The sequence below is a fragment of the Puma concolor genome, chromosome A3, assembly GCF_028749965.1.
Source record: "Puma concolor isolate L17-30 chromosome A3, mPumCon1.1.hap2, whole genome shotgun sequence".
In the NCBI taxonomy this organism is placed as follows: domain Eukaryota; kingdom Metazoa; phylum Chordata; class Mammalia; order Carnivora; family Felidae; genus Puma; species Puma concolor.
In genome coordinates this window covers 126,469,161-126,610,675 of record NC_141669.1, presented here as the reverse complement: position 1 = coordinate 126,610,675, position 141,515 = coordinate 126,469,161, and the positions used below count along the sequence as shown (strand labels likewise).

At 55.1% G+C, this 141,515-nt stretch overlaps 2 protein-coding genes across 2 annotated transcripts in view; one reads left to right on the top strand and one right to left on the bottom strand.

Moving 5' to 3' along the window:
- The first annotated feature begins 31,206 nt into the window (after positions 1-31,206).
- CDH22 (cadherin 22) lies at positions 31,207-98,086 on the top strand. Its single transcript, XM_086702364.1, has 11 exons — positions 31,207-31,691; positions 40,007-40,301; positions 52,478-52,597; positions 60,856-61,023; positions 64,644-64,837; positions 67,551-67,804; positions 76,581-76,717; positions 87,417-87,538; positions 87,656-87,773; positions 93,673-93,924; positions 96,723-98,086. Exons 1-11 carry the CDS (start codon positions 31,437-31,439, stop codon positions 97,292-97,294), a joined length of 2,487 nt encoding a protein of 828 aa, XP_086558490.1. The 5' UTR covers positions 31,207-31,436; the 3' UTR covers positions 97,295-98,086.
- A 40,299-nt stretch (positions 98,087-138,385) lies between these two features.
- The window catches only part of CD40 (CD40 molecule), an 11,398-nt gene continuing 8,268 nt past the window's right edge, over positions 138,386-141,515 (bottom strand). Inside the window, exons 7-9 of the mRNA XM_086702363.1 lie at positions 139,706-139,792; positions 139,579-139,607; positions 138,386-138,954 (exon numbers count right to left, since the gene is read on the bottom strand). Coding sequence (XP_086558489.1) covers positions 138,790-138,954; positions 139,579-139,607; positions 139,706-139,792 — 281 coding nt within the window. The 3' untranslated portion in view covers positions 138,386-138,789. The remainder of the gene's footprint in view (positions 138,955-139,578; positions 139,608-139,705; positions 139,793-141,515) is intronic.

Sequence of the window (141,515 nt, the reverse complement as noted above, 5' to 3'; positions counted from 1 at the left end):
GACAACCTCTGCCCTAGGAGCTCTCTCCAACGAGGCACAAATGCCGAACAGTGGAGGTTTACCTTGTGATCGGAGGTACAGAGGAGAGATGAGACTTGAATGCACGACCTCACCCATGACCAGAGGAGAAATGTCATACTGACATTTTCACAAAGTCATAGCCTCCCACCTGGCCTGTTAAAGAGCAGTTCTCGCCAGAGCCAATCACCAGGCGGTTTTTGCTGACGGCGCTGACCCGGGCCACACGCAGGTCACTGGATATGCAAGGTTAAGCCTCCCAGAATGCACTGCAGCCAAAAGTAGGACCGCTGGGTCCCTTCTAGGCTCAAAGGTAAGGGAGAAAGCTGAGGCTGTCGGGGATGAAGGCCAGGAGCAATCGAGCTGGAGTCCGGGGAGGCTCTGGGGGATTTGGAGAGACGGGAAAGCTAGAGACAGGTCAGGGGGGCAGCTAGAGCCAAGCAGAAATGAGAAAGCAGGCATAAGTGGCGGTGGGGAGTGAGGGAAAAAGTAGCCTGTGCCCATTCCAGGAGGACAGACACAGGACATCCTTCCTCCTCCAGTGGGCCCCCCTCCCACTCTCCCACCTGGGGAAGCCAGCCCTTTTCCACAGGGGACACAGTTTCTCCTGGCTCTAAGTGTTCCCCTTCCGACCTCCCGCCGCTGGGACTCAGTAAGCAGAGGGGCAGAAGTGGGGTGTGCCTCGGTGGGGCCTGCCGGGGGCTCTAGGTGCAGACTGGAACTCACAGCACCGTGGCCTTGGCCAAGTCACGGGACTAAGGGCGATACTCAGTCTTTAGATACGACTGGAACAGCACAGGCACTGACCAGGCAGGACAGAACACCCAAAAACAACCAGTAGGACCTGTCCCAGCGTCCTGGGCTCCGCCTCTGAGTCTTGTGTATACAACGGAGATGGAGAGGCTCTCACACTCTCCAATCCACCCCCTGAGGCTACGGGGGTGCGGGGGGGGGGGGTTGCAGAAAATGGAGACAAAGCGCCCGGCAGAGCAACTCGCACACAGCAGGCAATCAATGAATGTTCCTTAGCTTCCCTAGAGGATCTAGAAGGTGCTGAGGTTTGAATTCCCCACTGCATCCTGGCAAAGACTCTGTCTTTCCAGATGTTCAGGAAAGTTGTCTGATGAGCACCCCCCTGACCCCGAGCCCCCGGCCAGGGCCTAGGAGCACAGAGGCTGATGGAGATGTGCTGGGTCCAAACACAGCAGCTACAACCAGCATGCACTGAGCACCTACTCCAGAGAGGCCCCAAGCCGAGGCTCCCGGGGTCTCCGCCCTGCCCAGGGGCCCGGGGACATCCAGCTGTCACCCACCCTGGACGGGACCTGGATCTGTCACTCCATCCTGGCCTAGCCAGCCCCCTCTTGGTGTGTTCGGGCAGCTTGTCATTACCAGATCCATTTTCTTATCTCCTACCATATCTACTTTTCTAATTCTTACTTAACGAGCTCCCCTGAAAATAAGAAAATCATTGGAACAATTTCCTTAAGTGTGAAAGATTAGTCTGAAATCGGCATTAAGGGGACTAATTACCTTCATTCTCCCACCTTTCCGACAGCCGTTTGTTCGCTGCTTGGACCCATTCATCGGCTGCTCAGGGAAGTCAGGCAGCATTTGCCGTGGGGGGGCTTCTTCTCGCTCTGCTTTCACCCACAGGGCGTGTGTGTGTGTGTGTGTGTGTGTGTGTGCGTGTGTGTGAAAGAGAGAGAGACAAATGGGGAGCTGGGACAGACAGGAGCAGAGTAGCCTGTGGGCAGGGGTAGGAGGGGATGGAGCCAGTTCAGCACTGGGGGCAGGTGGGAACCTCGGGCAGGTGTGGCCACGAGCCAGCGACACGTGACCTGGCAAGCTCCCAGACCCCTAGGTTCTCCGTCACTGATTCACAGGATGACTTTGGGGAAGTCACATTATTTCTTTGGGCCTCAGTGTCCTCATCTGTACAATGAGTGTCATTTCTTGTAGCTATAGTAACAGGGGATGTCCTGCTTTCCCTGAGGCCGGGCACTGCCCAGGGGGCCCCACCCGCTCTTAATCCTCACTCTGGCCCCAAGGGTAGCTATTCTCATTAGCACGGTGTCCAGGGCAGGAAGCGGAGGACCAGAGAGGTTAGGTAACGTGCCCCCATCACACAGACCGTGAGTTCCGAGCTGGAATTGGATCCTGAGTCTGTCTGATTATGGTGCTCGTGCCCTGTGCACTCTACCCGGATTCCGGACCTCCACCTGCTCCCAGAATCACACTCCCAGTGAACGTGGAGTCTGAAGACCTGGGCTCCCACGTCACCTCGAGTTCATACCCGCGGTGTGACCAGAGGCACGACCAGGCACCTCTCTGAGCCTCAGTTTTCTGCTCTGTCAAATGGGCACGGTTATCATGCTTCCTGCCGCAGAAGGGTGTGGCGAGGCCCATATGTCGGAATTAATGCATTTGGCGAACTGAAATGTGAGGCGGAAAAGTAGAAGATGGCAATGGAGAAGCTCATGTGAGGGAGGAGGACCCAGGGAGGGGCAAAGACTTGGCCAAGAGCACGTTCAGGGTATGTGGAAGGCGGGGACCAGACCCCAGGTCTCTGGACTCCCGGCACCCCTGCCCCTGGTCAGCTGCTTCCGCTCCTGTGCCCTGAATTGAGGGGCCTCCTTCCAGAACAAGCTCCTGAGCCTCATGAAGGCTTGTGACCAGGGAGCCGGTGGACAAGTGGCGACGCCCAGAGAGAGAGGCAGGGCTCCGGGACCCTGGGGTCCCCGCCTGTGCCTGGCGTGGGGGAGGGTCGATCCCCCCCCTTTCCCGAGAGAGCTCACCGAGGGAGGCGGATAAGCTCCGAGAAGACGACGGGAACATCTTCCATTTTCCATTTAACCACCCGATATTGAATTATAAATAATTCATACACCTGCCAAACATTTGATTAAAAGAACCCAATTCGCACTGCATTTGTCAAGGGGTAAGAATTGCATTTGGTGTTTTTATTTTAATCTGTCCTTTAACTCTTTTACGAATATTTATTTATACTTGGCTGTCAGGTTTTATTCTATTTGCCCTGATTTTATTCTGGCTGTAGCTGGCATTTTTTCCTTTCCCTTTTTATTTTGTCACTTCTGCCCGGTAGTCAGGCATCTGAGAGCCCAGAGGTAATAAATAAGGAAGCGAGACTCCTTCTCTGCTCCCTCCGTGCTCTCCTGCCCCACCCCCATCTCCGCCCACTGTTTACAGAACACCCCCCCCCCAAGCCAGGCTCTAACCCGGCAAGTCCAGGGCAGGTTGGGCACCTCACACGCACATCCCTGCCTCCCGACCTCTGCCCGCACACTTCCCCTGCGTGGCCCCTTCCTCACGGCCAAGCATAGAGGAGCTACGCGGGAATTCCTTTTTAAATGAATCAATGAAGCGACACCATTAAAATCATCAGCATCAGTGTCTCTGGGGACCAAAAGGAAAGGGTTGGGATTCACCAGCCCGGGGAAAACACCAAGCGGTCGCAGTAGACCTCAGAGCTACACGAGCTCTGAGCCCCAGCTGCGTGAATTTGGGGGAGATCCTGCGGTTGCCTCGGTCTGCATCCCCCTCATCTGGAAAAGGCATATATAAAAACAGCACCCATGTCAGCGCTTGGTACAAGACTCAGTGCATGTGCCCGGCACACAGTAAGCACCCGAGAGATGGCGGGTGCTGTTTGTACGAGAAGCCGTAACCCTCCTCCCCCACGCTGGTCCTATTCCCACCTGCCCTCCCTGCTTTGCCCTCGAAGCGGAAGTTTCGGGAACGAGTGATATCATCCTGCATATGCCAGGTGCCGGTCAACAGACGTGTCTGTGACGAACAGGAGAAAGGAAAGCTGACCATTCCGCTCAGCTGGCTATCTGCTTTTGCAATAGCGCGCTGTTTGTCGGGCTTACATGGGTCAGTTTTGTGAGTTGACATAAAAACTTGTTTCTGCCAACTGATTCAGGTGAGCTGGGAATTTGCTGGCGACCTGTGTCGATGCTCCCTGAATACAAAGGGGCAGGGATGCTGTATGCCCAAGAAAGGCTGTGACCGTGACAATGAGATCAGGGTGGGTGTATGTGATTTTTTTTTTTTTTACGTTCACAAAGCACGTTCTCATATACATCACGTGTTTTATCTCAATCTATAAAATCCTAGCGTCTTTCTAAATCTGGCCTAGCCACCCACTCTTTCCTGGCGTCCCCCTGCCCCTAGGTATCTCACAGGATGAAAAGGGACCTCAGGGCTCAGTCTGTTACCTGAACTGTTCACCACAGCCTCGTCACGGGCGTCCCTGCCTCTGGGTTTGTCCGTCCCAAAGCCACACTCCACACGGCGTCTTCTTTCTGAGATCTGTCTAACCACGTCACTCTCTTGATTAAACCTTCCATGGCTCCCTGTGGCCCTCAAGGTAGAGTTCAAAACGGCCCCAGTAATCTAACCCCAGCAATCAGCTGGGGTCGAGAAGACCTTTGCTTAGGAGGACCAGTTAGATCGTGGTGACTTTCCCTGTTGTCACTGGTAATCTAAGCCCACAAGAAGCCAAGCCACAAGCTTCCCTGGGCGCTTACTTATATCGGGCACTGTGCCCGACACAGGACTCCAGGGCGCGTCAGGCCCCTGCTTAGAGTCGAGAAAGCCATGGGAAGGAGGAAAGAGCAGGCACTAACACTCGTGGCTTGCTCACTACGTACCCTTCACACGCAGCAACCTGTAAACTCAGTATTGTTTTGCAGGGCAAGGAAGTGGCTCGCTCAAGGTTGCCAGCTAGTAAGTAACAGAGCCGGGGTTCAAATCCAGGTCTCTCTGAGGCCAATATCCAAGGCCTATCATTAGCACCGTCCTGCCTCCCAAGCTTGTGGGTGAGGTCTTAGGGCCAGCTCAGGTGGGACAATAGGACTTCTGCCTGGAGACTACAGGGATTTCGCCCCTGAGAGAGAGCTTAGCAGTGGGATGTGGCCCCACCATCATTATCCTGATGACCACAGTGGCCCGGAGACCGTGGAAAAGGCATTTTCACCCTAGAGCCTGAAGCAGTAGAAAGCAGGACCCGACAGAGCCAGACAGCCCCAGGCTTGAGTCCCAGCTCTGGCCCCACTCCACATGTGTGACCCGGGACAGATGCCTCGCCTCCCCGTGCCCCCGTTTCCTCCTCAACAGGACAGAAATTACAATCCATCCATCTCGAGTCTCGTTGAGAAGATAGAGGAAGGTCACGTGGCTCAAACAACGCTCCGTCAACTGGGAAATGAATTACACGTTCTCTGTGCACATATCATTTGATCCTCCAAAGAATTTAGTGAAACAGGCAGGCAGGGATTTTTTTTAAGTTAATTTCTTTTCAAAAATTAATTTTAATTTCATAAGAAATCCACGAACCCTTTCTCTGAGAAATCAGGACCCTGCCGACGAGGCTGGGGAGCCCCCTTTGCCACCACGCCCACTCTGGTCTCCTTCCGCCCTCCTCGGGGGTCCCTCCAGTGACGAGCTTGATATATAGTACTGTGTCCTGATTTTATACCGTGGTATACACGATATGCACCCACAGAAAATAAGTAGCATTGTTTTGTATTTTTTAATGTAAATGGATTTATACTCGATGTATCATCACTCTGCCGCCTGCTTTTTTCTCTCCAACAATGTTTTTGAAAGCCATCAATGTTGATACATATAGCTCCGGTTCATTCCGTTTAAGTGGCTGCGTTCCCTTGCATGAATATACTTCATTTTTCTTTGTCCACTCCCTTACCAAGAGACACGTAGAATGTTCTCCCTTTTTCCCTGATGGCTCTGGTGACGATGCACCCATCTCCTGGAGTACATGCTGCTCTTCTTCTGGGTCATGGGTTTCATATATTTTCAGTTTTCATAGATGGGGGTGAGGCTTTTTCAGGATAATAGTTATCAGATACTGAGTTGTGCGGTGTTGTTCTAGGATCGTCATGTGCGTCGCCTCCTTTAACTCTTGAAATAAAACCAGGCGGGAGCAATGATCCTGTCCGCTCCTCAGATGAGAAGGCTGAGATCCAGAACCCCGTGGGATTCACTGATGGCCAGGGAGCTGGGTGGGGACAGACGGTGGACCTGGACGCGGCCTTCCTCAGCCCAGCACACCCCCTGCCTCAGCAGTGGTCTCTCCCTCATGGGGGTTTAGGGCAGGGATTTCTGGAAAAACAAACTGGACCGTGCCGGACCCAGAACCCAGAACCCACAAAACTCCAAGTGGCAGGCGTCTTCTGGTGCTATGAGACGTGTCCATGGTCTCTCTGGGCCGGGAGGCTCCTGTTGTCGCCTTGGAGAACCACCTTGCCCCTTGCGATGTTTCCTTCACGCAGATGTCGGGGCAGAGACTGGTGGGCACACTGGACCATGCAGTCCTTGGATCCTGGGGTGGGACTGGCCTTTAAGGAGAAACTGAGGCCCAGTGGTGGGGGTGGGCAGGACTCGCTGAAGGTCACACCGCAAGCCAGGGGACAAGCACCGTCAGGAGGCGGCCTTGTCCAGTGGCCCAAGAAGTTGACCAAAGGGGCCCGGAAGCCTGGCTTGGTGGTCACCATGAGAAGCAAGCCAGGCATTGTCCCCCCAAAGCCACAACCAAATGGGAAGGAACAGGAGGGGTGGCCCCAGCTCGCTGAGGCTTGACTTCAGCTCCCAGCTCTGCCCTCCCCTCCGCGGGTCCTCTCTCTGCCAGGGCTCCAGACCCCTTGCCTCCTGCGTCTACCCTCAGTCTTGGGTACCCCCTCTCCAGCCCCCCGGGCCCATCCACACAGCACCGAACAGGCTCCATGCTCCCTCCCTTGGGAGCTCCTCCCTCACCACACAGGCCTCCCCACCTGCCCCTCTCTGACCCTTCCTCCATCCCTCCTTCCGCAGCCTGTCTGTCTCACTTCCCCCTCCAGCCACGATAATCTTACACCTCCCACAGGGCCCCTGGCCTCCAGGCGCTACACTGTGCCACAGCCCGGATCGCTTTACTGCGCTGGGCCTCTTACGAACTGGGACATGAGCCGCAGGGCTCCTCCCAAATCTCCTTCCCCTGATCTCCCTGCCCCACTCTGTCCAGGCGTTCTCCCCGCCTCTCTTGGTGGCTCCTTTGAGTCACCTTTGCCACCATTTCCTCCACCTGCCTCTTCATTTGTTAAAAACCTTTTTCATTAAGCAAAAAAAAAAAAAAAAATACAGAGGAGTCTATAGAGACAAAACTTGCAAAAGTGACTTTAACTCTCACCAAGGGCTTATTCGATCCCCATCGGTATTTTTAAGAAATAGATGCGGCCCATGTGTCGCACGTCTCGGAACATGTGTAGGATGAAGAGCTCCCCCCTCCCAGCTGCTCTCCAGGGGTAAACCCTGTTCCCACTTTCTCCTAATTCCTTCTAGAAATATGTTTTGTTTCGTTCACACTCCAGCACATATGTTTGTACGTTATTCTACTTACCGCGAAGCTAACTTACTTACTGCGATCATGCTGACACCCTGTTTTCTTCTCCTGCCGCCCTTGAGATCTTGGGGCTGACCTGGGCCGTTTCTCACTTCTCAGCCTGGTCTCTAGCCATCTCAGCCGCCATCGGGCGGTGTCTTTGTGGGCATAACACCCAAATCACTTGCTGCTACCTCTCGCTTCTTCTCTGGATCCCAGACCCACGTTTTCAGCTGTCTGGTTGGCACCTCCACTTGGGTGGTCCCCAGAACCTCACACCTTTTTTGTGGGTGTAGCATCTTCCCTCACAAACTGGCTTCTCTCTTTCTTGCCCCGGCCCCCCCCCCACCCATCTCCCCCAGTGGCTCTGCCTCGCACCCAAGCCAGCAACCTCAGGGGTCACCCCTGAAGGCCTAACGTCATCTGGAGAGTGTATCCGAATCCTGGATGCACCATGTGAGTCATCGAGGCTCCCTGTGGCTCAGAGTCCTTGTGTGTTGTGTGGATGAAGAGATAGTACCAGTCAGGCGCTCGGAGCCTCCCCTGACACACGATATCTGCTCAGCAGATGCTGGCTGTGGCAATCATTATTATCCATGATCCCTCCCTTTCCCAACCACCTATCGTTCAATCAATCGCCCTCAACCGGCCATTCTCCCAGCAGGACTGGCATAAAGCCTCCCCCCGGGGCTCCCCAAATCAATGCCGGTTCCTCCCGTCTGTTCTGCCCTCGGTAGCTGGAGTATCCTTCCCCAAACTGTCGCTCCCCGCTGTTTAAACCCTCCAGCGACCACCAGCGCATCTGAACTCCAGGCTCTTGTGGGGTAATGCGAAACAGAGATTCAGCTCGCATGTCCCCACTGGTTATGGCCAGTGTCTTTCCTGATTGGTCGGTGCCCTGCGGAATTGACTGTTAAACGACACCAGCCCCAACTCTCCATGTTAAGGATTATGTTTCAACTGGAGCAAACTTCACACATATCTCCAAACAGGACACCCTTTCTCTCTGGCCTCCGGGCTTTCACACATGCTGTTCCTTGGGCCGAAATCCTCTCTTCTCCTCCACTCCAACTGGCCAATTCCCTACTTATCCATCAGGTCACTGGCCCAGAAGACTCTCCCTCATCCTGCCCCCATAACAACAGCCTTTTGTAAAAGTTTATCAAGTTCATGATTTCTTGGTGATGGGGTTTAGGGGTTTCCCTCCACAACAGGTTTAAAATGTTTTCTTGCTTCTGGTCTCTCTGCCACTAAATGCAAGCCACCTAAGGGAGAGACATTTGTTCCTCCCGTTCACTGCTGTGTGCTCGGCTCCTGGCACAGAGAGGGCATTCAGAAATCACGTATTGATTCAGCCACTCGACGATGATTTATTGAGCACCATTCTGTTGCGGGATTTTTCTATGCCCTAGGATTAGTTGCATCAGTGACTCAAACCAACAAAAATTCCTATCCCAGGGAAGCATATATGCTAGAGAAGAGACAGAGAGAGAGAAGCGAGAAGGAAGCAATAGGCATAAGAAATCAATCAATCGCAGGTTAGAAGGTGACAAAGCTATCAAAAAAAGGAGGAGAGAAAGGAGGCTTGGCAGAACCTTAGAGAGGGGCTACAGTTTTAGATGGAGTGGTCATGTTTCCACTGAAAAGATCATATTTGAGCAAAGATATTAAAATGGCAAGGAAGGGAGCCCTGCAACTGTCTGGGGAGGGGAACATTCCAGCCAGAGGTAAGAGCCATTGCAAAGGCAGTCAGGTAGGAGCACATCCACTATGTTCAAGGACAACCCAGAAGGCCAGCAGCCTGTGGGAGCCAAGTTGTGGGGGGGTGGGGGGGAAGGGAGGAGGGAGCTAGGTCAAAGAGGCCACGGGTACAGATCACAGAAGGCCTTGTAGAAACTATGACTTTTATTCCCAGAGAAACGGGAGCCATTTTTGTTCGACAGCTTTATTGAGGTGTAATTTACATACTGTAACATTTGCTCATTGTGAGCGTTCAATTCAATGATTTTTAGTAAATTAAACCAACCACTGCTGCTATCCAGTTTTACATTTCTTTTGCCCCAAAAAGATCTTTCCGTGCCCATCTGCAGTCAATCCCCTTTCCCACCGCCAGCCCCAGGCAACCACTAATCTGTTTTCTGTCTCCATAGATTCGCCTCTTCTGGACATTTCATGTAAATGAAGCCGCACCATACGTGGGGTTCCTTTTTGCTTCTGGCTTCTTCTGCTGAGCATAATGTTTTTAAGATGCGTCCCTATGATAGAATATATCAGCAGTTTGTTCCTTTTTATTGCTTAATAGTATTCCTCTGTGTGGATATACCACACTTTGTTCATCCATTCATCAGTTGATAGATTTTTAAGTGTTTCCGCTTTCTGGCTATTTTGAATCATGCAGCTGTGAACATTTGCTTACCAGTCTTTGCGGGGACATATGTTTTCATTTCTCTTAGGTAGGTACCTAGGAGTGAAATTGCTGGATCGTATGGTGATTTATGTTTAACTTTTTAAGAAACTCCCAAATCGTTCTCCAAATGGGCTGCTGGGTAGAGACGAGCCCAGAGCAAAAGCAAAGATGGAAGGCCAAGAGACCAGTTGTTAATTGCCATAATTAATTAAATAAACCCACTGGGTTTCGAGGAGAAAGGATTTAGGACTGTCACCGACTTGGCACCAAAGACCCTCGTGTAGGACCCAGGCCAGGAAACCCCTGGCTGCAAACCCGGCCTGCCTGGCCGCAGAAAGTCACGAGGAGGCCTGTTCCCCACCCCCCCACCCCTCCCTCCATGCCGCCCAATCCCCAGACAGCTTCCACGCAGCCAAAGCGTGGAAATCTCCAGTTTGGAGAAAGAATCAGCGTCAGGCATGACTGTTGGAAGCTACAGAGCCCTCTCCCCCCAGGGAGATGACAAATTTTCTTTGCAATTAAAATTCCTTTGAAACTGGGACCAAGGAAAATTCAGAGGAGAGAGCTTTTTTAAACTGGGGGAGATGCTCTTCTCCGCAATTATCGTGTGTGCATTTTCACAAAGCTGTTTCTCCTCCCTCCTTCTGCCAGGGCTCTGCTTCTATTTTCACAGCGGGCCCAGGGCCCCCGCCCCCTTGGCCTTCCAACTTTCCCCTGGCTGGCCCGTGCTTCTCTGCCCACTTTTGGTTGCTGGATCCCTTACACAGGCCTTTACTTAAAGTGCCACTTCCTGTGGGTTCTCCTTTCCTAAACCAATGGCTAATTTGCCGTCAAGCTCCATCTTTGTGCTCATCCTGATCCTATCCTCTGCCCCTTGCCATTGTCCCTCCCCATCCCACAGAGATTTCCCACTCCCCGCTCCGCACTCACAGCCCTGCCTCTTTGCACAGCTCATTGAGCTCTGACCACAGTGCTCTGTCAGTATCTTGGCCTGGGAGTGTGACGGCTAGTGCATTAGCAGAAGCAGGGGTGTTGGAGACCTGGGTCCACTTCACCCGTTCCATCAATACATATTCACTGAGCCATGACAATGTGCCATGCACAGTGCCAAGCCCTAGAGATGAGCAAGTTCTGTGTTTAGAAACAGGAGGCTAGGTTTTTTGGACCAACCCTTCAGCTGAAAAGAGCTAAGAATGCTGGATAAAATAGAAAAAGCATCTTATTAAAGCATCAAAGCGCTGACAAGTAAGCTCTTTGTAAGGAATTACCAGGCATTATTAGGTCAAAACTGAAGGGAAAACAGAAACCCAGAGAAGTTTGAGAGCATAGAATCTGCTTTTGTCCTGAGGGCATTTGCTGATCTCGGAAATTTTGAATTTATTTTTTGATGATCTCACAGCATAAAGGGAACTGAAATCCAAGTCCATGGCCTGCATAAGGTGGGCAATCAAGAAGGAGATCCTTACGGAAACAAGTTGGGACTCCAGAGGGCTTCACCCTTGGGGCAAGGGTGAACTAAATGTAGTCCAGCCTTGAATCACGGATTGGCAGCCTCATCCACACTACTTGGGTATTCCAGGGAACCTCAGCCTTGGATTTTTGTTTAAAGCAATATCAGAATGGTAGCACCACAGCCAAATGCAAATCCTTTTTGGAAGAAAACACCTTCATGCTGAATTTGAAATTCTTCCTCCAAAAAAAAAAAAAAAAAAATCCAATTACAATGGCCAACACACAGTCAAAGATAAACAGACATGCCAGAAAGCAATGCTAATGAGCTAAGCACTAGCGGTATGACATGAGCAAACAAATGATATTCCCTGCCTCGTGGGGCTTACAGTCCAGCAGAATAGACAGACATCAACACCTTACCAAGGCCACTAACACCCTCTGCATTGCCTAGTGGAGTCACTTCTCCGTCCTCAGTCTACCTTGCCTCTCAGCAGCTTTCGACGTGCTGATTTCTCATTCCGCTCTGGGTTTCCATGACACCACGGTCTCTTGGATGGCCTCCAACCTCACTGGCAGGTCTTCTCAGTCTCTGTGCCTCCTTTCCCCTCTATCTCATTTCTGATATTGGAGTGCCCCAGGGCTCGCTTCTGGGCCTGCTTTCTGTCTCTCCCCAAGTGATCTCATTCATCTCCTCAGCATTAAATATCACTACAAACTGATGATCTCAGATTTATGTCCCCTCTCCTTGGAGTCCCAGACTGTTGCATCCAACTGCCTGCTACACATCTCCACTTGAATGTCTCGTGAAAGTCTCAAGCATGCCTAAAAAGGAATTCTTATTTCCTTCCTCAACCTTCCCTCCCCTCATTCACTCCATCAGGGTCAAGTGTTACACCATCTGGTGCCAAGGCAAAAACCTAAGAGTCATCCTGAACCCCTCGTTTGAATTAGGGTAGTGTTGGAGATGATGCAGGGTGGTCAACCTCAGGAGTTATTTCAGTTGTACCAGTGAACCAGACTTAATGATAAATTGCCCACTGGGGGCACAGGGGTGACAGTTGTCAAGCATGACTTCCAGCCTTCTGGCTTGGACCACCGGACAGAGATAGGTACCATTCATGAGGTGGAGCACCCAGGCAAAAGGCCAGTATTGAGGAATAGCATATATTTGGCTTTTGATATGTTGGGTCTGAGGTGTCTCCGAGGCATCTTGGACAAGTGGACGTGTTGAGAAGGCAACTGTATTTTTATCTACAGGCTTTCAGAAGGGAGGTTGAGCCTACGTTGGGAGTCACCATGGTATTGATGGTAATTGGAGGCACTGGCATGGCTGACATTGTGTAAGCAAAGAGTGAGGAGCCTGCAGGTGGAGTGCAGGGATGTGAACTTGCAAGGGGTGGGGGGAGCGCAGGTGTAATTCGAGGGGTGGGAAGAAACCCACTTGTCAAATACTGCTGACAGGTCCAGTACCATGAAGGGTGGAGAGCATCCATTGGATTTAGCAAGACAGAAGCCATTGGCGACCCCTGTGAGCCATCCTAATGCAGCCCTGGGGATGACAGCTAGGTGGACAGTGGGCTGAGAAGTGAGGAGGGGGTGAATGAAGGAGACAGTGAGTACGGCCAGCCTTCAGAGAAGTTTGGTTGGTACGGGAAGGGGCTGGGAGGTATTGGGAGGTGTGTGCTTCTCTGTGGTTGCTGCTGTTTTTAAGATGGAATGTACTTGAGCAGGTGTCATGCCAGGAGCCCATCAGAGAGGGGGAAGATAGGGCAGGAGAAGAGAGAATCCACAGTGTGAGGTTTCTCAGATGCAGGGGAGGTATGATTGGGCTCTAGAACCCGGATCAGGGGACCGTGCTCTGCCAGGAGAGAGATTTCCTCCATTGCAAAAGGCAGTCATGATGGAGACAGCTATGTCCCCTCATCTCGAAGATGGGGATAATAACAGTGACGGTCTCAGGGAGTTGGGGTGGGGACTCTGAATGGATGTTTACAACAGGCCCAACCTGGGGAAGCAAAGGCAGGTGGTAAACGCTCTACTAACAGCCGCTATTATTATTATCTTTTTTAAAAATTTTTGTTTTAATGTTTGTTTTTGAGAGAAAGAGACAGAGACACAGAGCACAAGCAGGGGAGGGCAGCGAGGGAGAAAGACACAGAATCCGAAGCAGGCTCTGAGCTGTCAGCACAGAGCCCGACGTGGGGCTCAAACTCATGAACTGTGAGATCATGACCTGAGCTGAAGTCAGACGCTCAACAACTAAGCCACCCAGGCGCCCCGATTATTATGATCTTTTGCTCTCACGACTCCGAGAGATTTATTATTACTCTTGCAAGTGGATGATAATAATCAAGCCTCACCTGCACTTGACTCTTTCCAGAGGATTACTTTTATATCCAGCACCCATTCGAGCCTCCCAACAAACCTGGATAGATTTATGTTACCCATTTTACAGAGGAGAACACTGAGGCTCCGAGGGGCAAAGGGACTTGCCTGAGGTCACACGGCTGGTAGCAGCAGAGTCTGGAGTCCAGTCCAGATCCGACCCCTGTGTTCTCTGTAAAGGGGATGCAGATTCTGGGACCTCGGAGCCCCCTTTGCGGCCACTGCAGTGTAGCCTTCCGCGTAGGCCCCGTTTTCTTTTGTACTTGCCGTGTTCCCTGGAGGCTGGGCATCCGTGACTAGAATCTGTAGCTTTAAACTCAGGAAGGAGAGGATTAAGGTCTGAACAAGGTGCCAGGCCCCACTTGCTGTCTGTCCGCAGCCGGAGACGGGAGATTAGGGAAGAAGATGCTGTTTCTGCCGGCTCCATCGCTCGTCAAGAGAGAAAATGAAGTAAGATGCCCCTCAGCCCCGGCATCCGTGCTGCCCATCTGTCACCCCAGACGAGGTCCTGTGCCTAGTCTGGAGGGTGGTTTGGCAGCCCAGGCAGCCCCGGCCTGTGAATGTAGAACCCATGAGGAATGTTCTGTCCCTATGACCTTTCCCCATCTGTCCCAGGCACAAGTCGTAATGGATGCTCCCACCCAAGTTGAGACCCGGCCCTTCACCAAGGTGCTCAGCCTGGCCGCCCCTTACTTGTCTAGCCTCGTCCTCCTTCCTCCCAGCCCCCACTCCCACACTCTGAATGTTCCTTCCTCCAAGACTCTGCGCAAGCCCCTCCCTCCGCCTCACACGTGGAAGTCCGCTTTCCCCCCTGTTCTATACCGCGACCCCCTACCTATCCCTCCAGGAGCAGTTCAAATGTCACCTGCTGCAGGAAGCCCTCCTTGAGTCTGTTAGATAAGAGCAAGCCTTTATTGAGCACCTACAATGTGCCGGTCCCCGAGTTAGGCTCTGGGAGTTAGAGATGCATCAGATCCTGGCCTGGCCTCCAGGAGGAAGAAGTGATGATGCTGAAGGTCCCTGGGGACGTGGATGGGAAGCTGCAGAAGTGGAAAGTGACAAGCCCAACAGGGGCAGGGGGAGTGTTGGCTTTAGGCTTCAGGCCCAAGAACGCAAGTGACAGGCAGTGTCCCTGGCAAATTAACCATCCTTACTTCTCGCTGGCATGTTGGCTCTTCTGGGCACCCGTGTCTGCTCTTGCCCTCACCAACAAGTCACGTGGTGTGGGGAGGGGCAGCACCGAGCAAGGGAAGCACGTGGTTAGGGGCGTAGCTCTGACATCAGACCGGCTTTGTGACATTAGGAAAGTCACCTGACTTCTCCATACTTCATCCCTCTGCAAAATGGCACTAGAATAGTATCTGCCTCATAGCGTTGTTAAGAATTAAGTGGATTATGGGGCGCCTGGGTGGCACAGTCGGTTAAGCGTCCGACTTCAGCCAGGTCACGATCTCGCACTCCGTGAGTTCGAGCCCCGCGTCGGGCTCTGGGCTGATGGCTCAGAGCCTGGAGCCTGTTTCCGATTCTGTGTCTCCCTCTCTCTCTGCCCCTCCCCCGTTCATGCTCTGTCTCTCTCTGTCCCAAAAATAAATAAACGTTGAAAAAAAAAAATTAAAAAAAAAAAAAAGAATTAAGTGGAGGGGCGCCTGGGTGGCACAGTCGGTTAAGCGTCCGACTTCAGCCAGGTCACGATCTTGCGGTCTGTGAGTTCGAGCCCCGCGTCAGGCTCTGGGCTGATGGCTCAGAGCCTGGAGCCTGTTTCCGCTTCTGTGTCTTCCTCTCTCTCTGCCCCTCCCCCGTTCATGCTCTGTCTCTCTCTGTCCCAAAAATAAATAAACGTTGAAAAAAATTAAAAAAAAATTTTTTTTTAAATAAAATAAAAAAAAAGAATTAAGTGGATTATACACGTGAGATGCTTAGAACGGGGGGATCAAGCACGCAGTGGATGTTAGCTATCTCATTACGGGTTGTTATTTTCATGGGCAGAAGATCTGGGCCCACCGGCTCCCCCTGCACACTAGGAAAATTCATCCCCTCTCTGAGCCTGTCTCCATCGGGAAAATGAGGCAGCAGTGATTTCCAGCTCTGATATTCTGGGATAAGGATGAAGGGAGGTAGTGATTGTAAGGTGGAGGTGGGGGGAGGGGAGTATAAGAACAGACCCAGGAGCAGAGCTGAGCGCTGAGCAGGTAGGGGAGATCCCGAGGCAGCCTGCAGTGTTGGTGACCCACAAAAGAGAAGTTAGCAGAAGGGAGTTAGCAGCCGGATCACGAAGGACCTTAAATGCCAAAACAATGCTTCTGAGAGGTGACAGGGCTTGATCAATTATTTGGAGACTGTGTCTAGTCATTAGGGAGATAATGGGCCCTCTGGAGAGGCAGTGATCTCCCCATCCCTGGGGGCGGATATGGGCAGGGGCGGAGATCTAAGAGAGAATCAGACATCAGATGAGGGAGCCAAGGTCTTAGAGGGCCTGAAACCCCCTGAGAGACTCTATATCCCTCCAAGAACAGCAGTTGGGGGAAGAGGCAGTGGCCACAGCGCTTAAGTGCCCCAGCCCTGGCACTGCCTTGGCATGCTTCTTTGGAATGTGACCTTGGCATTTGACCTCACGCTCGTTGGCCCCAGTTTGCCCATCTATAAAATGGGGGTGATGACAGGGTCTGCATCACGGGCAGTGTGAGAGCAGTCGATGCGACGGCATCGATGTTCCTGTTATTGCCGGGGTTACTGTGATCTCTCTGCCTCGGCTTCCAGAAGCCCCTTCCGCCGTCTTGGCCTCTCTCTCCTCTCCCCTCCATCCTAGGAGGAAGCGGCCGCACTGGAGTCTGGGGCTGACGAGGCTCCAGCCTGAAGCCTCCCTAAGGAGCCTGCCATGGTTACCAGCTGCCTGCAAGGAGAGGCCATAAATCCTGCGCCCGGGGTGGCGGGAGGGAGGGACCTACGTGTGGGGCAGGAGGGGGGGCAGCTAAGTGGAATTGAATCTTGTTTAAGGAGGAGGCCCACGCCTCCCCGGGCCTGTAATTTACTGCGAGGTTGACAAGATGAAAGCGGAATTTTCAGTGGCATAATCGCTGGGACCTCGGGGAAGCACGGGAGATGAGCCGCAAGGCAGGTGGCAGCGGCCTGGCTTTAAGCTAGATCTAGGGCGCTGATCCCGCTGTGAACACAGCAGGCGGTGGAGCCGGGGCACCGGGGCTCAGAGCCGGGCCAGGGCCCGGCTGGCTAAGCCAAGGGCTCAGGCCACATCGAGTCTGCTGTCATCTCCGGAGCTGAGGCCCGGCCCCGGGTTTTTCAGCAGATTTTATGTAGCAGAACGGACCGCCCAGGACGGCTGTGACAGCAGCTACTGACTGCCCAAGCCAAAGGGAGCTGTCTCGCTCAAGGTCACGCCCTCTGGAGGGGTGGGCAACCTACTTCCCTTGTCTGGCAGATGCACGGATTGGGAGGCTGGCTTCTTTCCTCAACTGGGAGCACTGCAGCTCCAGAGTGCCCGCGGATCGGCCGAGATCCCTTCTGGGACAGCATCCGGGTTCACCTTCTCCTCACCCCTTCCGCGGTGTTCCTCACGACCCTCCCCCCAGGAAACCTCTCCCCTGGAGCCTGTCTCCAGGGAGGCAGACCTGAGGCTTTCCATCACCGGGAGGCTTGTTTTAAAGCAGCGACTGTGTGTAGTGTTGGGATAGGGTCACAGAGACTTCTTTTCCAGATGGGGAGACCCAGAGAAGGAAGAAACCTACCTAAGAGCTATGGCATTAGGGGCAGAAGCTGGGATGCCAGACTCCCAGCCCATGAGTCCAACACCTCCATTTTACAGCTGGGAAGACTGAGGCCCAGAAAGCTGGTGGGGGGGGTGTGTGTGACTCAGCATCTGTTAGGTGCAGGGGAGAGGGGGTAACGGAAGCAGTGTCCTAGGGTAAAAGCCCACGAGACCCTTAGCCACGTGGTCTAGAGCACGCGACCTCTTCTTGGTGCCTCTGTTTTTTCATCAGTAACTGGAGAGGCGAAAGCCCATCTCGGGAGGCTGGTGTGGGGGTGGCCTAAGATATTAACCATAAGAGCTCATACTGGTTGGGGGTGTGGGCGGGGGCGGGGGCCTTCACACACATCTCGATGACTCACTACCAAGATGCGTTGTTCACAGTAGGTGCACGGGGCTTGATCTCCGTTTGCCGCTTCTGACCACCTGGTCCGGGGCTCCCAGGTCAGCCTCAGAGTCTGCTGGGGAGCTAGCCCAGACCGAGGACGGGCTCAGACTTTCCTCGTCCAGGCCCCGGCTTCCCCACTTCCTGGCTGTAGCCCACAGCAAGTTCCTTCTCCTCTCTGCACCCAGCTTCTTCATCTGTAAAACAAGGTAACTCACGTAAAGTACTTAGCACACCGGCCAATAAGCACGGCTTCTTTATTTTTAGCTCATCAAATATACAAGTCCTGGCACACAGAAAGCACCCTATAAATGTTGCCTCTTGGTATTATGATCATCGTTACTGAATCAGACGCTCCGGGGACCCAAGGATGTGCATCTTGAACAAGTCCCCCTTGTAACACTGCCAGCACAGCCCTGGCCCTCTGAGGGCTCCTGGAAATCACAGTTTGACCTTTCATTGTAAAGAAGCCCAGAGAGGGTGAGAACTTGCCCAAGGTCACCCAGCGTGGGGGGATCAAAGCCAAGCTCCAACCTAGTCCACTTGCCTTCCAGTCTAGAGAGCTTTCCCCCGTACTGCAAAGGGACAGATTCCTTAATGTCATCTGTTCGGGTTGCAATAAAAATTAACTACCCTGAATATGTCATCATCAGAGCAGCTCCAAGACAGAGAAGGGACTAAGGGAGACAAATGAAATGTGTCAGATATGCTCTTGGGGTGTGGAAGCGGGCTTTGTGGTGACTTTTTGGAAGGCTGCCCCATAGTCGGCTGGTCTCCTCTGCTGGTGGGGAGGTGAGATTCACCGTTAGACACGGGATGGGTGCTGCCTGAGACTTTAAGTGAGCAGAGCTGAGGGTGGGGCTTGGCTCTTGTCCGGCCCGGGTTCTTCCCCACCGCCACCCCCACCCCCCCCCATCCTTTGTGCCTCCTACTGATGGCGGTGGGGCCCCTTGGGACTACCTCAGTTCTTTTTTTTTTTTTTAATGTTTATTTATTTTTGAGAGAGAGAGAGAGAGTATGAGCGGGGGAGGGGCAGAGAGAGAGGGAAACACAATCTGAAGCAGGCTCCAGGCTCTGAGCTGTCAGCACAGAGCCCGACGTGAGGCTCGAACTGATGAGCCATGAGATTATGACCTGAGCTGAAGTTGGCCGCCTAACTGAGCCACCCAGGCGCCCGGGGACCACCTCAATTCTCAGCCTGGACAGAGCATCGTGTTTTACTATCTGGGTGGGAGCAAGATGGGGGTCCTCCTCTTCCAAGGTTGCCAGCATAGCAGCTGGATACACAAGGGCAGGGGCCCTGCTGTGGACCCCAGTCGCTGCCCCGGGGTTCCCCTGCAACCAATAAGCTGTCATAGGCTCAGGTCTAGGGGACCCTCCCTCTGGCTGGAGCCCATAGTCCAGGAACTGGGTGGGGGCAGGGAGACACCCAGAGGGGGCACCGGGTGGGATGCCATCCCCTGCTGGGATGAGGTGTGTGTGATGTGAGCAGGTACGGCAGAGAGACCATCAAGGAGGTGGAACAGGGGAGAAGGAGGTGGGAGGGGAGGAAGATACTGACCGGAAGAAGAGCAGGAGAAAAGGGGAAAGAAGGGAAAGGGGGGCGTGGCCAGAGCGGAGACGGAAATCGTGGTACATCCACACGGGGGAGTACTACACGGCAGTGAAAAGGCACGCGCACAAGCACAAAGACAAATCTCAAAAACAAAGCGCCGAGAGAAAGGAGCAAAATGCAAAAAAAAAAAAAAAAAAAAAAGGAGTATGATTCCATCCACATGAAGCTCAGGCACAGGCAGAACTAAAATGAGATTTTAAGAGTGCGTATTCGGGTGATGGGCTATAAAGCGAGGTGAGGAGCCGGTTGTCGTAAAAGCCAGGATGGAGGGAAGCCGTGGGCTCCTGTCACAGCAGGGGGGCCACTTTCAGTGTTTGGATCGACGGGTGGATCCACGACGGGCGGTTCATTTTCCACGACTGACCACCGTGCTGAGCACTTCAACCTGCGTTACTTTGTTTAATCACTCGTTCAACTCTGCATTTATGGTCTGTGCACTTTTTGGGTAGCGATGTTGAGTTTCACGATTTTGACTGCGCACGAAAAGCTGAGAAAGAGGAGGAGGGAGAGGGGAGGAGAGGATGGACGAGGCGGCTCGAGCGTGAGAGGGAGAAGGGGTTCCCGGGGCCATGCTTGGCTGGTACCACAGCGTGCCCTGTCCCCCATCCGGCCGCGTTTGTAAAATGGAATAAATATTGACACGGCCAGAATGGTATTCAATTTGTCCTGATCACTGGGCTGCGGTGAGTTCTGACAGGGCGCGGTGTAAAACAGCGGCTCGGGATGTAATTTCTACTGTCAACATGATGTACAGCGGACTTTGCCTGCGGCACCAGCAGGCGGGCAGGGTGGGGGCAGGGCAGACAGGCAGGTGCAGGCCGGGGGCATCTGGGGCGGAAGGTTCCGAGCAGCCACGCCCCCGGGCAGGCGAGCAGGGGCATGCGTGTGCGGGTGCATGCGTACACGTGCGTGTTCATAAGTTGCATGGGAGGCCAGGCCTTGAGAAGAGGCCCAGGCGTGGGGTGAGCAGGGTCAGGAGGAACGGGGGGGAAGGGACATGGTTCATGCTCAGAGCCAATCGCAGGCCTGTCCTTCGAGGCAGTCGCCGAACGCCCCCTGTGCCCATCCTCCTCTCCCTCCCCTACCACAGCCCGTTTGAATTCCAGATCCACCATCCACGAGCTGTGTGACCTCGGACAAGTCCCTCAACCTCTCTGAGCCGCTGTCCCTTCTTCTGTAATGGAAATTTTAAAGGCGGCTGCTGCGACAATGCAATCAGACCACTGACATAAAGTGCTCTGCAGAGAACTAAGTGTTACCCCTCATTATTAGCTAATTGGATGGCACCGTGCCTGGCACACAGTAAAAGCTCTATGAATGTTGTCTGTCATTATTCTCACTGACTCAGAATCAGCTCAGTATGTGCAACCCGCCTGCCCGTCTCCCTTCTCCATCCCTTAGATCCACCAAGGCTGTCCCCCAAAGGAGCCGGGTTTCGGGCAAAGCCCAGGGGGTCCCACTGCCCCGGCATTCTTTCCAGAGAGAAGTGAGATTGCGAAGGGGTGATGATGACTCACCTGGGTTTCTTGGGAACAGTAAGTAAGGTGAGGCAGAAAGTGCTAGAACAGTGCCCGGCTCTTAGGAGGTGATCAACAGCCATCCGCTGAAACACAACCAAATCATGGGTCGCTCTTGATCTAGCCCCCCTCCCCCGCCCCACCCCGTTCGCCTCGTCTGATCCGTCGCCAAGTCTGGCCCATTTGCTTCCTAAATATTTCATATCTGTCACCTTATCTCCACCCCAGGATGGCCTCCCTGGTCTGAGGGAGGTCTCTGGCCACACTGCCACCCCCGTCTCACTGGTCCCCTGCTTCCTGTCCGGTGCTCAATGCCTTCTCGTTGCTCTGGAGCCAGAAACTGAACTCTTTAAACTCCATGGGCAGCTGCCTCGCCGTCCACACTGCGCTCTGGCCCCTGAGCTCCCGGGCCCTCAAATGTGGCTTTGCTCGTTCTGTTACCTGCAGTGAGGTCATCTGTGCTTTCTTTACGCATCAGGTCAAAACCCCTGGCTCAGCGGACTGCCCCTCCCCGGCCCCACCCGGTCCTAATGAGATCGTATCCCCTGTGAAATACGGTGGGGGGAGGGAGGGCTGTACTTTCTGGTTGTGGAGAATTGTGCGCTTCCCTGAGAATATTGGCTTAATAAATATGTCCCCTTACACACACACACACACACACACACACACACACACACACGTGCGCGCACACACACGCCCCGGAAGGGCATGACCATGAGACCCTGATTCACCCAATGCTACATCCTTAGCCTCCAACACAGTGCCCGGTATATAGTAGGTGCTCAACAAATATCTGATGACTCAGAAAACGGAATAAGCAGAGGAAGGTGTGCCACAGAAGGGCAGTGTGGTGGCGTGGCAGTAAACAGGCACCCCCGTCACCTGCCCTTCTGTCCAGCCAGCCATCCACACCCTTTTGCGCCCACTCCCTCACACATTCAGTAGTGGCCACTCTGAGCGGGGCACAGAGGTATGAATTGGAGGGTGCAGAGCGGCAACGGGGGCGCCTGCAGCCAGCAGGCCAGGTGCTGAGGCCAGTCAAGGGCGAATTTGGCTCTGAGCCATGGCTCAGATAAGTGAGCTCACGGGGGCTGGGGGGAAGAGACAGAGACACTGTGCGGAGGGGAGGAACCCGGTCAGGGTTGGACGTGGGGCAACAAGGGAGAGAGAGAGCGTCCTGGCAGAGGGAACAGCAGAAGCAAAGGCCCTGAGGCACGACAGTAGGAAAGAGCGGGCGGTGCCCTCCGCGCCTGCACATGTCAGATACGGCGACGATAATGCAGAGGGGGCAGATCCAGATCTCACGGGGCCTTGAGCCCGCCGCGTGTGTGGTGGCCAACAGACAGGCTCTGAACCTAACAGCCTAGGGTCCAAACCCCAGCCCCACATCGTGCCACACGACCTCATCACGCCTCGGTTTCCTCATCTGGAAAATGAGCTCAAATAGGAGTGCTCACCTCCACGGATCGTGTGCAGAGTCCCTGAGCTTGAAAGTCCCTTTGTTACTCTGAATGGTAACTAACTAACTTTACCTTGAAGGTGAAAGAGAGCCAGGGAAGGTTTGGCCCGGGAGAAACTTTCAGACCGAGCTGGGCTTCGTGAGGGCAAATCTACGCTCAGCGTGGCGGGGGGGACAAGACTGGGGGCCCCTGGAGCAGCCTTTGCAGATGGGGTGACCGCGTGAATGGGGTGCGTATGGCCCCCGCCCCGCTCGTCCCCTCTCCCGTGGCCCCCCACCTTTGCCTCCCTAGCTAATGGTCCGACTACCAAGCCCAGAAGCTCTGGCGCATCCTGACTCGACCCCCAAACACACTCAGAGATGTGAACCCCCACCCCACCCCAGCAGGACACTGCTGAGCTTGGCATCACACCCACGGCCCCAGAAATAGCCCGTGGGCTCAGCCCACAGGAGCAGACACCCATGCGGCCCCTCGCGTCACACTTGCTGAGCGCCCACACATGCCGGGAGTCGCCCCTGGGACCGGGTGCTGAGCACACATGGGCCCTGGCACACAGGTGCCCCGAGGCACGCGAGGCGATAACTAGTCTGTTCTCCTGTTGGCGACTTCGCGGGGCCCTCCACCCGGGAGCCGCGGGGAGCAAGAGCGGCGAGCAGACACGGGGTGGCCCCTCCAACAGCTCCTGCCTTACGCTAGGATCCCTTCTGGCCGGAAGGGAGAGCACTGAGCTGGTAGAAATAATTTTCCTTCTCCCCAGGGAGAAGACAGCAGCCAAGCACAGAGAGTGCAGACAGGAGCCAGGCTGCCAGGCACAGCTCCCGCTGGCAAACCTGGGAGCCAGGTGGGCAGGGAGAGAGGACGCATCCACGCCAAGCCGGGGGGCGGGGCGGGGGGAGTAAACGAATGCGCGAACAAATGAATGAGCTGCCTCTCCCTGCGTGGCCCTCGTCTCGGGCACCAGCCTTGCACCCGTGCAGGAGGAACCCCCTTACCCTGCACACGCCTTCCCTCTTCCTGCAGCGAGGTGTGCCCGTGGGCCCCAGAGCGGTTGTTAAATAAACGCATGAGTGACTAAACGAATGAGCAGAAAAATACCTCTGAGCCCCTTTCACCTGGTCAGGATACTATGTACAAATTAGGGGTCCAGGAGTAGTCGAGTTAGCGGGAATGGTGACCATAGTCCTTATTATCTCATCAGCCAACATTGACTGCCAAAGGCCGGAAACGCCCTCATGGGTGTTGTCCTGTTTGGTCTTCCCACCGGCCGGAGGAGATGAGCACTATTAGCCCCTTTTTCAGATGAGAAAACCGAGGCTCAGAGAAACGGGGCAAACTGCCAAGGTGAGCATACAGTAATGGAGCTAGGACTCAAACCCTGGTCTGACTTTGGACCCCATCCTCTTAGGCCCCCTGAGCGCTAAATTCTGCCCCAGAGAGAGGGGCTAAGAAGATGATCAGGAACCGTGGGGAGGAGGCAGAGGTCAGGAGGTCCCGGCTGCACCGTGACGTCTCCCCTGCTTTGTCCCGCCTGGGGGGTCACGGTGCCCAGCCCCTCTTCCTGGTCTTGGCACAGAGACAGGCTGGGAAACAAACGTGGGATGGGTAGGATGAGAAGCCCTTCCTCTGTCCCCAGGGAGACAGCCAGATGACAAAGGAGGGCCTGGAGCCACGGAGCTGGCAGTCGGACAGCCTTGGCAGCAATGATACCAGGGCACGGAGAAATCAAGAGAGGACACGCTGGCCACCCAGCCTAGACTCTGGAAGGACACAGTGTGGGCAGTGGCAGTGATGCCCGGAGCATAGACAAGGCCACAGCAAATCAGCAAGCCTGCCAGCCCCTCAGTGAGAGGGAAAGAATGTTGCCCAAGCAGCTCCCACAATCTGTCCGAGGCGACATTCTCCGGAGTCCTTCCCAGCACCCAGCTCTGTGCTTGGCTCTGGCAGGCGTGTGCGGGAAGGGGCAGGGAGGGACAGAAGAAGGAATGGCCGTGCCTTCTGTCCTCCAGAAGCTTGCCATCACAGCTGACACCGAACCCCCAGAGAAGATTCGGGCAGACAGGTCTGAGGGAGTTTGGAGGAGAGAGAATGAGAGTCTGGAGGAAGTAGGGGCCGGAAGTAGGGCACTGGATCCTCAAGGCCCACAGTGGGAAAAGTCAGTGGCTCAACAACATTATCAAAGCCACAGACTGTACCCTCTTTCTTACTTAGCCCCTTTAGCCTCTTGCAGAGGGGGGTGTGGGGTGGGAGGTGGAGGGGGCTTCCCTCATTGTCCCAAAATGGCTGCTGTAGCTCCAGCCATCACGTCTTCACACACGCAGAAAATGAAGAGTTTCTCCTCAAGGCATCTCTTTTTAAAGAGCGGCAAACAATTCCCAGAAGCTCTCTAGCAGTTATCCCTTCAGATCTCATTGGCCAGAATTGTGTCACATGATACTTTCTAAACCAATCACTGGTGGGGAGAGGAGAAAGGTTCTCACTCCTTTAGATGAATCACTATTCATAGGGGAGGGGGTGAGCATATGGCCAAGCTCAATATTCTGTGAATATTGAGACAGAATCGCAGCAAGACAGGACTGGGAAAGGGACTGGCTATTAGCAGCTGGCCAAGGCTGTATTTCCCATCTGTCTCTTTAAAACATTTTGTTTTAATGTTTATTTTTGAGACAGACAGAGAGCGTGAGCGGGGAAGGTCAGAGAGAGAGGGAGACACAGAATGTGAAGCAGGTTCCAGGCTCCGAGCTGTCAGCACAGAGCCCGATGAGGGGCTCGGACCCACGAACCGTGAGATCTTGACCTGAGCCGAAGTCGGAGGCTCAACCGACTGAGCCCCCCAGGCGCCCCCACCATCTGTCTCTTTTACATACCATAAAACCCAGCAGACTGCTGCGGTAGGGGTGGGAGCTGGGGGAGCAGGCGAAAGTGACCTTAAAAAATCCCTAGAGGGGCTGTCACCCACCCCCACCGATGTCTCTGCCTCCCCGCCTCCCAGTCTCTCTTGAACCCACTCCATTCAAGCCTGCACACCCACCGCGCCACCAAACTCGCTTTCATCGAGGCCACCGCTGACCTCCGTGTGGCCAAGACCGACGGTCAACTCAATGAAGTCCACAGCGGACTTGACCTGGCGGTAGGATGACCATATAGTTCATCATCTAAACTGGAAGTAAAAGGGGGCGGGACACTATAACAGGTTTGCCGGGACACCGGATCTAAAGCAGGACTGTCACGGGCAAAGCTGGACAGACGGTCGCTCGCCTGAGAGAGCAGTCCGCACAGTTGATGACCGCTTCCTCCTTACAGCACTGTCCCCAGTGGGCTTCCAGGACCCCCCCCCCTCCCCTTGGCTCCCCTCCCCTGCCCTCCTCTCTCCTCCTGTTCAGTCTCCTTGGTTCCGCCCTCTCCGTCTCCCAGATCTCCGTGGTTGAGGTGCTGGACCTCTTCTCCACCTGCGCTCAGTCCTTCGTGGGCTCACCCAGTCCCGGCTCTAAATACCGTCCAAGTTCCCAAATGCACGCCTGCAGCCAGGACCCCGCTCCTGAGGTCCTGGCAGAAGGTGCCCTGGGCTGTTTGATGTCACTGCTGGACGCCTAAGAGGCATTTGAATGTAACCCGTCAAGACGGAGTTCCTGATCCCCCCCCACCTCTGCTCTGCCCACAGCTGTCCTTAGCTCGGGGAGCCGGAACCCCCCCCCCACTCCCACCACTGGGGCTGCAGGGTGGTCGTGCTTGGTTCCTCTTCCCCTGGCGCCCCATTTCCGACTCACAGCATAGCCTGCCACACAGGCAGCGCCCCCTGTCCCCGCCTTGGTCCCGCCACCCTCACTTCCCCTCTGCATTGTTGAAACGGCACCCCCAGCCCCTTCCAGCCCCGGCTTCCTTCTATTTTGCACACGATAGCTAGCCAGCATGATCTTTTACATTTGTTTTAATGTCTGTATTTATTTTTGAGAGAGAGACAGACAGCATGCGTGCGCATGCAAGCGGGGGAGGGGCAGAGAGAGAGGGGGACAGAGGATCCAAAGCAGGCTCTGTGCTGACGGCAGGGAGCCCGATGTGGGGCCTGAACCCACGAACCGCGAGATCCGAGCGGGAGTCGGACGCTCGACCGACAGAGCCACCCAGGCGCCCCGCCAGTATGATCTTTTAAAACATAAATTAGATCACATCATTCTGTTCAAGCCCTCCCAGGGTAGGGGTCCCATCGGACAGTAAAAACCCAAAGAAGACGCGGCAGGCTCTGATGCCCACCTCCGTATTTTCTCTGACCTCATCTGCTGCTCACACCCCGTCACTCCACTTCAGCAACAAGGGGTTCCTTGCTGTTCCTCCCGCACACCAAACACACACTGACCTCAGGGCCTTTGCACTTGCCGTTCCTGCCACCTGCAATGCTTTTCTCCCAGCTATGTGCACAGCTCCCTCCCTCCCTCCCTTTGGAGGTCTGTTCAAATGTCACCTTAGCAGTGAGGCCTTCCATGGCCACCTTGTATGAATTCTCATTTATACAGACGATTGAGAGACAGAAAGAGCAAATCCCCCCACTCTGGCACCTACCCTGCTTTGTTTCCCTCGATAGCATTTACCATGACCTATCATGTTATTTATTGGTTTCTTTATTTATTTGTTTACCGTCTGTCCCCCATTAGACTTGCAAGGGTGAGGACTCTACCCGTTTCTTGTTGTGCCTAGAGCAGCACAGAGTGGAAATTCACGAATATTTCTGGAATGAGTGAATGTGCACCACATACACGCACACACGCTGACGTCCGTGATTGCAGGAACAGGCCCACACACACAGGAACCACACACGCGCACACGGGCCCCAGAGCACATGGGTTATAGGAGCAGAGGCTGAAGAGTGGAGAGGGCACAGCCGACGTTTACTGAGCCAGCCTGGGGCTTGGCTTTTAACCCCACTTGGGATTAAACAACCGTGCGGCAGGTTGAGACCTGCAGCCTGGAGAAAGCCACCAGCATGCCTAAGATCTCCTGGGAAACCCTGGCAGATGGGAATGCAGGCCCGAGGCTCCACAGTGGCCCCCAGTGAAGGACTGAATGCCAGGACAGGGTCCTGTGGTTACACCCACTCAGGAAACGTAGCTGGAGCAGGAAAGGGAGGAAGGGAGGGAGAGAAGAGGCCGAAGTGGCTGCAGGAGTCTGGCAGATGGCTGGGGACCCTGGCCAGGCCAGCGCCTGAGAGAGGCCCAGGTGGGCGGGATGAAGGCCCGGGGAGGAGACACAGGTGGGGGGCCTCAAACCATAGTGCTGGGTGTGCCCTGCCCAAGGGGGCCCAGCCAGGGCGGCAGGTTGGGGTCGAGATGCAGCCACCCTTGTCCCGCCCAGCATGTCCCCCCACCGCCCGGCACGGGGCTGTTATCACTGAGAGGGGTGACTTTTCCTAGTCCTTCAAAGGTGCCCCACGCCAAGGGGAATCCAAGCCTGGGTTCGAGACCGCACTCCGCCACTCTTGAATTCTGCTTTCTCTAAAGTGAAATTTGACCTCTGGCCTTTGCCCCACCCCCCCCCCAGACCTTCCACAGAGCGCTCCTTCTTCCTCAAGAGCCCGAATTCCATGTGTCCAAATCCTTCTTGCACTTGAACTTCAGGTGACACCTCCTCTACCCCACAGCCCACTGTGTTGTGCTTGGCCCTTCTGTGCTGAGGGCCTTCCATCACGAAATCCCCTCATGGCCATAGACCGTTTCGGTCTCCTGTGGTTTTTATTGTATAAAACTCCCCAAGCCCTTCTCTGCACACACAGAATAAAATGGCCAAGTCATCTGCAGCCACCCTCTTGCTCTGCACCAGCCACAGTGGCCTCCTTCCTGTTCCTCAGCTTATTCCAGCCTCTGGACCTTTGCATGTGCTGTTCCCTCTGCGTGGAACCATTTTGTGCCAGGCTTCTTCTCATCCCTCCAGATCAGCCAAATATCACCTCCTCTGAGAGGCCCTCCCTGATATCACATCGAGAGTAAGACACCCACTCCAGCCCTTCCATCATTCTCTTCCTCCCCTTTTCCTGTTTTGTATTCCTTCGTAATGCTTCTCACCCCCAGAAATTATATGGTAGATTTCTTTCCTTTATTACTAGAAGGTCAGCTCCAGGAGGGCCAGGACTATTTTGTTTATTGCTTTGTCTCCAGGGCCCAGCACAGGGGCCGGCATCAGGGAGGTGTGGTAAATAGTTGTTGAAAGAGTAAATGAATAACCAGAAGAAATGCATCTCTCTCCTGTTATATAGCTGAGCAACTGATTGTATCTTGCGGTCTTCACAGAGAAACGATTTTGAAAGTATGTTGAATGAATGAATGAATGAATGCGTGAATGCATGCATTTCTGTCTCCCTACTTGTAGTAGATGCTAATGTTTGATGAAGGAATGAATGATAGAATCTTTGAAAAGGTGGTGTAAAGAAAGAAAAGGAAGGAGGGAGAGCGGCGATGGGGTGCCTGCAAACACGGGGTGGGGGGGGAATCTCCCATTGTTCCCACCTCCTGCGCCTCGCCTCCACAGCTGTCCCCAGGGGTGGCCCCAGCGCCCCCCCCCACCCGCCCTCCAGCCGGCCCCTCCCCTCTGCGTCCCTGCAGGGCCCTGATGGGTCCTGGAACTGCCTGATGGAGTCAGGGGAACAGTTCCTGCCGAGCCCGCAGGGAAGTCATAAGCTCCAGGAAATGAAGGCTGTGGAGCGATGCCTCCTCTCCTCACCCATAACTCCAACCTCATTACGACCGGCCCAGGCTGTAACGTGGGGAATCAGAGCCGGCTCCCCAGAGGCCGGAGCACATCTCCGGGATCACAGAGCAGGGCCCCAAGGGGAGGGGGGTGTCTTCAGGCCTCAGCTCCGCCTTCACGCCCAGGCCCTACAGAGCGGGTGAGGAGGGGGTGGGACGGGGTGCTGGGGGTGCTCGCAGCAGGGTCACGGGCCCTCCTGACCTCCGTTAGTTCAGGGTGGGGCCTGTAGGGAAAGAGGGACCAGCATGTCCGGGACTCCTCCCTCCTCTCCTCCCCAGGGGCTGTGAGGCTCTCAAATGCAGCATCAACCTCCTGCGTCCCCCTTTCCAACAGACTCCCTACCCGGAACCCCTTTCGTAAGGATATTCTGGTGCCCGTGCCCGGCAAGAGCACTGGGGAATCAAGCGTCTGCAAAACGGGTATAAAACACTAACCTTCACAGCTGCTGTGACTCACACAAGTCAGTTAAAGGGATGAGAACTGGCCTCTTTGGTGCTGGGTCATAGGGGGTGGTCTACATTTCTTCTCCCCCCCACCCCGAGATTCCAGCCACCTGGGTCACCCGCAGGTGGACCTCTGCCCAGCCACACGCCTCATGCTTCCAACCTAACTCCCCCCACCAGCCGGACGCCTCCTAGACTGCCTGCCTCTGCTCCTCTGCCCTTTCTTCCCACCGGCTCAGATGCCCCCTTTTCCAAGAAACAGCCCTAATTCCCTCCCACCCACCTTCCCCTTGCAGACACAGTTGCCACTCCCTTCCCGGAGCCCCTCTTACAGCCCTGCTCACACTCTGCCTGGCATTTAGGTTGTTATTGGGAGGTCTCATCCCCACGCCTCTAAACTGTGAACTTATTTTTGTCCAGCCCAAACCAGGCCAAGCCGATGCCCCGTGGAATTGAGTTGTTGAACTGAGCCGAACTGGGCTTGGGGAGAGGGGTGGAGATTGAGCCCCTCACCTCCACTCACTCTTGTCGGTGCCTAAAATTCCTCCATTAAAGCAGCATTGCTGTCCCCTGTAAACACCCACATTAAGCCATTATTCATCATTATGGCTTGAGTAGGAGTTAGTCCCTCAGATCCTTTTTTGCTGAAAGCAGGATCTGATGGAGGGGTGAGGGAGGGAGAGATGGATTGATCTGGGGACCGCGGTGCTGGTCCAGGGTGGGGGTGGGGGGGAGAAGTGTGTCTCAGACCCTGCAAAAGGAATTTTTTGTGGGGGAATGTGGAGACACCGTGGTAAGCTCAGAGGGCTTGTGGCCCTGCCCAAAGTCACTCGACACCTCCAAGCAAGGCCGTTGGGGACTCATGTGCCCCATCTCTGAAAGGGGCTGTGCAGGGACGAGCAGGAGGTCCGAGGGCCTTCCTTGGGCTCCTGGTTTGGATGAAGTGACCCCTCACCTGCTGTGAGAAGGCAGGAGTGTGGGTGGCAGGCTGGGTGCTGGATTCTGTGCACCCAGGAGGCCTGGGTCCTGGCAGCCCTTGAAGACCCCTTCTAGAAGGACCTGCTCCCTCTCTGGGGCGGGGGATTTCCAGGGGCTGGGCTGGGCTAGATAGATTGTCAGCCAGCGTCAGGGGGAACAGCTGGTAAGGGCCCTGCTCCGGTGGGCATGGGGGCTCCTGGAGGGAGGACCACGGGGAAGGAGCCGGACCGGGCGTGAGAAAGTGGGCGGAGGCTGAGAGAGGACAGGCGTGTGATGGGAGTTGAAAGGAAGGATCCAGGGCTGGGGGCTGGGGGTGGGGGTGGGGAAAGGGGCCAGACCAGACCCTGGCCCAAGAAGGCCGGGATCACGACGGGTCACAGCAGGTGCCTAATTAGTACCTAAAAGAAGAGCCGAGCTGTCGACTCAACCAGCCCTGCCACCACAAGGCGCCCCCTCTGACGTTTCTCTTGTTTCTCTCGCAGGATCGGTCCGGTCGGGACGGCCCCTAGTCCTCCAGGGACCCGCCCGGCCGCAACCAGCACCCCTCCGCGCGGGGAATCATGGCGCACGGCTGTCTCGCGAGCCGCGGGGGCGCCGCCTGGTGATCCGGCCGCGGCGGCGCGAGGGGGGCGCGGGCGGGGACCCCGGGGGCCAGTCCATGCCCCGGGAGCGGCCGCGCCCCCTCCCCCTGCAGCCGGGCGCCCCCGCCGCTGGGCGGCGCGCAGGGCCGCGGGCCTGTCCGGGTGCCCCGTCGGGGGCGGCGCCCCGGCGGCCGCGCTGAAGCCACCATGTGACGCGGCGCCGCTCCGTGCTGCCACCGAGCGGCGACGCCCTGGTGCCTCCCGTCCATGCTCCTGGGCCCCGGCCCGGCGCACGCCAAGCATGAGGCCGCGGCCCGACGGTCGGGGGCTCCGGGCGGGAGCCGCGCTGTCGCCCGCGCTGCTGCTGCTGCTGCTGCTGCCGCCGCCGCCGCCGCTGCCGGGACGCCTGTGGGCGGCGGGCACACCCGCGCCGGCGACGCCCGGGGCTCGGCAAGACGGCGCGCCCGGCGCGGGCCGCGTCAAGCGCGGCTGGGTGTGGAACCAGTTCTTCGTGGTGGAGGAGTACACGGGCACCGAGCCCCTGTACGTGGGCAAGGTAAAGTGGGCCCCCGCACCCGCTGCCCCGCGCCCTGGACCCCGGAGACACCCACTGGGAGGCGCGAGGGACCCCAGCTCCCCTAACCCCCGTCCCAGTCCCTGGTGCCTCCGCCCAGCCGCGCCCCGCCTGGGGCAGACGACGGGGTCCTGCCCGCCGCTTCCCTCCCCTGCCCCACGCCCTCCTCCGGTCCCTCTCCCCGGTGCGTCTCGGAGAGTGCTAGTAGCTAAACCCAGGCCCCCCGTCTTGCATCTAGAATGCAGGAGCAAGTTTGCAGATCTGCTCGTGTCACACACGTATTCTCTCCACTCTGCTTAAAATTCTTCAATAGCTTCCCACGCGCTTGGGGTCAAGTCCAAATTTCGTCCCGTTGCCCACAGAGATCTGGCTCCCCCTGCAGCCCCATCTGCCACACTCCTCTGAGTTTCAGCCCCAGGGCTCTCCCGCTGGTCCTTACAGTGCCCCGCCCAGTCCTGCCCCCCGCCGCTTTGCCTGGGTGATTTCCTCCCCCGCAACAGGTCGGTCCTGCTCTTTCTGCTGATTACACTGTATTGACACTCAGGTCTCCACTCAAATGCCACGTCCCCAAAGAAGCCATCCTGACCACACCAGGCGTGGACAGATCCCCTGTATGTGGCCATCCCTCCCTGTCATGTGCCCTCCAAGGTCTCCATAGCTTTCCTTCATAGCACTTAATTAGGCATGTGTTTGTTTGATTATGCAGTTCATGTATGTTTTTCCTATTAGACCCTGTTTGTTTTGCTTACTGTTAAATCCAGCACAGACATTGCTCGCAAACTGTTCATTGAATGAATGAATGAATGAATGAAGAATGAATGAAAGTGACTTTCTCAAACTCCCTGAGTAAATGCTCGTGAATGTGGCTAAGGATCTGTGCCTTCGGAGTGTATGAAGCTGGGAAGGACTTTTGTTCAGCCCTTCCAATCCCTAGCCCCGCATGGGTGTGATGCTGGAGAGGCAGAGGCTAGTAAGATCCAGCCTCTGCCATTTGGAGGCTCCCCGGAGTAGCAGAAATGCTCTGGTAACACGTTACAGGGTAGCACCTTGCACTGAGCAGACGGTCAACAAATGGTATCTGTTGGCTGGCTTCGTGGAGGAGAAAAACACCTGAGCTGGGTTTTGGTGTATGAGTAGGAGTTCATCAGGCTGATGAAGAAGAGGGCATAGCCTCTGCAAAGACTTGGAGGCCTGAAGGAGGCTGGCTTATTCAGAGGCTTGTCAGCAGTTGAGATATGGAGGCAGAAGCTGCTTCTAGGGTACAGTTCTCTGGTTTCTGCTGAGGCCGGTCAGCCTTCCAGGAAGTTTTGGTCGGCCGACACGGGGAAGAGACCAACTCTGGAGTTGCCTGTGTGCTTAACGAGTCTGAGAATTGGGAGACTGACCAACGTGCTCGTTTCGGAGGCTCAGGGATCAGGGAGGGGAGGAAAGCCTTGATGTAAATCTCTAGGTTTGTCTTGCAAGAAACCTAGATTTTCTTTGGGTCTAGACACAGTAATCCCTGGTCCTTGGCTACTTTCCCTCCAGACGTGGGCTCAAGGTCACCCAGCCAACGAGTGGCAGAGCCGAGGACTCCTGACTCCCAGCCAGGGCAGTGAGATGGCGGGGCTGGCAGAATGGAGTCAGGGGGTGGGGAAGAAGGAACCAGTACCGTCTGGGCCGTAGCTGATGGTGAGGAAAGCTAAGAAGGCAGGCTCGGGGGCCAGACGCACCTGAGTTTCGGGCCTGGTTTTGCCAACCCGTGAACCATATTACTTTGACCGAGTTACCTCACCCCTCTGAACCTGTGTCTTCATCTGTAAAAGGGCGCTACAAGAGCCCACGTCCTAGAGTTGTTGGAAGGATTAAGGAAGAAAACAGCCTATTCGGTGTTCAGCCTGCCACACGTTCGTTGTTGTCTCCTCCTCCTTCTCCTCTGAAACACTCTCCCAGACATTCTCCAAACCTCTCCCAGACATCCAGGCCTGGGAGATGGACTTGGGTCCAGGAAAACCCCAGAGAGACGGAGAAGGGCTCGGACACATCCGCCTAAACGTCAGCTTGATGATCTCGGGTACCTGGGCTCTGTTGTCTGCCCGGCCACTGGGGCCCTGAGGCCTCCCCGGCCACCCAGGTCCTGCAAGGATGAAGGAAACCCGCCCCTGATTCAGCACTTTGCACTGCATCCGGCGAGGCGAGCCATTAGCACGCGTGGAAACCCTACCTCTGTCTCCAGGAAACACCGTCTGTCGCCTTACTAAGTCCCTTCATTATAAGGCTGGGAAACTGAGGCCTGAGGCAGAGAACATCATACCAAGGTCACCTAGCAACCTGGTGACCAAACCAACCCAAGAGACCCGATATCCCGACACCAGCTGCGGGCCCAGTGCAGTGTAACTGCCCTTGGCTGTGAGCCAAGCACCGTGCCCCGCCCCGGTGTCCTTCTTCTCCTTGAGGCAGCCTCTCCCAACATCCCCACTGCTGTCACGACGGTGTTATCCTCCCCTCCGGCATCTTCACCCCGAGCCCCCCTCTCTTATTCCCAGAGCCCACCTCTGTGCAGGGAGGAGAGACAAGTTTCCACCCCTTTGCAAACATTTGCCCAGAGCACGCTTTCTTCGGAAAAGCAGCATACAGCGTGTGGCTCAAGGGGGCCGCCTGGAGCCAGGCAGCCGGGCTCGGATCTCAGCTCTGCCCCTTACTGTCTCTCTGATCTTGGGCACGTTATTTAACCTCTCTGAACCCTGGGTTCCTTATCTGCTGAGACGGGCTGTTACTATCCCCTCCTCAAAGGGTTGCGGTGAGGGTTCCCCGAGTTAGCATATGTCAAGGACCTAGCATAGCTTGTACCTGCACCTGGCATGTGCTCCGTGTTAGCTTTTATTGTTAGAGGTCTCGCCTGGTATTCCCACCACCTCGAGCCTCCCAGCTACACAGAACACTACAAACCCCTGCCCCAAACCCCGAAAGCCTTCTTGGCAACCCGATGTCCTGCTTTCTCACCACGAAGCGGTGCGGGGGGTGAGGGGGGTGGGCAGGGGGCAGGTGGTCTCTGAATATTCCGTATTCAATAGGAATATGAAGAACATGAGCTTGGACTTTTAAAAACCACCTGTCTCCTTCCCAGCCGAGCCCCACCTTCGTGTGGGCGGTCATATGTGCACACACGCATACACACACACACACACACACACACACACACACACACTCATACCACACTCTCTGGCTCTTTGGGAAGCAAGGACTTCTCGTTTCCGTGAATTCACTGCTTCCCGGTCCCCCGCCCCAGGGAGCCGCTGGGAGCATCCGTCCTTGTCGAATTCCAAAGGTAGCTTAGCAACAGCACCATCCGCCGAGTGAACCCCGGGCGCCCAACGGTAACCTATTTTACAAGCGCCTTCTTCATCACTCACCGCCAGACTCCTGTCGCCACCCGGCACCCGCAGGAACCGCTGGGGCCCCGTAGCGGGTAGTGGTCGCCACCCAGGCCCCGCACCGGCGGCTCCCTCCGTGGTCCTGCCCCCTCAGCAGCCCGGCCCACCTCTTCCAGGAACCTTCCCGCAGCACCCACCCTCAAATCAACCTCCCAGATTTCCATACAATCTGGGTACTTTGACTAATCCCTTTTCCGAACTGTAATTTCCCCCGGGGCTTCTGTCAGCTGGATGTGGATTTTGTAGGATTTTTTAATTTTTTTTTTTAAAAAGATAGAATTATGGGGTCAGCACTTATGACCAACTCCTGTGGGCGGTGAGATCTATTTTAGATATACAGCAGGATTAAAGTGGGGAGGAGAGCAGATTTAATTAAGTTGCTAATATTTAAAGAAAATTGATGAACTCCTGGTTTACGAGAAGCACAGGCGTGAACAGACCCCCTCATTCTGGGGGGGGGAGGCTTTTTATTTGATTTGCTTTCCGTTTAAATCCTGGATTCGTTTTATTTGCGTAGCTGCGCTGTCCGTTTAATTGTCTTTAATAAGGAAAACGTACCTCTGCTCGCATTTAATTTTGATTTAATTAGGAGGAAGTAATTAATGGCCTCATAAATCCCATTTTTCAGTTCCCCCCGGGATGAGAAGCCATCACTCTTGTGTTTTCCACATTGTTTATGATCAAGGGCTGGGGCTTCAGGAGGGGGAATTTCCTCTGGGCCAGTCCACACTCGAGGAGGAGGAGGCCGTGGAGGAAAGAACCCAGGATGCAGAGTGAGGCCTCAGGGTTGCCTCTTGTTAGCTGTGTGACTTTAGGTGGAATATAGGCCCTCTCTGAGCCTCGGCTTGCCAATCTGTGCAGCAGGGAGAGAAAAACCTCTGATTCACGAGATCATAATGAGACATCAGTGAGGTTACGGTAAAGGGTCTAGACGTGTGTCTGGTGGCTCTTCTCCACCTGGGGTTTAACAGTGATCGGATCCTCCAGAAATCCCAGAAGGCAGCTGGGAAGTCTTACTGGCAGCTGTATGTTTCGTGTTCATTTATTCAATACGTTTTGGGGCCAGGCTGTGTGCTGGGTCCTGGGTAGATGGGAACGAACAGCCACATGCTTGGTCCTCAAGGCGCTCACGTCTCACACTCACACGTGCATATACTCTTACACACATGCACACGCGCACACTCCATTCTCTCACTTCCCCCGTACTTTCTCTGCAGGCCCAGGCACGGGGAGTTCAGCGGGCATGAATCAAAGTTAGTCCACACCCCTGAAGCTCAGGACAGCTGGGGAGACAGATGTGCGACACTGAGGTGTTTGGGGAAGTGTGGAGCAGTGGGGGGAGCGTGCGCAGGATGAAGTGGGGGTGGGGGGCACCTCAGAGGGTTGCCTGAAGGAGAAAACAAGCTAGGTTTAAAAGACAAGAAGGTAGGGGCGCCTGGGTGGCTCTGTCGGTTGAGCATCTGACTTCGGCTCAGGTCATGATCTCGCGGCTCGAGAGTTCAAGCGCCGCGTTGGGCTCGCTGCCGTCAGCACAGAGCCCGCTTCGGATCCTCTGTCCCCTCTCTCTGCCCCTCCCCCACTCATGCTCTCTCTCTCTCTCTCTCTCTCTCTCTCAAAAACGAACATTAAAGGCAGACGACGGTACTAGAAGGTACTAGATGATGCCCCTGTCTCTCCGTCAGGTCACGATTTCAGCCTGTGGTCTTGTGTCAGGAGACGGGGACGAAGGGTGACCCTTACTCCCTCCTGAGACCGGGGTGGGAAAAGGAGACTAATTTGCATCGAACACCTACCATGTGCCAGAAGCTTCCACACATTGTCTCATGGATCTTTGGAGCGCAGGGGAGCAACAGCGTGTCCTTTACGGATGAGAAAACTGAGGCTAGGAGAAGGGCAGCTTCTGGCTCAGGGCCACGCAGCAGGGCAGTGGAGAGACTACTCCGGTGGCCGGTCCTGAAGCCAAAGCCCGTCACCTCTCCTGATCTGTGATGTGCAGTCCTCTCCCAAATGATGAAAGAGAGGCCGCCTGTGACTGGGGCCGGGACGAGGCAAAAGGGGTGTGTGTCCAGGCCCCCTCCTCCAGCCAGGCTGACAGATTCGCAGGGGCCACAGACGGACAAACTGCACTTTGGAGTCAAACAGATGTAAGCCCAGCTCAGTCTCCTCACCTGGGAAAGGGGGATACATTGATGTGCATCTGATTCCATCGTGGAATTAGATTTCTACAGAGGCCCCACAACACATCTGGCACATAGTAGGCACTCTGTACATAAGAGCACTGTCCTCCAGCCTCCACTCACAACCGAGAGTCTTGAGAAGTGTCCGTCTGGGATAGAGACCCAGGTGCACTTTCTGACTCCGGAGCTGGGACCCAGGCAGGCTGGGCAGGCAGCCCCAGCCAGGCCCAAACCCGCAGCTCTGAGCTCTTGGTTCTGGCCCACGTCACTCAGCTCGGTCTGACTCTGCAGTCCCCGGAGGGTAGCCACTGGGCCACCACGTAAGCCCCAGGTCATTCTTCACAGAAGGACATCGGTGACATCACCGCTGGGTTCCACTCCCTCCTTCCCACCCGTCACTCGTGAGTGATCCCTGCCCAGAGTCTGAGTTCACATGTAAGCAAGTAAGGTCTGCAGGGACAGGATAGAGAGCCAGGGGACAGAAAGGGAAGGCGGCGATGATCTACAGAGGGTTCGGGTCATTATGAAGTGCTCTCCTTTAATCCTCACTGCACCTGTGCCAGAAGGGTTTGATCTAGTTTCTCAGGTGGGCGAACGGACTCAGAGAGGAAACATGAACAAGCCCATGATCCCAGCGTGGGTGAGCGATGGGATCAGGAGATCGGCTTCCCGAACTTAGCTGTGTGACACAGTGAATGACTTCCCCTCTCTGTGCTTTAGTGTTCTCATCTGAGAAATGGGGAGAATAATATATTTCCTAGGGCAGAGCTGCAAACTACTTAGATGATAGCTGTTAAGAATCACCCCCCAGGCTGTCTGTTCCACCACACGGCTCAGAAACGTTCACTGACACAACAAGCAGACGACACGTCCGATTGGAAAGTGCGTGGAGGCACTCGCAGACGGAACAAGTTGACCCTCTCCTCTCCCCATCTCCCCTGGGCAAAGGTGGAGGGAAGACATAAACAGCAAACAGGAGAGACGGGTCTCCTCATCCCCGGCACTGCCGATGATTCAGGGCTGACGTCCTGAGATAATTTTATTGGGGGCATTAAACTGAGTTATGAGGTTTTTACAATCCAGCCACTTATGAGAAATCTATTAACAGTAACTGGACAGGAAGAAGGCTTCTCGGTGGAGCCCAGAACGGGCATTAATTGGGGCAATCTATAACAGGACGGGGACCCGGAAAGGTTCCACCAGACGCCTCCATTTACTCCCCGCAATTTCTGCTGAGAATCAGCAGACTCGCCAAAAAGAGAGAGATGCCCATTAATCGGCTAATGAAATATGAAAATGTTTATGGGCCATTCAATCTTCCAAATGGCACTTCTATAATCCACCTTTCAGACACAGAGTTCCACTAGCAGAATTTATACCCGGGTTCCTCCCGCGTGGCAAGGGGTGGGCTTTCGTTCTTCTCCGTGACGACTTCATTGGCACCTGTTATCCTGCTGAGTGGGCTGGGGTACATGGCATCCTGGCCCGAAAGGGGCCTTAAGGATTCTGTCATTCGCATTCAATCTCTGTAGAAGCTCAGAGCGGGGCAAGGACCCCCCCCCAAGGTCACCAGCTTCATTGGATGATTTTCCCTGTGCCTAGAGCTGCCTCAGAAATTTGGGCATTGGAGGATCGGGACCTAGGTATTTCCGTTTTGGAGAATAGCCTTCCTCCTGGTCCCTTGCCCAAGAAATCTGAGTTCAGTGAAAACAGCCTGGGCTTTGGAGCCTCACGGTGCCTGGATTAAATCCCAGTTATATATAGCTAACATTTAGTAAATAATATAATAATAACGATAGCTACCATTTATTGGACACTTATTATGTCTCTGGTAGGGCTGATTTTCAGCTGGTACACACCAGTACAGTTGAGCCGGTCGTTAAGATAGTGGAAAGGTAAATAATCTCTCTCCTCTCCCTTGGCCCCAGTTGCCTCAGCATCTTGGACCTCTCCCTCATCCCGTAGCCACAGGGTCCTGCCTGGCCCAGCAAGGGCCCTGCTGCGATGCCATGGCAGTGCCCCCGCCATGTTGGCTGGTAAATATCACGTGCCCCGTGGTGCCAGGCAAGTGCTAATATCTTCTGTGGACTTTAAACTGAGCCCCCCAGCACCTCGAGGAGGGAGGTGCCCGTATGATCCACGTGTTACAGAGGAGGTGACTGGGGAGGCCCAGAGAGGTGCAGTGACTTGTGCGGGGACACCCAGGGGGATGATGCTCTAGCCAGGGCCACGTCGCACTGCCTCCTCCTCCCCGAGGGCTGCTCCCAGAAGGCTTGACAACGGAGTGAGAAAGCCCAAGCCGGAGGCCAGATCCGTTCCTCTAGCTGTCTGACCTTGAGCAGACCATCCCACGACTCTAGTCCTGAGGAGGAAAAGGAAAAAGAAAACCAGCTGTAAAATAAGGATAGAAAACCTCCTCTAGCAGGTTGTTTTTTGTTTTTTTTTTTAAAGAAGTACGTGAATTGCTTAGCACAGCTCCTGGCACGGAGGAGGTGCCCCTTCAGTGTGCATTCCCTTTCCTCCCCCCTCCCTTTCTCTGCTCCCTGTCCCCACCACATGCCAGGCTCAGAGTCTGGCGGGGGTTAGACCTAGAACTCAGGATGAGGTCAGAGACAGCCATTTGGAAGCTTGTTCGAAATGCAAGCACCAAGGCCCCCCCCCAGACCCACTGACCTGCCCCCCCCCCCCGCCCCCGCTGCCTCCCCAGATCCACTCGGACTCGGACGAGGGTGACGGGGCCATCAAGTATACCATCTCAGGCGAGGGCGCTGGGACCATCTTCCTGATTGATGAGCTGACGGGAGACATCCATGCCATGGAGCGCCTGGACCGGGAGCAGAAAACGTTCTACACGCTGCGGGCTCAGGCCCGGGATCGCGCCACCGACCGCCTGCTGGAGCCTGAGTCGGAGTTCATCATCAAGGTCCAGGACATCAACGACAGCGAGCCCCGCTTCCTGCACGGCCCCTACATTGGCAGCGTGGCTGAGCTCTCACCCACAGGTGGGCGGCGGGCTCCAGAGGCGCGGGGCTGAGCCAGGGCGTGGGGGAAGGGGAGCTACGGGGCTCTGAGTGGGAGCCTGCCTTGGGGACCGGCTGACACCCTAGAGGGGCAGGAGAGACAGGGACCGCTGCTCCAGGCAGGCAGGGGCTACGGGCATGAGCCCAGGTGCCCGCAGGGGCTCAGGCATAGTTATGACCCGGTCACAGCTGCGCCCCTGGACAAAGGCACACACATGACCTCGGGCACATTCACGGACACAGACCCCACACGGACACGGCCCTACGTGTGGACGCAGCGACACCCTGGGACACGGACACGCCCCACGTGCAGTCACGCACACGGACCCAGCCCCACTTACAAGTTCGGCTGACCTGCACGCGGCCCTTCCCCGGAGCTCAGCCCCACGCAGACCTCGCACGGCCCTTGGCCACAGCCCCTACACAGGCGCGGGTGCACCTGCCCGCAGGCGCACCTGTACCTGGAAACGGCCAGAGCCGAACACAGCTGAAACGAGGCCCAGCCACACAACCAGACATGACCTCACCCCCAGCGCAGCCACATACGACCCCACTCAGGAAACGGCCCCCCACACACATGGAGCTGACGCACAGACACAGCCACCCCTACAGAGACACGGGCAAGAGCCGCAGACAGACGTTACCCTCCGCGGGCCGGGCTCCACCAGAGTGTAGCTACAGGAGGCCATGAATGTGGGTGCAGGCTGCTGTAAACACACACACACACGCGCGCAGGTCCGCACGTATGCCTGGTGTGCATGTGCATTCACACGTGAGTGTGCAGTGACCAGATGTGGCTGGTCAAACGGCACTTTAAGGCCTGTGCGTGCACAGGACGTGCTATGTGTCTGTTTGAGTGCATTCATTCATTCACTTAACAAGCATGTACAAGGACCTACTATGTGCCAGGCACTGAGAACATGGCATTGAAAAGGCAGACAAGTCTCCCCATCACGGAGGATAGTTTCTGGCTGAGGAAGACAGGCGGGAAGCAAGTGAACACACACGTCATTGGTCTGGGAAGGCTTATCTGAGGAGATGACATTGAATGGAGGCCTGAAGGTTGTGAAGGATGGGCCCTGGGGGAAGAGGATTCCAGGCAGAGGGAACCGTAGCTGCAAAGGCCCGGAGGAGAAGTGGAGAGGCGATCGGGTCGTGCAGCCCTGTGGACCATAGTCGGGGCTTTGCCTTTTATGCTGAGCAAGCCGGGAAGTGAGTGGAGAGGCTTGTTCAGAGGACGGATACAATCTGACTTAGTTTTAACAGGATCCCGTGCTGTTCTGTGAAAAATAGATGGTGGTGGGGCTGGCCGTGGGGCAGGGACAGAAGCAGAGTGCCCATTGAGAAGGATATTGCAATTACCTGGGCAGGAAATGATGGTGGCTTGGAACGAGGTGGGACCAGTAAGGGTATAGAGAAGAGGTCGACTGTGAGGTGTATTTTGAAAGTAGAGCTGAACGCATTTGCTAATGGATGGGATGCGGGGTGCGAGAGAGAGACAATTCGGGGATGATTCCCGAGATTCTGACCTGGGCAATTAAACTGATGGGATTTCCATTTACTGAGACGGGAGGAGCAGCTGGAGGAATAGGTCTGGAGGACGGAGGGACATCAGGAGTTGGTTTCCATCGTGCTGAGTTGGAAGTACTGATGAGACAGCCAAGCGGAGTACCTTGCGAAAGGCACTTCAATATATGGGCTCGGTGGAGAGATAAATCGAAAGTTGTCAGGAGCAAAGACCCGTGGACTTTCAGAGCCCAGTGATTACCTAGAAATCAATTTTGAAAATGGGGGAAACTGAGGCTCAGAGGGGCAGTGATGTGTCCACGGTCACACGGCAAGTCTTGGACTTCCTTGGTCCTGCAGCCCCTACTCACCCACTCAGACTCTGGCCCTGTCTCGCTTCATCCCAAACGGACCAGAAAGACCAGAAAAGACCAGAAAGGTGGGAAGAGATGAGGCTGGAGAAGGAAGCAAGAACCATACCCGAAGGACTTGAGGGAGGCGCCGAACCTGGGAAAGACTTAAGCAAGGGAGCGATGGGCGTTTAGAAAGCTCCCTCTTCTACAGTTCGGAGAACGGGTGGGGACAGGGGACTCAGAGGGAGGCATCCACCTGGTCTCCACCACTTCACTCCCACTTCAACTCTGAGAGATGGCAGGGCCGATGGTAGCATCCCCATTGGACAGATGGGAACGCTGAGGCTCAGAGAGGAGAAAATGTGCCCACCGTCACACAGCAAGTCGGTGACTGAGGAAGTCAGGGCTTGGGTCCCAGACTGTTGGAGTGGCAGTGTCTCTGTCAGACTTGGGGGAACCAAGGCCGAGAGAAGGGCAAGGGCACATCCAAGGTCACCCAGATTGTTGGAGGCAGAACCTCCCCCCACCCCCACGCACACCCGCCACCGCCGGGTGGGTTCGTGAGTATCAGCCTCAGGCGCCCCTGTGCTGCCTCACCTCCCTCTCCCAGCCTACTGACTCTGACATTCAGCTCAGGGAAGAGTCAGGCATTGGGACTCAACTCGGACAAGCCAAGGAACCCAGGAGGGGGAGGGAGGAAGCAGAAATTAAATTAGTTTATTTCATTTGAGCAACTTTTTGAAGGGAAAGCAAATCTGACACCGGGGTGCTTGCGGAGACTGCAGGCAGCTTTGAAAATCAGTCACAATTACTGAGCCTCCTGATCTGGGCTGAGGAGGGCGGGCCCGACAGGCGGCACCAGGATCTGGGCAGCTTCGGAGATCAGAGGGAGCAGGGACGCAGCTTGGGACATGAAAGGCGGCGGCGCTCGCAAATTAAACCGCTCACAGCTTAAAAAGGAAGGGAAGTGTGCCGGGGGCCTCCGATGAGCCACGCTTCTGAGGAGGGGCAGCCAGGCAGGCCGAGCCTGATGCGGTGAAGCAGGTCCTGCGGCCGACAGTCAGGAGGCCTGGCTCCCTACGTGACCTTGGGCAAGTCCCTGCCTCTCTCTGGGCACAAAGTGTTCTTCTAAGCACCGAAGGGGTTCGTTCACGCAACAGACATTTACTGAGTGCCTACTCTGTGCCAGGCGTTGGGGATGCTTGGGAAACCTACATACATATAGAGCAAGGAGACAGACAAGAAAGAAATAAACAAGCCAATATAGCATCAGCCCTGTGGTCCAAATGCTGTGAAGCTAAGGGAACTGGGCATTATATTGGGGGAGTGCTATTCTAGAAAGAGGAGTCAGGGTGGCCTTTTTTTTTTTTTTAATAAAAGAGGACATTTGAAGGAACCAAGGAGCTATGTGAAACAGTGGTTTAATACTTTGTTGTGCACCCACATTACAGTGTATTGTTAAAATACAGACTGATGCCCCTATTCCCCCCAGGGTTTTTGATGCAGCAGGTCTGGGCTTTTAGAAATGTTTGCATTTTTAAAAAATTCCGAGGCGACGCTGCTGTTGCTGGCTCAGGAACCACACTTGGAGAATCACTAAGCTGGAGGGAGACTGTTCGGGCAGCGAAAACAGCAAGTGCAAAGGCCCTGAGGCATTGTGTGTTTGTCACCTTTGAGGAATAGCAAGGGGTCAGTGTGGGTGAAGAGAGGAGGGGAGGGTGTCCAGTGAGATCAGAAGAGGTTACGGAAGCCGGATCACGTAGGACGCTGTAGCCATTGAAAGGATTTTGGTTGTGCCGTGATCGAACTTATACTTTTAAAGGCCGACTTGTTGGCCACCATGTTGAGAATAGACTTTCGGGAACACACTTGGAAGCAGGGAGATCAGCGCGGAGGCAGCTGTGATCGTGCGGGCGAGAGGAGAGGCTGATTGGTAGGCGAGTGTAGGGTTTAAGAAGGAATGCGATTCCGGATGCCTGTTGAAGGTAGAATCAACGGGGTTTGGGAGGGATCGGATATTGGGGGGTGAAAGAGAGACAAGGCCAGGATGATGCTGAGATGGGGAATGCTCCAGAAAGAGCAAGATTAGAGCACAAAATGAAGACTCCAGTCTCAGACATGTTAACATTAAGACGTCTACCAGCAATGCCAGTGGAGTTGTCAAGGGGACAGTTGGATCTCTGAGTCTGGAGGTCAGGAGCTCGATCAGGGTCAGAGATTCAACTGTGGAAGTCATCAGCAGAGAGGAGGAACTTAAAGGTCGAGGCTGGATGAAATCAACAAGAGAGTGAGTTTTGAGAGAAAAGACTTGGACTGGACAATCGCTTCATGTTGGGGGCACCAGACCCCTACCCACGAGTGTCACAACCTGGCCAGGGGACAGCGAGTCTCCGCAGGGCTTTCATGCACGATCCAACTGCACCTACTTATTAATGCCAGCTACGTATAAGACAGTATGCTTGGCACTGTTGAGGATGCAGAAATGAGAAGTTCAAGCCAACACACATCTATTAGCCACTGCTTTATTCTGGGCACTGCAGGGGATGTAAAGATAAGTGATTGAATTAAATCCACAAATGTTTATTAGCACCCATTATGTACGAGGCCTCTAGTATACTTGGCTCTGTCTGGGTTGCAAAGATGAGTCACCTAACTTAGCAAACATTTATTAGCACCTACTTTATATATAGCCCCAAGGGGGTAGAAGAATAAGCAATTGCTTTCAATTCAGTAAACACGTGTTAGTGCCTACTGGGTACGTGGCAACCTTGCTAGGTATGTGGGGATGGAGAGATGAGCGAGACACTCCCCCTGGCCTCAAAGTGGTGTCAGATCAGTTTCGTCTCTGGGGCCAACTCCGGTCAATTGGCAGTGACTGTAGGGTTGTGTTGAGAAGGAGTCTGAGGCCTCGTTCAAACGCTGGAGAAAACGCCGCAATCGATTAGTGATGTCTGCTGCGAGCAAAGGCAAGAGAACGGGGTGGCTCATTTGAAAATTTTTTTTTAACGTTTATTTATTTTTGAGACAGGGAGAGACAGAGCATGAACAGGGGAGGGGCAGAGAGAGAGAGGGAGACACAGAATCCGAAGCAGGCTCCAGGCTCCGAGCTGACAGCCCAGAGCCCGACGCGGGGCTCGAACTCACGGACCGCGAGATCGTTACCTGAGCCGAAGTCGGACGCTTAACCGACTGAACCACCCAGGCGCCCCCGGGGTGGCTCATTCGGCAGAGGATTGGCATTGTTGGGCCCTGGGACTGGGGCTCAGTGGGCTGTGGAAATGGGCAGGGGCTCTGCCATGGCTGGTTTTTCCACGTATCCCAATTCCTCTGTGAGCAGCATCTTTAATAGATGGAAAAGAGGCCGTTTTGCAGTACAGTCCACGCTTCTTGGGACATTTACTAAATAACAGCTGTCAGCCAACACTGCTTTCGCAGAGCTATTTCCCTTTATCCTCACAATCCTGGGGAATAAGCAGGGCAGGTATCACTGTCCTCATTTAACCAATGAGGAAATAAATGCAGAGAGAGATAAAGTAACTTGCCTGAGTTTCCAGAGTAAGAGCTGGGGCCAGAACCGGACCCAGAACCCGGAAACGGAACCCAAGCCACTGGCCTCAGCCTGTGTGGGAAACAGCCAGGCACAGGGCCTTGACGGCTTGCAAAAAGCGCTTTCACGTCCCTGATCTCCTCTCGCTCCCCCGGGCGCTCTCGGGTCAAGTGCTGACATGCCCATTTCAAAGCTGAAGAAACTGAGGCTCATGAGGGGAAGGAGATAAAAATTGGAAGAACGTACTCTCCGACTGCTGAATCCTGTGCTAGGGGGAGGGGGGCGGTGGCAGGCAGCAAAGGAGGAGGGCAGGAGGCAGTGTGTTCCCCAAGGGTCTCATTTGGGGAGGGCAGCAGCAAGCTGGGAGCCTCCGATTGTCCTGTCTGCAGCCAGAGAGAGTGTGGCTCAGCAGCCCTCGGGCCCAAGCCAGGAATCAATCGCTGGCCTCTGCAGAGACAACTTCTAAAGATGTTTTTAATTAAAGTCCAGGAAGATCTATATGTGCAATATCTCCTTGCCTAGCAACGGCACTGGCTCTCACCACCCAGGATCGGCGGGGGCGGGGGTGGGGGGCAGAGGACAGGAGAGTTTTTGGTGGGGAGAGGTGGCAGAGAGGAGCAGAGGCCCTGGCCCTCGGGAGTCGTCCCCATGGCCCAGGGAACCTGGACGGTGAAGACGGTATCCCTGCCTTTCTTTGTCGTTTCCATCAACAAATTATTCAACAAACACGAGCACCGTCTCTAGGCCAGGCCCCGTGCAAAAGGGTACGGCACACAGTGGGTGCTCTGTAGATGTCGGATGACTGAATGGAACTGAACTGTAAGCAAAAAAAAAAAAAAAAATGTTTGCTTTCTGCAACAGGCAGAGGGATCCTATCGCAGACACTTGCAATGTTTCTGTCCCAAAACAAACAAGGTGACCAGACTACTTACTAGAGGGTCCCCTTTAAACGCGGAAAGGACAGAGGGCACAAGGGTCTCACACTGGAATGGAGGAGAGTCCTTTCTCTCAGGGGGACAGATTAGGCTCCCACAAATATTCAAGGGTTGCCTGCACGGCTGAGTCCGTGGCTGGGACCTATGAGGAGAAAGGGAGGGGACAGTGTCGCAGAGGTCACTGGAGCCCCTGGAGAAGTGTGTTGGCAACATAGGGCAGCCTCGTCCAACGGAGCCAGAATTGCTGCTTCTTTTTGTCCCCCTCCCACTCTCTCCCACTCTCCTCTTGCTTAATATGTATCTCTGCCTGTCTCTGTTTCTATATAAGTCTACTTTCTGACTTTATCTCTGCATTTCTACTTCTTTCTGTCACATTCTGTGTTCCACTTTCTCCCTGTCTCTATGTATCTCTGCCTCTCTGCTGCTCATCTCTCTGTCTCTGTCCTAATTTCTCCCCACATGTCAGAGTATCTGTTTTCCCACTTTTCTTGCTGCCCGTCTCTCTGAATCTCTGCCCCTCTAATCCCTTGTCTCTCTGTCTCTGACCCATTTTCTAGCCCCTTCTCTCAGTGCCACCCTCTCTGTCACTTGTCTCTGGGCCTGCATCCTCCCCCTCTATCCCTCTATCCCCCTCCCCTGCAGCCACACTCCTGCATTCTCCAGCAAGTCATTAGGCTGCCCTGGCTGGGCGGGCGAAAGCTGTGGAGGCCAGCCCAGTGAGCCGGCCTTATAAGTGATGATCAAAGAGGGAGCTGGGAGGGAGAGTTTGAGAAGGGGTTTGTTTCCCGTGTAATCTGAACGTTCCCAGGGACTCGACAAGTGGTTTTTAATTTTTAATAGAAAGCATTCCGCGCCGTTCTGGCAGCAGCAGGGGGTGGGACTCATTTTTTATAAATGTTTGAGAAGCTAAATGTGAGCTGAGGGTTTCCCCAGGCCCAGCAGGGCAGCAAAGGGAGGTAGGGAAGAGGCAGGATGGTAATAATTACAAACATCTTCGTAATAATGACACTTGGTCACCTCGTTTGAGGACTCTGTTCTTTTCCAAAGTGCTTCTTCTCTTTCATCTCATTAAAGGGCCTCCCTCACCCAGGGAGGCAGGAAGGAGGAGGTGTTATCTCCATTTCACAGAAGGGGAACTGAGGCCCAGTCAGGTTACTTTTCCCACAGCCACGCAGCTGAGGAGTCGGCGGGGATGACTTCCTTAAAGTCCCCTCCATACAGCACCACCTCCTTCCTGAGCTAACTGGGACTCCTCCTGGGAGTCCCAGAGCACAGATAGTCAAGTTGAGGGGACAAGAAAGGAAAGAATTCTGGCCTGGGAACCAGGCCCTGGGTTCCAATTCTGACTCCATGACAAACCATGTCAGAGTCACCCAGATAAACCAGAGATGAGGGGTGACCATGTCCCCCCACCGCTCCTGATAATGGTGCCCAGGCATCTCCTACTCCAGGCCGAGGACGCAGCCCCAGAGACCTTCTGACCATGCAGAGAGAGGAGAGAGGAATAAACGACTGAGCGCTGCTACATGGTCAGCTTTAGCAGCCGGGTAAATCCATTATCTCTAGTCCTCGGAGCATCCCTGAGAGGCAGAGGGGCGTCCTCTAGATTAAAGGTGAGGAAAGAGGTCAAACAGGGAGAAAGATTTGACCAAGGGCACAGAGTGAGGAAGTGGTGGGATTTGAACCCAAGGGTCACCCAGGGTCATCTCCTCGCAGGAGGGTCAGCTGTCTCATGCTGGTTTTGCCTGGGAGGAGCACTGCTGACTTGGTGGCGTGTGTCACCCTTACTTCTTCCTTCCAGGTTCCGGTCTCAGCACAGGTGCAGTGAGTCCAGGAGGGTGACCTGGCGGCTCCAACAGACCTGGGTTTGAGTCCTTCCCTACCACTTACTAACGGTAGAACCTTGGGAGGGTCATGGAGCAAAGGCTCAATGACTCAGTTTCCTCATCAGTTCAATCAGGGGTTTGGTTTAGGGCGTCCGTTCTTAGCCTGGGATGAACTTAGAATCACTGTGGGAGCTTTTAAAAATACCCTTGCCTGTGCCCCACCCCAGGAGAGCGCTGTTGAATTGGTCTGAGGTGGGGCTCAGCATCAGTTTTATTTTAAAGCTCCTAAGAGATTCTAATGTGCAGCCACGTTGAGAAACACTGGTTTCTGTGCTCTCCAAGGACCAGCCTTTCCATAGCTCACATTCCACATGGAACCCTGGGCCCTGAGATCCTGTTTTACCCAAGAATCATTTGGGCAACCCTTCCTATGCCAGCCTATAGGCCCTTGACCCCATGTAGCTCAACAGCTGGCTGGCATAAGCACCACGACAGTGACAGCTCATCCTAGCCAATCCCAGTCCTGCCTCTGGAAGTCTGAGCTTGAACCAGCTGTTGGGCAGGAAGAATCCTGAATGCAGCTCCTTGCCATTCCCCTCCTCTACCCTCCCTCTCCTTTCTCTGGCTCTTCCCTCTCTCACTTGCCTGTCTACTTCGACTCTTATTGACCTCCTACTTTATAAGGCCAGACACATGTGAGTTTTGATGTCAGATCGGCCTGGGTTTGAATCCCGCCTCTTGCCAGGTGAACTTGGCCAGGCGCTGTCCTCAGTTCTGAACATGGGAAATCTATTTGTGTTCTCACAATGATCCTGAGAGTTTGGGAGTAATACTACCCTAATTTCACAAATGAGGAAATTGAGGCACAAAGGGCTTCATTACCTCACTCAGCCTCATTTCTCTGTCTGTAAAGGGGAAATCTTACTAGAGCTTACTTCAAGCTTATTTTGCAAATTCCATGAGATAATATACGTAAATGGCTTATCGTAGTATCTAGCACAAAGTAGTTATTCAATAAATGTAATCTATCATTATCATCGGATAATGATATATAATAGTGGGTTTTGTTATCATTTATTATTAATTCACATTTTCACCCTTCCCTGTGCATAGCAGTTTCCTCATCTGTAAAATGGGACTGATGTAGGATTGTACTATGCTTGTTCCTATCAGCTCACAAGAGGGAAATAGTGATTTTCTGTTTTGTGAGCCAGCTGATCCACATTGGTAGCTTGAAATTGGCCCTGGTGAGAGTATTTGGAAATCAACATGGAAATCAACAAACACTACAAAGCAGGGCCTTCCTCCCCACCCATCTACCCCTTGGAGACGATGGTTAAACATTTACCAGCACAACACTGCATCCACATCACACAGTTGACCTGAGGACTAAAGGAGGGATTGGACATGATGGTCATCATAAAATACAAACTGCTGAATGTAGGGGGTATGACCCCGAGGTGGCCTCATAGCAGCCATAGGCCTGGCACCCTTTTCTCTGCTCATTCTGGGCTACGGCTGACTTGTGAAGAAAGTAGGAGGGGGTCTGGAGCTAGGGGAGCCACTGGTGAATCACTGACCCTTCACCATCCCCACGTGTCGGCATTAACTGTAATGGCTGCAATAAAGAATCCCGGATTGGGGAAATGATTCCATCATCCCCGCAGGAGTCCCTGGGATGCAGCCAGGGAGACAGGGAGAGAGAGGGAGAGAGAAAGAGAGAGAGAGAGAGAGAGAGAGAGATCAACCATGTCCCTGGGGAGTCACTCAGCCTGACATTGTGCCTTGTCCAAGGGTGGGGGGAACAGGCAGAGGAGAATGACAAGGAGACCCTCTCTCATAACAGTTACAACAGCTACTGTTTATTGAGCACCCACCATGAGCCTGATGCTTTATGTATCTTCGCCCTTTTCAGCAAGTCTGTGAGGGAGGCATGATTGTACTATTGTATACTGGCGTGCCTTGCCTCCGAGACAACAGCAACCTGCGTTTACGGAGTTCTTAGCAAGAGCCAGGCACTGTCCTCGGTGCTGAACATGGAAATCTATTTGAATTCTCAAAACCAATCCCAGCAGTTTGGTAGTGCTATCATCCTCATTTCACAAAGGAGGAATTTGAGGCACAAAGGGATTTGTGACGTGTTCAAGGTCAAACTGCTAATAAGTGGTGGAGTCATCACTGATCATGATTAAGTACCCTGGGCCACCATCCCCAGAGCCACTCTGCCTGTGCTGACTCTGCCACCCAGGAGGGCTTTGGTCTCAGAGAGTCCTGGGCTCAAATCCCACCACTTCCTCTCTGTGTGCTCTTGGTCGAGTCTTTTTACCTGTTTGACCCGTTTCTTCACCTGTACCCTGAAGGGGCCCACTCTGCCTCTCAGAAACACTATGAGGGTTAGAGATGATGGATTTAAGTGGCGGGTGAAGCCGGACATTCGCTTCTCTGGGCAGCCCTGACGTGGTTGACATGGAACCGCAGCTGCCAAAGAGAGGCGCATTGCAGGGCCGGTTTAAGAGGCTCAGGCTGGGAGGGGGGACACGGAGAAGGAAATGAGAAATGCAAAAGAGTGAAAAATAAATACATGTGTCTGTCTGGAATGATCGAGGGCCCCAGGCTGGAGGCGGGAGAGGCGGGCGGCAGGCTGGGTTTAGCAGAATTGCTGCAGTAGCATTTCCAGAGCCTCACTCATTAGCCAAGCAGTGAATGGGCCTCCCCTCCCAGCGTGCCACCCTGCTGGCCCAGAGAATCCAACTTCAGCCACAGGAGGGCCCCACCCAGAACCTCATCAGGTCTGGGCGCCATCCCCTCCCTAGCAGGGCACTCAGAAGGCAGCATCTGCTGGAAGTGAGGTCTGAGTCTCATCCCCTTGGGTGAAACTTGAGGTCCCAAGTCTCATCCCCTTGAGGTTCTGAGCCCCCCCCCCGAGATTCCTCTTGAGTCTTCTACCTCACCCCCTGCTTTCTGGAAAGGTTCAGATGGCCCAGAAGGCTTTGCCTGTGTCTCCATCCAACAACCCCTCCCCCACCCCTCCCCTCACCCCCATCCTGTCCAGCCTCACGTCCCAAGCCCTGATTTCGTCAAATTGAACATGATGTCAAATTAGAGCCATCTCTGGGACAGGCCGAGAGAAGCTCCCAGTTTAATGAGGCAGCGTCGAAAATCAATAACTTAATTGCCGCTGTTTGATGGACTTTTATCCAATTTATACTCTCCCCAGCAGCCTACGTGCAGAGCGTGCGGAGCATGTGGAGAAGTGTGTGTGTGTGTGTGTGTGTGTGTGTGTGTTTCTGGGGGCAGGGACTGTCTGGGCACCTAGGGGGAGGGGCGAGGAGGGCAGGAGGGCCCATAGCCAACTACTTTCCAAAGGGAAAGCTGGGCCCTGCCATCCTCCTGCCCCAGATACAAATGACACTGGCCTCTGAGCCCCAGGGAACTTGGTTATCCTCTGGGCTGCCCCAACTCTCACCGGGTTGGAGGGGGAGGAAGGCAGGAGAAAGAGAATTCCCTTGAGAAGTCAGGAGGGGCTGGGGTGGGTAGGGAGACCCCTGCTTTGTGAGTCAGGTGCCTGGTTTCCAGTCCTGGCTCTAACCCTGACCCTTATGGCCTTAACTGATGAAGATGACCATTGCCACCACCCACTGAGAGACTGAGCCTAGTCTGCCCTGAGAGTTTGAAATGCATTCCCTCGACGTTAAGAACCAAGGACTACCCCCATTTGCTGACGAGGAAACAGATTCAGAGAAGCTGCCTTCCTGCAGCTGGGAGCCACCAAAGGGAGATTTGAATCCTGCTCTGATTCCATGGTCATGCTTGAGCCACAGGAAGGCCCCAGATCAGGAAGCGGGTTGGGAGTCGGTGTGGGGATGGGGACTGTGAGGGGACTGGCCATGACCCCCAGCCCGCATCTCCTCCCCCAGCTTCCCTGGGGTGGGAAGGACAGGCACAGCGGCCCCCGGGTGACCCCCCGTCTCTCTTGGTCCCCCGGGCCCAGGCACGTCGGTGATGCAGGTGATGGCCTCAGATGCGGATGACCCCACGTACGGCAGCAGCGCTCGGCTGGTGTACAGCGTGCTGGACGGCGAGCACCACTTCACCGTGGACCCCAAGACCGGTGAGGGGCGGGGCCAGGCCAGAGGGGCGGGGCCTGGGCGGACTCGGAGGAGGGGCGTGAGAGAGAGGGCGGGGCCAGAGGGCGGGCCAAGGTCTGCGATCCACCTTCTAACCGGACCGCGCAGAGAGTGAGGCCGGAGCGGGAGGCGTGTTGCCTGTTCCAGGGTTGCGGAGAGGGAAGGGCGGCCAGACAGAAAGAGCGAAGGGCTGAGGGACAGAAAAGAATAGGCCTGGGGGCGCCGGCAAGACTGGCAGAGAAACAAAGAAGCAGGATGCGGCCACATGGGGCGCCCTGAAAGGACTTCGGAGGTCCGAACTAAGCGGCCCTCGTGTCCTTGGTGCCAAACTGAGGCTAGTGTGGCCTGCAGCCCTTAGGGGGCCGGTCGTACGTGTATTCGGGGGAGTCAGCTGGTGGAGGGCATCTTTGCAGCTGTTGTGAACGCTCTGTTCAAAGGGCAGTTGTTACGGATCTGTTGGGAGGACCCCGTTGGAGAAGAATGACTTCCTGGCTTCTTCTCCCTCCCCCGGCACCACCAAACACAGCCCCCACTCACTTCGTCTGAGGTTAGAACCCGATGACGTCTCTGAGGGGCCTTGCCACAGTGGCAGGGAGGGCAGAGGAGGAGAGGCCCAGACCAGAGAAGCGCTGCGCTGAGGTCACCCAGCCAGCGGGGCGTGGCTGCGGGCGCCCAGCGGGTGTTCTCCCTGCGCCCCGCGGGGGAGGGGCAGGGCAGGGCAGGGGCGACGGCGGGAGATGAGATGCGGCAGCCCCGAATGTTTAGAATGTTTACCTGGTGCCGTCTTGGGACTCACAGTCCAGCGGGGGCTGGGGCACACGCACGAGCAGTTGGGATGCAAAGTTGTGGGAGGTGGTGGCAGCTGATCCCCCAAAGGCTCGGAAAGTGCGGTCCTGAACGCGATTCAGAGAGGGGCATTCTAGGCAGCGGGCATGGTGCGGGCAAAAAACTAGGAAGGGAAACAACAGCCTGAGGCATGAGGGGAATTGTAAGCAACTCAGGACTGGGGAAGCAGGCAGGCTGAGATGTGACGTGGGCTGGCTGGCGGGGGCCCGACTGGGCCCAGTCAGTATAAGCCAGGCTCAAGACCTTGGATTTTATTCTAAGGGTAGTGGGGGAGGGTGTATGTGCGTGATGGATCTGGGTTTTGGGTTTTTGTTTGGGTGTTTGTTTTCTTGGGGTCGGGGGTTAAGGATTCCAGGCTATGAGCACAGTTATAATTGTATTATCTCACACATAGTATCTTTGTCATTTTTTTTTCCTCCTTGCAAAAGTAATACATTTTAGGAAACATTCCAACATTTTAAAATGTTAAAAAAGAAAGAAAGAAAGAAGAAAAGGAAAAAGAAAACAAAATTCCTACCCTTATCTCCAGTAATTGTGGCCCAAAGGTAGCCACTTGGTGTATATATCCTAGGAGATTTTGGACTCACTCACTTGAAAAATATTAAGTTTTTTAAATAGGTAACACACTTCAAGGTTCAAAACTCAAAAAGTAGTCCAAACAGATATTTAGTAGAAATTCCTCACCCCTTCCAGTCCCCCAGCCGCCCAGTCTGTGTCCCCAAGGCAACCAATGTAATTTTCTTGGATATCTTTCCAGAGCTATTCTATGCATGTACAAGAAAATAGGTACATGTATTTGTTTTATTTTTCTATACAAACGGTAGCTATAAACACACACTATACACACTGCTTGCCTTTTTCACTTAACAATACATCTTGAAGATTATTCTATATCAGTACATAAAGAGCTTCCTCATTCTTTTATTTAACAGCTGTTGTGGATACACTAAAATTTATTTCACCAGTCCCCTATTGATGGACACTTACGCTGTTTCCAATCTTTTGCTACAACGAACAATGCTACAGTGAATAACCTCATACATATATCATTTTGTGCTTGTGTGAGTATATCTGCAGGATAATTTCGGGGAAGTGGAGAAGCTGGGTCAAAGAGCACATGCATTTGGAGTCTGGATAGATAATGCCGAAATGTACCAGATTACACTCCCGAGAGCCACGTAGGAAGGCACCTGTTTCCCCTCCTCCTCACCAACACTCTGGGTTCATTGATGACTTTTAGGCAGGGAAGTGACATGCTCAGGTTTTCATTTTAACAAGATCCCTCGGGCTGCTCTCGATAGCATGGCTCAGAGGCGGGAATTGAATTCAGGGAGACTCAGTAGCCTGGGGTGCCCAGCAGAGAGCCCCAAAGGACAAACACCAAGGTCTGTGCCTTTTCTCAGCCCCTACCCAGCCTCCTTAACCTGCTCCATCCAGTTAGGGAGCCAAAGATGACACAGGATTGGTGGTGAGGGTTAGTTGAGATGCGGAGGAGGGAGAATGAGGGATGACAGTGAGATCCTGCTCAGGGCAAACCTTGGGGACCTGGATGAATGTAGGGGACTAGATTGAGGGGTTCCCACCTTTGGGTCTTGGGATGGGAAGGGGCCCCATCTACAGCAACAGAAGGAGGAATGTGGATTAAGAAAGCTAGGAGCAGAAGAATGAGTGAATGTGCCCTGGGATCTGGTGCAGAGCTAATTAATTCCATTTTAACCATAGTGGCTTTAAGATGAGCGAAGGGAGGAAAGAAACGTTTAGAACATCTAGGAGGCCGTCCGAAATATGGCCCAGAGCTCTCTCAATAGCCGGGGCTCTTTAAGCTTTGGTCTCCCATGCACACAAGAGGGATAATAAATTCTCATCTCACATGATTACTGTGAGGGTCCAACGGGAGAGTTCCTTCACTCACTCAACAGCTCTTTGTTGAGTGCCTACTAAGTGCCCGGCTCTAAGCATATGGCAGGAGGCAAATCTAAGACCCTACCCTCCAGGAGCTTTCATCCAAGGAGGGAATACAGACAGTAAGCATATCAATGTGTAACAGAACGTCAGGTAGCAACAAGACACAGAAAGCAGGGTAAGGGGATTGACTTAGCTGAAGAAATCAGGACAGGCCTTTCTGGGGAGGTGACGAGTGAAGTGAGGGTATTAGTGTCTAGGAGGGAGCGTGCAGGCCAAGGGAGCAGCAAGCATACAAAGTGCTCGGCTCAGTATCTGCTACCTGCCCATACACCGAGGGGCTGCTGCCACTGCTGAAGCCTTCATTCATTCAGCCCGACGAGGGGGCCTTAGAGTTGATCCCCTTTCAGAAAGAGGAAGAGACCGGACGTGGAAAGAAGGGAGGGGCCGGGATTGAGTCTGGGAGGTGGCAGGGGTGAGCAGTTGGAAGACCAGACTCCAAGACGATGAGGACGGCCAGGTTGTAAGCCAGAGCATGGAGGAGGGTGGCAAGTGGGAGGCCGTGGGGCCCAGGGGGCGGGGCAGGAAGGGCTCCCAAGAGGCCAGCAAGCGGGCACCAGGCTAGGAAGGTGAGGCAGCGCACACGAGCTCCCCGTCCTAGGGTCCTCAACTTGCTCAGTCGGAGAAGGTCTTTGCTGACATTTCCCAGGAAGGACCAGACTCCCCTCCCCCGCCCCCCACCTACCCTTGCCTTCAGCCCCACTGCAGGAGCCGCCCTGGTGCCATTCCCAGCCCGAGCTCCATTTCCCCAGCCAGGAATATTCCGCTGATGCGGGTCTATATTTAGCAGCTGCTGCGAGGTACAGTCTGTTCTCGCTGTGCAGATAGCAGGGAGCAGAGCCGGAACGGGCCCTGAGAGGAAGGGTGTGAGGGAAAGGAGGAGGCGGGGTGCCATGAGGCCGAGTGCCAGAGGAGGAATTAACTTGTGTGTTTTAAAGGCCAGGCCTGCCAGCAAGCCCCCCACAGGGGCTACGGGGATGGCATTTGTGGGCTAATGAGGCATCGCTTGGGCTCCAGGGCCCCTTCTGCAGAATTTGGAGGGGACAGCAGGGGTGGCGAGGACGACGGCTGGAACTGGGGGCGATGGGTGAGGACAAGGCTGCAGGGAGCCGTGGCCAGGTTCTAATTCCCAGCCCCCTCCACTACCACCGCCCCCGCAGGAATAGCAAGGCTCTCTCAGAGACTTCAAGATCCCTGCTGAAAAGTCTCAATTGGGGCCAGACATGTCTGTTTTCCCGGGATGAATGAAACAAACCTTTGCTGAGCACCTTCTAAGTGCCAGATCCTTGGGTCAGGATGATAAACTAAATCTGGTTTCTGCCCCCACGGGGCTTCTGTTCCAACAGAGAAGCCAGAGACCAACAGACAATGCCACCCACACAGTGAGAGGGGGGACAGAGGGTCCGTGGCCGTAGGTCAGGCAGTCCAGATGTTTACTGAACACCTACTATGTGCCAGACCCGATAGGTAAGATGATGAACAAGGCCAGTATGAACCTCTGCCCTCATGGAACTTATTTATCGGGTAACCAAATCCAGGACTTGAGGAGTGGGGGGATCATCAAGGCATCCCCGGAATGTGAGACCTGTCACTGGCAACTTTGTCTCATTGAACTGTAGCCCCATTTTATAGAATAGGAAGCTGAGGCTCAGGGGGACTCAAGAGCTTGCTCAAGGTCAGATAGCATGTAAATGGTGGAATGAAGACTCGAACCAGTCTGTTTGACTCCAAAGTCCCTCCTTTCTGTACTGCCTCATATGTGACTCTGTGGCCCTTATGCATAGTAGGTCCTCAATAAGTAGTAAGTAGCATAGTAGGTCCTCAGTAAGTAGATCTAATAAATGAGTGAACGAAGGGACTTAACCGAGCCAGAAGGTTTCAAGAACGACTGTAGGGGCGCCTGGGTGGCTCAGTCAGTTAAGCGTCCGACTCTGGGTTTCAGCTCAGGTCATGATCTCACAGCTTTGTGGGTTCGAACCCCACATCAGGCTCAGTGCTGGCAGTACAGAGGCTGCTTGGGATTCTCTCTCTCCCTCTCTAGCTGCCCTTCCCCCACTAGTGCTGTCTCTGTCTCTCTCACTCAGTCTAACTCAGTCGTGGGCTGATTTGGGACTTTTCCCCCAGAGCCGGGGGAAAAGGCACCAGCCTCCAGGGTGCTCCTCCCAGCATCAGAAGGTGGGAAGTGGGGAGCGGAACACAGCAGGTTAACAAAATATGCCGTCAATTCCTCCCACCCCTCTAGATAAAGTGACTTGGCCACTGCTCCTATCGAGAGGGGAAGTCTTGAGGGGTGCCTGGCTGGCTGAATCTGTACAGCCTGAGACTCTTGATCTCAGAGTCATGAGTTTGAGCCCCTCGTTGGGCTTACCGAAAAAAAAAAAGAAAGAAAAGAGGCGGAGTCTTGAATCTGGGAGCAGAGACTGTGTTCTGCCAAGTCCCAGATTAGACCTTAGGAGACCTCGTGGCCTTCACTCTTCCTCTTCGAAGACCACCATCTAAGGAAGCTAGCCGGCCTGCTAGAGACAGGAGAAGCCCCAGCTGACAGCCGGGACCAGCTGCCACACGTATGAGGCATGAGGCCACATTGGGCCTTTCAGGCAGCTGACGAGCCAGTGAAACGCGGCTGCACGAGTGAGCCCAGGAGAGGAACGGGCCCGGGAACGTGATTTCTCCATCAGCTATCTACGGCTGTATGACAAACTGCGCCCAAACATAGTGACTTCAAGCAGCAACAGTTTATTATTGGTCATAATTCTGTGCGTTGGCTGGGCAGTTCTTTTGCTGGGGTCACTCGTGTGGCAACAGTCAGCGGGCCAGTCAGCTGGGACAGCTGGCGTGGCTGGGCCCCTCCCTCCGTGTGGCCTTTCCTCCTGGGCTTTTTTCCAGCACAGTGGTCTGGGGGTTCCAAGAGGACAGGCCCCCCAGCACACAAGGGCTGGTCGAGCCTCCGCTTCTGTCACACTCGCTGATGCCGCGTTGGCCAAAGCAAGCTGCGTGGCCAAGAGTCCGTGTGCCAAGCGGTGACCCAAGGGTGTGCGTGACAGCTGGTGTGCTTTAGGGGGAGCACTGCAACCTACCGCTGGATGTGATCCCAGGGCTGGGTCTAGAGGCAGCAGAGCCGCTGGGTACCCACCTCCTAGTCTCCCAGAGATGACAGCTCATCATCTACATGCCTTCGTGACCAGTTTCCAAGAGTTTAGTGTCCCCACGTCCTCTGGAGCTAGAAGTGGCAGGAGCAGCAAGGAGTCCACCCACAGGGGTGGACCTCGGCCAGAACCTAGCCCTCAGCCCCACTCACGAGCTTTTGGAGCACGAGCTCACAGACGCTCGGCGGCCCCGAACCCCAACACCCCTCTACATTCAGTGAGGTCCTGGATGCAAAGCGAATGCACACAGCTTAGCAGGCGGTAAGGGCTCCACTGCTCAGCTCCCCTCCGGGCCCCTCTGACTGGTGCGCTCAGGGAGCCCCTGTCTCTGGCCCGGTGGCCATGCCACCATCGGTCTGTCTGCTCTCCCCTTCCTCCCTCCCACCACCTTTCTTCACCCCTTCCCAGCGCTGTGACTCCGTTGTCTGTCTCGGTTGTTCTCTGCCTTTCTCTCCCCGCTCCGTTCTTTCTCTCCCTGCTCCTCTCTCTCCAGGCCTTTGGCTTCCTGTTCTTCTCTCTCCGTGTGTCCTCCTGAGTGTGCGTTTCTCTCTGCTTGACCACTCCCCTCTTTTCCTCTCTCTTTCTGGGCTCCTTAGGTCTCCCTCACCGTCTGTTCCCTGGTCACGAAGGCGCTGTCCCCAGTGCCTGTCTCTCTCATCTCTTCCCTCCTGCCTCTCACTAGGTTCCTCTCCATCTCTCTTCCCCAGGCCCCCGTGTCTTTTCTGTCTCTTCTCTCTCGTCTTCTGCTCTTCCCCTCCTTCCAGCCCCCCGGGGCAGAGAGCACTGGTGGGCCCACCTTCCCCGTTCAGTCCCCGCCATCTGGGGCTGCAGAGCCTCAGCGGACAGACCAGCAGAGGCCCCGGGCCCTCCCCTCATCACCAGAAGGGCGCCCTGTTCCCAGTACCAGTGTCGGGGCGCAGCACCTGGGGCGGGTCAAGGAGGGCCTGCTCTGACCAGAATTGGGGTTGGTGGGGCGGGTGCTGCTACTGACATCTAGTGGGTAAGCGTTATGCCACCCAAAGCGGCCATCGCGCCAAGGTTGAGAATGCCCGTTCTTCGGGGAGGTATTGTATTTGTCCCATTTTACAGACAAGGAGGTTCAGAGGAAGGGATTTGCCCAAGATCACATGGCCAACAAATGGCAGATCTGGGATTTATCCCAAGTTCAGCTGCTTCTAAGACCCCTCTGACCTGGGGAAGACCATTCTCAGAGGGGTCATCAGCAGGGAGCCTATTGAGGGGACTGGGAGGCCGCCGATGGAGGGTCTGCACGGCTCTTGATCAGACAGACGACACATTTTCCGTATCTCCGTGCGATCCCATAAACGCAGGGCCACCTCCTAGATGCCCTCCCCCTGGCTCCCCCAGCCACACGTACAAATGCACACACACGCTGCAACCTCTCCCCTCGTTCTGTTGCCTGTATTGGAGTCTGGGGGCTGTCTGGGGACATCAGGAGCCGGAGATTGGGTTTTATGGGGCGCATCTTGGGGCTGCTGGTGCATGACTCCACCTGGCGCTCAGGCCCCGGGCACCACCTGTCACCACCTGGTCCTCGGCAGGTTGGACTGAGTGGCGGGGGAGGCTCTGAATGCCTCATCGACTCTCCCCTCCACTTTGGGCTCCCACTGGCAGGGAGACAAGAAGCTCGGCCTTCCGCTCGGCAGAATTAATCTTGCGGTCACCCCCATTCCTGCGGCCCCTGCCCCTCTTGCACTGACAGCTTGAAGGATCACCTGATCAGTGATCAGCTAGTGCCTGGACAGAGCATCTAGGGCCGGGCACAGGGACCCTAGGGCTGACTCCGGGGTGGAGAGGGGTGGGTGAAAATAAGAGTGCGCACTCGTAGCCGTGAGGGTGCACGTGCGTGGGCGTGTGTGCGATCTCACGTATGTTCTTGCGTGCGCTCTTATGTAAGCGTACGGGACGTACCCGGTGTGTGAATCCGGGTGAGTGAGTCGGTGCCCTGTAACACTCCGCGAGCCGCTGCTCCTTGCCTGGCTCTGGTGAGCGCCACCGACAGATGAAGAGCACATCTGTTTGAGCAGATGTGAGTGCGAGTTATCTGTACGAGCACATCTGCGTGAGCGCGTGGGGGAGCGTGTGCCCTCGTGCGCGCCGGCCGCTGGGCCTGCTTCTGGACATTGCCACCTCCGCGTCTTCTGCGCTCCCCTCCTGAACTTGCCCGAGCCCGGCCGCTGCCCGTGGCGGGGTCTCCGTGTCAGCCGCCAGCTCGTGGGGGGGGGGGGGGGGCGGGCATCCGTGGCCTCACTCTCACTCACCCACAGGCGTGATACGGACGGCCGTGCCCGACCTCGACCGCGAGAGCCAGGAGCGCTACGAGGTGGTGATCCAGGCCACAGACATGGCGGGCCAGCTGGGCGGCCTCTCGGGCTCCACCACCGTCACCATTGTGGTCACCGACGTCAACGACAACCCACCCCGCTTCCCGCAGAGTGAGTGAGGCCTTCCCAGGGGGACACGGTCACATCTGCATCTGCCCGGTAGACGCCCAGCACCTCTCCCGTCGGGCTGCCGTGGCGGGGGTCCTGGGGGTGTCCGTTCTTCCTTCCAGGCCACCAAGCGACCACATGACCTCATGCTTCCCCTTCGGCTTCGGCCAAAGGAAGGACTGGAATCTGTCTGTCTGTCCACCCAAGTCACCCACTTACCCCCAGGCCCCCGCCCATCGTGCTTCTTGCAGAGGAAGCCCTCAGAGTTGTCTGATTTCCCACGCGGCCACGTAACGCGGTTACCTTCCCACCCCTCACCTTGCTTCCTGCCGAGGCTGAGCCCCATCCGTCCACCTGCTCCAGCCCCTCGCTGGCCCGAGCGCAGACCCAAGTTTGCAAAGGGTAGGACTGGTGGGGGACACGGGGGTGCAGACAGCGACCACAGCCAGACCCAGGCCGAGGTCCACCCACGCTGCATGGAGAAGCTGAGGTCCGGGGTGACAGGCCCGTCCCCACAGTGAGCCCAGAGGACAGGACCCTGTTCTGGATTCTTTCCGCTCTCCGCCTCTCCTGGCACAACCGGGGATGGGAGGCTGGCTCCGTGGCCGAGTCCCTCACCTCCCCATCAGCCCAGCCAGCCCCTCTGTCCAGGCCTCGGCTGGGAGCTGCACTGGGGAAGCTACCGAAGGTGGCAGAGACTAAATGCCGCGGGGAGCCGGGCTGATCCCTATCGGAGAGTCATTACTTGAGGTCTGCTGCTCTCACATTAGGCCCGCCACAGGGGACTGACCCCCGTGAGATAAGGGAATCCAATCCCTTAGCTGAGAGCGCACCATCATCAGGGCCTAGCGCCTCAGCCCAGACTCAGAGTGGGGTGGGCAGAGCCTGGAGCCAGCTCTGTGTCGCTGGGGGGGGGGGGGGGGGGGGGGCAGGGAGCCCGGTGCGGAAACTGGCCCGCCCACTCCCCCGGCCCAGCCGCACTGCTGATGGGGGTGCTTGGAGGCAGCGTGGGGACGGGTGGGGACCTCCCAGTCTCATGCCCAGTTGGGCGGGGCTCTGTGCCAGCTCTGAGCCACAAGCAGTGGGGCAGAGCAGAGGAGAGGGCCCCCGGGCCCCCGGAAGACTCTCGTCTACTCATTCGCTTATTCATTCTTTCTCTCTTTTGAACATTTCTTTATTGTGAGCCACGCACCCAAATGGGAGGGTGTAAAATATAAATGGCCCGTTTGGCAAATAATTCTAAAGCGGACACTTCCCGCAACCACCCTTGAAGACCACCCCCGCCCCCGAAGCCTCCATGTGCCTTTCCTGATCATAACTCACCCCCACACCCCCTCCTCCAGAGTTAAGCACCATCTGCTTTTGAGATTGCCACCTCTTTGCTTTGGAGTCACTTGACCTATACACGCATCACCTGATGTCCCTCCTTAAGTTCACCTGTTTTTTTAACCTTATATAAACAGAATCCTACCATATAACCTGGTTGTGTCTTGCCCCCCCCCCCTTAAAATTCGTAGGTCATTCTTGTGGCTACAATGTATTCATTTTCATTGCTGGATCGTGTTCCACCATGTACCCATTCTATGTCCACGGACATTTGGTTTGTTTCCAGTTTGAGGCCATTATGAAGGATACTGCTGCATACGTTGTTGTACCTCGCTGAACATCTCCAAGTCGCGTTTTGCGTGCATTTCCCCAGTGTATGTACAGAGGAAGAGGGGAATAGCTGCCTCATGGGATGTACTCATCTTCAGCTTTACTAAATGAAGCCAGACTGTTCCCCCCACGAAAAAATGCACGCATCCGCTATAGGACATCCTCACCACGACTTGCTATGGTCAGACTCTTGAATCCGGGTTAACCCCGCGAGCGTAGACGAGTAACTCCTGCTCCTTTCCGTTCATTCACTCCCTAGTCACTCACACATTTCATTTATGTGACAGTTTGGTGTTCTGCCAGGCTTCGAGGACGCCTGATGAATAAGAGATACGGTTCCTGCCTTCCAGGAGCTCACACCCCAGACAGAGGAGAGAGGAGAGAGCAGCGAGAGAACAGGCAGAAAGGGAGAGGGAAATGAGGGAAGCCTTACCAAGCGGGATGAGCTTGGTGGCCCTGGGGCACAGGAGCAGAGCCTGGAGGTTAGTCTGAGAAGGCTCCCTGGAGGAGGGAACATTCAGGAAGACTGAAGGAAGGGTAGGAATTGGGGAGGGCGCAAGAGAAGGGAAAAGAGAGGGAGATAAGGCATTACAAGTACCTCGGGCAGGTCTGGGCTCGGGGAGAGGGAGGCTGAGGCTGCAGACTTGTGCAGGGGCCAGGCAGCAAGCGTCCTGTGGGGCAGGCCGGAGGTCTCGGACAGCCTCACCTCAGGGCAGCGGGAGCTATGGAAGGGATTCAAGCAGGGGAGTGGCACCATCAGCCTGTTTTAGAAAGAGCCCCGTGCCGGCTGTTGTGTGAGAATGAATCAGAGGCCGCCGTTTCACACAAGTCATCCAGGCTTGGGGACTCCAAGAGGCACATCCCCAGCTCCACGGCCCCTGCGTCACCTGCACTGGCCCAGCATTTCGCGAATGACCCTCATCTTGGCCTCAACTCTGGGACGAGAGCAGGGTACTGCTTGTGTCCCATCTGACCTCATTTCTTCTTGTTTCTGCTCTGCTTCTCCCCTCCAGCCACAACGGCCATCTTGCCATTCTTCAAACACGCCAGGCATTTACACCCACCTCAGGGCCTTTGCACCTGCCATTCCCTCTGTCTGGCATGCTCTTTCCCAAATATCTGCTTGGCCTACTCCCTCACCTCCCTCAGACTTTTGCAAAAATGTCATCTTCCCCGGGAGCCTTTCTTGATTCCCCTATTTAAAACTCCACACACACCCTCATCGGTATTCTCCATTCCCCTTCCCCTACTTTATTTTTCTCCAAAGCACCTATCACCATTTGATATACTGCCTGTTTTACTGATGTGATTGTTTGTGTCTTTCTCTTCCTGTTTAAGAGGAAGGCACTGAGAGCTGGGATTTGGGTCTGTTTTGCTTGTTGCCATAAGCCCGGTGCCTAGAACTGCATCTGAGATGTCGCAGGTGCTTAACAAATCTGTGGAAATGAAGGAATCAATGTCATGAACACCAACGGCAACAGAAAAATCAGCATGAAGCCCCACTACCGTAATATAGTTTGTTCCTGTTATCGAGCAGCCACCATGGGCCAGGCTCTGTACTGAGCACCTTTCAGGCTCCATCATCTCAGTTAATCGGGATAATGGCAGGGCTGTTAGGAAGACACTATCATTATTTCCATTCTACAGATGAGGACACCAAGGCTGAGGATTACACAGCCAGGGCTGACTCCAGAGCCTGGGCCTTGACCGCTGTGCTCCTCCGTGCCCCTCGTGGGCAGATGGGGAAACCGAAGCCCTCCAATCTGCAGGCACTTTCCCTAACCAATCAGCAAATAAACCCAGGGTCAGAATGAGGACCCTCCTCTTTGCACTGCCGCTTGCGAGCCCCTTGCAGACACTGTCCTCCCTGGAGCCCATCTGGACCCCCCCCCTCCTGTCCCCTAAAGCTGGTGGAAGTCAGGGTAGGGGCTGCTCCCCATCCCTGTTCACAGCTGTGTCCCCTACAGAGATGTACCAGTTCAGCATTCAGGAGTCGGCCCCCATCGGCACGGCTGTGGGACGAGTGAAGGCCGAGGACTCAGATGTGGGCGAGAACACAGACATGACTTACCACCTCAAGGAGGAGAGCGGCAGCGGCGGCCATGTGTTCAAGGTCACCACGGACAGCGACACTCAGGAGGCCATCATTGTAGTGCAGAAGGTGTGCCCCCCCCCCCGCCCCCGCCGCCTCCTCGAGGGACAGGGGAGGCAGACCCAGGGTGGCCAGGTCTGGGAGGCCTCAGAGCAGCCAGACAGCCCCACCCCACTCGGCTCCAGAGATGAGGTCGCTCCACAGACCCAGGACCAGCCTGGGGAAACAGTGATGGCACCGGTCCCATTCTGCAAATGAGAAAATGAGGCCCAGAGAGGATACGAGGCTTGTGCAGGTTGCACAGCTAGTTACGCGAGCCAGGATTCAAACCAGATTTGGCTCTGTGCTCGTGTAATCACTGCCACGGGCTCCTTCGAGTCCACACCCTTCACTCTCATCATTTCCTTTAATTCTCGTGTTTCCCTCTGAAGAGACTTCAGTCCTTCGGCCCATTTTTGCCAGTGAGAAAACAGAGGCTCAGAGGGGTAAAAGGGCTGGCCCAGGGTCACACCAGGAGGGGGCAGAGTCCGGATTTGAACCCCGGTTGGTCTGGTCACTCCAGGATGGGATGCTCGCTCCCTGCCCTTGTCCAGAAGCTAGCTCTCCCCCCACTCAGCCAGATTGTGTCGCCCTAAATCTGCTGCTGTCAGCCTGGGTCCTGCCTTCTGGGACCCACAGCAACACCTGCCCCGAGGGCCCTTCTTTCACTCAATGAGCATCTAACGACCTGCTCCCTACCTGGCCTCCAGGGTGTGAAAAGAGAAGACCCCCAGTTTCTCCAGCTACTTCCCATAAGATTAAAATATAATAGCTATTACTGCTAATAATAAAGTGTAGACTGTGTGCTAGGCACTCTTCAACTGCTTTTCATGTATTAACTTATTCGATCCCTAGGGTACTATTATTGCCCGTTTTATAGATGAGAAACTGAGGCCATGAAAATTCAATAATCTGCATCCAAGGTCACGTACCTTGCAGAGCAGAGTAGGGCTATGAGCCCAGGCAGTCTGGCTCCAGAATCCACCCTTTTTTTTTTTTTAATAATTTTTAAAGATGTTTTTATTTATTTGGGGCGGGGGGAGGGACAGAGAGAGAGGGAGACAGAGATTCCAAAATAGGACCCACGCTGTCAGCGTGAAGTCCGACATGGGGCTGGAGTCCACAAGCCATAAGATCACGACTGAGCCATCCAGGCACCCCACACTTTTTTTAAATGTTTATTTATGTATTTGGGGGGCAGGTGCAGAGAGAGAGGGGAGGGGAGAGAGAGAACCCAAGTAGGCTCTGTGCTGCCAGCACAGAGCCCGCTGTGGGGCTCAATCTCACGAACCCGGTAAGATCAAGGCCTGAGCCGCAATCAGGAGTGGGATGCCTAACCAACTGAGCCACCCAGGCGCCCCCAGGATCTACCCTTTTAAGCTTACATGGCTTTCAGTCTTCTGAGCTCCATTTGTCCTCACTGGAAGATGAGCCCATTTCACAGATGGGGACCAGCATCACAGAGCAGCAGAGTCAGGTCCCAAGTCCCGCCTCTGCATTTGCTCTCATCCCCAGGCTGCTCCTAATCCCCTCCCCCCATCCCAGGCCCCTCCCACCTGCTCCAGCCCTGGCGCCTGAGGCGTCTCTGTGGAGTCACGCTGGCTCGGGGAGCGGAGCCCATGCCTGATTGATGGCCTGGCTCCAAAGCCCATCGCTCACTCACAGGCTCGGCTACCGCCAGCCTCCCTGCGTCCTGATTTCCCAGGCAACAGGACAGAGGACGGAGGTGGTCTTTTTGCTGCTGGAGAAGGTGCGGGGGGGGGGGGGGGGGGGGATGTTCTGAGAGAAACGGAGGGTCGCTACGCACAGGGCAGGTCCCCAGGAAGGTTACCCTTGCCACTCAGCTCCCCCCACACTACTGAGGTGGCTGAGCTCCGCCACTGTGATTTCTCTTTGCTGTAAGGCGTTGTCTTTAGAAGGCCGGAGCGGACACACAGCCCTGGAGCTCATTCATCAGAAGGTCACCCATTAGTACTCCCTGATGAGAAGCAAGGCTCAGCGTGGGTTTAGCCAGATTTCCAAGGAAAGCTCTAAGGCAGCCTGGCTTATCAGGCTCAACTCACACATTAGTTGCTGCTGCCTACACAGCACACCGGGGGAATGTCTCTTTAACCCTCACAACTGAGGCCCAGAGAGGCTAAATAGATGGCCCACAGACACACAGCGAGTCAGCCGCGGAACCAGTGCGCTGTCCTCTCCCGTGAGGAGGGGCAGGACTCGAGAGCTGCGCTGGCTCCGGGTTTGAATCCTGCTTCTGCCGGTGACTAAGTGACCTTGGGCGAAGTTACAGAACCTTCTGGGCCTCCACGTGCTCCTGTGTAAAATGAGAGAATCACAACCCAAGCCTCTTAGGGATGTTGTAAAATCAGATGAGTTAATGTATTTAAAGCACTGGTGTCTAGTAAGTGCTTCGTGAATTAATACATGAATCAAATGCCCCAACATTCTGTGCTGGGAGGCGGGAAGTTGGGGGGGGGGGGGCAGTGGCCTTTAGCCCTGATGGGCTGTGTGTCCCTAGGCAAGACTGTCCCCTGCCGTCTCACTTTGCCCACCTGCGACCAGGGAAGGTTGGTCTGGGTCTCCAACCGCTGGTTCCTTGGTGCAGTCCATTACTCGGGCTCCCCGGCAGGGTCGACGTGACCTTGGGCCAGCCCCGCCCCCTCTGGGCCCGCCTCCCTCGCCTCCTCTCCCGACGCGGACCCCACCCGGCCCCCCTCACCCGCCCTCTGCTCCCTCCCCGCAGCGCCTGGACTTCGAGTCCCAGCCCGTGCACACCGTGGTCCTGGAGGCCCTCAACAAGTTCGTGGATCCCCGCTTCGCTGACTTGGGCACGTTCCGCGACCAGGCGATCGTGCGCGTGGCCGTGACCGACGTGGACGAGCCCCCCGAGTTCCGGCCGCCCTCCGGCCTCCTGGAGGTGCAGGAGGACGCGCAGGTGGGCTCCCTGGTCGGCGTGGTGACGGCGCGGGACCCCGACGCCGCCAACCGGCCCGTCCGGTGAGACCCCCGCCCGGGGCCACGCCTGCTGCCTGCTATCCCGCCACCGCCCCGCGGACAGACTGCGGGCACAGGGGGAGGGGCGGGGGGGGGGGGGAGAGAAGGAGGGTGGACACAGAGACCAAGGAAACAGTTGTGAGAACGGTCACCGAGAGGCAAGGGACTCAGGACAAGGAGGGAGACCCAGGAGCGACAGACGCCGCAGAGTGAACCGGGCTCAGCCCCTCTCCTCTGTCTATACTGGCTCCCTCGGTGCCCTCAGCCTATCCATCCACATGCCTATGACCCCCGATTCCACACTCTTGCTCACCTGGCCATCTGGCTCCCCTAGGCACCCCAGACTTCACCATGTTCAGCTCCAGGTCTCTCCACCCAAAGAAAACAAAAACATAAACACCCTAACAGTTCAGATCAAAAATGTTGGAGACCCCCTGACTCCCGCCTCTCTCTCACACCTCCCTCCGAACCACCGGCACGTCCCCGCCATCCCCGCTTTAGCAGGCTATCCAGAATCCGACCGCCTCTCTCCACGTCTGCTGCTACCCCCATTCCTGAACTTCCCCCTACCCCGCGCTGGTCTCCCTGCTTCTGCCCCGCCCCCTCTTTAATCCGGAACTGGCCCGGGAGGCTCACGATCCTGCCCAAACAGAAATCAGAGCACCGCCCTCCTCTGCTCAGAGCCTCCCCGCCCCCCCCCCCACCACCACCCAGAGGCGCCCATCTGGCTCAGAATAAAAGACCAAGCTCTCACAATGACCCCCAGAGCCATGAGCTCTGTACCCTCTCTGACCCTTGCTCCCATGGCCCTGCTTCCTAGTTCTCTGCTCAGCCACACTAGCCCCCTCACAGCCCCACAGATGTACCAAGCTCACTCTCGGCCTCCGGGCCCTTTGTGACTGTTGATTCCTCTGCCTAGAATGTTCCCCTCCTTAGTACCCCCGCAATCTGTCGTCTTACTTCCCCCCGGTCTTTGCTCGGCACCCCCCCCCAACCCCCAGCCCCACCACATCACGATCTGACATACGACCTGTTTTTCTGACTACTTTGCGTGTCTCCGTTCCACTATAAGATAAGCTCCGTGAGGGTAGGGGATTCTGTTTACCCTCAGGGCCTAGCCTGACGCCCAGCACTCAGTGGACACTCACTGCCTGCATGGTGAGTGACTGGAATAGAAAAGCAGACAAAGACTGAGAAAAGAGACAGAGAGAGACTCAAGGGGATGGGGAGAGACCCCCAATGGGAGGAGGAGGCCAGAGAGAGGGGGGAGCCAGTGGAAAGAGGGGGAGTACCTAAAAGAGGCAGAGGGCCTACCTGACAATGTAGAGACAGCGGAGATTTGCTGAGAAAGCCAGAAAGGGGAAGAAAGAGAAACAGACACAGGGAGAGAGAGGGGCGAGCAGGGAGGGAGGCAGGAGGGTCCAGGGGAGGGGATGCTGCAGCTCTATCGGTGTCCCTGACTGTGACCCAAGCTGGAAGAAGGTCGGACAGAAGAGAAGGGAAGAGAGGCTGCAGCAGAAACTGATCCAGAGGACGTCAGGGGGTAGGGGCAATGGCCATTGTTGGACAGACAGGAAGGAGATTCCTGAGCTCCCTGCTTCCTCCCTGAAATCCCTGTACATAATCAGTAAGTAGTCCCTGAACCAACTATGTGGCTGAGCAGTGAAGAGAGGGAGAAAGGAGGTTAGTTTGAGGATCTCTGCATTACACAATTCCGGATGGGTAACATTCTCATCACCATCCATGGGAATGGTTCTCTGAGTTGTACAGTGCACAGCCTGTGCAATCTTACATGGCGGCCCTGGGTGAGGACGCAGAGAGGCCATCCTGCCACTGTCTGTGGGCTCCCAGACTGGGAAATGCCCTCAGGGGTCTTAAAAGACCTCCTTGGAGGAGGCAGGAAACTAACCGAGCTGGTCCCTGCGTATGGTCAGGTGTAAATACGAGGTGAAGGGCATTCCAGGCAGAGGAACAGCATGTGCAGACAGATGGAGGCAGAGGAGTGGTAGATGTGCTGGAGAAGAGCAGCTGTGATGGCTACAGTGGACTGAGGGAGACGAGGCAGCAAAAGCCAAGTCTGACAGGCCTCGAGGGCCTCTGTCCAGAGGTCCTGGGCCGTCCCTGCCCTCCTCACTGCCAGAGCCGTCCTGCCGCCTCTGAGCTCCTCTGTTGCCCTTCCGCCCAGGCATCTGGCGGCATCTCCCTAGCCTCTGGCTGGACCGCAGACCTCTCCCAGGAGGGAATCGTCACCCACGTTTGGGAGGAAACTGAGGGCCAGGCCGGGGAGGAGGTGCCCCCGGAACCTTCCCAGGGAGTTGAGAGCCAGGAGTAGGAGCTGAGTCCTTGCCTCCCAGGTTAGTGCTCCTGTCTGCCTGCTCCCCTCCCCTGCAGTGTGGCTCTCACACCCCCTCTTAGTCTCCCCCCTCCTCCCTCCCTTGGCTTCCCTTTCCTCCGGCTTTTATCTGCTCGGAAAGGGCCAACTTTGAAACCAGCTTCTCACCTTCTTTCATCTCTCTTTGCTGGCCCCTTCCCTGGGGCTCCTCAGCGAGGAGGAGCTCGAGACAGGTCCAATTTAACACCACAAACATTTACCCAGCTCCTCCTCATGCCCGCCCGGCCCTGAGCCAGGCCCGGGGAAGCTGACTCAGCCAAGGGCAGAGCTGGGGAGGAGCACCCCCGTCTACAGAGGACAGACATGGAAACAAGAGGCCGGTGAGGTGCCACTGAGAGACAGAAGGGCTCCTCATGGGACCCACGTACTGCCCAGAGCCCAGCTTGTATCCCAGCTCCTGATCTCTAAGGGTCAGCGACTCAAGTCACCACCTACACGTTGAGTCAAGGGGGAAACAAAGGTAAAAAAAAAAAAACCTCTTCCCCGGACGCATAGAGTCTGCCTTCTCCCGGGGCGGGGACACAGTCTACAAGTAGTGAAGCATTCGTTGACAGTCTTGAAATAATTGCTGAGAAGAGCTATGAAGGGAGTAAACAGGGTAATGGGATAAGGAGGGTTGGGGCAGCAGGGGCTACTATAGAATGAGTAATTGAGGAGTTGGCAGATGAGCTGAGATCAGATAAAGAGAGAGGCCGACCTGTGAAGCTGTGAGGAAGAGCGGTCAGGTTCAGGTGGAGGGAACAGCGAGTGCAAAGGTCCTGAGGCAGGGGCAGCTTGGTATGTTCCTGGAGGTGAAGACATTAAGTGGTGTCCTGGGAGATTTTGCCTACCACATTAGGCACCTGGGGAATGCAGAGGTGCAGATACACAGAGTGATAGCTTCCTGAGTTCAGCACTGGGAAGAGTGGACAGTGCCTCGCATTGTGGCATTTCCCCCTCAGGAGGAATCATACTGGTTTTACAGAGGGAGCTGAAGCACAGAGAGGAGAAGTGACTCTCCCAGTGTCATGCCGCTTGAAAGAGGAAGGAATGGTTTAACCCATTATTGTCAGCTTCTTGAGTCCAGCCTCCGGTTCGTGTCCACCCCTGCTTCTTACTCTCTGTGTGGTTAGGTGTGCTCCCCTGTGCGGAAGGCACAGAGGCGAATCAGACGCGGGCCGACAGGAGGGCTAGGCCCCCACGTGAAGGCATCTAGTGACAGATCTAAGTCCCAGTGGTCTTGGCCTGAGGCAGGGGCTGGGGGAGTACAGAACTCCATGGAAGGGCAAGTAATCGGTGCGCGCCACGGAGGGGAGTGAGCCCAGGCTTCCCCAGAAGGCCCCAGAGCGAGGCTGAAGAGGCGAGATTGGACCAGGGAGAGGGCGCTCCAGGTTGGGGTGACGGGGAGCGCCGGGCGATAGGAACAGAGCCATGGAGCCAGGAGGTTAAGTCCAGCCGCAGGATGATTAGCTGGACGAGCTCGTGTCAGGGTGTGCGGCGATGAGGACAGAGGGGCACTTGGGACAGGCTGGGAAGGACCCTGAACGTCAGGCGAAGCAGTAGGACTCTGTGCTTAGGCGATGGGAAGCCTTGGAAGCTTTGGAGGGAGGAAGGACGGTGCTCGGATGGGCTCATCTCTGAGGGGCAGAGAGGCCCTTGATCAGCCCAGCATAGCCCTACAGCCCGGCGGGTCTCCCTTGAACACTGAAAACAGCCAAGCCCACACCGCACCAGAGGGAGCAAATATCTCATTTCCTCCCAGCTCTCCACAGTGGGGTGCGGCAGAAAGTACGTAGGCTCTGGAATCGAAGAGGGCCTGGCTCGGAATCCCAGCTCAGTTATAGAACCGTGGGAAAATCACTGGACCCACGGCGAGCCCCAGTTTTCCCATCTCTAAAATGGGCATCACGATAGTACCTGCCTCATTCTTTTACTCAAAAAAAAAAAAATAGGTATTAAATGTCTCCTGTGTCCTACTAGGTTCCGTGCTTGGCGTTCCCAGGGTTGGAGGGAGGCTTGTTTGGCACATAGTAGGTCCTCAGGAAATGGACATTACTATTTTTCTTCGTGGCCTGGCCACCCGTTTCTACCCTTCATTCCGCAGCCAGTACTAACCACATACGAATTCCCAGGCATCATGTGTGGGCTTTAAGTGGGTGTCTTAAGCCGGGGCTGGGGAGGGGGGCAGGGTGTGGGCGGGTAGGAGAGAAAGAGTCACAGACAGGGTGGAGGGGGCAGAGGGGACTCCCTGCTGGCGGGTGGGGGAGCCCCTTTTGCATCTGAAGAGATTCTCCCTCCAGTAGCTCCGTCATTCATTCAGCCTCCTACCGAGCCCACCGGGGAGCGCTGGGCAGGCCATACACGCGGGAGCCTCAGCCTTTCGTGTTTATCGTGCCTGTGTGCGCTGTCTATGCAGATAGTTACCTGGAGAAAAACCACGTGCACACCGGGGCCAGGAAGCAGTACCCTCCCCCCTCCTCCCACCCTTAACCTTGACGACAGCGGCAGTTGGGGCTGTTAGAGTGTGTGGGAGTGCCCGCAGGTGTACCCGGCTGGCCCTGAGGGGCGTGTTCTTAAGACCTGAGGCCCTGGACCCGTGTGGGTTGGGAACCTGGCTCTGCCACTACGCAGCCCTTTCGACCCAGGGCAAGGCGTCCGGCTTCTGAGAGCCCAGTTTCCTCATCTGCGACATGGGGGTGATAAGAGTACCCGGGAAGATCTGAGGAGCTCACGCGTGTAAAGCCCGCCCGCAGGCCTGGCAAAAAGCATCAGAGCTGACTCACCGGGCACGCGGCAGGTGCCCAGTGCTCTCGCGAGTGTTGTGCTGCTAGTCGCTTGTCTCTAATCCTCGCAGTCAGCAGTAAGGCAGGTATTGATAGTATCTCCATTCTTAAGAGGAGGAAACTGAAGAACAGAGAGATTAAGTGATTTACCCAAGGCCACACAGCTAGATTTCAAACGAAGGCCGCTGGGCACCAGATCGGCACTGCAGACCTCCATCCCGGGGCCTCCCCTGCACGCGTGCACAAGCGTGCACACGCACGCGCACGCACACTAGCTGACACCTACCCACACTCTCTCGCTGCGCTTCTCCACCCACACCTGTGCTGCTTCTCCTTCCTGCCCTCCAGGCCCCGGCGGACTGAACCAGGAGCAGGACCTTCCAGACTCACAGCTGCCTCCTGCCCTTCTCAGCCCACTGGCAATACTCTGGGCCGTCCATACAGGGTGCCTCCCACAACCCCCCCCCCCAACCCAGAGCACACGGACCACATTCTGGGTGGGAGGGGCTCCTGCGTACCCCTTACCAGACGATTCTGAATAATAATTAGAATAACAATAGTTCCCTCTCACGGAGTAATTTTCCTAGAGCTCAGCTAGGCACCTTATCCCCCAGCTAGGCATTTAATCCTCCCAGCAACTCGCAAGGTAGGATTATCATTTCCATTTTGCTCAAAATTAAGGTTCAAAGATGGAAGTGACTTGTCAGGGGCATCGTAGACTTGGACCCACACCCAGGGCTAAGCGGCTGCCTCTCTCGAGTGTTTGCTTTTCCAACAGCACAGCAGTATCTCTCTCTCTCTCTCTCTCTCTCTCTTTCTCACACACACACACACACACACACACACACACACACACGGTTTCCACCCACAACACAGACCAGCCGCACAACTCATGCACCTACACGTGAGGTCCACAAGCCTCCCCCCTCCCGCCCCCCTCCCCATGTTTGCCAGGTTGTGCTCCCTGCCTCCTGCCGCGCCCCTCCACCCCTCCCTCCCGCTCACTGGCTGGCTTCTTGAGCTGGAACAAAACCACCTGGGCTCAGCCAGCCACGCTGACCTGCAGCCCCAAGTCTTTTGCTGGTTAATGGCAGGTCCCTGCGGCCCGCCCCACGGCCTTGGGAACAGCTGCCTCCACTTAGATTCCAGCCGCCCCTTCCCCTCCAGGAGGGAACAAAAAGAGAGAAGCTGGGAGGAGAGAGAACAGGAGGGAGGTCTGAGCAGGAAGGGGAGAAGCAAGAAGGTGGTAGGCATCCTTCCACAAGCTCTCACACCCGGCTCCCCCCAGTGATCAGGAGCCCCAGGCTGTGCAGGCCTTAGGCCTTCTCCTGGACTCTGTTCTCCCACCGGTAAAACCAAGAGGAGGTTCCTTCCAGCTGAGCTGACACTCAGAGGTTGGTTCTTCCTCCTCTGGACCCAAACATCTGTCAGGGCCAGACTGGGGGCAAAGGGGACCTGAGGCGCCGTGCTTCGCAGTTTTGGATGGTTCAACGAGCTAAAAAGAACTCTGGGTATAGAGTCCCCAGTATGGGTACAAATTCCAATTCTGTGACAGTCCCTGTGCAATTTTAGGCAGGGTCATCACTAGCCCACATGGCATCTTTGCATAAATAAGGAAAAAAATCCCTCTCTGAGAAGATACTCCCTCAGCTAGGACACGTGGCTTGGCAAGCTGAACACTGACTGGTTAGACTTTCACTCCGCTTCACCCCTTCAGCCTGGTACCTTTGTGCAGGACACAGCCTGCACAACCGTACGTGGCAGTCCTAAGCTTGGCAAGTTTCCTCTCTGAGCCCCAGTGTCTTCCTCTGTAAGACGGGGGAGATCCCATCAGCATCACAGGATGCTAGGTGGTCACCTCATCTATCTCGTTTTGCCCTTTTATCCCCGGGACGTAGCACAGAGGAGGCACTCAATGTCTGGGCGTAAAGGAACGCACAGAGAGCTGGCTGCAGGAAAAGCAGGCTACAAACTATTAAGTGCTGTCTAGTGGAAGGAAGTGTCATCTTAGGTCACTTTCACCCGGGTCAGGAGGGCCCAGGTTGGTCAGGGGCAAGGAGGAGGTGGGTTTAGCAGCTGAGGGACAGGAAGGAGAGTTAGTGGGGGCTGGGGAGCCTGGCTGTAATGCCCACTATCCCCACAGGCACAGCCTTTTATAGTTGGTCACACAGTTTGCCTTCGCTGCCTTTGCCCCCATCCTAGTAACTATGCAAAGAATAAGGGCTGTCACCTATGCCCAGTCCCGTGAATTAGCTCCTCTAACCCACACCGGTGTGAGGTGAGTATAAATCACCCGTTTTCCAGATAAACAGAGGCCAAGGAGGTCAGTGACTTGTCCAAGGTCACACCGGTAGAGGAGGTAGGCCAGGATTCAAACCCAGCTCTGTCTCAGACCCGTCAGTTCCACTGGGTGTCATCATTCCCATTTAACAGATGAAGAAACGGAGGCCCCCGAAAGTTTGGTAATGCAGCTAAGCCCCACTGAAGGGTCCACCTCGGGACTTTGTGCCTCCAGCAGGGGGCGTTTCTCGTGTCCTCACCTTCCTGGGCCTCAGTTTCCCTTCTCGGAGATGGGGAAAGGGCCCCTCTCCGCCCTGTGGGAGGGGCCTGGCGGCTCAGGCTGAGCCCCGCCCTGCCGAGCTTCTTTGTCCTCGTCGCACAATGCGCCCTTGCTTGGCATTCGAGGCCTTTGTGGGCCGCGCAGCCCGGCGGCGCCCCCCGCCCGCGTTATCAGCGCCGGGAAGCGGCGGCCGGAGCTGGCGGGGCCTCTCTGGGCCGCCGCCCGAGACATGTGTTGGACACGGGCCTTTCAGGCCTGGAGCCGCCGCACAAAGGCCCGGGAAGAAGGCGGAACAAAGGGCTTTTTCACGCGGCAACTGAAAAGCCTCAGATTAGCTCGCGCGTGCTGCGCAGGCGGGGAGGGGCCGCCGGCCACCCCCCCACCCCCACTCCCACCCCCACCGCCGCCCAGACCCCTCGCCACCGCACTCGCTCAGCCCGGGTCCCTGGGCCGAGGCCTCCACGCCGACCCCCTCTTTCCTGCTCCGAATTCCCCTCCCCACCCCCCCGGACACGTCCAAGCCCTGAATTCTGCGCCCGGGGGGGGGGGCCGGGGCCACGCTCTGCCTGCTTCCCCGTTCTGCGCGTTTGGCACCGTTTGCCATTCTCTGAACAATCTCTGCCCGCCATTCTCGGAAGGATTCTTTGCACCTCTGTTCCCTCCCCGCCCGGACTGCCTGCCCCGCCCCCTTGACAAGCCCAATTCTAGGGTCACCTCTTATGGAAAGATGATAGAATGTGCAGTGGGTGCTTTAGCGCTGTGCCAGGGGCTTTGCCCGCTTCCAGCCCTCACAGCTGTGGGGTGCAAATTATTAGCCCCATTACCCAGCTGCGGAAACTGAGGCTCAGAAAGGTTGAGGGTGCCCGCGGTCACACAGCAGGTACCGGTGCAGCAGAGATCCAAACCCAGATCCCTTTCCACCCCTCCTCTGTTGGAAAGAGTGTCTCTGCTCCCGGGGTCTCCCTGGCAGGTGGTCCCTCTTTTAGGGTGGGTTGGAGGGGACATGGGCATGGGCTCCACCTGATGCCAGGACACCTCCAATCAGCCCCTCCCTGCCTCCCTCAGGTACGCCATTGACCGTGACTCGGATTTGGATCAGATCTTTGATATCGATGCGGACACGGGCGCCATCGTGACGGGCAAGGGGCTGGACCGCGAGACCGCGGGCTGGCACAACATCACGGTGCTGGCCATGGAGGCTGGTGAGCCGGGGGGGGGGGGGGGGGGGGGGGGGGGGGGCGGATATGGTGGGGGAGGGACGAGGGCAGAGTGAGGGGCGGGGCTGAGGCGGGGCAAAGAGAAAGAAACCCAGCGCTGATGGCTGAGTTGCAGGAGGCAAAAGCTGATGGGCAGGAGCAAAGACCTGGGAAGGATCCCAAGCTGAAAGGCGAAGAGCCGGTCTTGAAGCTGGCTTCCTTCTTTGAGCATTTATTGAGCACCCATTACATACGAAGCCCTGTTTTAGAGGCTGGGGATACAGCCCTGAACAAGACAGAAAAGCTCCTGTCTTTGTGGGGGAGGGCTAGACTGTCAGCAAACTGATGGAAAGGGTGTACATATGTCAGATGTGTGAAGGGCTAGTAAGAAACCGGGAAGGAAGGCCAGGGAAAGGGACTGGGAAGAAGAGGGTGTTGTTGCTCTTAGAAGAAGGCCTCCCTGAGAAGGAGACATCTCAACAGAGACCTCACTGAAGTGAAGGAGTCGGGCCCATGTCTAAGGGAAGAGTGTTCTAAGGGCAGAGAACAGCCAGTGCAAAGGCCCTGAGGTAGTAGTTTGCCCAGCACGTTGGAGGAACAGCGAGGAAACCAGCATGGTTGGTGAGGGGCAGAGTGATCAGCCATTGTAAGGTCTTTGGACTCGACTCTAAATGAGGTGGGAATCACGGGATGGTGTCGCCATTTGAGCCAAGGAGGGGCCATTGCCTGACGGGATACCTCTGGTGGCTGCTCGAGAATAGACTGGGGGCTGAGGGGGAAAGCAGGAGCTCAGCTGGAAGTTAAATGTGACAGTGGCCTGGGCCAGGGCGATCAGCCACGGAGGGTGCGAGATGTGATCAGCTTTGGGAGACAGGCTGAAAATGGCGCCACACAATGACCGACGTGGAGGTAAGAGATGGAGAGGGGTCCAGGACTACTCTGAGGTGCTTGGCCTGGGTTTCTGGAAGAGGGCGTGTGTGCGTGGGCAACCGGGGAGGAGTGTGGGCTGGGAGGGAAAAGGGGGGGGTGTCTATGCATGGGGTCCAGATAAGTAAGGCCATGGAAGTGAGGAGCTAAGAGCGCAGGGGTTGACAGAGCCCCAGGAGAGGGGAGAGTGCACTTGCCGGGCCCTGGTCCCCAAGCCCCAAGCCTCCCCCCTCCCCGCCCCCCATCAGCTCTCAGGCTACAGGAGCCAGCAGAGCTGTCTGGAAGCAGCCCTGACACAGCAGAGAGACTCTGAGCCTCTGAGCCTCGGGTGGGTGGGCGACATTCAGACTTGCCTCTGCACACTTAGGCCCCAAGCCCCTCCGGCCCGTGTGAGCCCCCCTGCCGGCCTTCCTCCTCCTCCGCCTGCTGGCCCCCTCCCACTTTGCAGGCCCCACTGGCCCGTGGGCCAAGGAAGTCCCTCGGCTGAAGTTCCCTTGGTGTCTTTCAACTGCAGTTTAAAAGAAAATACAAAGCTGGCTCAAACCTCGTGCCTGCTGCTCCAGAGCCTTTGAATCCACTCCTCCACGGCATGAAAGGGAGATAAGAAAGGTGGCTGGAGAGGAAGTGGCGGCTGGACTAGGGGGGAGGAGAGCTCCCCCCCCCACCTCCCTGAACCTGCTCCCTGGGCAACTGGGGGGACTGGCCCGGCCGCTGGGCCGAGATGCCTCCTCTCCCCGCCCACAAACGCGTGTCCCCCGCTAGCCTGTCACACTGCCTGATACCCTACTCTTGGGTGAAGCCAGTGGGTCTCTTTTCAGAAAGCAGCTAGAGTGGCAGACAAAGTCGGTAACGCTGCCATCGCACAGGAGAAGGTGGAGGGGACCCTCCCACAAACATCGTACAACGTTAACCTAATACACGTTCTGGGCTAGATGCTTTCTAGGGGGGACTTTAATTGAATCAGGATCCGTAACCTATCAGCACCCGTTTTACCGACGGGAAGATGGAGGCCCAGAGAGGAAACTGGCCCAAGGAGGTGCAGCAAGCCTGCCTGGTTCCCTCTACGCCATTGCCACGTGGGCTCCCTTTTCCTGGTACTCTCTGCAGCCAGCCCCACCCCTCTCCCACCCACCCGTCCCTAGCAGCTGAGCATGGGGTAGATGAGGCTCGGAAGGGAGAAGACTGATTACTGGGCTACACATCCTCCCCCTCCGAGCTGCAATCAACAACCCCTGCCCAACCTTCACCAGGTATTAATCAATGGGAAAATGAATGGCTCCCACTTCACAGAGCTGGTGGGAAGATTCGGTAGGATCACGCATGGAAAGAACTTAGCCTAGTACTTAATAAGTGCTCAATTAGTGGTATGTATTGATCCTGACTCTGTGCACTTGACTTAAGCACCAACCCGGCGCAAGGCATTTTACAGTGTTGCCTTCGCTGAATGTTCCCACCTGAGAGGTGTCGGCTCTGCCCTTATCCCCAACGTGTGGATGGGAGGTGAAGTCGTTCGTCCACATTCCCAGCCCCAGCCCGTCTGACCCCAAAGCCCGGCTCGCCCCCAGATGCCCCTCGAGTCGCGTTTCTCTGGTGCCAGGCACACATCCGAGAGTGTCACAAATAACCCACCCACTCCAGCTTCTCACCATGGGTGTGAGACAGGGGCAGAATGATTATCCCCACTTTACAGATGAGGAAATAAAGGCTCAGGGAGGAACAGCGATGGCACCATGGTCACAGAGCAAATCCGTGCGGCGCCAGGGCTCCACCCCAGCCCTCCTGCCTCCCAGCAGCCAGCCAAGTGCAATGCCAGTGGGTCTGCCCGCCCATGCCCCCCTGCGGAAGCATCCATTTGACTTGCTCAGAAACCGAGGATGCTGGCAGGGTCACAGTGGCCCCACTTGCTCCGGGGCGTAACAAACACGAGGCGACAAGAATCAGAGGGGAAATATTTATACACAGTGGCGGAGCTTGGTGAGCCCCCTTGGAGAACGTTGCACTCGGTCAGGAGCCACTGCCACTGTCATACTGGATTACCTCAAAGACTCCCGAGCCACTTAGTATGCCGGCTCCCCTCTCCCCGAACTTCTGAGTCATCCATTCTGCCCATGCAGACGCTCCTTCCACTGACATTATCTTTAACGTTTTGTAATCATGAAATATTAATGACCAATATTGAATTTAAAGTACAATTTGTGTCTGAATCCTTCGGTGGAAAGGGCAGTTGTAAAGGGACAGTCTTCAAAGAGACGGGGGTGTGGACTTGGAAAGCCAGTGCCAGGGATGGGGGTGCCAGGGGCTGCCTCCGGCCCCCTCCCCCAGCATCGTCTGGCCCTACGCTGGTCTGGAGGGGGTGGTCACTAGCTGCCGGGAACAGCAAAGAGTTAACCAGATTAGCAAGAAGCTTCCCCATCTGGGTCACCCCGGGCCGAGTACGTCTTACAGCACCCTGGTTTTTCCGTCATACCACGGAGCTCGCGTTATGATTTACATATGCATTTACGTGTGTAGCTAATCTCTTTTCCCCAGGAAGCGGTACCCTCCATGAGGGCAGGGTCTCATCTGCATCTGCCCTGTTCATGCAGGGCTGGCACTTAGTAGGCGTGTGTAAATATTTACCAAATGGACGGATGAATGGGCTGACCCGCCCAGTTAGGAAAGCAGGGGGCGTGGCCGGCAAGAACTCTGTGCCAGTTGCGGGGTGAGTTTGGACAGGTCAGTCCCCCCCCCCCCCCCCCGCTCATTGCCTTAGTTTCCTCATCTGTAAAGTGGCACTGTTGTTAGATGGCTGCAAACATAATAACTTTACGATGTCTTTACGATAATAGCCGCTTCTACTTCTTTGACGCTTAACGGTATGCCAGACATCATGTCGAAGGCTTTATATAAAGCATCTCATGTCGTGTACATTTTAGTCTGTGCATGTAAAGTGCCTAGCATGGTTCCCAACACACGGTACGTGCTATTTATAGCCAGAGAAAGAATCGGAGGGCAGAAGGAATGTCAGAGATGAGGGACTGCAGTCGCCACCCGCCCCCGCTTCATAGCTGGGGAGACTGAACCCAAGGAAGGGAAGCAACTTACTCAAGTCCACCAGTAAGGCCTTATGACTCCCAGTCCAGTGCTCCTTAGGAGGACAACAGAGGGGGATCTGAGGAGGCTGGAGGAAGGAGCAGGGATGGGGGTGAGGGCTTGCAGAGGAGTGAGAAGGTGCCACAAGGACACGCCCCTCCCCCACGTCTACCCTGGGCCAGTGTTTTCTGAGGGCCTCTGGCCACCACCCATCCTGGGCTGGGTGCTGGGACCTGGTGGTAAACAAGGCTTGGCCACTGCCTTCCGAGCTCACGGAGGGGGGTGGGGCAGGGGCTAGACACGCCAACAGTCAGCTAGAACACAAAGTGGAAGTAAGGGGACAGTGGGCACTCAGGAGGAACACGAAGGGACTTGCCCACCCGGAGGGGAAGAAGGCAAAAAGCCTTTCCTAGAGGAGGGCACATCTGAGTTGGGTCTAAAGGGCTGAGGAAAGAGGGTTTGTTGGCTCCAGGCAGAAAGACCTAGAAGCTGGGCAGTCCACTGGCCATTCTGAGAACAGGGAGATGGAGCGTGGCCAGGGGCCGGGGCTGGGGGCCGGCTGCAGCAGGCCGGTGAGGCGAGCATGCAGAAACTCACTGGTCCTCTACAGGAAGGGCCTTGGATGTCCTGTGCGGAGCCAGACATCTCCTGGAGACAATGGGGAACCAATGCAGGTCTTTGAGCAGAAGACTGATATGGTCAGATGAGCGGTCCCAACGTTCGCTTGGGTTCATGGCTGAACAGGAGGGGGCTGGCCCGGAGCAGGAAAACAGAGGGGAGGCCGTTGTGAAGACTCAGACTTAGACACGAGCCGGGGGTGTGAGGGCAGGGCTAGGACGGGCAGGAAGAGGCGCCAGGGGAGCAGAGTCTGGGCAAGAGGCTTGGCACAACCCTGCATGGAAGGGGCTGCTTTGAAAGGCACTGAATTCCCCATCACCAGAGGTATGTAAACCAGGCCTGGGTTCCTCGCGCCATGGGTGCCTCCCAGATTCCTGTGCCATCTGAGTACCTAACAGATGACGCCTGGAATAAAGGGTTCGTGACGTGCGTGGAGTCTCCAGGACCAGTTCAGCCCTAGGAAGGAAAACTCTCTCCCACCCAGCCCATTCCACGGTTCCTGTTTCACCCCGAAGTCCCCCCTCACCCTTTGAAGGACTACGCATCCCTCCCCCAACAAAGTCAAAGCCTCCAGAGGAGGAAGCCAAAGAGATCTCAAAGGCCCGAGAGACACGAGAGAGACGGGGAAGGGTGCCTAAACCTGGTGGTCCCACTACAGGGGAGTTGGGACAGGGCAGGGGTGTAAGGACTCCGCTTTCGACAGCCCTGACTCCCCTCCCCTGGAGCGCCCCCACTTGCTCACCCAACCCCCTCACCGGTCTGCACGCTTGTCTTGGCCAGCGGGTAATTGGGATGATAAATCTTCCTGCCCAGCTGGCCAGCTCTAATCAGAGCCTGGTGTTTGGATGCAATTTAATTCTCTCGGGAGAGGGAGGGGCTGGGGGGGGACTGGAGAAGAGGGTCCGGCTCTGCTGCCCACCCCCCACCGCAAGTGAGTGGGAAGGAGGTGCCTTTGAGCTGCCCCCCAACCTCTCTCCCTCCCCTCCCCCTGCCCCTCCCCCCACCCTCTCCCCGCCAGTCACTCCCTCCTCGCCCTGACTTCTCACTCTCTCTGTGGCAGCCAAGAACTTCCGAGTGCAGCTCCTATTTGTTTTACTGATGAGAAAACCTTAGTCCAAAGAGAGAGGCAGGAACAGGGTCACACGGGCTGACTGGTTCTCAGATGGAGACACCTTGGAGGGGGTGCAGCCCCCACAGGGTCAGTCCATCCGGAGAGGGCTTGGTCTCTCCCTGTGGCCTCCCCAGCATCCCAGCATAGTCAGGGATGCCATAGACAGTGAAATCCATTCCTTCGACAATCTTTACTAAGCACCTACTATGTGCCATGCACATCACGGTAAACAAAACAGAAATTCTGCTTACTTTCCGGTGGGGGAGATCGGTGATGAGCAAGTTCAAGTAAGGCAAAATAGAGGGGGTGTTGGGTAAGCATTATGGAGAGAAAGCAGGGAAGGGAGTGTCTGGTGGGGTGGCAAGGGGCGTATTTAAATACGGTCATCAGGAGAGGTCTCTCTGAAAAGGCATCTGGGCAAAGAACTGAAGGATCGAAGTTGGGGCAGAGCCAAAGAGGGGTGGGTGAGGGACAAAGCCGGGGAGATGATAGCGGCAAGATTGTGTGCGGCCTGCGAGCATGTAGGACTTGGGTGTATATTCTGATGGCCCAGGACTGAGGCAGTCAGGGAGAGCTTCCAGGAGGAGGCAGAGACATTCGTTCAGGACTTTGAGGCGAGTAGGACTCTGACAGCTAAAGACGGCAAGAAAGGCAGTACCGCCTGGTGATTGGAGGCTCCCCCTTTGGAGCCAGACCCAGGTTCGATCCCAGATTGATCTGTCGTTCCCTAGGAGACCTCTCTGAATGGGTTCCTCATCAGTAAAACGCCAATAATACTAGTCTCTACCTCCCACAACGGTTGACACGATGAAATGGGGCAGCACAGACCCTGGCCCACAGCGCATGCTCCGTAGGTGTTTGCTGATGTCTTTCCGGGCAGGCTCACGTTCCTAGGGGTGCCCCTAACAGTTACCAGGCCAGCTCCCAGCTCCTCTTCCCTTCCCAGTGGCCCCCAGCCCTCCAAGCCCGGTCTGGTTCAGATACCAGGTAAGTACCTGCCAGGGGCTGCGGTCTTCCTTGGAGGGGATCCAGGACCTCATCTGCAGCCCGCCCTTCCCCTCGGGGAGATGCCATTCCCTTTCCTTCCCATCCCCCTCACCTGATTACTTCCTCGTTGGATCTCAGCCCAAAGGTCACTTACTTCAGGGAAAACGTCCCTGCACCCACCCCGCTCCCGAACCTTTCTCTCTTAGCTCTTATCAGAGTCTGGAGTGATGTCTATCCCCGCCACCAGACTGACAGACCGCGTTGGTCTCGTTCACCGTTAAGTCCTTGGCGCAAAGGAGGCACTCGATTCATAATTGTCAGCAAAACCCAGAAGTCTCAGCTCCAAACCGCTCAGTCCAATCCCCTGTCCATTATACGTCAGGGGCTCTGAGGCCCAGAGAAGGAAGGAGACCTGCCCACGTGGTTCAGCAGTTTCTCTTCCTGAGGCACCCACTGAACTGTCCAGCCTCCTCGGCCGCGCAGGCCCCCAGGGCTTCACCTGCCACCTTCTCGGATTCATAGTGAGCTAGCTCGGGGAGGAAGCACCAGGCCGAAGCACGTTTAATTTTCATTTAGGAATCTGTTAAGGCTGCAGGCCTGCTCAGCTCCGGGCTGTCAATCAGCCTTCCTCAAGGCTGCATCAATTAGTTTAAAAATATTGAATGCAATTTTGCCTGACACAACATATTGCAGCTACTGCAAAATATAATTTATTTTAGAAGAAGAAATAATTAAACTAATTTGCATGTCAGTCAGCTGAACATAGATGCCAAGAGGGGGGTTGAGGCCCATGGGGCACCCAGGGCACCTGCTGCTGGGTGTTGGGGAAGGTCGGCTTGGGCCTGGGTCCGAGCAGTAGCTGTCGCCGGAGGGCCACACATCCAGGCTGCAGGAGAGTCTGCCTGCCTTGTGTCTAGACCAAGCACTGGCCTGAGAGGCAGGAGACCCAGGTCCCAACCCAGCTCTGCACTGACTCGCCTGGGGCTCTGGGCAAAGTCCTGGCCCTCAGTTTTCTCCTCTACAAAATGGGTTTAGCCAGACCTCTTTTACAGGTTGTTTTGAGGTCAAATGAGGTCACAGATACGAAAGTTTGTTATAAACTGGAACGTCCCGCACAGCGGTGAAGGTCAATTAACTGATGGATTCTTTGTTTTTTTCCCAGAAACATTTAAATGGGTAACATTACGAATTCATTATTAGCAATTATCACAAAAGATGTTGATCAGGAGGGGTTTGGAGGAAGCCCACCAGAAGTAAGGCGTCAGATGGGACTCCCCCCACCCGCCAGTCACCCGGGGCCGTGGCTGGCAACCCTTGGCACACATTAGACTCCTGGAGCTGTTAAAAAACCTTAAGCCTTGGGCATAAGTGCTTTCTCAAGGCTTTCCCAGGCGATTCTAAATGTGCAGCCAGGCTGGAGGCCGCCGTGATGTCATGGGCACCGGAGACCGACAGAGGGCTGGCTCACAAGCTCTGGGGGTGCCAGGCCAGCCCCAAACTCAGGGGGCCCCGGGATAAGCTCTGCAGGTGGCAAATTTGGCAACCTACAGGCACCCCCTTCCCCGCTCACTCAGCTGCCCCGCCTCTGAGATCCCGGACCCTCAGCTATGCCAAAGGGTTCAGGCCTTCCCCAAGTGGTGACCTGTGACATTTTAAGGTAGGACAACAACAAAAAGGTAATTATGTGAGGTGAGGGATGGGTTAACTAACCTGGTTATGGGACACGTTTCACGAGATACACGTGTCTCAAATCGTCACATCTTAAACTTACACAAGGCTATATGTCAATTCTGTCTCAATAAAGCTAGAGATGGGGGGAAAAAAGGGGGGGGGGAGCCAGAAGAGGCCCAGCAGATCCCAAAGGAATGGTGCAATAATGCGGGTCTCGCCAGCAGTGGACCCAGCCCCCCACCCCCCACCCCCACTCTCCACAGTGGGTCTGCCGCGGAGAAGCTCGCCCCGCTCTGGGGTCCCCCTTCTGCATGGCGCATAGGCTCCATCACCCCTTCCCTCTGCCTCAGCGGGGAGAGAGTTGCCTGGTCCTGGCAGCGGGCCTCACCCTCCCCACCTCCTCTCCTCCCAAATGCACCCACCTTCTGTCTGTTTAAGTTCTCCGGCAGCACGCTCTTAAAAATAACGGCTTGCCGGGCATTCCCAGTCACGACTCCAATCTCCCGCCCCCAGAAAAGCCCCCTCTAATCACTGAAGCAGCAGGTCTGGGTGAGCTGAGAAGATAAGGTGCCCCTGGCTACGGGGAGCTCCAGAGAGGGGTCAGGGTCTGAGTTAATTAAGGCCTCGCCCCCCTCCTTTCCCTGACCCCCGGGAGATGGCTGCAACTGCCTCCCAACCCCATTTCTCTTTGTGTGCGGTGGCCCCTGAGTTCAGTGAAAAGAGGCAGCTGATCAACCTCACTCCCCGCCAGAACTCGTGGGGTTCCTGGCTGCCTGGCAGCTTCCAGGCTCCCCCCAAAATAGCTCCCGGCCAGAGACCCAGCCATCAGGTCACTGCTTGAAAGGGGTGGCTTCCTTTCCTAGTCCTCGAGGTCGCTGGCTGGTAAAGCTTGTCGGTAACAAACTCATGACTAAGATAGCTGAGAGCAGGGCACCAACGAGCACCCAAGAGGTTTGAGGGGCAAGGGGCAGAAAAGGCCAACACGCAGGGTGCTGCTCAGAGAGGACGGGCTGGGACGAGGTATCCTTGAATCACTTGATGTCGTTGCTGAAAGGACCCTTGAAGGATGTCTGTTTATTTAACAAATCCTCATATGGCACTTGCTATGTGTTACATACGCACTTTTAAGTGCTTTGCAGATAATTAACTCAATCTGTCCTCTTAACCAACCCATTACTAGGAGCCCCTTTTTGCTGGTGAGAAAGTGGAGGCACAGAGAGGTCGAGCGACCTGCCACAGATCACACAGCTACTAAGTGGTGGAGTTGAGATCGGAACACCTTGGCTCGGAGACCTTACTCTGAATCACTATGCTCTCTGTTCATTGTCCACACGTGGAAAGTGATGTCGGGGAGGGAAAGGTCTTACCCAAGATCAGACACTGGGTCAAAGACAGAGCCACGCCAGGAATTCAAGCCTCTTTCCGTGAAAGTCCTCCCAGACTTCATTCATTCGTCCAACAGAAGTATTAGAACCTACTCTGGGCCGTATCCCACAATGCCGGGGGCCCAGGGATTAATACAACAGGGACCTTGACCTCAAAGACATCACAGGTAGAAGCGTGGGGAGGTCGTGGTTTTGCTGAGGGCCCCGGCCAAGACTCACACCCAGTGGCCTTGTCTTGCCCTTTCAGGATCAGCTCTCGAAAGGGCAGAGGTTTGGGGGTCCAGGTGCCAGAGGCCCATTCCTTTCATGTTTCTCGTGCTTTAGTTTCTCTGCTGCCAAGCGGGGATCTACATGGAACCAAAGCCCAGGATTTCCGCCAGGGTACCTGAAATAATGGATGTGGATACTCCAGGCGCATTCTGTGCGCTCGATGGTGATGGGATGCTGAGCGTAGGATGTTGGCTGATGGCAACGGCCATGACAGTTTTGCTGGGGGTGGGAGTAGGGGTGGTGATATGACGGTGATATGGGTCTTTACGGTGGGACTAATGGCAGTAACGATGGCGCTGGTAATGGGTGACAGCGATGGTGTTGACGACGGTGATGGGGCGGCACTGGGGGTTATGGTGGCGGAGGTTGCCATGATACATGATATGATACCAGGGGTGCCAATGCCAAAGGCAATGGTGGTGACGGTGATGGTGACAGTGATGATTACACCGATGACCCAGTGGGTGGTGATGGATGGTGACGGCAACAGTGCTGGTGACCCACTCATGCCAGACGTCCTCAGTCCTGATCCTCCTACCTGCTTGATCAACCCACAGATCTCTCAGCAGGACCCCGCTGCCTAGTCTGGTCCTAGCAGCAGATGGGGGCTTGTCTAGATCTCGCACTGGCTGCCTCTCACCCTGCTCCTGTGATCTCGCTGCAGACAATCATGCCCAGCTCTCCCGGGCATCCCTAAGGATCCGAATCCTGGATGTGAACGACAATCCCCCGGAGCTGGCCACCCCCTACGAGGCAGCGGTGTGCGAGGATGCCAAGCCAGGACAGGTACACTGAGGGGCTGGGGCCGGGGGCCTGTTGCCAGGACTGGCCGGGACACCCTCTATCCAGGTCCAGAGTGGGCTCAGCCTCGCCTCAGCTCCCTGCCCTGTCCTCACCCTTCAGCTTATCCAGACCATCAGCGTGGTGGACAGAGACGAGCCTCAGGGCGGGCATCGCTTCTATTTCCGCCTGGTGCCTGAAGCACCCAGCAACCCTCATTTCTCCCTGCTTGACATCCAAGGTGAGTCACCTCTGAACCACCAAATCCTAGGAGGCGTGGAGGGAGGGACCTAGCCTCCCCTTCCCATATTATAGGGGGAGAGGCTGGGGCACGCAGAGGATCAGTGTCGGGTCCAACATCACCCAGAAAATCTGGGCCAGGCTGGAGCTGTTAGCCAGCCCACTGGCCAAACCCTGGAGCACAAGCTGGGGGTGAGTTGGCAGAGTGGAGAGGGGGCACCCCAAGAGAAGAGAATGGAAAGATACAGAAAAGGAACAGATGAGGAGTGGGTTGGCCAGAGTCCTGGATGGAAAGAGCCCCGGGTCTGAGTGAAGATTGAAATAGCCCACGTGCACACACTCCCACCCTTCAGTTTAAAAAGCTCTGTGTCCCACTCATGTTTCTCTTTGCCTCCTCACGGCCGTCCTGGGAAGTGGGAGGTGGTTTTCTTACCCCTCCTCCTATTTTGCCCCCTGTGATAAAACGGAGACTCTAAGAGGAAAGGGGCCGGGGGGCCGGGGTGGCTCAGTCGGTTAAGCATCCGACTTGGGCTCCGGTCGTGACCTAGTCGTTCGTGAGTTCTAGCCCCACGATGGGCTCTGCTGTCACCATGGAGCCCGCTTCAGATCTGCTCCCTCTCTCTCGGCCCCTCCCCCGCTTACGCGTCCGCTCTCTCTCTCTCTCTCTCTCTCTCTCTGTCTCTAATAAACATTTAAGAGACGGGGACCCACCCAGGGCCATGCAGGGAGTCAGTCAGTGGTGGGCTGGGATTCCAAGCCACCCCTGTCTCAGATCCAGCACGCTTCCTGCTTTAGCTCACTCACCACCTTGCAAGTGATGGCCCAGCCTGAGCTGATCGCACTGTGAGACATCCCTCAAGAAGCCTCAGTCTGAAACTTTGAGGAATGAGCTACGGGAGGGGGACTGTCAGTGCGCTGGGAGTGAGGTCCCTGGCCCAGGCTCAGCCAGGGCCTCTCGGTGCAACCCCAGCAAGGTCTGCACCTCCCTAAGCCTCCGTTGTGTCATCTGCAAAATGGGGCTGAAAATGCCTGTCCTCGCCCTTTAGCTCGGCTGAAGGTGGCTAGGTGGCCCCAACGAGATGAGGGCTACCAAGGTATATTGTTAGTACCCAGAACGTGTCATTTCCTGCTTTCAGCAATTATTTATTGAGCGCTTATTGAAACACGGTGCCTATATATCAGGCACTATTCTGGGGCCTGAGAATACAGTGGCAAACAAGACGAAACCCCTGCCTTCATGGAGTTGACCTTCTGGTGAGGGGAGGTAGAAAGTAAACAAATAAATAATATGTCGGGCATGCTAAGTGGCTGGAACGTGGGTCATGCAATCTCCCCAAGAGTCTGGACCTTGTTTTGTTCAGTGCTGGGCCCCGAGTGCCTAGAGCAGTGCCTGGCACATAGTGGGTGTTCAATCAAACGTGTTAAACAAAACGGGGGAAAGTAAAGCCGAGTAAGAGTAGGAGCTATCTTACTTTTTTTTTTTAACGTTTATTTATTTTTGAGACAGGGAGAGACAGAGCATGAACAGGGGAGGGTCAGAGAGAGGGAGACACAGAATCTGAAACAGGCTCCAGGCTCTGAGCTGTCAGCACAGAGCCCGACGCGGGGCTCGAACTCACGGACCGTGAGATCATGACCTGAGCCGAAGTCGGCCGCTTAACCGACTGAGCCACCCAGGCGCCCCGAGTAGGAGCTATCTTAAATAAAGGGGTCTGGGAAGCCCTCTCTGAGGGAATCAAGAGTGGTGGAGATCTAAAGGAAATTAGGGAGTAAGTCATGCTGATAACTGGACAAAGAATGATCCAGGTAGACAGAACAGTAAGTGCAAAGGCCCTGAGGAGGCAGCAGGCCTGGGATGTTCAAGGAACAGGAAGCCTGCGTGGTTGGAATGAGGGGGTGCCAGGACTAGGAGACCAGGCCATGTTGATTCTTTCTGACCCTGGAACATCTCTGGGATCACCCCCGAGACCTTTATAATGCTTCCCTCCAAAAGAAGGGACGTCAGTGGTCTCGGAAGCCAGACCTTCTGTATTTCCGAGAGTCATATTAAAAATATCTCACAACCAATCAAAAGGGACACTGACCATAAATAACCTGGCACGGGACCCTAGAACCCTGCTGGGCCCGGCTTCACCCCCTCAATGGCTTGATTGTTGGGGGTGGGCATGGGGAAAAGGCTAAGGCAGCAGGGAGGGACGTGGGACACTCAGAGTCATAGCTATTTAAGCCTTTCTGGAAGTATTTCAATATTTTAACAACGGGTAGTGCCTTGCCTGCTCATTATTCCAGTGGTATCCTGAGTTGGCCCCGGGAGACACAAATAGGCCTGGCTTAACCTCATCAAGTTCACAAGTCTTTCCAACCCAAGGGGCCTAAAGTTCTGTCCCAACTGCCTCTGTTTGATGGGGAGCCGCCAGGAGCTCCCATCCGGCGCGACCACCTGGTGTGAGCTCCAGGAGAAGGGTGGCGGGCCATGTGTTGAGCTCAGCACAGCCGCTGAAGGGCTCCTCCGCCAGCCCCCTAGCCCCTTCCCACGGCCTGCCAAGCCCCCTCCTCCTCACCGTATAAATATCCTGGGTGACAAACAGCTACCCCAACCCATCTGTTTCTTTGTACACATTTGTAGCCAGTTTGGAAACGTGATTTATAAATATTGCTTTCCCAGCCAGGGATTAACACTGATGTATGTCAGGCCAGATGGATGGATATGGTGCTGGGCGCAGATCCTGCCTGGAAGGGTGGGGTAAGGGTCTGGGGTGGCCAGCGACTTCCCCAGGTGAAGCCAGCCACTGCCCAGGAGGGCAGCTCGGGAGTTTCAGGGATGATGCCCAGGGATTCCCCTTTGTCGAGGAGTGGCAGGGACCAGAGCTCTCAGACCATATGGCTTCGTGGCCAAAGACAGCAACCCCGAGAAACAAACATCTCTCCCCTCCTCTGTTCTTGCTTGGGAATTTGAGGCTGAGCCAGAGCCAGGCACTCATTTTTCAAATCTGTCTACTTCTCTGTCCCTCTACAACCACTATCCTCTCACACCTAAAACACACAGTGTCTTCCTGACTGATCTTTCACATCCACTCGTGTTTTAGATTAGAAACTCCCTTGCCCCACACATAGGCTCAGCGAGGGCAGGGACCATGTCTGTCTTGTTCAATGCTGTATCCTCAAGGGCTAGACTAATCCTGGCATACAGAGGGTGCTCAATTAGTATTTGCTGTGGGATTAGTCTCTTCTTTGCTTAAAACCCACCAATCAGTGGCCTCCTGCTGCTTTTAAGAAAATAACCCCAATTCCTTACAACGGCCTCCAAGACTTCCCATGAGGAGCCCACCCCGACTCCCAGACTCACTTTGATTCACTCTAGCCACTCCTTCATCCCTCCAGTCCCAAAGCACTGCTTTAGTTCCTTGAACATCTTGTGCTTCTTCCGACCTCAGGGCCTTTGCATGGGCTGTTCCCTCTCCTTGAACTCATCATTCAGGGCTCAGCAATAATATCACTTCTTCCAAGAAGATCTCTCTGACCTCTGAGACCGAGTCAGGTCCTCCGTTAGGTGCTCTTCCTGTACTTTTTCCTTCTTAGCACTCACCATGGTTTGTAACTGTAGACTAAATTGTGAGTTTATTTAATTAACATGTTTCTCACAGTAGGATCTGAGCTCAGATCCAGGACTATGATTGGTTCAGCTCTCCATTGTTTTCTTCCAGCGACTAGTAGGGTACTAGGACATAGTACTTACTCAGTAAAGATTTATTGGATGGATGGATGGATGGATGGATGGATGGATGGATGGATGGATAGATGGATGGATGGATAGATGGATGGATGGATGGATGGATGATTTAATGGAAAATATAGCTATGCCACCAATTCACGGACTAAATTCAGACAAGTCACTTCTCTCTGAGCCTCAACTTCCACGTGTATAAAATGGGAATAATGTCACAACACTTGGTGGCTGTGATGATTAAACATCACTATATATTTCATGCATCTACACAATCCTTGATGCATAAAAAGCATGCAGTCAGCACAAAGGAGTCCCACATCATTTCCTCTTCCTCGTCTTGCTCTCGAGCCTCCTTTCCTGCCTATCTGGGAAGGCAGATATTTTCACAGCCGGGGGTGATTCTCCCTCTGACGGGGAGGCTGGAGTCGCGGCAGAGCTTGAGGAGCTGACCCGGGACCACCAGTGACCTTAAACGTTGCAGGTCGTGCAAGTGTCATTCTTCAAGTCTGGCTCGGTGCCAGGGGAGAGTCAGGCACACCCGAACCTAACGCCACGTGACAAGTCCTGTAACAGAAGTGTGCGTGGCACCTGCATAGTCAGAGCAAGGAGGGACAAGCCATAAATCCTTCCTTTCCAGGGAGGCAGAGAAAGGAGGCCACGGAAAGGAGGTGACATTTAGCTGGAGCATGACAGATGAGGAATTTGCACAGGCAAGAAGGTGGAGTGGGCCCACCCAGAGAGTGGGCACGTGGGCCGCGTAGGGAACAGGGGCACAAACGACTTAGCGGCCGGCAGCTACTGAGAATTTCTCTGTGCCGGGACCCATTCTAAGGGTTATTCGTGAATGTCACCATTTACCCTTCACAACTCTGTGTTACCATTTTCCTCGGTTACAGATGAGGAACCCGAGGCCCAGGGTAGCTTAGTGAGCTCCTGAGCTGGCAAACGATCGACTTGGCATTATTTTTTAACATTTTAGTGGAAACTTGAAAATATGTATAAAAGTAGATAGAATCTCCTGAAATCTCCTGATACTCATCCCATGAAATCTCCTCATCCCATGAGCTTCGACCCATGATTTATCTTGTGAGAGCTCGATCTGTAGTTCATAGGTGTGCTCAAGGTCACAGGCCAGCTCTTTTCTCCTGTATCGTGCCCACGATCAGGGGAGGCCAGGACTAGGGGACTGAATTGGGCTAACTGGGGCCACCAAGCCAGGGAAGGGACCCAGACTGCTGAAGTCTGAGGTCAGAGGGGTTAGCGGGAAGACTGTGGGGGCAGGGAGAAGGACGCAGGAGTGAAGCCTGGGCCCTGGGCAGGAAGGCAGGGCCCCCTTGTGTGGGGCTGGCTGCAAAGAGCGGGGGCAGCAGCCAGCCGGGCTCTGAGTGCTTCTGTGTCACTGCACTGACGGCCATCAAGGTGATGGAGGCTCAGGGGTGGCCTGGCCCGTACAGGAGAGGGACGGCATCCCCCGGGAACCGGCTGGCGTGGTGCAATGACCACGGCTGGTGTTAGTTCGCTGTCCTCTGTGGTCACACGTGTAGAAAGGAGACCTTGGTGCACTAGGGTCCCCTCATCAGGCCCCAGGGGCCAGGTCCCAGCCCTCCAGGCTCAGCCACTTAGACTCCAGCCAGAAAGAGCCCTCAGCCAAAGCCCATGCTGGAGAAGACTAGTCTTCTCTGTGACCCGGGACTTGTCAGGGCCCAGGAAGCCACAACCCAAGGACCGCGGGGCCCCAGGGTCAGGGTATCTGGGTGTCCGGGGTAGAACAAAACCAGGCTGTTGAGATGAATGAGGGAAAAAAAACAAAATGACATAGCCAGGGACAGGACCTTGGCCCAGCTGGGGACAGAATCTTGGAAAAGCTGGGGACAGGACCTTGGCACAGCTGGGGACAAAACCTTGGAATAGCTGAAAACAGAATCTTCAGACAGCTGGGAATAGAATCTCGTGACAGCCAAGGACAGAAGCGGGGGCTATGTGGCTGGGAACAGGATCTTCGGGCGGAATTGGGGGAGCTGGGGGGGGGGAAGGATCCGTGGGCCACCTGGGAGGCAGGAGCTTGGGGACACAGGGAGGCAAATCCCGCGGTGGCATCAGGAGGTGGCCGGGACGGGGGGGGGGGGCTGACCCCGGACCCCGAGTCGCACGCCCCTCCCTTCTTCCGGAGCAGACAACACAGCAGCGGTGCACACACAGCACATGGGCTTCAACCGGCAGGAGCAGGATGTGTTTTTCCTGCCCATCCTGGTGGTGGACAGCGGGCCGCCCACCCTGAGCAGCACGGGCACGCTCACCATCCGCATCTGTGGCTGCGACAGCTCCGGCACCATCCAGTCCTGCAACACCACAGCCTTCGTCATGGCCGCCTCCCTCAGCCCAGGCGCCCTCATTGCCCTCTTGGTCTGTGTCCTCATCCTGGTCGGTGAGTCTACCCCCCGCTCCCCCCCCCCCCCGCCCCACTGGCCTTCACCCTGAGGCCCTGGGTTTCCTTCCTAGTCACCCCCACGGGGCCTCAGCTGCCCCTCCCACAAGGAAGGGTGGCCTGAATGACAGGCTCCCGTGACAAGTCTTCTAAGTACTCGGCAGTCCCCCCACCAGCTCCAGAAAGTGTCGACCCCCACCTGTGACCACTTTCATGCTGGCCGCCCTCTACACAGCCCAAATTCTCCCTAAAATGTTTAAAAAACCAAGCATCTTATAAAAATATGTCCATTGTCCTAGGACTTTAGAAAAAAAGGGCTCTTGTGAATCTCACAACCACTTAGCCGGCTATCGTCCCCGTTTTTCAGATGAGGAAACTGAGGCCCCTAGAGGTTAAGTGGCTTACATAAGGGTACGTGGTCTTCTGACTTGAAATCAGTCCTGCTCACCTCGTGTGCCTTGCTCCTTTAACGACACCACCTGCTACGAATCACAGCTGGGACAAACTCTTGGGGCAGCTGGGGCAAAATCCGAAAGACATTTAGTGGAAGCAAACTCTCCTCCTGTAGCAATCCTATGGGCAGCCAGTGGAACCCACCCGGTGTCACCAGTGAAGAGGCCAAGTTCCAGGAGCTAAGGGGGATCCCAGTGGCCATAAGGCCACCTCTTTCCTGTCGCAGCACAAAGGCCTCCCCTCAGCTCTGGCCGCTGGACTTCGCCGACCAGCCAGAGCCCCAGGAACTCGAGCGCGGTCCAGATCGCAGACACCAGCTTGGCCCAGTTCCCTGGGAGATGTCAGCTGCCCACCCACTGCCACTGGCGTGGCCCTGCCCACCCCCTGAGAACCTGCCTGCGGCCACGCTGCTCCTCCCCAGCCCCCACCCCCCCTGCAGAAGCCCCGGGCTGGCTCCTCCTAGCTGGGAGGCCGCCCCCCCCCTTGTCTCCCCTCCCCAGCCCATGGCTCAGAAACCCTTTTTCCAGAGGGTGCACTTTACAGCGGTTTCATTTTCCGAGGCAGTGCAAACAAATTTCTGCCTAATTGCCCACAAACGAAGAAAGTGCACATCAGTGCTCTAAAGGTGACGGGCGGAATCGCTGATCAGGCCTGGCACATCTGTTGCCCGCTGCCCACGCTCCCCACCATCTGCTCTCTCGGGCATCCCCCTCCGCCGCTCCCAGCCTCCGCTCCGAAAGCCGTCCATCCATCTTTCCCACTTCTCTCCTGACACCTTCCCTCCCTCCGGAGCTGTCCCCAGGCCCTACCTCCTTCCCTGTCACGCGCCACCTTGTTAGGTCCTGTGCGGGAACCCGGCCCCATGGCCCTAGCAGCTGGCCCGGCCGGAGGTGTTAGGCACAGCAAGAAGAATCCAGAGCCTGGTGTGGTACCCGGCGTGTGTGTCTCCATCCACCTCCTCACCTACCCATTTAATTCTCTCATTGGTTCATCGGCTCCTTATTTATCCATCCAGTGAGTCCCCCCATGTGCTAACCTATTGTGGGCGCTGGAATTCATCCGTGAATAAAAGAAACAAAAAGCCTGAAGTAACTACAAAGTTAAAGTAGCCATCACGGAGACGGGGGAGACTGAAGAAGGGGAAAGATTATTTCAAGTTTGGACGTGTTAAGTTTGAAATTCTCCAGGTCGACCCAGAGGACTTGCTCAGTAGGAAATTGGGCATACAATCTAGATTTTGGGGGAGAAGTGAGTCCGAGCCCGGGGCCTGAGATGGGGGGCAGTTATCAGCCTCATGTGGAATGCAAAGCCAGCAGATCGTACAAAAGCCCCCAGACAGGGGTGTGGATAACGGGTCAAGGACTGAATCCTGGGATATATGATGTTAAGGGGTCAGACAGGTGAGGAGAAACCTGCTTAGAAGACCCAGAATGAGTGCTCGGTGAGGTGATGGGGGCGGGGGAGAGAATGTGGAGTCCTGGGAGTCAAGGGCACAAAGCAAAGTCATTGTCTCAGCCTTACACGCACCACGTCTCCATCCGCCTCTTCGTTCAGTCATTCAGCCAACAAGCACACTTCAAGGGGCTGACCGCCTGCCTGGAACCAGGCTAGGGGAACGCTCCCCAGGTCCCGGAGGGGAGTTTAGAGTGTGTATGTTGAGGTGGCTCTAACTGCCAGGAGATCTAGGACAGGACCCAACAAGTCACATTTCCAGCAAGTTCGAAGGAGATACTGATGCTGCTGGACCAGCAAGTGGGCGTTGAGAACCCCTGCGACAGAGGGAGGAACGGCTCACCAGGGGACCCTGGAGGTGAAGGCACTCAACCTGGCTGGCCTGGAGCTCTTGGGGAAGGGCTCCTGCTGGAGACCATCTTGACCTGAGACCCAAAGGGCTAAGCAGGTGCTCCCCCTTCTGGAGGGCCAGGATGAAAGAGAGGTCAGGTTCAACACATCTTTCATTCCCCCAGTCCCATCTGCCCCGTCAGCTGCCCCCTTTGTACACCCCACCCCCAGAGCCTAGAGACGTCTCAGGTTGTATCTCCGTAGAGTTGAGGATGGAGACTTCAGAGGGTGGGTCCAGCCCCCAACACCCATGAAATCCCTTAACACCGCGGCACGGTGGTCTCGCCTCTATTTGCACGCCTCTCAAGATGGGTAGCTCACTACCTGTCCATCTAGCCAGCACAGTTCTGACCGGAAGAAACGTCTTTGTGCACAGAAATCTAGGAAATGTGCACCAGTGTCTAGGCTGGGCCAGCTCCACTAGGATGTGAGGAGTGGGGGGTCCCCCGGGATGCCCTGGGCAGGCCTCGGCCCTCACTCGCCCCCTTCTGTCTCCCTCGCAGTGCTGGTGCTGCTGATCCTCACCCTCAGGCGCCACCACAAGAGCCACCTGAGCTCGGACGAGGACGAGGACATGCGGGACAATGTCATCAAATACAACGACGAGGGTGGCGGCGAGCAGGACACCGAGGCCTACGACATGTCGGCGCTGCGGAGCCTCTACGACTTCGGCGGCGAGCTCAAGGGCGGCGACGGGGGCGGAGGCCCGGCGGGCGGGAGCCCGGGCGGCGGCGGGGGTGCGGGCAGCCCCCCGCAGGCCCGCCTGCCCTCGGAGCACCACTCGCTTCCGCAGGGGCCGCCCAGCCCCGAGCCGGACTTCTCGGTGTTCAGGGACTTCATCAGCCGCAAGGTGGCGCTGGCGGACGGGGACCTGTCGGTGCCGCCCTACGACGCCTTCCAGACCTACGCCTTCGAGGGCGCGGACTCGCCGGCCGCCTCGCTCAGCTCGCTGCACAGCGGCTCGTCGGGCTCCGAGCAGGATTTCGCCTATCTCAGCAGCTGGGGCCCGCGCTTCCGGCCCCTGGCCGCGCTCTACGCCGGCCACCGCGCGGACGACGAGGCCCAGGCCTCCTAGCGCCCCCGTCCTGCCGTCGGGGCGCGCCTCCAGGCCCACTGAGGGCCCGACGGGGCCCCGGGACCCAGCATTTCCCCTGCTCACCCCCTTCCCCAGCTCTCCCACCCTCCCAGGGCGGCCGGACGGGAGGGAGGACTCGTTGGGGGCGGACACCCCGACGCCCCCTCTGGCCCCCCACCCCCCCTCCCAGGGGGTGGGGTGGGGCAGCTTTTGCCCAGACATACGGGAATTACCACCAACGTCATTAAAACTGCAGCGAGACCCGGCACTGCGTGGCTCTGGGGTGAGAAGGGGGGATAGGGCCGCGTTGCTGGGTGGAGAAGGGAGGGGGTTACTCACTCCTGGCAGGTGAGGGAGGAGGGAGGACGCTGCCGAGGTGTCCCCCCTCCCAGGTCTCCCCCATCGGAGTTAAGAGAGAAGGAAGGCTGTTCATTTACTAAGCGCCTACTGTGTGCTGGGACACTGCAGAGACCATCTGTTTTCACAGAAACCATGAGGTGGGGCCCTGCAGGTAACAGAGGGAGAAGGCCACCCAGAGAAGTGGCTGTGACCTGTCCAAGGACACCTAGCCAAAACGGTAGAGCCTCTGGCACTTAACTTACCAAGCTGCCTGGCCTTGGGCAAGTGACCTCACTTCTCTGGGCCTCAGTTTCCTCCTGTGTCACATGAGGCTAATAACAGAACCTACCTCGAAGAGTCCTGAGGATTAAAAAAAGGGTTCGTATGTGTCACGTGGTTAGGACAGTGCCTGGCACATAGTAGGTGTTCAATAAATGTTAGCCTTTGACACTATTGTTATCTTTGTCGTTATTAGAAGCCCACCGCGTCTGCCTCCCCTTATGGCTCTCTCTGTGACCAGTCTCCCTCCCCCTTTCCCCAACATCTCCAAGGGAGAAGAAAATGGTCCCAGCTGTTGGCCCTGCCCCTGCCCTGAGTAGGGAATAGGGACATTCTCAGGGACAGTGGAGCCTTCCAGAGTCTCAGGTGGGACTGGGAGAGAGAGGACCCCTGGCAGGGGTGCCGAGAGGAGAACCTGGGCAGCTCTAGGACTTGGGTGAGGTGAGAGGGCTGGCAGGGGGTGGAGGGGCCAGAAACCACTGGGTGTAATGGGGACCTTATTTGTTCGGTACAGGAGCCCATTAGTCTCCCCATTCATGGACCCCAAGTTAAGACAGGGCTAAGTCGTCTTTAAGAGCCTCCAGCTCTAAAACCATTTGATTGGTTAATTGTCCTCCTGCCCCACCTCCAAGTGATTCATTCATCCCGCATTGATCTGTTGTAAGTTCCAGCCCTGCTAGCTGGGCAGCCTTCATCAAGGTCCTCAACTGCTGAAGCCTCAGTTTACTCATATGTAAAATGGGGCTAATGATAGTTCCTCCCTTAAAGGGTTGTTAAGAGGCTTAAAGGAGCTAATGAATGTTAAGCTCTGATCCCAGTGCCTTCCTGACGCCTTGCAAGTGCTCAATAAATGTTCATTAGCGGTTTTTTTTTTTTTTAAACTCTTCCAGGGAACATTCATTGATTCCCTCCACATTTGCCAAGGTCCACTGTGACACATCCAGAGATGGTCATTCTGTCCTGAGTGCCTTGTCATTTCATCTAAGTTAGATACTGTCGGCCCCACATCACAGGTGAGGAAACTGAGGCACAGAATGTCGTAGTGCACCCAAGTTTACACAGGTCATAAGTACTTCCTGCCTTCCAGCCAGCCAAGGCCCCACTGGGCCGGGTGCGGTGGGCAGACGCAGCCAATCATAATGCACTTGATAAGAGTTGTAGCAGAACTAACAGAACAAGGTCCTGCCAGCACTGAAAAAAGATTGAATCATTTGTGGAGGGCTTCCCGGAGGAGGTGACTCCAGCTGGATCGTAAAGAATGAGATGTACGAGATGACCAAGCAAGCAAGAGCATTCCAAGCAGAGGGAAGAGCATATTCCAAGGCGATGATGGGGCGGAGGCCGGAAGCCTGTGGTGGTTCCGGGGACAGTGTATGGTCCCATGGATCAGCGGGTGGAGAAACGGTGAGATGTGAGGCAGGGAAGGCTGGTTGGAGGCAGGAGGGGAAAGGACATAAAGTCCAGGCCAACAAACCTTCCTCAACTCGAGCATGTCTGCTGATGTCCATTGAGGGTGGCTCATGGCAGGTATATGGGCTGAGTGAGGCAGTCCCAAATGGGGTGGTATTGGGACCCTCCTCCCATGCAGGACACTTGGCCCATGGTTCCCATAGCTCTTCTACAAGTGGGCACGGTAACAGGGCCCTGTGGGGAGACACGCCATTCCCTCCCTCACCCGCGTGTACTCCACTGTCACAGAATCCCGGCGACATTTCTCAGATTGATTATTGCTGTCTCCATTGTAGTGGGGGAAACTGAGACCCAGAGGAGGGAAGTGACTGGTCACTTGGCCTGGCTGGTACAGGACAGAGCTGGGACAACAGAGGACCCCTCATTCCAAGTCTCTGTTCTTTGCACATGTGCTGGTTGCCTTGACAGAGTCTGACCCTGACAAGAAAGAGGTTACATGCCCAGAGGGACGTACAAACGGGCCTCCTTGAATATCTTGTCCAAACTCCACACATGCGGGATGACCTTCCCAAGGCCACACAGAGTTTTAAAGATCTTGCCAGAAATCAAGAACATTATTCATCCAGATTCACCTTCTGAGCCTCGGGCTCTACCATTTACCAGCTGTGTGGCTTTGGACGTACCATTTGCCCTCTCTGTGCTTCCGTTTCCTTATCCATAAAGTGCCCACGCTGAGCACACCTGCTCCATAGGGTTGTGGCGAGGATGAAATGCTGTCATGACTGGAGATACTGAGCCTTTCTCACGTGCCAGGCACTGCCCAAAGCATGTCATGGTGAACGAACCCATCTAACCCCACAACCACCTGATAAGCAGCCCTCATGTTATGGGTGAGGAACGGAGGCACAAAAAAGGTTGAATACCTTGCCCAAGATCAAACAGCTGATAAAGAGAGATGCCAAGACTTTAGCCACGTGTTCTGGCCCTCGGCACCCGCACCCTCAGCGGCACGCCCAGTGGCCGGCCCATAGGAAATCGTGAACGAGTGGCCCGGACACATCGGGATGTCGCTGCCTGTGCCCCGGGAGAGCTTGCTCTCCGCTCCCTGCTGCGGTCTCTGGCCCGTGGGAGGCCTCAAGCCTCCCCATGATTTCTTCCAATTCCGGGGTGGGGTGTGGAGGCGATGCCTCCCCCGTCTCCTCTGCTTCCGGCTCCTGTGGCCACACTCACCATCCCCACTGGACTCTGAGCCAGTCCAAGAGGGAAGTCCAGTGGGTCCAGCTGCTGCGCTGGGCTCCGCGAGGCGTCCACTGATGCCGAGCATTTTGCGAGCAACTGTTCTGATGAGCTGGGGGGCGTGGAGAAGGGTCCTGTTGTGGAGCACACGGCCTCTCGCCATCTGTCTCCCGGGTTCCCACCGAATTCCCCCCGGGGGGAGCTCCAAATCCTCTCCCTGTGCCAGGCAGAGAGCGCGGCCACCCCCCCGGCTCTAGGCTCTCGCTGGCCACACCCAGCTCCATCAGGGAGCTCAGAACACAATGAGCGTTCCATTTACCATGTCTGCCCTCTCTGCCAGGCGTCTGGGGAAATGAAAAGAATCCCCCTTTATTGTCATCATCTCCGTCCCCGTCCTCATCACAGGACAGAAGGGGATTCGGGGTCACGAGCAAGAATTGGCATGTAATTGGCCAAGGATTTTAGAACCAGGGACGTTAATGACCGCGACGGTGATGGTAATGACGGTGACGGTGACAGCCCACTTGCCTGGCGCTTGCTGCGTGCCCTAAGCCCTGTTCTGAGCCCTGAACATAATTATCACAAGCACAGGTAAAAGCCATGGAGGGTGGGCTCTGTGTTTACTGTGTTCGGCTCATTACGTAAGTTGCAGTGTTGAATTGCAAACAAGTCGGTGATTAGCCCTAGTTTACAGACGAGGGATCCAGCGCTCGCAGAGGAGTAGAGGCTTGCCGGAGGCCACAGAGCTTGTAAGGGCGGGACTGTTGCACGCACACCGCCCCTCGATTCTGCCCAGGACCCGGACAGCTCAGATTCGGAGTGGAGTTTTGGGGCTGGGGGCGGAGAGAGGAGCAGCTGGTGAGGAGGGGGGGGGGCCTGCAGACAGATGGCCGAGCCGGGAGGCAAGGTGGCAGTGGGGCCGGGGCTGCGGTGCGTGCCCAGCTCTGCATCTCCGGGGCGTCCTGATGTGCGTGTGTCTGCATGTGGCTGTGGGCACGCACCGGGGAAGTGGGAAGCCAGCACTCAAGCACACAGGTCAAGAACTAACCTCCCGCCTCCCGATTCCGGATTCCGGGGGCCGGCGGCCCAGAGAGCCGGCTGCTGTCCTAGGGGGCGGCTAAGCGCCCGCATCCGTCAGCCGGCCGTCATCGCGGCCCACCCCCGGGTCACGAATCAGCAGCTCCACTTACCTCCTGCCAGCAAGCGCTCTCGGGCCAGCTCTGTCACTGGCCGCTGAGCCTTTGGAAAACGTAACCCTGTCAGCCCTCACTCTGAGGCGAGAGGGTTTACGCTTCAGTGCCTGCACATGAGTGTGGGAACACGGCCACGTGCCCATGCCGGCTGGTGATGCATGCACATGTGGACCCCCAGACACGCTCCTACCTGCGTGCACGGTGCAGACGTATGCATGCTCACAGCCATGTACACAGAGCGTATCTGCAGCTCTGCAAATGTGGTCACATGCCCATACACTGCACGTGTACTGGAGGCAAGCTCTCACGTGCACACTCCCATTTGTACACAAACCATACACACGCCTTCTGTAGCTGTGTTCTCTTACACGCGTGTGCATGTGTGTCCGCTGGTACGCTTCCATCTTCCCCTCCAGGCGTGCACCCATGCGCATTCATGGCACCCCCACGCAGTAACCCCACACATGTATGTGTATCCCCTCAGACGTGCACATGCACACGAACCCATAGCTCCATGCACACATTCATAGTGCATATGCACATTTGCGTGCTTGCATAGGAAAGCATGTATAGGCTCAGGAACGCTGTTACAAACTCTAAGCTCAAGCATATAATGCCTATAGATCCGTTTGCCTGCATGAGCACATAAGGCACATAAGTCCGTGTGTACGTAAAGAACACGATCTCTTAGAAACATACAAGCGTTCAGAACCGCACACACGTGCAACAATATATACCCCCAGGCCGCTGCCAGCCTCCACGTGTGTACCTCCGCTTCCAGAATGCAGTCCTCAGGCACCTGACCAGCTCTACCCACGCGTCCCTTCAGGCAGGCCCACCATGGATCACTCACAGCCTCGCCATCTGAACCTAACTCCGCACACAAGCGTGCACACAGTCATGTGCCTCTGAAGCCCAGCTCCCCTGTGTGTGTGAGGTCACAGCCCTGGCACACGGATGCACACATCCCCCTCCGGGGTGCAGCCTGCCCCAGTCCCAGATTGTCAGGTGTGCTGGGGACAGCAGGAATAGTGCCCACACACAGAAATCGCCACTTGTGCAGAATTGCATCTGCCGCAAACTTCTCATCCGCTGTGCACATGATGATTAACTGTTATTGTGCAAGAGAAACCAGCAAGGAGGGATTCATTAGCGTTATTGTCAGGAAGGACTCCATGGGCTCCAGCGCCCAATTCCAAGGCTGGCTTAACCCCCTGTGTGCCGGGGGCACCATGCTCGCAGAGCACGAAGGCCCAGGAGACGGATGGCAGCACTGGGCCCACACAAGCCAGCCCGGGTGCCGAGAGCACTGGGGAGGGAGTCATGAGTCCAGGCGGCCGCTCCAAGCTCGCCCCTTGTTTGCTATGCAGGCTTGGACTTGTTTCATTCACCAAACCATCTCTCACCCCATGTCACAGGAACACAGAAACACAAAGGCCACAGTCCCTCAGTGCGTGGGGCTTGGATGGAGAACGGCATTCCGGGCCAACAAAACAACGTAAGCAAGGACTAGAAGGCTTGGAGGCACAATAGCCATGCAGGACTTGTCCAGGAAACGCTGGGCAGGGCAGGTGGAGGGCAAACTGTAAAGGGCCCAGAAAACCCTTCCAAAGGGCTGGGGCCTTTTCACCAAGAACAACAGAGAACCATAAAAGGTACTTAGGGTTGACAGATAAAATACAGGGTGCCCAGTTAAATGTGTGTTTCAGATAAATAACAAATAATTGTTTTAGCATTAGTATATTCTAAACATTGCACAGGACACAACACTAAAACACTTAGTCGTTGTTCATCTGAAATTCACATTTAACTAGGCACCCTGTATCTTCTTTGCCAAATCTGCCAATTCTATTTATGGATTAGCATCTCAGACAGATCCCCATGGCTGCAGCGTCCAAGATAGATTAGAGGGTGAGAGGAGAGAGGCAGAGAGACCCGTGAAGAAGTGAGGAGGTCACAACCTCACCTTCCTCTTTCATCAAGCAATCCCCAATTTTTAGCTGGGCACATAGCCATCTGTTGCGAGGACCACACTTCCTAGCCTCCATCACAACTGTGCATTGCATGGATCGAGTTGCAGCCAATACAGTCGAAACAGAGTTGTCATGTGGCAGCTTTTGGGACACCTCCTCAAAAGACTGTTGACCAGGAGCACCTGGGTGGCTCAGTCGGCTAAGCAGCCGACTTCAGCTCAGGTCATGATCTCACGATTTGTGAATTCAGGCCCACATCGGGCTCTGGTGGTGACAGCTTGGAGCCTGGAGACTGCTTCAGATTCTGTGTCTCCTTCTATCTCTGCCCCTCCCCAGCTCGTACTCTGTCTCTGTCTGTCTCTCTTTCTCTCTCAAAAATAAATAATAAAAATTTTAAATAAAAAGACTGTTGACCAATGCCTTTGCCTCTTCTTCCTGCTCTTCCTCCTTTCTTCTGCGTGAACCCAGCTGAGATGGCTGGAGCTCAAGCAGCTACCTTGGACCACAAGGGCAAAGGCTGTACCCTATGGATGGCCAAAGAAGTAGAAAGAGACTTAGTTCCTTTCCACTTCATGGAGCCACCATACCAGCCCTGAACTGCCCCCATCCACACCTGGATTAGACGAGAGAGAAATAAACTTCCAACATGTTGAAGTCACTGTTATTTTTCCAGTCCTAAGCAGCCACGCTTAATTCTAGCAGGTACAGGAAACTGACACGGGAATCTCAGTGAGAGACATTGAAGCTGAATCTGGGCCAGCGATAGTGGATTTAGAGAAATATTTCAGAGGAAGATCCGGCAGGAGTAGGTGTGTATGTAGGGATGGGGGACAGAAGACGTCCAGAGTCAAAGGGTAAAGAAGGTCAGGTTTGAGTGATACGGACAACGGAGCTGGTAATGAGCCAGGGAACTCAGAGAAGCCTACGGTCTGGGATCACAGGAAGTCAGCTTGGTTTGGGGATGCTGAGTTTGAAGAGCCTACAGGCCATGTGCCCTAGGTGTGGAAATTCAGGGCTGGAGCTCAGGAAAGAGGAGGGGCTCACGACCTCTGCTTGTCACCCCCATCTACAGGACAGCTACAGCCATAAGAGTAAGGGAGGCCTGAGCAGAGTGTGGAGTCATGGGATCAGAGGGTCTAGGTGAATTCTGAGAAAGCCTCACGGGCGGATGGAGGGAGAGGAGCCATTTGGACCTCAGTTTCCCCGGCTGTAAAATGGGGGCAGCGGAAAGGGGTAACCTAACTGATCCCTAAAGTTCCCTTCTGATCTAACATCCAAGAATTCTAAGGTGTGATCTCAGACCACTTATTTCCCCTCCCAGTGGTCAGTTTTCCCTTTGGAAAATGGGGCTGAGAATAGTACCTACCTCATGGGGTTGTCTGGAGGACAAAGAGACCCACGCTCTTGCCCAGCTCAGCCCTGGCATAGAGTAAAAGGGGAAAAAACCCAACCAACCAACCAAACAAACAAACAAAACATGGCAGCCGTCAGGACGTGGTCACAGGGCTTCGTGTGGGCAAAGGAGCACTGGGGATGAGTCTTCTTCCCGCTCCAAGCCCAGAAAGAGTCTGGAACCCTGGGCTCCTTCGCTGAGACCTCTAGGGGGCCACTGCTATATGCAGAACAGAGAGCCAGGTGGGGAGAGGGACAACACGGGGAGAAAACACGCTTACCACTGGAAAGGTGACAAAGCCCAGCCTTGCCAGGAGTGATGGGAGAAAGTGAAGATCCGGGGATGGGAGAGGGGTTGGGAGAGGGGCGGAGAGGTAGGGTTAGCTAGCCCAGAGGAGGGGCTGATAAACTGAGGCCTTGCGAGCTGTGTGCTCTGAGCTGGATCCCCCTGGGCAGAGAGAAGAGATGCCAGCCAGCTGAGGACCACACGGAAACCTTGAAATGGGTCTTCCGGGAGCAGAAGACACTGGAAGAAACGCTTTTAACCCCACCCATCCCCTGCATCGGTCTGGTAGGGCTGCTGCGACAAAGTACCAGAAGCCCAGTAGTCTGAACAACCGGGATTTTATTATTTCGCAGTCCTGGAGGCTGGAAGGCTGAAATGCAGGTGTCAGCAGACTTGTTTCCTTCCGAGGGCTGCGAGAGTCAGTCCCCTCTCCCCGGCTGCCTTCTCCTGTGTCTTTTCACACTGTCTTCCTGCTCTGTATGTGTCTCTCTGTCTAAATTTCCCCTTCTTAGGACACCGGTGACATTGCCTTAGGGCTCCACCCAACTCCAGTATGACCTTGTGTGAACGAATCACATCTGCAATGACCCTATTTCCAAATAAGATCACAGTCTGGAGTACTGCAGGTAAGGACTTCAGTACGTGCATTTTAGGGGGACACAATTCAGCCCATAACATCCCCCGTCTCGGGCTCAGCAACCCCTGTCACCGCAGATCCCTTGCCGGGCTCCCTTACTGAGGCTGTGTGTGACCTCCACCTTTTGGTGGAGGCTGGTGCGGTCTGAGGGAGGAGGTCTTGGGACCTTGACATGAGCTGGGATGGGGTAGGGATGGGACATAGTTTCCTCTCCTCTTCTTCCTTCATACACCTTGGTTCACTCAGAACCTTATATTTAACTGCAGATACACACACACACACACACACACACAAACACACACACAGACTCTCCATTCAGAGAACACCTCAGAGACCCACCTATATGCACGAAGGTGCACGCACACACACAGACACACACACACACACACACACACACACACACAGACACTCATGCAGAATCCTACACATCTTAATCCTACACGCACCTGCTCACAGCCACGGACACGTGCACCAACACAGACCACAACTCACACGCCTTCCCCAGACACACGGCCGTGTGTTAGCACATCCACCTGGGCACAATGACCACCACGTTGAGACAGATGCGCAGGGACACGTCTATGACCTCACCATCACACACGATGCACCTCTGTTCACGTGCCTTCTCATAGGTCTGTATCCCTACACGCAAAGTCACAAAACACACGGACACGGGCATCCGCGTGCACGCGCACACACAGCCCGTCTGCACACACAGGACCTTTTAATCCCGTTGTGGCTGGCAGCTGCTGCCATATACACAGCATCCCTCTGGCCTCACAGCTCACCATTCACTCCCTGGTAATTGGAGGCGATTTCATCTCCATCCCGCCCAGCCAATCACAGGCTCCACAGAGCAGGCAGCAAAGCAGAATGACCCGCCACGAGGGCAGCGAAGCAGAGAGCCCCCTCCTCACTCTGGTGACCCCATCTGCCTTTGTAGTCGAGACGGGATTTGCAAACCTAGACACGCGCACGCACACGCACACACGCCGAAATCCTGAGACTGTATACCCACAATCACGTATACACAGAAGCGCACACAATTGCACGCACACACACAACCACACATGGAAGCACAGAGAGCACACGACACACAAAAGGCCCCATGAGATAGATGGTGTCTGGATCTACCCAGAGACACACAGTTTTGTGTTCGGTTGGTGTGAATATGTGTACAGCATTCCAGGAGTGCTGCTTATGTGTGGGAACACACAGACGGACAGACGGTGACACCTTGAGGTGGAGGGGACACGTAAACACAGCCACACACAGACTTCAGGCTGTACTGACTGAACATCCCCCCAGGGTGTCTGAGCATGTGACACTGACACACAATGACAGTGAAGAGGCGCACAGGGGCAGAAACACGGGCGCAGGTGCATACACGCATGCACACAAAACACACAACACACCTTACTGGCCCTCTGCATGTCCCCACAGACACCCATGGTCCTGCCTGCTGAACCCACAAATGGCCCAGTTCCTTCTGCCCCCAGGGTGATTTCCCAGGAGACAGGGAGCCAAGGCCCTCCCTGTCAACCTGCTGTTTGTCACTCCATCACGACCGGTGCGCTGACATTCAGAACCCGGCATTGAGATGATCACATTTAGCTGTAATGTACCACAGATTGCGCTGACATTTGGAAAATATCCCACCTCGGGACCCATTCGACTTCAAACTTCTTTCCCGGAAAAGGAGAGAGATGGCAGAGAGGGGGCAGCGAGGGCCTGCAGTGTTCTGAAAAGGAGCTGCTTCCCAGCCCGGACCCCAGGAGCTGAGACTCTCAGACTCTCCTCCCAGAGACCCAGGGGCACCGGCTGCCCCATCGGCATCTACCTGGGGACAGGGAAGAGGAATAGAGGTCCCCAAGGCGGAGACAAAGTTCCAGACCACACAGCAAGTCTTCACAGACGATCTCCTGGGAGTCACTCTGTCACGTCTGGGGCCCCGGGAGAGCTGTCTACTGTCAGTAGAGCACCTCCTAAGCACCAGGCTTTGTTTTAAGCATGTTACATACATGACCATTTGCCATCAGAAAACCTCACGAGATAGGAACTGTTATTGTCCCATTTGAATGATGAGGGACCTAAAGCTCAGAGAGGTGAAGTGACTTGCCCAAGGTCACACAGCCAGGAAAGCCTGGAGCAGCGATCTGAACTCCAGGCTGTCTGACTCCATACCTGCCCTTTATCCACCTGCACAGGGTGACTCCGGAAGATGTGCAGTGGAGTCAGGCGGATGTTGACTCCTACGCAGGCCCTCTCCCTGCCTTTTCCCTTCTCTTCCTTCCTGCCTTCTCCCTCACATCTCTCTGGCTGTCTCACTCTCCTCTCAACTCCCCTCCTCTCCACCTCCTAAGCAGGACCGATGTCCCCGGGATGATGGCACAGTCTGGGATGGCTTCCTGGAAAGCAGGAGGAGACCCTGAGCTGCACCTGGAGACTCAGAGGTGTGGATGCATAGGATTGACATCTGCAGAATCGATGTGCGCGCCTTGCAGAAAAGCCTCTGGAAGCCACTGCCTTTTAGCAAATGGAATGGCTGGACCCTTCCTAGGTGACAGCTGCAGAGAGCCAGGGCTTGGATGAGGGAGACTTGCCCGGGGTGGCCCAGGCCTCTCTGAGGTTGTGCCCAGACTGAGGTCTGGGCAACAAGGCCATCCGGATAAACTAATGGCAGCCAGAGATGTGCTTACCTCTTCCCCAAAAAGGACCACACAGAGGACCCTGCTTGACTGAACAGAAGTAATGGTGAAAATACAGGCAGTGCTGTGGGAAAAAAAGATATTTCAAAGGCCAGATGAACATGACATGGTCCCAGGTAGTCCAAAAAGTAAAGGAGAGCCAGGAAGATTGTCTGGTTCTCTGATGAGCTGATTAATCTCCTTAAATAACTTAGAGTCCAACTTCCCAAAAGGCAAAAGAAAGTTAGGTTAATCTACTCTAAATGATTCCTGAGCTTCTCGGGGGTGGTAATCAATACACACACACTCTCTCTCTCTTCATAAGTAATTCTCAGTAATTGCAAGAAAGAGGGTTTTTCTGTGGAAAATGACAGTCTAGCCACAGAGAAAATCCCCGGCAAGGGGATCAATTGGCCTCCAGTTGGGGAGCCAGCCCTGCCGGTGGGGGAAGGCGGTGGGATGACCACCATCACATCACATTGTGGACCCCGGTGTCATCCCAAGGTCTGTCTGCCTGCAGGAGTTGTAATTGATTGGGGGAAAGGGAGACCAAATGGGGAGGGCGAACTGAGATCAGTCAGGAGCAAAGCCTCCCTGTGCTCGTGGGTAACGTTGCAGAGAGTATTGCTAGGGCTCAGCACCGGTGCCACCATTGATACCAAAGGAGCGCCATCAATGGTCATTAACAATGTCCTTGGGAGCACAACAACACGTAGCACCAATCCCCTGAGGACACTGACAGTGATCTGGGGGCACCATCAAGGTTCATCCTCAGTTCCCTTGCAAGTCCATCATCTACACTCTCAGGAGTACCCATCAGTGTCCATCTCCAAAGCCCTGGGTCGGCATCCTCACTGATGCCCCCAAGCATAGGGACTGTGTCCTTGTTGGTCATCACTGTTTCTCCATTAGCCACAGTGTCTGGCACATAATAGGAGCTCAATAAACATCCTTTGGATAGATGAATGAGTGAAGGTTCTTGGGAAGGACAGGAACTTCTTTGCCCTGTTGGCCACCTTCTCCTCAGGACCTTACCCAGTGCCTAGCCAAGGAGAATGCTCCATAACTACCTGTCGGATGGACAAGTGGGTGGGTGGGTGGGTGGGTGGGTGGATGGATGGATGGATCGACAGATGGTGGATGGGTGGATGGAAGGAAGGAAGGAAGGAAGGAAGGAAGGAAGGAAGGCCTTCAAGGCAAAATCAGTGCCATCGGTAATTCCAGGAAATCAGCCTCTGGGACCAGAGTTCAACACAAAGTAATCCTGAAACAGAAGACAAGCCCGCTTGCCGTCTCACCCCTAGTGGTTCTGGGTGCCCATGTGAGCCTGATGGCTTCACCGGATTCTCTCCTTTGCAGTGGAGATGGGGGTAGGGATGGAGATGGGCAGAGGCAGGGAGGGCCTCTCACCTCCTGGCTCTACTCTCCCTGTTCCCACTCTCCAATTCAAATACCATTTTCTAGGATGTCCCCCAGGTACTGAAAGGAAAGCTCATCACCTGTCATCTGCCCATAACAATGGCAGTAGCTGCCTGCTGGCTGGGGAGCCAGTTGCCATCAACTCTGCCTGGCAGCGGGGTGGGCAGGTAGGCTGAAATGGGGGTACGCAGGCTGTAGTCACCAGCCCCACCTCTGCAGTTGCCAGCTTTGTATAGATCCAGCCATGACCCCTGGCAGAGCTGACTGCCCAGTACCTCCCAGAGGGCCACTGCAGGATGAGGAATGTTCCATCCACCTGCCATTTATTCCACTCCCACTGTATGCCACCCACTCCCCCACACCACCTAATCCAGACCCTCACGTTCAGCCCTAGCGGTCAGGTCTGATCACTAAGGAGCCTCATTTCACAGTCGAGGAACCTGGGGCTCAGAGAGGTGAGGGAAGTTACCTAATGTCACATTGCAAGGATGTGACAGAGTCAGCGCTTGAACCCAAACTGATCTGACTCCAGAGCCTGGCTTCTGTGGAGGCAGCTGGCAGCCTCTGAAGCCAGGTCACCCAATGGCACCAAGGTCATTGCCACATAGCAGCCTGGGATGAGAGCAGCCTCACTGCAGACAAGAGTGGCCACGTGGCAACAGAGAACAGCCTGTATCTCGGCGACATCTAACCTCTGACTTCTGCCAGTCATCTGGCTATCTCCGAGTTCCCAGCCCCGTGGGACTTGCATCTCAAGTCAGAGGACAGGGCTGATGGAACCTGGCTAGGGAGTCTGCTAGCCCATAGAACACCTTCATGTGAATTAGAAAAAGCAACCCCTTCCTCCAGGGGAGGGCCTGGCAACCTTGTGCAGTGGACAGCCCGCACCATCATGCATAGCAGCCCTCTCTTTGCTTTGAAATGAGATTCTGCCGTTAAATCACACAACCTTGGAACTTCAGCTCTAGAAATATTATTGAATCGATCAGCATTTTCCCCATTTCAGCTATTCGAATACCATATTCATGATTTTCTGCCATCTCCAAGTACCATCTGGGCTACTATTTACTGAATCTTTTTCTCCCAATGACCCCCTTTTTACACTTAATTTTATTTGGGAAGCAAAATGTGCATCAATACGTTAAATGGAAAAACAGTAACACAGGACATATGACGTAAAAACAAACCCACTCAGGTAAAATGATATTATCAACCCCTGCTCTGCTAATGCTGTCCTGCTGAAGTCTTCAATCTGAGTCTCACACCCTCTTTATAACAAAAGAAGACTATGGAGAATTAGACAGGTGTTTTAGACACGCTAGCACCAAAACCATCCTTTCTCTGACACAGTCAGAAAGGAAGAAAAGAGAGCCGAGGAGGAGCCCCCTTTCTTGCCAAGCGACAGTTCAGTGTTCTTTTATGCTGTTTATGGGTCTTGAGGTCATGGAAGTCACACTTCTGGAAGCACACTAGGCTTGGTGCTGTCAGGGTTTCTCAGGGCTGACCTGCCCGGCCGCTGCAGTGGCCCAATGCAACAGCTGAGGGTGCCTGCTCGCCTTGAACCTTTTGCCATTTGCTGTGTGTCTTGGGGTGAATCCCTTCCCCTCGCTGTGCCTCAGTTAGACAGAACATCCTCTGTGGATGCTTTCAGCTCTGATAGTCTAAAATTCTGAGATGTAAAAGGGGATGATAATATTGTCTAGGATGAGGGTTGGCAAGCTTTTTCTGCAAAGGGCCAGATCAGATAATACACATTTCCCACTTTGAGAGCCATACGGTACTGGATAACTGCTCATCTGTGCCACTGTAGTGTGAAAGCACCACAGACAGTACGAGTGGGCATGGCTATGGTCCAGTAGACCTTTCTGGACAAGGATACGCAGGGACTCGCCAAAGGCCGTGGTTTGCTAAGCCCTAGTCTAGATCCAGGAGGACCTAGGAGCTCCCAGGGTCAAAGGAAATCCCCACAAGGTCTGCAATGGGCTAAGCGTAGGTCCCCTGTGAAGTCCCAGGATGCCCCACCACATGCTTCCTGGGCCACCATTATCCTGCTCCCTTCTCTCCCCTTTCAAAACTTACTCGTAGGAAAAGCTCCAAGTCATTCTTTGAGGCGAAATCACAGGACTCCCTCCGAGCTGACAGGGCATTTCCACCCTGCATAGCCCAGACACGCACAAATTTCTGGACCCTAACGGATTTGAACTTGAAATTCCACTCTCCCTCCTCACTTGTCATGAAGGCAAGCGTCTTCACCCTCTGCACTGGTGTTTTTCAGCTACAGAAAAGAAAAGGACAGGACTGATAGGTACCCATCCTCATAAAGTGAACTGCAAGGGAGAAAAAAAAAAAAAAGTTAATCTCTACAAAGCACTCAGCAAGTATCTAGTAGGTAATAAGCCCTCAACTCGGTACCTGTTATTATTATGAACAACAATACTGACCACCCAAGGCGGGGCACCCCCTGGCTCACCTCCCGCCACGCAGCCCCTCCCGCTGTCCAGCAGGGCTTTCCCGCCACACATCTGCTGCACAAATCACTGCAATCGATTTCTTGGAAGGCAGCTTTAGGGTATTTGTGATTTTTTTTTTTTTTTTTTTTTGTAGTTTGATTTTAAAGCCTGGCTTATTCTTAGCACCTTAAAAAAAAAAAAATGGAGAGTTGGGGGCAGGCTGGATCCTTCTTGATTCTTGCTTTTCTTGTCTCTTCCCCCAAAGGTCTCTGCCCTGCCCCGGCAAGGGAGGAGGGGATGGAGTCAAAGATAGCCACTTGGAGCCCGGGCACCGTCCCCTGCCCTCCTAGTGACTACCCCCACCCAAGACCTAGTCGGCATCTTCCTGGGCCTCCCCTTTGCCATCCGCCCCCAGCCTCAGACGGGCACAGGCTCAAGAGTCCCCCGAAACTCTGCCACCTCCCAGCCGTGTGGCCTCAGGAACATCATTAAGACTCTCAAGCCTCTGTTTCTTCCTCTGCAAAATGGGTACAAAGGTGCCACCTCCCAGCACTGTGGGAGGAGATGATCTGATGGCCAGAGCTTTGAAGTCCTCTGATGTATGAGGGGCTCTGGGCGATCATCGTCTTGGTGAAGCAGGGTCTGGCTGCCTCCTGGGGGCCGCTGGGTTCAGGTGGAATCAGGCAGAGAGGTCTTCCCAGCTGAGTGTTTGAGCTCAGGCTCTGGAAATGTTGCAGCTGCCACTCTGCTATGACCCAGCTGGGACCCACTGACGGTATCTTAATTTCCGCCCAAGCTCTTTTCCAGACGGGCTGCTAATTAGGGCTAATGGCAGCTGTCCCTGCTGGGTCCTGATGCCTCCTCCTCTGTCAAAGCAGGCCACCGAACAGGGTCGTTGGGCTGATGCCCCAGGCCCCATTGGCCAGTCAGTCCTCTGGGTTAGGCATTGCTCTCCGTGTCTCTCGGCAAGGCTGAGCTTTCTTGCTGCCTTTTCACCTGACAAATGGGAGGTGGGGGGAGACGCAGTATCCATCCAGGCAGGCGCCCCCTCAGGGACCATGCACCCACTTCCTGCTTTATGCCAGGCCTGTGGGAGCACCGGGGACACACAGGTAGGCTGTGTGTCCAGAAGCCAGACATTCCTGGAGGCAAAACTTAGTTTAATCTCATTCTGGCTGTGTGACCTTGGGCAATTTACTTAACCTCTCTGTACCCAGGTCTCCATGTTTATTATAAAAACATTTTTAAGTTTATTTCTTTATTTTGAGAGGGAGAGACAGAGCACGAGCTGGAGAGGGTCAGAGAGAAGGAGAGACAGAGTCCCGAGGAGGCTCCGGTCCATCAGCACAGAGCCCGACGCGGGGCTTGAACTCACGAACGGTGAGATCACAACCTGAGCCGAGATCAAGAGTCCAACGCGTAACCAACCGAACTGTGTCCCCCAAGCCCTCCACGTGTATTACAAAACAGTCCCCACCTCACAGGCTTGTTGTAAGGAGGGTATGAGATGAGACAGGCTGAACACAATGGCCAGTACCACAGCCGTGAAGCTGGCCAGAAAACAGAGGAATCATAAAGTGACTTGAGTACCATCTTGAGAAGCTGGACCTTCGTGCCCAGAGAGCGGTAAACTTAGTGACTATTATTCTTCCTATGCTTGCTTCTGTTCAGTGCTTCCTAAGCATCTCCAAAGCGCTGAGAATAGGATCATAGCCAAGATAGCACTTGCTGTGTACCACGCACTGTCGTAAGTACTAACTCATTCGGTCTGCACAACCCTACAAGGTAGGTGCGATTATTATGCCCATTTGACGGATGTAGACACCGAGACACAGGTCAAGTAACGCGCCCGTGATCACCCAGTCAGTATCTAGTCACCTACTGCTGTATAACAAGTTAGATCAAAACTTAGCAGCGTAAAACAACCAGCATTTATTATCGCAGTTTCTGTAGGTCAGGAATCCAGACACCAGTTACCCGGGTGCCTCAGTGTTCACGGCTCTTGGCTGGAGACATCCGCTCCTGGCACGTGGGCCTCCCCATAGAGCAGTTGACAATATGGCGGCCGGCTTCCCTCGTAGAGAGCCGGCAGGATAGGGTGTCCAAGAGGGAAGCCTCCGCTTTTTATAACCCCACTGTCAGAAGTCATAGCCCATCATTCTTGCTGTATTGTGTGTATCAAACACAAGTCACTAGGTCCAAGCCACACTCAAGAAAAAGGTACCACGCAAAGGCCACCACCCCACTGGGGAGCCATCTTAGTGGAGATGTGGCACAGCCAGTAAATAGTGGAGCCGGGGTATGAATCCAGGGAGACGGCTCTGGAATCCATGAACCCGATTGATATCCCAGCTCCACGATCGTCTGATGGTTGGATGATAAGAAATTAGACACCAGCCCCACCCTCCGGAAGCTCTCCATCTCGAGAGAAGCAGAAAAGTCAGAGAGTGAGACGGAAAGTGCATTCGCGGAGGAAGGCAAAACAGATGAAGCAGGAAGCCTGCCTGGAGGAGGTGATGCCCGATCTGAGAAACAAAAGAGAAGGCGGAGTTGGCCAAGCAGAGACAAGTGTGGGAGAAAATGTGGCAGCCAGAACAACTTGTGTCAAGGCTCATGTGGAAGACTGGTGTCTTGTGTGAAGGCCAGCGTGGGGGGGGGAGGAAGGGAGGACGGAGAAGGAGCAGGATAGGCCAGGATGCAAAGGGGCAGGCAGGTAAAGGGATCTGGATACTATTCCAAAGAACTAGGGAGCCACGGAAGGTTGTCCACAGTAAGTTTTGTGTTTTTAAAAGACTATCCTAAACCGTGTGGAGAATGGAAGAGGATGGCTGGGGACAAAGAGAGGAGTTAGAGGCTCTTCCTTGCTTCGTTCACTCATTTGGGTAATGGATACTTAGCAAGGGCCGGCGATGTATTGCTCTAGGCACCCAGAGATACAGCAATAAATAACACAAGGCCGTTCTGTCTCGGAAGTTACATTCTAGTGGAAGGAAAAAAATAATAAACTTAGAAAGCTAATAAATAAAAGGGGAAATTACCGAAGTGATAGATGCCATGAGAAAAATGATAAAGCAGAGTAGCCTAAAAGCAGAAATGACCACATTAGCCACACTGACTTTAAACCCGAATGACAAGAGAGAACTGGCTGGGGGAACACAGCACTCCAGGCCGAGAAACAGCTAGTGCAAAGGTCCTGGGGTGGAGCGGGTTTGGTTGGAGGCCAGCCCGGCTGAGGTATACTAGCCAAGAGGGAGAAGAACAGGAAATGAGGCAGAAGTAGTAGACAGAAGGCAGAACAAGAGAGGATAGTGCCAGATGCTGAGCCCTGGCAGCAACGACGAGTGGTGGGAGCTTGAGGAGCAGAACAGAGAAGGCGAAGTCCACTGGCCGTGGGTAAGCGGATCGGAGTCACGGTGTTGGGCCCAGTGGACCAGAGGAGCCCCAGCAAGTGAGGGAAGGAGGAGAGGCTGGCCCAGCCCTGACCCACTTTGCCAACATGCCTGTTCCCCCGCGGGCCGGCCACAGATTAACAGTCATCCCCCCGGCAGACCCGGGCGAAGGCAGCTGGTTAGGCAGCATTTGCATATTTGTTTAATAAAAAGTTATGGATGTACAAAGACAGATACTTAATTACCCGGCATATTTTCCCTCCGCTCCCTCCCCTCCTTCCCACATTGCCACCACGGCCCCAATTGCCTTCCTCTCTTTCTGGCTGAGTCAGCAGAATGTCGCCTCTTCTGGGGGGGCGGGGGGGGGGGGAACCACAGGCCCAATAAATATGTACTTATTAAGTGTGTACAGCGGCCAGTCAGGCCTGCACGAGCAGCAATCCCGGACCGTTCTGCCTGAAGTATTTATGCCAGTACCTAGGGCCACTTTAGCTATTTATTTTCGCAAAGAAATTAAATTAGATAGTTTGATAGCTTTCAGTGTAATTATGAAAGAAATTTACATGAGATGTTTATGAGGAGGGGATCATTAGGCACCCGAACCCCAAGGATATCCATTTGCTGGGACCCCCCCTCCCCTTATTTCCTTCCCAGCTACTACAAGGGTGTGGGGAAGTGTCCTTCCCCAGGAGGGGCGGGGGCGGGGGCGGGGGCAGGGGGGCAGGGTGGTGTTCACGTTGCTGGCACTTGAGCCCCGAGAGGGTGGGAGCTCTCTGTCTGTTTCAGCAGTGGGCTCAGAGCCTGGTCGGGGCTCTGCAAATGCTCTGGGTGAACGGATGCCAGCCCTGCAAAGCAAGGGGCTTCTCCTCTCGATGCCTCAGTTTCCTCCACTGTGAGAAGGAAGCTGTTCTGGGAATGAAATGTAACCATAGCTGCCATTTATTGAGCTCTGCAGTGTGCCAGGAACTGTTCCAAGGACCACACTGAATCCTCGTAACAATCATCTTAAGCAGATAGGAGTCCTGGAAGCTTATCCCCATATCCCCATCTGATGGATGGGAAAAGTGAGAGCTGACCAGCTAAATGAGTTACCCCGGCAGCTCGGGGCAGCGCGGGGTTTCAAACCCGGCAGCCGGCTGAACCCCTCCATACCTGTGGTCAGGAGCTATGCAGCCACCGTAGTTTTCTCTGAGGTGGGTGGCTAGGCTCTTCCCCTTGCCTTTCAGAGTTAAAGACCTACTGCCTTCACCCACGCCTGCGTGTAGCCAGGGAAACCCAGACCCAGAAAGGAAGAGGGACGTGCCAGCGTCCCACTGAGCAAGCCGCGGGGCTGGAACCCTCCTAGAGTCTCTGCTTGCTCACCTCCCCACGGGCTGAGTAATTAGCCAGGCTGATTAGCGCTGATTGCAGCCCCCCGCGGGGCAGAGAGGCTGGGCCTGCAGGGTGGGGGGTGCAGGGCACTGGGGGTCCCTCTCATCCACCTGGTCCCTCTCCCACCAGCTCTGGAAGAGTCTGGCTCCTGGAGGGGGTGGGGGTGGGGGAGCGGCTATGATCTGAGCCCCAGAGGAATGGGCCAGAAACCCCAGGCCAGGAGACACAAGTCTTAAACCCAAACCTGGGAAACTGAGGCTGGGTTGAGGGGGCTTCACGAGCCAAACCGCCTGCGTTCCAATGCTGGCTCGGCCACCTAAACTAGCTGTGTGGCAATTACTTAACCTCTCTGGGCCTCAGTTTCTTCATCCATAAAATGGGAAGATAATAATAGTCCCTTCCTCTCTGGGTTGTCATGAGGACAAAATCGGCTTCTGCGGGTGACACGCCAGACAGGAAGTGAGCCCTCAAGAAACATCATTTTCATTATTAATTACTCAAATCCCTGAATGTGAGAAAAGCAGCAAACTGTCCTTTTAACCAGAGGCTGGATGGTAGATGGATGCAGGAGAAAGCTTTCCCTCCAGGACATAAAGGCACCGTGGAGCAGCCTTTCTCTCACCCCAGGAAGGCCCCCCAGATCTTGGAGGTGGGCTGAAGGAGGAAATACTATGTATTGACTGTATGCACCAGGTAAATCATTCAGGGGGATTCCAGACGAGGACGGGGGCCTAGCCGGCAGGGCGCCTTGCACAGATCACCGGGCAGAGCCACGATTCCAACCCGGGCCACTCTGACCCCAGAGCCTCCTTCGGGCACCAGCCCGAAGCCCCCTTCTCTATGTGGGGAGTCACCCGGGCCCTATGGAGAACAGGAAACAGGCTAAACGGAGTACAGAGGAATTAATGAAGGAAGCTAATCAGGGAATCCTAGAGAGGACGCCAGACAAGATCCAATTAAAATGCCAGCCTCTGTGAGTTCCCCATTTTAATTTTCCACAAATTAGCTTGAAAGGGGGGATGGAAATGAAGATATTAGTTTTTCTTTCTTTTTTTTTTAAATTTCTCTCTCTCTCTCTCTCTCTCTCTCTCTCTCTCTCCCTCCCTCTCCAAAAGGGAAAAATCCTTTGAGGATAATGTTACTTGTTTCCCTTTTAAAAAATAAAATAAAATCACTCTCAGCTGAGGGATTTGGGTTCTGACTCTACCCTCGTTGGAGGCAATTTCCGGGGCCTGCTTATTAGAGTGCAGGCCTGGTAACCCCTTTAGAATACAAAGCCCCATTTTCTGAATGAGCAAGTGCGGTGTACCTTCCGACCCTCACAACCCCGAAGGGCAAGGGCGGCATCATTGCACCTGTTTGCATGTAACCGAGGCTCAGAGAGGTGAAGTGATTGGCCCAGGTCACAGAGTGGGGAAGTGGGAGAGCCTTGTCAGGTGCTCCCCACTGAAACCGGGCTCCTGTTCAGTCCCAGTCGCGGGTCCCACAGGGACCTGCAGGGTTGAGGATGGGGACACATGCGGGCTCCAGCCTGCCTGCTGTAACCCGCAGGGCCTGCCAGAGGTCATTAGTATTCCAGAGGCCCCATGGACTTCCTGGCCTTCACTTCAAGGTGGGGTAGGCCCCCCTCCTGGCTTCTCCGGGGTGGCAATGATTTCTGACACACGTCCACACACATACAGGAACCAGGTCTCGGTTGCCTTTCGGCACCCCACGGCGGGGACCCGGCCTATTCATCACTGTCTCCTGGCAAAGGCCAGATCCTGCCACCCCCCACCACAGTGACTGGCCCAGGCAGCCGGTGCCCTTGATCTCACGACAGTTTTTTCTGCTCCCGTGCCACTCCCCACCCCCACCCCATCTTCCTGTCTACTGGAAAGAATTCATTTTGCTAGTATGGAAATATTACAAACTTAGGCTCAATGACAAAAGCATCCCCCCACCCCTGCCTCCTACATAGGTGACAGCTCCCTCAAGCCCCAAAGCCTACGGGCTCTCCAATGTCTGCTCCAAGTCGTGGGGCAGGATCCTGGCAGAGACAAAGCTGTCACTTTCTGGGCTGTGTGCCTTTGGATAAGTGACTTAGCCTCTCTGTGCCTCCATTCCCTCATCTGCAGAACGGTGTAATAAAAATCTAGCTTAAAAGAATGTGGCGAAGGCTCCATGAGACCACAGACAGGCAAGGTCCCGGCACATAGGCCGCTCGGTAGGCATTACCTTCCTCCCTCTAAAAACTGGGAAGTGAAGGGCCCAGCTGCAATGAGGATCCCAGATAGAAAAAGGGGCAGAAGGCTAAAAGGGTGAGACAAGACTTCCCTTAATGGAATCCCAAGTCCACTGAAAGGGGGAAAAAAATGAGGCATCGGGGGCAGGGTGACAGGTGAAACTATCTCTGGGGCCTCCCTGGCCTGGTGGGAAGGTCCACGGCCGACCTGAAACAGCCCAGGTCATTGCCAGTAAAGCAGTTTCCCTGTACCTGGGGGCACGAGAGCCAGAGCCAGCAGTGACCCCCAAGGCTCAGTGTGAGCTTGTCTGGGGGGATCCCTCAGAGTCTGGTGGTACCCCAAGGCCAGGGAGTGCCCAAACTAGGGTTTGGAGTCCAGTATAGGAGATGTCTGAATCTGGGGTTGTGCCCGATCTGTGTGTGAGCCCAGGTTTGGGGGCTGTCAGTACTGGAGGGTGAGCTCTGAACTTGGGGCTGACCCTGGCTGTGATCGTCTAGCTTTGGGGGGTCTGTGTGTCCACGTTTGGTGTCATCAGGCCTGAGCTGAGCCCAGGTCTGTCTGTCATCCCACACCTGGGAGATATCGGGATTCATGAAGCGAGCTCTGAATTGGGGTCTGCTGATAATGAACCTCAAAATCTTGGAGTATCTGCGAGCCCACAGGTGTGAAACCCACTTCTGAGGGATGGGGTCTGTGAGGTGTGAGGCGTGTTCAGGAAGGGGCCAGGCATCTCAGGGCAGTAAGGTGTGAGCCTTGGGTGGGTCCCAGGCAGCAGGTGAAGACCCGTCTGGTTCCCCCATCCTTCTTCGCTTCCCTCCCCCTCTCTCAATGCACACAATCTCCTACTTTGGGTCTCACCCTCCACCACCCATTGGGTCCCCCTCCCTCATCCCCACCTCTGCCTGGAACTGCAGACTCTCTAGGAGTTCTGAACCTCAAGCGTCAGGAGTCTCCACATTCCTTCCCTGGGGTGGGGAGAATCAAGGGATAGCAGCGGGGAGAGAACCCACCACCCCCTCCTCCTCCAACAGGACAAATCCTCCCAAAGCACCCTTTGGGGCCCAGGGAAGACAGATCCTGGTCCCGGGGAGCTCAGAGGCCTGCTTCCTTATCTAAGTCTCTGGAACAAGCATTTTGCATTTATTCCCCCAAATGTGTTGCCGAATTGCGTTCCAGCCCATGGCTCCCAGCCATCTGCAGAGAGAAATCCAGTTAGACCTTGTATAATAAGTTCCTGACAATCTTGCCGAGGACGCTGGGTCATAAAAGTCTCCTGGTTTTATCGCCGGTAACAGACACGGAGTGAAATTAAGTTGTCTTATCAAATTTAGATAATATATATCCCTCTAGAGTAGAAGACTCTGCATGGGGCTTTCATGGTATGAGCCCAGGAGGGGAACGGGCATCGGGGAGTGTTCCTAGGGATGTGGCATGGGGTGGGGGCCATCCCGGAGAGCCCAGCAGGACTGACCGACAGCTGGATGGCTACTGACATCCCAGGTTTCCATGGCAGCCAGGCCTGGATGTGAGACCTGCTTCTGTCATCTCCATGATGAATGAACTCGAACAACCTACTTTATTTCGAAGGGCCTCAGCTTCTTCATCTGTAAAGTGGGTGTGACCGTAATAATGCCTGCCTCCCTGGGTGGTTGTGATATTTCAATGAGAGGCTACATCCAACAGGCTTAGCTCAGTGCATGGCATGTCGTGAGCGCCCAACACGTGTTTTCTGTGATTTGGAAACAGGAGAAAAGAAACAAACAGTGGACACTACTATTCTCTGGCTCGTTTTCTTCCCATTTTACCGAGTGGGTTCCCGCGTCACCCCTGTAAGACTAAGTCATCCCAACTGTCTCCCACCCCAACTTGTAGCTCCCAAAGGGGCTGGAGGCTGCCACTTTCCCACCTCTGACCTCAGTCCTACCATTCGTGCCTTGCTCCAGGGGACGGGCATGCATGCCAGGAAGCCTGGCTGCCCCTTTGCTAGCAGAATGGACTCCCAGGATATTACCCGGTGCTGCAGCTGGCCTTGGGAATCTTGTCTCACTGTCCCGGGAGGATGCTGTCACACCCCAAGCAGTATCTGCCTGATGGAATTGACCTGCTTTCTCCCACAGGGGGGATCCTCTCTGTGGCAACCTCGTGCTTCGGCATACCTCCACTTATGGAGAGCTCACTACCTTACCAGGAAATCGTTCCATTTCCCTAGCCTGGGCTTCCAACAACCTCATCTCATCTGACTCCTAAGCTAAGGCTCATTCATTCACCACAGCCGTCTTCCAGCACAGCCTGAGTGTATATGAGCCTGTGTGTGTTCATGGATTCCTCTCGGTGTGTTCCCCACACGCAGAAAACTGGACCGGTATAACTCTACGCTCCCGAGGAACACACAATAAGACTAAAAATAATAATAATAATAACAATAACAATAGCTAACCTTTATCAAGGACTTACTACGTGTCAGGCTTGAGTTACATGCATTAAATCATTTAACCACTCCATTAACCCCAAGATGCCATTGCCATTATGATCTCCAATTTACAGAGAGGAAACCTAAGGCACAGAGAGGTTAGGTAACTTGGCCAAGGTCACACAGCCAGGATACGATAGAGCAGTGTGAGTCCAGAACTATTATTCTCCTTTCCCAGGTATTCCTACAGATTGTTTGGAAGGAACGAAAGAAGGAAGGGAAGGGAAGGGAAGGGAAGGGAAGGGAAGGGAAGGGAAGGGAAGGGGAAAAGGAAGGGCAGACCCGGGTGTGTGTCTCCACCTCTTTCAAGGCATCTGGGCTCCTGGAGGGCAGGAGATGGATATTATTTATCTCCCTCTCCCCCAGCACCTAACACAGTGCTCAGCAAGCATAAGATTCTCAACAAATATGTGTTAAATGACTATTTACTCATCATAGGCTTATTTTTCCCGGCCATTATCCCAGGAGCCCTGGGATCAGGAACCGGATTATATTCATCTCTGCAGAGCTGCCAGTAGCCCAGGCTGTGTGGATGAGGAAAAAGTAGGCACCATCCATGAACGTGTGAATATGGCTTGCCAAGCTAATGACCCATTGTGAGAAGAAAAAGGAAAACTCTCTTCCTCTGGCATCGGGAGATCCGGGTTAACACATGGAGCCCCGCTCTCCCGCTCTCCCGGGGACGAGGCTTTGTGCAGCACACAATCCGAATGACTGTCCGTGGAAATCCTGCTCTGGTCCCCTGGGGCCCAGCCCCGAGCCCGAACGCGCAGTGGGCACCGGGTTTGTTGAACAACTATTTGCCAGTATTTGTCTCTCTTCTACCCTCTTTTGCCAGGCGCCCGTCTCAGCCCCCAGGAGAAGGATTGGTGGGAGAGCCACCAGCTGGGTGTCATGCGGCCATGGTGCTGATGGGGGAGTTTGCAGACATAAGGGGGACAGACAGGGTCAAACATAATTGGTAAATATTTGTCTATCTAATCAGAGGGCCTTTTAATTAGCAATTTCATCCTTGCAACTGGTTTATTTTTTTTTTTCTTTCGGCGGGAAGTCAATTAAATGTAACAGATGGAGGAGAACATGGGGGTTTCCTGGTCTCCTACCATCTGTCCCATCCCACCGCCGCCCCGCACAGCGGCTCCCACACCTCGTTGGTGGCGCTGCCTGCCAGTTTCCAGAGGAGGGCGGGGCTAGGACACCGATGAGCAGAAGAAGGGTCTCAGACCACCTCTGGCCCCAGGAAGCCCTCCTCCGTGCTCCTGGTCACCCTGGCCACCCTGCACATCTAGGCTGATCCTGTCGGCACACCTGTGACCCTCAGGTCCTGAGACCCTTTGCCAGCCGGGCCTCTCCCCTTCCTGCCTGGGCGCCAGGATCGAGGATCATCTCCATCCAGAGGAGACTCTAGTTTAGTTCTACAAACTTTGATTGAGTGTCTGATGTCTGCCAGGCAACGTATCGGGCACTGGGGATATAAATCGGGCAGTCCCTGCCTTTCAGGAATTTGTAGCCCATGTTGGGAGGGGGGGAGGCATTCATTCATTCATTCACTGACTTAGTGGTAAATATGTATTAATGTATATGCCAAGCTCTGTGTTAGGCCCCCAAGAACACAGTGATGAATCCATCCCTTCCCTTACTTTTTTTCTTGTGTTTTTTTTTTTTTTGAGGGGGGGCAGAGGGAGAGGGAGAGAGAGAATCTTTTTTTTTTTAATTTTTTTAATGTTTATCTTTGGGAGATAGAGAAACAGAGTACAAGGGGGGAGAGGTGGGGGGGGGGACACAGAATCAGAAGCAGGCTCCAGGCTCTGAGCTGTCAGCACAGAGCCCGATGCAGGGCTCGAACTCACGAACCGTGAGATCATGACCTGAACTGAATTCAGACGCTTAACCGACTGAGCCACCCAGGCGCCCCTCCCCTTACTTTAAATAACTCAGTCAAGCAGAGGAGACAGGCACATCAATTCATGTATTCAGTGAGTATTTATTGAGTGACTACATGAGCCAGGCACTGTTCCAGCTGTCGGGGACGTGGCAGTGAACAGCACAGAGCCTACGTCCTTTCCAGCAGGGGGAGAGACAATGAACAGATGGATGTGTAATGGCAGGGGTGGTCGGTGATTTGAAAAAACTGCCTATCACCCTGTGTAGTGTGGAATCTGAGCCCTGAAATTAGAAGCCCAGCGTCTCCAGCATGGCCTGCAAGGGCCCAGCTTTCTCTGTAGGATCATTTCTTTCCACCTCCCCCCCCTCCCCCCCCCCCCCCCCGCTTCCCAGGCTATGTTCCAGCCACGTCCACCTTCTGCTGATTCCTCCCACCTGCCATGCTCTGGCTTCAGACCTTCTCTCAGATTGTTCCTTCCGCCTGCCACCCTCTTCCCCTTAGTCTTGGCCTGGCTAACTCCTCAGCTGAAATGCCTCTCTTTGTCCCCTCTGGGTCTCTCAGGCCGTCTTACATTTCTTCCACTGCATTCCTGCAGTCGCGGTGCTCCGGGCTTCCCAGATCCTCCTTCCAGCTTGGCCGTTGCCAGATACCCATCAGTCTCCCTCCCTGGTCCTGTGTGGGAACCAGCCCAGGGCCCGCACTGTGTCTGTCCCGCTCCTCTGCAATGTCTCTATCGCCAGCACCAGGCACAATGATCCCCTGATCACCTGTCCCACCAATACTGACTGGACCGAATTAAATCAGGTAGAGAAGAGGAGACATCCCGGCCAGGGGCCAAGATTTGCAAAGACAAGGCAGCTTGAAGGATTCCTAAGCGTTCCAGAAATAGGAAGCAGCCGATGTAGCCGGATTAAGGAAAAGAGCAGCGAACGAAGCTGGAGTTAAGCCTTGAATGTTAAACCGAAATGTCTAGACTTTATCCTTATTAAGCCTCTAAGCCAACTTCAATCACTGTTCCGTGCTTTTGCCAGAGATCCATGTGGGTCTGTCCTACTGTTGGCTTTTTTCTTCGAGTGGTCGCTGTGTTTGTTTGTTTGTTTGTTTGTTTGTTTGTTTGTTTGTTTGTTTGTTTTTGCTTTATTTTTTAAATAATAGTTTTGGGGCACCCGGGTGGCTCGGTCGGATGAGTGTGTGACTCTTGACTTTGGCTCAGGTCACAGTCTCTTGATTTTGCACTGAGTGTGGAGCCTGCTTGAGACTCTTTCTCTCTCTCCCTCTGCCTCTGTCCCCCTCTTTCACTCTCTCTCCCTCTCTCTCTAAAAAAAAATATTTTAAAGATGTTTCTAATTAAATAATGGTTTTATTGAGCTATCATTCACATGGCATAAAATCCACCCTTTTGAAGCATACAATTCAGTGGTTTTGGGCATATTCACAGGGTTGGGCATCCGTCGCTGCCCTCTGATTTCAGAACCTGTTCAACACCCCCCCACAAGAAATCCTGTGCCCGTTATCAGTTACTCCCCATCCCGTGCCCCCGCTAATCTGTTTTCTGCTTCTGTTCACCCACTCTGGGTATTTCATATGAATGGAGTCACACAGGATGTGGCCTTTTCTGACTGGCTGTTTTCAAGCAGCAAACTGGTTTCACGATTCATCCACGTTGTAACGTGCATCAGGGCCCCATCCCTTTTTATTGCCGACATTCACGAGCAAGTTTTCGCGCCCGTGTCTGCTTTCAGTTCCCCTGGGTATTTAGCTAGGGGTGGAATTGCTGGGTCACACGGTAACCCCGTGTTTCACTTTCTGAGGAAGAGGAACTGCCCAACGACCTCCAAAGTGGCTGCACCATTTGGCAATGTCACTGGCAACGGGCGAGCACTCCGGTTGTTCCGCACCCTTGTCTGCGCTTGTTACTGTCTGTCGCTTTCTTTTCAGCCGTCCTGCAGCTAAATTCTAATGCGTGTCGAGTGGCAGCTCGTTGTGGTTTGATTTGCATTTTCCCTAATGACCGGTGGTGTTGAGCATCTTTTCATGTGCCTGTTGGCCATTTGTATGTCACCTTGGGAGAAGTGTCTATTTAAATCCTTCGCTCATCTCTAGGGGCATCTGGGTGGCTCAGTGGGTTAAGCGTCTGACTTCGGCTCAGGTCCTGATCTCACACTCGGTGAGTTCGAGCCCCACGTGGGGCTCTGTGCTGACAGCTCGCAGCCTGGAGCCTGCTTCCACTTCTGTGTCTCCCTCTCTCTTTGGCCCTCCCCAGCTTGTGCTCTGTCTCGCGGTCTCTCAAATAAATAAACATGAAAAAAAAATTTTTTTTTAATCCTTTGCCCATTTTTAAATTGTGGTATTTGTCCCTTATGGTTAAGTTGTAAGAGTTTTTTATGTATTTTGGATACAAGTCGCTTATGAGTTGTTTTTTGTTTGTTTGTTTGTTTGTTTCACAAAAGGAATGTTTATATCACTGTCAAAAGTGGAAAAAAACAGGGGGCTCCTGGATGGCTCAGTCAGTCAAGCATACCACTTTTGACTTCAGCTGGGGTCATGATGCCTAGGTTCGTGGGTTTGAGCCCTGCATCGGACTCTCTGCAGTCAACTCCAAGCCTGCTTCGGATCCTCTGACTCCCTCTCTCTCTACACCTTCCCGCCTCTCTCTTTCTCTCTCTCTCAAAAATAAAATAAACAGGGGCGCCTGGGTGGCGCAGTCGGTTAAGCGTCCGACTTCAGCCAGGTCACGATCTCGCGGTCCGTGAGTTCGAGCCCCGCGCCAGGCTCCGGGCTGATGGCTCAGAGCCTGGAGCCTGTTTCCGATTCTGTGTCTCCCTCTCTCTCTGCCCCTCCCCCGTTCATGCTCTGTCTCTCTCTGTCCCAAAAATAAATAAAAACGTTGAAAAAAAATTTAAAAAAATAAAATAAAATAAACATTAAAAATAATAAAATAAAATGAGAGGCACACGTGGTCCTGCGTGGGGCTGACTGTGCCGTTGGATGGTCAGGGAGGGCCTCTCTGAGGAGGTGGCCCTCAAGCGGATAGCTAGAGGGAGAGGAGGCACCAGGCATGCGAAGATCATGGGGAAGAGAATTCTGGACGAGAGAACAAGGCGGAACTGAGTCGCATGTGACTGGAACAGAGTGGGCAAGGGGGCAATCAGACGGGATGAAGAGGGAGAGACAGATAAAAAGACCCCAGTCACGTGGGGACTTGTAAACCAGAGCAAAGAGCTTGGATTTGTTGTAAGCACAGAAAATGCCCTTTGAGACTTTTAAGCAGTGGAGTGATGTAATCTAATTAATGGGGTTTCTTTTCCAGTGTTTATTTTTTATTTTGGGGAGAGAAAGAGAGAGAGCAGGGGAGGGGCAGAGAGAGGGAAGGTGTCAGAGGAGCCGAGGTGAGCTCCGCACTGACAGCAGAGAGCCTGATGTGGGGCTCGAACTCGTGAACCGTGAGATCGTGAACCTGAACCGAAGTCGGACGCTTCACCGACTGAGCCACCCAGGTGCCCCCTCTGATTAATGTTTTTGAAAGCCGCTCCGGTGTGGTGGATTGTTGGGGTGCAAGGCGGCAGCAGTGAGACCGGTGTGGAGGTTACGATGTGCAGTAAAGGGTGATAACGGCTCGGACCAGGGCAAGGAGCGATAAAGAGAAGCGGTATTTCAGGATATGTTTCACCAGTGACAATGACAGGTGTGGCCGACGGATTGGATGGGGCAGGCAAGCAAGAGAGGGCAGCCAAGGATGACTCCTGGGTGTTCAGCCATCTCCTCATCTCCTGCGACAGCCGGCAGGAGGGGAGGCAGAGCTGGGGGGTACCTCAAGCCTCTATTTTGGACTTCTCGGTAGAGACACCTGTTGACATCTAAGTGGAGACGTCAAAAGGCAGCTGGAAAATTCTGAGTCTGGAGAGACGCATCGGGGCATCATGGGTGGTGTTCAAGGCCACAGGACTGGATAGAGTCCCAGACAAGAAGGGGCCCCAAGCAGCTCTAGAGGGCCAGCTGCGGAGGAGAAACCGAAACGGGAGACTGGGGAGGAGCGGTCAGTGAGCAGGAGGCAACCGAGACAGGGTGGAGTGAGATGCCGAGAGGAGAAGGTGTTTTGAGAAGAAGGAAATGGTTGGAGAACTCTACCTTTCAAACATCGTGTTCCTGAGTTCCAAGCAGATGCAGTTGTTCGCACGGCTCTGAGTCTGAGCCTGATGTCCCCGTGGCAAGAGGTGTGAAAGACAAACCACCCCCAAACTGAGATGTCCTCCCTGGCATTGAAAGCGAACTGGGAAGTCCCCAGGGGACACCAGATCATGGTCCACCTGATGTTATCCCTCAGCTTCCCGGGGTCTCCTGCTGCACTGGGGGAACCACTTCTATGGGCAAAGGGGAGCCATGGAGGGCTGTGGATGAGGGCAGTGATGGGGTCAGAGTAATGAGGGAGGAGGAGAGACTAGGCAGGAAGAGAAGGGAGGAAGGAGGAGCAGTGGCCAGGAGGGACATAGGAGGTCTGGACTGAAGCAGAGGAGACTGAGCCTAGACATCGGAGGGTCACCTGCACCCCCACTCAACCCTTCAAGCCCCAGAGCTGACACCTGCATTTCCACCTTGCTTTCTGCTCACCTCAAGTCCCATGCCTCCCACCAGCAGTCTCTGACCCTCCACACCTACCCATCCACTCGCACTCTGCCCCAGACGCTACAATGCTAGAGTTTATTGAGTCCTTACTATGTGCCAGGCACTGTCCTGAGCACTTCACATGCACTACCCATTCAATCCTCACACTTCTCCATTTTACACATGAGAAAACTGAAGCACAGAGGGGACTAGCAGGTTGCCCAACGTCACACAGTAAATGAACAGTGGGGCCGGGATTCAAACCCAGGAGCTCTGACTCAAGTCCATATTATAGTGATAGAGAAAATGGAAGCCAGTTTCCCATCCTGCAAGAAGCCCGTTGTCAGTGAGTCACCCCTTGCATACCTCCAGTGATGGGCAGTTCACCACCTCTCAGTCAGTCTGCTTTGCCGATCAGATTGATTCCTAAATCTCCCTTTTTCTATCCCTGCAATCTGTCCCCTGTAACTTCTTCTGCAGGTGATCCAGCAAAAGGCTTGGGGGTGGTACGGTGGCATAAAGGTTAAAAAGAGGGTCCTGGGGGCACCTGGGCAGCTCAGTCGGTTAAGCATCTGACTTCGGCTCAGGTCATGATCTCACAATTCATGAATTCAAGCCCTGCTTCAGTTAGCCCTGCTCACTCTCTTGCTCTCTCTCTCTCTCTCTCTCCTCCTCTCTCTCTCTCTCTCAAAAAACAAAACAAAACAAAAGAGGAGGGCCCTAATGTCAAGTTGACCTGGATTAGTAGCTGTGCTGCCTTAAGCAAGTCCCCTCACCTCTCTGGGCACCCGTTTCTTCATTTGGGAACCTGGCTAATGATGGAACACACCTCCATGTTGTGAGCATTATGTGACAGGTGCTCAGCCTGTGGCCTGGCCCACTGCGAGCTCTGGGCAGGTGGCAGCTCGTGGGGTGATGGTGATGTCTGCTCTGCACAGACTGTCTGTCCCCTCCTCCCCTGAGACCCCTATCCCCTGTCCTCAAGGTCCTCAGCCTCAGGCCCTGCTTAAGTTCGGCCCCTTCCCATCCCCGGGGTTCCCCCTCTGCCCAGGCTACCTAGCATGACTCAGGTGAGCCTGGCTGCACCTGCTCTCTAACCAGGTCGCCAGGAGCCCCCACCCCCTGCAGGGCCTGCAAGCCTCCTCTCTAATTCCCCTTCCTCAATCAGCCAGCACTCTAGCGGCCTCTCCTCTGATGGCCCCTCTGTCCCCTGCCAGGCCCATGCCACCTCGAGGGCCTGGCTCACCCCACACGGCCCCCTGCATGCCCAGCCCACCAGGCTCTGTCCCTTAGTCTGTGTCTGGGCCTGCAGGCTTCTGAAGGGGCTGGAGCGTGACTGGGGCGTGTACAAACAAAGCCACCAGGAGCGTGTAGTTGTGCACGTACGTGCGCACACACACGCTAAAGAGAAATATCAACACACACTTGCACGCATCCTTTTAAAAGACATCCACCCTAATGAGGAAGATACACACGGTTTTGGAGGCAAAAACACACAAATACATACCACCCAGGTGCATGCGCGCACGCACTCCAGCAGGCACTCTGTCCGTTCCAGCCGATTTCAGCTCCCCCCGCCCCTCCCACCTCTTAACTCTGTGGATGGGTTAGTTAATGCCCAAGGCCCTCGGCCTGAGCCAGCACAGATAACAAGGCAAATCTCATTTCCAGAGCGAGTCTGTTTCGGGCTGTCCCCCCCCTCCCCCACCTCGCTCCCGTGTACCTCGGGGCGGCACTCACAACCGGCCCCCCACCAAGCTTGCAACATCAGTAGGTGCTGATGGTCTGGCTGTCTGGCCTTTCTCATCCCCCAAAGTCATCGTGCCCCTTCCTGGGAAGAGGAGGCGAAGGAGGTAAGACCGGGACAAGCTGGGGGGAGGGCTGTCCTGCCAGGTGACCCCAGCAGGGCCTCAGCCCTCATTGTTTCCCTCTGGCTAGGACTGGCCTTGCTCAGGAAGCGGATGATCGCATCCCAGCCGGCTGGCTGCGTCCACTTCCAGCCCAGTGCTCAGGGTGGATGGGGGTCCCCTGAGAGCCGGGAGCAGGAGGCAGGAAGGCACTCTGGGCTTGGCAAGTCCCTGTGTGCCCTTCAGCACTGGGCCCATCCCCTGATTCACTGGGCCTGAAGCCCAGAGGTCATGCGAGGTGTTGGGGGTGGGGGGGATGGGGCGGGGAACCAGATACTGCTGGCCAAAAGGGAGGGAAATTGGGGCACCAGAGCTCTTGGGACCCGCTGCCCCAACCCCTGCCCTGTGCTAAGACTGACTTTCAGGTGAAACACACCAGTCCTGCTGTAGAGGGTGTTAAAGTACTGAGCTACTTCCAACATGTTGGCCAAGAGGTGCTCCCTCAAGCTCTCCAAGTGGCCCCACGCGCTGGTCCCTTCCCTGGCTCTCTCCTCCTTCCCAGATATGAAAGAGTCAACACTCGGCTCAGCAGGGAGCCTCCAAGGACCCGGCCCCTCCCAAGACCCTTTGATTGATCATCAGGTGTGTAACGAAAGGTGTAGAACGTTACCCAGGACCACTGTCCTACCCTAACTCTGTTACTCCCACCCCCTCACCCTGGACCCAATCCTTCCCCTCTCCTCCCCTGGTCTAGCTCTCCAGTTCAGTTGGTCCTGCCCCTTTCTCTGACTCTGGGAGTCTGGAAGTGTGGGTGACTTGGGACCCAATCACAAATCTGAGGGCCCCGCATCCAGCCCCATAGCCTATCATGCAGAGGGGGGCGGGGTTGAAGGAAGCGTTGGAGGCATAAATGGAACACAGCCCCCTCCCCCAGTCAAAGATTTCAAAGGGAGGAAAGTCAGCAGAGTCCTCTCTCTGGGTCTCAGCCAAGGGGGAGTGGCTGCCAATGGCCCCCCACCAGCGCCCCAGCTTCCTCTGCCACTCACACTCTTTGCCGCCCCCGCCCCCATCAGTACCTCCATCATCTATACAGATTTATTTCACGATAATTTCATTTCGTCCCTGGCTCCAGAAAGATGAATTGCCCGGCGAGGTGATTGGGGAATCTGTGTTGGGCTCATAAATTTGCTGCCCCTCTGTGAAGCTCCCATGAAGTGTCCCGCACTTGGGGAGGGCGGATGGAGAGGGGTTAAGTGTGACCACCGTCCATCTCTCTCCCTGCCGCCTAGGGGTGAGGGGTGGCAGGAAAGCACGGGAAAGGGGGAATGCCCCCGTCTTAGAACCAGTAGGGCTCTCTCTCCACCTTCGTGACAAACAAGGCTCTTTGTCACTTGGCTGGCAAGATGACCGGCCTTTCTCCACCCCTCACCAGCCCCCGCCACCACGGGAGGCCTTCTCCCACTGAGCACTGGAGCTGACGGAGGGAAGCGGATCCAGAAGCAGGAGCGGCTGCCCCCTCCTCCCTCCTCTCACTGGTCGGCAGGAGGCACTGTGCTAGGACGGAGTGGGAAGCTTATTGACAGCTAGCCCCTTTCAGAAGGGAGAACACACACACACACACACACACACACGCACACACACCTAACAAGCACGCCCACACTGACACCTGCTAGAAAGAGACTACAAACGCAACAGCAAAAAAAAGCGCAGCATCGTGGAAGAGAGGAGCATGGGATTTGGAATCCACGAGAGCCAGAAACTGGATACTGGGTGTCCTGTGTTCCCTTGGACCGCTAACTCAACCTTTCTGAGCCTCACCTTGATCCTCTGTAAGGATAAGTAATATTCCCTCAAAGGGTTGTCGTCAGGATCAAATGACATGATATGTGAGGGGTGCCTGGCATATAAATGGCAGGCAGAATCATGATTCCGCTGCCCGCGTGCGCACACACGCACACGCACATGTGCACGCACGCTCGCCTCTTTCTGCACCTCTCCATAGCCTGATTCGCCCCTCTTTCCATTGCTGCACAGTCCCTAACTGATCTCTCCTTTCTGATCTCAAGGAACAGCCCGGAATGGTGCAGCTCAGATTCCCCTGGGGCCACATCCAGTCCTGTTCCTTCTCCTTCCTCTCCAACCCAAGCCACCTTTATCAGCCCAAACCACACAGTCCTTCCTGCCCCCATCCTTCCTGCTCCTGGGGGTCAGGAAACTGGTGACAGGTATGGCTAGGGCTTGGGGGTCACATGGGACCAACAGGATGAGAGGACAGACGTGAATAAAGGAAGGGAAGCCACAAAGGGCACAAATTCACAAAAATTCAAAACTGCCGAGCAGAGACTCCGGTAGTGAACTAAGGTCAGAGCCAGTGGTCTTCAGTTCCCGGTCAAATGTTAGAATCACCAGGAAGCTCTGAAAAAAATACCGATCCCTAAACTACCAGCATCACACCCCCAGCCCACGGACACTTTATGTAATTGGTCAGGGATGAGGCCTGGGTCATTCTAGGGGTCAGGACCTGGGGCTTCGTAGCTGGGTGGGGACTGAGCCCCGGCTCTGTCCCCACGCTGGCTCTGAGCCAGGACGAACCCCTCCCCCCTCTGAACCTGTTTTCCTCACTGGAGAGGAGGAGGCTGCTGACCCACCTGCTGCGGAGACAATGGTGGGTTTCAGGCTCCAGCACAGGGTCTGGCCCTGGTGGCGCTGGGGAGGAGAGGGGACCTTCCTGAGACCCAGCCAGTCCCCTCAGCTCTGGGCGGGGTCTGAGATGTCTTGCCACCCTACCCACCCACCCCCAGCCCAGCATGTCCCCCGCAGGCCCCACCTGCTGTGCCCTCCTGCCTCTCTCCTTATAACGAATTAGCTCCCTGCCTGCCTCCCTCCTTATTACGAATTAGCCCCCCTGCCTGCCTCCAGCCCCAACATTTCATTCCCAGCCCGCCTCCTCATATTAATCCTTCCCTGGGGTCCAGGGTGACCAGGCCTGTGGTTATATTCACACAAGGTTTGCCCTCAGCTTCCCGGGGGGGGGGGGGGGGACAGGAGAGGCGCTCTGTCCCTGATTGTATACTGTCGCTCCTGCCTAATTAGTATTCCGCAGAGAGCTGGCTCCACAGGCCTCGGGATTTGTTTGCCGGCCGGCCAGTTCCCTGTCTCCCCAGTTCAGAGTGAGTAATTCTGTCCCTCCCAGGCCCATTTAAGGGAGTGAATAATTAGTTACATTCAATTAGGCTTCTCCACTGCCACTGTGGCTCCTGCCTGCCTCACTTGGGGGGACAGGCGCACTAATGAGCCAGCGCCTGTCTGACACGGGGGAGCGGGCATTAAACCCCGACGATCCCCTCCACCCCTCCACCCCTCCACCCCTCCACCGGGTGAGGGCTTGGAGGGAATGGGGGGCAGGAGAGGAGAAAGGAGGGTGGGACCCTGGAGGTGAAGATGGGAGGGGAGGTAGGGGCAGAATGAGGAGAGGCAAAGTGGGGAAGCAGGTAGGGACTCCAGAGGAAAAGGAAAGAGAGAAGCCACGTAAAAGTCCCTCTATATGGCATCCTTAGGTGAATCGGGCTCAGCCCTACACGGAATCCTATGCAGCACTTAAAAAGCATGTTGCCGATCTATTATTTATCGGCATGGAGAGACGCCCACTGTATCCCTCTAGGCAAAGATGGCTGCATACAACATAGCGTATGTAATAATAGCCCAGGTTAAAAAAATCGTTTTGGCACAGAAAACAAGTCTGGAAGGACCTGTAACTTGTGGTTGGTGGGGGTGGTGGGAAGGCTTACAGGCAGTCTTATTTTCATGTTTATTGCTTAGATGGGGGCGGTGCATTGCACAGGTATGATTTTCATAATTAGCCACAATAACACTCGTTCGAAAGAGAACAGGGGGAGATGGAATTGCCGGGGCAAGGAAGGAGGTGGGTGGGTAGGGAGCAGGCAGACCGCGGGGAGGGGGGTAGAGGGACGCGCAGGGACTGCAGGTGGGGTGGGCAGAGCCCCGGAGGGAGGCAGAGGCTGGGAGCTAGCTGGGCGCCTAAGCCCAGCGGGATGTGCCAGTCTGCAGGGAGAGAGGCAGAGAGCCCCAGGGATAGAAAGGGGGGTAGGAATGGACGAGCGGTTCCCCTCCTACTGGCCCCATCTGTCTGGGCAGAATCTGCCCAGTGACCCTGCTGAGCCCCTCCCAGAGCCCTTCTCCCTTAACGGTGCTACACCTGCTATAGGCAGGTGCTGTAGGCTGTAGGCTCGAGGAGCCTCCCCAAGTTGTCCCCAACCCCAGCCCCCAGACTCCAGGACCACAGCACGTGGGTTTTGTTTTTTTCTTTCTTGCTTTGTTTTTTTTTTACAAATTAAAACTGTATCTCCCCACCCCTGCAGGTGGGTTTGTAATTTTCTGTGTCAGAATCACTCTGGGGGAGAGAAATCCTTCGGGGCAGAGTCTTTAATAACTTCTGCTGCCCAAGGAATCCACCACAGGACCTGAAGGCTGAAGGGGAGGGTATGTGCGTGCCTGCTAGGGAGGAGGGGGGGGGCGGGGAGGGGGGTGCTGGCAGGGGACAGGACGGGGGTGTATCACAGAATTAAAAGGACACATACACCCAGCTCAGCCCCAGTCCCAAGGCAATTGCCTCGGTCCCAGAGCTTCCATCCTTTATTCACCCGGTGGAGCCTGAGCCCCCAGGAGCCTCTCCAGCCCCCCAGCTGGGATGCAGAGGAAGAGACAAGCTGCATATGACACTTGGCCTAACTCGGTTCTGGGCCTTCCCAGGGCCTCAGTTTCCACATATATGAAACAAAGGGATTGGACACAATGTCATTCCCAGTCTCTCTTAAATTCCAATCCTCTGTGACATGCTTTCTTGGGTTCTCACTGACTTTTCCAGTTCTTGGAATTGGTAGGATTTCAGCATTGGGAGAATCCACACGGAAATCTGGATTCTCGGCGATAATCTGGATTCTCAGGAACTCCCGTTCCTGCAGGGCAGCGTTGGAGAGGACTGATCGATGCTGCCCCCCCCCCCCCCCCAGATAGATAGAGCCTCCCCACTTGGCCATAGTCTCTGCCGTCCTGATCCCGACCTGGCCTGCCTCACTCTGTAGCTCCTGTGCAGGAGCAAAAACCAGAGGCTTTGGGTCAGCCTCATTAGGTCCAAATCCCAGCTCTAACCCTCCAGACCTTAGCATATCATTTAGCCTCTGAGCCTCATCTGTAAAATGGGTTATGAGACTGCGCGTTACGTAGGGTCGCCCTACACACTAAGACAATGCATAGAAAGTTCTTAGCATTGTGCCTTAGTACGTAGTGAGCACTCGATCCTTGCACACTCTTAGGGTCACTGTGCACAACCCTAGCTAGGGATGAGGCCACAGAGAGAATGCAGTCGATGCTTGTCAAATCAGGGAAGCAGTGGAGAGGGAGGCCTCCGCTGGGGAACGGATGAAGTTTCAGAATAAAGGTTGCAGGAGGCTCAGGCCTTTGGGGCCCCAGAGAGGAAAGGCCTCTTCTCCAAAGGGAGGGTGGGATGCAGCTTGAAAGTCCGCGAGAAGCGGCCGCCGGGGTCTTCGCACGTTACGTTGGCGCCACCTTCTGGCTGATACATGCCTCACACCCACCCTCCTCCAAGCGCAGGCCAGAGCCGCTCCTACAGCGGGTTGACCTTCTTCACGTATTTTTAGATTTGGCGGGGCCCTTAGAACTCCTAGGGCACCAGCCCTTCATCACACATCGGGAGGGAAAATTTCCAGAACCAGAGCGTAACTTTCCCAAGGTCACACAGAAAGTTTCTGGCTGAGCTCCATTGAGAACCCAGAACTCGCTACAGTTGCCAAGAACCCCTTCCCTTTATCAGGGACTCTAAGATACACAAAATTGTGCCTTCCCACGTATGCGTTCTGCTGGTTCTTAGGGGGAACCTCTCCCAGAAACAGACTCTGTGGCAAGGAAGGAATGCAGGTAGTTTATTCGAGGGTCGAACTCAAGAAGCACCAGTGGCGGAGTGGGGAAGTGAGACGGGGAGGGGGGAGAGGGGAGGAAGCCAATGGCAGAGGGGCACGGGGGCTCGAGGCCTTCAGATTTGTCCCTCCTAAGGGCGAGGAGGCTGGGGCATCTACTCTCCACCTTTCATTCCTATTCAGTGGAGAGTATTCTGGGTCATCAACTCCCCTGGGTAGATCTGACCACCGCACACCTGCACCCAATACCGGGGGGAGCCCCAAGGCAATCGATCTCCAGTGCTTGTAATAGGAAACTCATGGCTCATCTGGACATAGCAATGTAGGAATGCCGAGGGAGGGGCGGTACTTCTCAAAGTGTGGTCCCTGGACCAGCAGCATTGGCGTCACCTAGGGATCTTGCTAGAAATGCACATTCCTGAGCTCCATCCAGACTTACCCCAACACTGGCCATGGGGGCCCAGCAATCTTTTAGCAAGTCAGGTTTTGATCAGGTGGTCTGACACATGTTCAAGATTGAAAACCTCTGACCCAGGAGAAAACAAAGAAGACTCAATACCATCTACTATGGGTATTATCCCCATTTGCCAGATAAGGAAACTGAGCTGGTCCGAGATGAAAATGACATACCCAAGGTCACACAGACAGCAGGTGACAGAGGAGGGTCTCTTGCCTCTTGCCACCATACTGCCACGCGCAGAAGTGAGTGACACTAGTCTTCGGACTCTAGGTAGAGAATAAGGGTGAGGTCCCAAAGCTCCCCTCCCCCCCCCCCCCACCCCATGACGCCACCACTTTGTTCTGCTTTCTAAACCAACCGTCTCCACCTGGTGCATCCAAATTGTTCTCAAAGCCCTTCTGGGAAGCCTGCCAAGCCAGGTGCCCCTCTCTCCGCTTGCAGCTGCCCTCAGTCTCCATCCAGGATAAGCCCTCTCCACCCCCACCCTCCAGCCAGCAGGACACACGGGAAATCCAAAAGCAGCTTTGTACTGGGGAAAAGGTTGAGATCCCTGGGTGAAACCAGCCCGGTCTCATCTTCACTGTGAATCTCTGCGCAGGGGCTTTGCATGGCTCTTCCCTCTCCTCGTCCTATAACCTTCCTCCCCTCCCCTCCCTTCCCCTCTGCTCCCACCCCATCTGCTGCTCCTCCTGGCTAGGCTCCCCCTCAGTTGGCACAGCAGGAAAAGAGAACAGGATGGTTTATTTTTATCCTCAGATACTGCTGGGGGGGGGGGGGGAAGGGGGCACCATCTGACCAAGAAGCTGCAGCTCCTGTAGCAGTCGGGAGGTCAGAAGGAAGTGGGAGGCCCAGGAGCTCCCCAGGAAGGAGCCACAGATGTAGGTTCCAGAGAGCAGGAAGATCTGGAAGCAGCAGCACAGGACGGAGAGTGGGGAGCTCTGAGTGGCGTCTCTAAGAATTGCTGTGTGGCCACAGGCAAGTGGCTTCACCTCTCTGGGCTTCCATTTTCACCTCTGTTCAAGAGGGAGGGATGTGGAACCCTGGCTGCCCTCAAGGCCGTTTTTTGACGAACATAAGTAAAATGAAGACAGCGCTTTGCAAAACACAACGCCAAATGCGAGCACACATGGAAACCGCCCTGGAAGGACAGCAGCCTGGGGACATTGTTATTATCCTCAGAAAGTGCCCTAATTCTGTGAGCCTGACAGTAAGTTAAACAGCTCATGTCATCGAGCATTTCCACCCCCGTTTTCCTTTATACATGTTTGATGACTTTTTAATTACATAAGCACTGTATGAACTCACTCTCCGTTTGGGGCGGGGGGAGCCAATTCTTCCTTTAACCCTTCGCCAACCCTTCTTCCCCAACCCAGACATTACAACTCCTGGAACCGTGCGTTTTCTGTGTATCCTTCTGAACACTGGCTATACCTACACATACACGGGTATGTTCTGTGCATACACATAACCCCAGACGACATATCATGCTGTTGGGGTGTGTGTGTTTTTAAAGAAATGTTTTCATACCCATCATTCTGCAGCCTGCTTTTTTTGTTGTTGTTGTTCCACAACAGTGTTCTTGAGATCTTGTTGTATAAAATATATTACACTTTTATTTAGCCAGTCCCCTGCTGCTGGACAATTAAGTGGCTTCCAGTTGTCCACTGTCACAAACAACACCGCGACGGATATTCACGCATACGTCTTCCTGGGCTCGTCGACACCACCATGATACATCTCTGGCCACTGAACTCTGGGCGGGAGGATTTTGGTGGATATTCCTACACGGCCCCCCAAAAGTTTTGCCTCCGCCTTTACAAGCAAGTCGGGGGATCAGTGGGCTCCAGGGTGGGGTGGAAGGTTCTGTTTCTGCACCACAGGGGTGCAGACCGGGGGGCGCCCCGCACCCTCCCTCTGCAGCACCAGCAGCTCCAGGCTCTCCGGCCACGTGCCCGTTTCCCATGCCGCCACACTCCTGGGCACACACCGCCTCATACTCTCTCCTGCACTGAGATGCGGCTCTCTTTGCCGTCCTCCTGGGTGACCGGCTGGCACCCGTGTAAGGTCTCCTGCACCGGAGCAATGGGGTGGAGGGTGACAGGAAGGACCTCCAAGTCCTCCACAGGGTCCTGCGACACAGCCTTAGGCTGGAGGACCTGGGGAGCCAAGGCGGGAGGTTACCCCCGGCAATCCTGCAGAAGGGGACCCCCCCCAACACGCGCGCGCGCGCGCGCACACACACACACACACACACACACACACACACACACGGAAGCCCCTTCCCCTTTCCCAAAAGGAGGGTTGGTGCTGAGTCAGTGGGTGCCTCCTGCCCCCTGCTGGCCACACAGAGAGTGTCAAGAGGCTTCCAGAGCGGGAGGCTTTGGATCCAAGGAGCAGGGGGGCTGGAGAGGGGGCCCCACCTCCTGACCGCTGACCAAGGCCACAGAGACGTGGTTCCCCACGTATCAAATGCCGGGAAGGAACAGCAAATGTCAGATTTTACCAGCGGTGCCAGGGCTGTTCTGTGGGGAGGTGAGCTCCCGAGGTGCCGGAATTTGGTGGTACAGGGGAGTGAACCGGAAGAGCCCTCCGGCCAGCACTGGGGGCGGGGGCATCGTGGGGGGGAGGGGTGGGGGGGGGGGAGAGGAGCCAGTCCTGCCGCCTCCCCACTGGCCACAGGGGCAGACCCTGAATCAGTGTTACTGCCATAGAGACAACAATGAATCAGGCTTTCTTTCCAGTTTGCCAAAACCCTCAGCCGGTGCCCAGGGTTGACCTACCTTATTCTCTGGCTTCTTGGTCACCTTTCCTAGAGAGAGAGAGAGAAGGAAAAAACCAAATGGGATGGGGAGTTGGCAAAGCCAATCTCTCCCCCTTCCCTCATCACCTCCCCACCTGGGGACTCACTGATATACGCAGACACCAACACGACAGCAAGCAGGACCACCATCGTGATGGGGATCACCACCAGGGCTCTTATCCGATCCTGGAAACCTGGAGAAATCAAGACTTCGGTGACGGCCTCCCACCCGCAGCGGCCCCCTACCCCCGTGCCTCAAGCTGCTCTGTCCCTTGCCGGACTCTCAAATCCTCCAGTGTCTGAGCTCAGCTGTATCACAGGATTCAAACAGGTGGCCCTGACAAAATGTGGCCAGATGTGTTCAGTGTGACCAGCACTGAGTAGCGATACAGCTGTCTCTCCCGGCTCCCCACACGCCCCTTCCCTCCCTACTCCCTGCCCAATGCTGAGGTCCATCGACATTGATGTCTGCATTGCTGCCTTTGTTATAGAAGGATGGAGGGGAATGTAAAGGGTTTCCTGTACCTGAGTCTCTATCCTAAATGGGAAAATGACAAAAAAAAAAGACCAAGATGCATGGCAGGAACTAGGGGAAGGCAAGTGAGACATTCACCTTGCAACAAAATTTAAGGGAACACCAAAAAACCTCAGTAATCAAGAAGAGTAATGTTTTAATGTCATGTTTGGAAAAATCATATCAACAAGCTGTGGCCCACAGGCTGGCTGCCTGCTTTTTATTTTATTTTTATTTTTTATTTTATTTTTATTTTTATTTATTTTATTTTTTTAACTGAGCAGGCTCCATGCCCGACATGGGGCTTGAGCTCATGACCCTGAGATCAAGAGTCACATGCTTTACCAGCTGAGCCAGCCAGGCGTCAACAGATGTCTGTTTTTTAAATAAAGTTCTGTTGGGGGTGCCTGGGTGGCTCAGTCGGTTGAGCATCTGACTTCGGCTCAGGTCATGATCTCACGGTCCATGAGTTCGAGCCCCGCGTCGGGCTCTGCGCTGACAGCTCGGAGCCTGGAGCCTGCTTTGGATTCTGTGTCTCCCTCTCTCTCTGCCCCTCCCCCACTCATGCTCTGTCTCTGTCTCAAAAATAAATAAACATTTAATAAAGTTTTATTAGAACCAGGGCTGGGATTAGGCTGAGGCAAGTGAGGCAGGGTTGGGTCATGTTTTTATGTAAATTTTGATATTGTATTCTTTCTAGACTTTTTTTTTACATTAGCTTTGTTTTTTTATTTTTTTTTTCAACGTTTATTTATTTTTGGGACAGAGAGAGACAGAGCATGAACGGGGGAGGGGCAGAGAGAGAGGGAGACACAGAATCGGAAACAGGCTCCAGGCTCTGAGCCATCAGCCCAGAGCCTGACGCGGGGCTCGAACTCACGGACCGCGAGATCATGACCTGGCTGAAGTCGGACGCTTAACCGACTGCGCCACCCAGGCGCCCCTAGCTTTGTTTTTTTAAAAAAAAAATGTACCTAACGTTATTTATCTTGATTACTGCATTTTCTGCCTGCCCACCTGCCTGCCTCACTCACCTCACTCCCGTCCCAGCCCTGCCAAGAGGAAAGTGGGTCTGAAGAAGGGCCTGTGGCCTGTGCTACTGTAGGCCAACCTCCTCGTTATAAAATCAAAACCAAGGCTCTGAGAGGAAACAGTGGCACGCCCACGCTGGTGTTGAAATGCAGGGTGGAGTATCTCCAAAGTGCAGGAACCCATGCCAGGCACTCCCCCCAACCAACGAAGGGAAGTGCTGTCATCAGCCCATTTCACAGATGAAGAAACTGAGGCTCAGAGTGGGGAGGGGACTTGCCCAGGCTCCACAGGTAAGTGGCAAAGCTAGGACACCTCAATCCCAAACTGCCTCCTCTCACTTCACCCCTCTCTTTCCGCACCAGGTGTCTCTG

Excerpts from the sequence above, each read along its gene's own strand:
- CDH22 (XM_086702364.1), top strand. The coding sequence starts at position 31,437 with ATGAGGCCGCGGCCCGACGGTCGGGGGCTCCGGGCGGGAGCCGCGCTG. Across the intron at positions 76,718-87,416 it reads GGTGCTGGCCATGGAGGCTG|ACAATCATGCCCAGCTCTCC; the intron begins GTGAGCCGGGGG and ends ATCTCGCTGCAG. Across the intron at positions 87,539-87,655 it reads AGGATGCCAAGCCAGGACAG|CTTATCCAGACCATCAGCGT; the intron begins GTACACTGAGGG and ends CTCACCCTTCAG.